At 43.1% G+C, this 144,179-nt stretch overlaps 4 protein-coding genes across 14 annotated transcripts; 2 read left to right on the forward strand and 2 right to left on the reverse strand.

Moving 5' to 3' along the window:
* Nucleotides 1–24,143: 24,143 nt before the first annotated feature.
* LOC125631024 (C-C chemokine receptor type 9-like) lies at nt 24,144–30,032 on the forward strand. 4 transcript variants are annotated; one of them, XM_075125685.1, is made up of 3 exons: nt 24,144–24,498; nt 26,959–27,189; nt 27,909–30,032. In XM_075125685.1, exons 2-3 carry the CDS (start codon nt 27,172–27,174, stop codon nt 29,118–29,120), a joined length of 1,230 nt encoding a protein of 409 aa, XP_074981786.1. In that variant the 5' UTR covers nt 24,144–24,498; nt 26,959–27,171; the 3' UTR covers nt 29,121–30,032. The 4 variants fall into 4 exon arrangements, with proteins under 4 accessions (XP_074981786.1, XP_074981788.1, XP_074981785.1 ...); XM_075125687.1 differs by having other exon boundaries at nt 26,959–27,084; nt 27,243–30,032; XM_075125684.1 differs by having other exon boundaries at nt 27,129–27,189.
* Nucleotides 30,033–34,965: 4,933 nt separating this feature from the next.
* On the reverse strand, nt 34,966–120,736 carry LOC125631720 (FYVE and coiled-coil domain-containing protein 1). 7 transcript variants are annotated; one of them, XM_048838820.2, is made up of 20 exons: nt 120,684–120,728; nt 112,506–112,660; nt 110,625–110,820; nt 107,931–108,035; nt 99,199–99,305; nt 96,207–96,332; nt 92,742–92,848; nt 91,177–91,320; nt 89,830–89,923; nt 85,805–88,435; nt 83,728–83,820; nt 82,818–82,936; nt 80,277–80,444; nt 76,937–77,086; nt 75,370–75,575; nt 74,616–74,760; nt 45,404–45,499; nt 43,246–43,456; nt 40,623–40,732; nt 34,966–39,468 (listed from the first exon to the last, which is right to left on the reverse strand). In XM_048838820.2, the coding sequence occupies exons 4-20, from the start codon at nt 107,986–107,988 to the stop codon at nt 39,393–39,395; spliced, it is 4,641 nt and encodes a 1,546-aa protein (XP_048694777.1). In that variant the 5' UTR covers nt 107,989–108,035; nt 110,625–110,820; nt 112,506–112,660; nt 120,684–120,728; the 3' UTR covers nt 34,966–39,392. The 7 variants fall into 7 exon arrangements, with proteins under 7 accessions (XP_048694777.1, XP_074981784.1, XP_048694774.1 ...); XM_075125683.1 differs by having other exon boundaries at nt 107,931–108,116; XM_048838817.2 differs by lacking the exon at nt 110,625–110,820.
* On the forward strand, nt 59,778–67,283 carry CXCR6 (C-X-C motif chemokine receptor 6). Of its 2 annotated transcripts, none has more exons than XM_048838826.2 (3): nt 59,778–60,738; nt 63,741–63,807; nt 65,769–67,283. In XM_048838826.2, the coding sequence occupies exon 3, from the start codon at nt 65,792–65,794 to the stop codon at nt 66,821–66,823; it is 1,032 nt and encodes a 343-aa protein (XP_048694783.1). In that variant the 5' UTR covers nt 59,778–60,738; nt 63,741–63,807; nt 65,769–65,791; the 3' UTR covers nt 66,824–67,283. The 2 variants fall into 2 exon arrangements, with proteins under 2 accessions (XP_048694783.1, XP_074980893.1); XM_075124792.1 differs by having other exon boundaries at nt 59,778–60,575.
* Nucleotides 120,737–124,305: 3,569 nt separating the features above from the next.
* Nucleotides 124,306–127,654, reverse strand: XCR1 (X-C motif chemokine receptor 1). Its single transcript, XM_075124793.1, has one exon. The coding sequence runs from the start codon at nt 127,437–127,439 to the stop codon at nt 126,396–126,398; it is 1,044 nt and encodes a 347-aa protein (XP_074980894.1). The 5' UTR covers nt 127,440–127,654; the 3' UTR covers nt 124,306–126,395.
* Nucleotides 127,655–144,179: the final 16,525 nt, after the last annotated feature.

Genomic DNA, 144,179 nt, shown 5'->3' on the forward strand with positions numbered 1-144,179 from the left:
CCTCAATCTGAGCGACCTCACCCCGGCCCCGCCTTCTCCTTGCTCCCTTCCCCTAATTGCTGTTTCTGCTCCCGCCTCCGAGGGTTCCCTGGGCTCCTCCATCTGCCCGGCCATGGGTGGCACCCTGCTGTTGGCCGCCGAGCCCACCGAGGCGACCGCTGGTGCAGTGCGGCTGGGACCCGAGCCCCACGGGCTGCCCCTCGAGGGCGTGGAGCGACCGACCTCCTTCCCAGGTGGGGATCCCACTGACAATGCTGTGGCTACTCCGCCGGCCGTGGTGCCGGAGCCCAGCATCACGGAGGGCCCCCTGCCCCGCCCCCAGCTCCCAAGAGCCCAATCGAGAGGGGCCATTTCCCAATGGCTTGGCTCCTGGGGCCCAGGATCCTGCCTTTGCCCTTCTCCCTGGCTCTGCACCCAACCCCTGCCTTGCCCCTACTCTGGATCCCTGCCCTGCCCCTGATGTCAACCCTGCCCCTGTCCCCCCCACCTCCTGTGCTACCATTGCTGCCCCGGGGCCGTTATCTCCTCATTCCTAGAGGATAGCTCCCAGGGAGCAGCTTCTGTATTTCCCAGTCCCCACTCACTAGGGGCTGCTGCCTTCCCTCCGCCACCCCCAATCAAGCCAGAGTTTGAGGGGGGCTGCGTGGCGCCAGCCCATCAGGCTCCACGTCGGGGGTCTGCCCCTTGTCTGCCCATTTCGGCGGGCCATGGGGCTGTGTCAGTGGTCCCTCCGGAGGACAGCCGGGGGCTAGTGACCCCGGCCCCCCATACGCTGTGAGAGGAGCTGCGGGAGTTCCTTGAGGATGTCCGGGGCTCCCATAATAAGGTGCAGCTCACCCTGCAGCGATGGGGGGATTTCCATCTAATCCTCCGGGCCGTGAGGGCCCTCATGGGGGAGGGTAAAAGGACCGGGAAGCAGGCCGCCGCGGCCTACCAGCGGGTCCGCCTCTTCCGTGACTCCCTACTTACCTACGGGGTAGGTCACAGATTGTTGTGCAGCCCGTTGGGAACCGCGAGCGTCCCTGCTGGCGAGGATCCCCCCCCAGCCCTCCTCTCACCATCACCATGTTAAACACCTGGGGCTGTAGGATGGGTCTCCGCAGGTGCCAGATGCTCCCCTTCCTTCGGGAGGGGGGTACGCCGTGGTTTTCCTGCAGGAGACCCATATGGATCCGGCCACCGAAGCTAGCTGGTGGCTGGAATGGGGGGACAGGGTCTACTTTAGCCATCTCACAGTTCGTATGGCTGGAGTGGAGACCCTGTTCTCCCCCGACCTACGGCCCGAGGTACTGGGGGTCACCGAGGCTGTGCCGGGCCGCCTGCTGCTCCTCCGGGTCCGTTTGGAGGGGCTTGTGGTCAATCTTGTCAACATCTATGCCCCGACACCGGGCCCGGAGCGGCTGTGTTTCTTTCAGCAGGCGTCCGCCTTCCTCGGCACTTTGGATCCTCACGAGTGCCTGGTCCTGGGCGGGGACTTTAATACGACCCTCAAGGAGCGGGACTGCTTGGGGACCAAGCAGTGCCCAGCCGCTGCGGACGTCCTCCGGGAGATAGTCGACCATCACTCCCTGGTGGACATCTGGCATGACCACCACCCGGATGACGTCTTGACGTTCACTTTTGTCTGGGTGGAGGCCCATCAGTCGCGCCACTCCCAGTTGGACCGCATCTATTTATCACGTTTCCATCTCTCACAGGCCCACTCCTCCAGCATTCGGCCGGCCCCATTCTCCGATCATCACTTAGCCACCGTGATGGTCTCTCTCTGCACAGAGAGGCTGGGGCCGACCTTTTGGCATTTTAATAACAGCTTGTTGGAGAATGTGGGCTTCGTGGCATCCTTCTGGGAGTTTTGGCTGGCCTGGCGAGGGCAGCGGCGTGCCTTTCCCTTGGCGCGGCGGTGGTGAGACCTGGGGAAGGTGCGCACCCGGCTCTTCTGCCGTGACTACACCCGGGGCGTCAGCCGACGGAGGGATGCAGTGATAGGGCAGTTGGAACGGGAGGTCTTAGAGCTGGAGAGGCGTCTGGCCGCCAGCCCCAGGATCCATCCCTCTGCGGGGCATGCTGGGAGAAGCGGGAGGAGCTCCGGGCCCTCGAGGACCATCGGGCCCAGGGTGCTTTTTTTCGATCCCACATCCGCCTTCTTCGGGAGATGGATTGCGGCTCCCGCTTCTTCTAAACCCTGGAGAAAAAGAGGGGGTCCAAGAAGCACGTCACCTGCCTCCTCGCAGAGGACAGTACCCCCCTCAAGGATCTGGTGGAGATGTGCGGGAGGGCCAGGGCCTTCTATGCAGGCCTTTTCTCCCCGGATCCGACCGATCCTAACGCTTGCAGAGTGCTCTGGGACGAATTCCCGACAGTCAGCACGGGCGACCAAGACCGGCTAGAGCTGCCCCTCACTCTGGCCGAGTTCTCGGAAGCCCTCCGCCGCATGCCCACCAATAAATCTCTGGGCATGGACGGGCTGACCATGCAGTTCTACCGCGTGTTCTGGGACATCCTCGGCCCAGACCTAGTCACTGTCTGGGCCGAGTCTTTGCAGAGCGGGGTCCTCCCTCTTTCATGCAGGCGAGCCATGCTCGCCTTATTGCCGAAGAAGGGGGACCTCCGCAATTTACGAAATTGGCATCCCGTCTCGCTCCTCAGCACAGACTACAAGGTTGTAGCAAAAGCCATCTCGCTGCGGCTAGGGTCCGTGCTGGCGGATGTGATCCACCCAGACCAGACCTACACCGTCCCGGGCCGCACCATCTTCGACAACCTGTATCTGGTCTGGGACCTTTTGGAACTCGGGTGTAGGGACAGTCTGTCGTTCGCCCTCCTGTCCCTGGATCAGGAGAAGGCGTTCGACAGGGTGGATCACGGGTATCTCCTGAGCACTCTGCGAGCATTTGGCTTTGGACCCCAGTTTGTGGGTTTTCTCCAGGTGCTGTACGCCTCCGCAGAGTGTCTGGTCAGGCTCAACTGGACCCTGACTGAACCGGTCAGCTTCGGGCGAGGAGTATGGCAGGGGTGCCCTCTCTCGGGCCAGCTGTACGCTCTGGCGATCGAGCCCTTCCTCTGTCTCCTCCGCAGGAGGTTGACGGGGTTGGCGCTACGGGAGCCGGAGCTGCAGCTGGTCTTGTCGGCATACGCCGACGATGTGCTCCTTGTGGTCCAGGACCCGGGCGACTTGGCGCGCGTGGAGGCTTGCCAGGCCGTCTACTCGGCAGCCTCCTCCACCCGGGTCAACTGGGTCAAGAGCTCTGGCTTGGTGGTAGGGGACTGGTGGCAGGCGAGCTCCCTCCACCCGTGCTTCAAGCCATCCAGTGGAGCGCGGGTCCGCTGCTTTATCTGGGCGTTCACCTTTCTGCCCTGCATCCGTCTCCGCCGGAGAACTGACACAGTTTAGAGGGCAGGGTGGTAGAGCGGCTCCGGAAATGGACAGAACTGCTCCGGTGTCTGTCCCTTTAAGGGTGGGCACTGGTGCTCAATCAACTAGTCCTGTCCATGCTCTGGTACTGGCTCAACACCCTGGTTCCAGCCCCGGATTTCCTGGCCAACCTCCGGAAGTTGATTCTGGAGTTCTTCTGGTCAGGACTGAACTGGGTCTCTGCAGGGGTTCTCCATCTACCCCTGGAGGAGGGAGGCCAGGGCCTGAAGTGTCTCTGCACTCAGGTCCATGTCTTCCGCCTCCAAGCCCTGCAGAGGCTTCTTTATGGTGCAGGTAGTCCGGCGTGGAGCGTATTGGCGCACACCTTCCTGCGCCACTTCCGAGGGCTCTGATATGACCGGCAGCTCCTTTATCTCCATCCGAGAGGTCTTCCGCGAGACCTCTCCGGGCTGCCGGTCTTCTACCAGGACCTCCTCCGGACCTGGAAACTGTTCACAGCGATCAGGTCCGTGGCGGCCTCCGTGGGGGAAGATCTCCTCGCGGAGCCCCAGCTACTCAACCCCCAGCTCTGTGTGCAGGTGGTGGAGTCCCCCTCGGTGCGCCAGAGGTTGGTCCTGGCAGAAGTTACCAGAGTCGGAGACCTCCTGGACTACGACCGGGGAGTCTGGCTGGATCCCCTGACGCTCACTCAGTGCACGGGGCTCTCCAGACCTCGTACTCCCCTGCGCGTACTCCAGGAGGTGAGGGCCGCTTTGCCGCACGCTGCTCGGGTTTACTTCGACCGGGTCCTGCGAGAGGGTGTGCCCTGCCCACCCTCCACCCCAGGCCCTCCAGACCTTTTCATCGGGCTCCTGCCCCGTGGACCCAACCGACCCCCCCCACCCCTTCACCGCGAGCCGGCTACGCGAGCTGCAGCAGGTCCGGTTTGAGACCGCGCCAAAGAAACATCTCTACATGCTCGTGCTCTACACCCTTCACGTCTTCGCCCTCGCGTCCCGCCCTGACACAAAGTGGCGGGACCTCCTGCCACCTCTAGAGGGTGAGGAGCCCCGGTGGGCCAGCCTATATTCCACCTTAGTCCCGAGGCCCGCTGGGGATATCAGTTGGCGGCTCCTTCATGGGGCCATGAGCACGGGCGTGTTCTTGGCGTGGTTCACCCCAATCCTGGACAACTGCCCCTTTTGCGGCGTGAGGGAAACCCTGGCGCACGTCTACCTGGAGTGCGCCAGGCTGCAGCCCCTATTCCGGCTCCTCAAGAATATTTTGTTAAGATTTTGGTTGCACTTTTCCCCTCACCTCCTTATCTATGCACTCCCAGTCCGTGGCCCCACTAAGTCACGGGACCTCCTGGTCAACCTCCTCCTGGCCCTGGCTAAAGTGGCCATCTATAAAAGCAGGGTGAGGAGGTTGGCTGATGGAGTCTCCTGTGACTGTGGGGCCTATTTCCGATCCTCTGTCCGTTCACGCCTCCGGGCAGAGTTCCTCTGGGCGGCGTCCACTGACTCCCTTGACACCTTTGAGGAGCAGTGGGCGCTGTCCGGGGTCCTCTGCTCGGTGTTCCCGTCCGGTTCCCTTCGTTTGACCCTTTGACCGCACTCCTGTCCCTGTTGTTCATTAGTTGTCCCCTGTAATTATTTGGTTTTCCAGGTCCTGTGGAGCCCCCCCTTAGGCTGGGGGGGGGGGGGGATCCTTTAGCAGTGGGCGGGCTTTCGCCCACCCACTTCCTGGATCCCAATAAGGCTACTCTGGTGTACCCAACTGGCCTGGGTCTATCACGTTTCCTTCTTTGTTTTTTAAAAAAAGAGGAAATCTGAATCTAAGGATGTGAGCCTCAACTAAGCATGGGGTCACAAATTCAACTAAATGCACCACAGCATAGATAGAATCATAAAAAGTAATCTACTGAAGGTATTTCAATGCATAGAACTCCAGGGAGCTACATAATTCTGCATGTTGCTCTATATGATTAAAATTACTAAAGCGTATATTTTTCATTACTTTAAATGTTATTTTTTAATCTATTTTTTCACCTGATCTTGTCAAAGCTCATATCTTGTAGTGGTATACATGCAAAGACTCCATTTTGCAAACCTTACTCGGAAGTTACAAATATTCACATAAGTAGCCCCCCGTGAAAACAAAATGTGGCCAGATCAGTTCCAAAGTTAGTACTTTTAGAACAAAATTATTTTGAGTTGCGTGAAAAAAAGTATCCAAATAATGCATGAAAGAAGTGTTGTTGGCTAATGACAAAAAGGCTGAAAGTAGATTTTCTTCAAACCTTCACTTTCGGGCTGAGAGCAAGCATAAAAGATTTTAGACCTAAAGATAATGGTAATGTACATTGTGGTAAACCCAGGACAAACAGCTACAAAAGGGGGGTAGTAATTAGTCCAAGGGGATTAAAAGGCCCCTCCCTATCCCCTGAGGAGAGAGAACCACGGGCAATAAGGTTCAGCTGGAAAGGGGGGTGCTACGGAACCAATTAGGTTCAGCTGACTCCAACTACTTGGGACCTTTTTAAACCCTCCCCTGGGTGGAAGGAGGAGGAGAGTGAGGGAGTGAGAAGAGCAGGGAAGCTGCCAGTAGGCTATTTGCAGCAAGACACCAGACCTTCCCAGTAGGGAGGCTGCATTCACTCCGCAGAAGGGAAGGAAAACAAGCACAAGGGACTGGGAGAGGAGTAGCAGGACCCTGTGCCACCTATAAGGATTCACCTTGCCCCAAACCTGAGTCTCCAAGGCTAAAAAGGACTGAGCCTACTGAGGCGAACAAAGTATTTTGCCACACTATATATATATATATATATATATATATATGTTCGCCTCAACACACACAATAAATATTAATAGCTTAGCTTGTGATAATACTATGGGGGATTGGATGATAGATTACCACCCACGAATAAAAAAATCAGGAGCAATTTTATGAGTCAGCATAGATAACAAACATAGTTGGACAGATCCAGTGAGTGTGTGGTCACCATCTGAGTTGGCTAATAGTATTTAAGGGGAAAACTCTAGGTTTTCGCAGTGTTTGGGATTCACTCATTGACATATAGCTGCACGGGTGCAAACCTCAGCTGTAGACAAGAAAGCCATGATTTGCACAACCTTAGTTTATCCCTGCTTGAATGTAAGATTGTTAATTGGTGCAAATCACAGGTTTCCTTGGGCCCGTTCCTATCCACTCTTGGGTTTTACATGGTTCCTGGCCATCAATGACTAAAATTGAAACTAATCCCAAGTAGAGATCACGGCCTATAGAAAAAGACATTTCCCAGAGGGAACGAAAAAGATTAGATAACTAGTCATTGCAGAAAATGGAGGTGTTTTTTAAACTAGAGGCTGTTAAGGAAGACAGGTGGATTTCCTTGTTAGTTGTGACACATAATTTGAGACAATTGTTTTTCACTCTCAGGAGCTTTTGGAAAGTTATGTTAGATTCATTTAACAGTTTTTAAAGAAAAAAGTGTGAACCCAGGGACTGTACAGCTTCTTAAAAATGAAACAGAAGTAATCCTAGCCATTAAAAATGTTTAACCTGCACAGAGCACTTGAAAAGCTGCAGCCAGTATGCTGTTAAAAGCAAATGTAAATGACGTAGCATATTTAGAGAGGTTTGTTTTTGGAAAACTTGCGTTATGAAAATGAAGCTGCAAATATAACTGAAAACTGCAGGGTCAAATCCTACTCATCTTACTCACCCACCGAGCCCCCTGGATTTCAAAGGGACAACTCATGTGAGGAAGGAGAGTAGGATCTGGCCTGCAGGCTCATACGAGAAGGCTTTCTGTGAATATGCCTCAGTTTTACACTCATCTCAGTCCTGTCTCAAGGTCTGTATTTTACATGTCACTTACCCACCTTATTCCCTCTCAAGTTCATAGTGTTGTTTTCAAGACTGAATAAAGATCTGACTGCAGATGGCATTTACGAGCATGGTGAGTATAAATCTACTACTGCCGAATAATCTCTCTCTCTTCCCCCCTTTCAGTTTGTGACCGAGGCTATACCATCATTCCCTAAGGCACTGCAACACATTCCCCTGAACATATTCTAGAACTGTGTTGTCCTCTCCAAGCTAGCAATAAACATCTGTTCAGTCATGGATGCTCCTGCCATATCAAACAACTCGGCTCACGCAAACTTGTAGTATGGTTTAGCCAAAAGATGCTGGACGTGAATTTGCCTGCTGAGCTGAGAGTATAACTGTACTTTGCTCCCCTGTTGGATCTTCCAGCTGAGGATCTGAAAGCACTTTACCCTGAAACACCTCTGTGAGCTAAGTATTGTTGTCTGTAGTTTATAGCTGGGGAGCCAGATCCTCAGCTGATGTAAATGGGCAGCTATGTTAATTTCCTCCTTCTGTGTGGTTCTCACCTAGGGAATGAGAAGCAGAGAACGGTATTGATTTGCCTAAATTCACACAGGAAGAGCATAGTTTGTACCCATGATTTAACAGCAGGATCATGCCTATGCCCCACAGATGGGGAAGCATCAGAAGATTCAGGTGCTCACTCTGGAAATAACCTGTGCTTGCAAGACTTCTAGATGCCCTGATTAGAAATGTTGCATTAAAAGTGCAACATCATTTATTTTTTTTATATATTTATATGTAAAATCAGATGTATAATTATGTAGATAATATGTAAGAAAGAGATGGCCTGATTCTGATGACACACCCCTTTTACACAGGTCTTACTCCACTGGGCCAGAGTCTGATCTTCGTCACACTGGTGTAAATCTGCAGTAACTCCACTGATGCAACACCAGTCCAAGTCAAGTCAGAAAATGGCTGATTGATTCCAGTGCAGGTATTCTGTATTTACAGAGTTTAAGCAAGAGGAGACAGGCCCAGAGGGTCCTTTTTGGAGTAAAAGTTCTAATACACCAAAAAGGTCACCGGAGTGCCGTGTCTGCCATGAAACTTTAGCCTTGTGCCTGTTTTTCCTAGAATCTGTTGGCTAGGTTCTTTGTTGGTCTCACTTTCCTCTGGGCACAGCAGAGAGAGGGAAGCCACAAGGTTGCCTGTTCTAGGTCCCTGATTATGGGCACAAGGCTAAAATGTCATGGCAGACACATCACTCTTGTGACCTTTTTGCTCTACTTGAACTTTTGTTCCAAAAAGGACACGCTGGGCCTGTCTCCTCTTGCTTAAACTGTGTAAATACAGAATACCTGCACTGGAATCAATCAGCCATTTTCTGACTTGACTTGGACTGGTGTTGCATCAGTGGAGCTACTGCAGATTTACACCAGTGTGACAGAGATCAGACTCTGGCCCAGTGGAGTAAGACCTGTGTAATTACCATATTTGTAATTTTCTGGCAATATGGCATTTGCCTTTTACCCTCTGGTAAAGCTGGATGTAACAAACAAACGGATGCCTGAATGAACCACGGTGAGCATAATAAACTGGTTCAGAAAGTGTATCCAGCCTGAGGCCTGTAAGGCAGAGAGAGGGAAGGAGTGGAACCTAAGGTGCAGGAACAGCTAAGAGAGACTGGAGATGGGCCAGTCTCACACATTATGCAATTATAATGTCCTGCGCATCTATAGCATCTGCTGCTCAGGGGTGTCAAAAGCACCTCGCAGGCGTGAATGAATTTAGCCTCTCAATATTCCAAGTGCACAGGGAGACTGCGGCAGAGTCAGAAACAGAATCCAGCTCAGGGTCTCCTATCTCGCTCTTCTGTGCCATAAACACAAGACCATCCTTCTGACTGACAAGATCTGGGCATACGTGGTGCACAGCTTTGCTGTCTGCTCTCTTCTGCTCCCTAATATGCACTGGACTGTATGTCTCTTGGTGGCCATTTTAGTTTCAGTAAGCACTCATGACCTGGATATATGGCACAGTTATTATACAATGTGCTGGACAGGTTCCAAATGGGGCAGTTTTTCTGAGCCTTTCTGTTCAAATTATGGCAAAGTCCCATACCCTGGAATCTAATTGTTCTATTTCTGTATAACACATTAGACTGTCGTTGCTTCAAAAACCTTCGGATGACAATACAAGAAGATCCAAGAAGTGACTCATAGGCAAAGTAGCATGACCGGGTCGCAACCTTTCTGTATGAGAAAATACAGATTAGGTTTCAGAACACTCAAAAGCTTCATGTGTCAATTAACCCAGGCACATGGTTCACCAAATACCACACAGTAAAGAAGCCATTATTTCTATAAAGGAGACTAGAGACTTCAAAGGGCTGACAAAAAAGTAATACTGAAAGTGACATGCAACCAGGTGGGGGTATTTTGAAGTGCAGTCTTTCACTTTTTCCCCACACTGGGGGATATGTGAAGAACAGTGGTGAAGAACTAATCCGTGCCTCATGGGTAATTATCTACATAGTTTGCTCTGCTGGTGTAGATTTTTCGATTGGCAGATGCTAATGTGGTTTTCTTGCTGTTGGAGAAGCGGGTGCACTGTCTATCATACGTGAAGATTCCACTGCTTTAGCCAAAGCCTGAACTCACTGTGGTTCTCACAGCTGCGCTAAAAAGGCAGGGCAGAATAGGAAAGAGAGAGAATAATTTAAAAAACCTATAGGAAATGAGCTGGTGTTACAGAAAGAAACGTTTCCACTGATGGGCCAAATGCAGCACCATTTACAGGGGGCTCAGTGAGTTGTGTGCACACGAGGGCAGAATTTAGCCAATATCAGGTATACGCTTGGTGGTGTAATTTCAGCTCTCTGCATCATGACTGTTGTTTGCTTCTCCACGGGCTTCACCCTGCAGCCAGGCTACTTCCTGTGTAGTTTTAGCACGTGCTCAATTCATAAGGTCTTACACAGCACAGACAAAAATTGAACAAATACGTGACCTAATTTGGCACAGACTCACCTGTCACAGCCAGGTTTGCTGGCTCACTCACCTGTTACACCAGTCTGACAAGATTCCTTTGAGGAAGTGGGAAAATCTCTGAGGAGAGCCCCAGTTGTGTTTCATCCCATGTATGATTCTTCAGTGATGCATTGCTATCTGTGGTGATGTTGTTCCTTCTCACCCACTTGAACACAGTGCCATGCAAATTGATGTCCCTCCCCCTCCATTATTTCATTGTGGGATAAAGCCAAAATTTTCAAATGTGGGTGCCTAAAGTTAGGTTCCTACTTCCATATATGGGCACCTACACATGTGGCCTGATTTTCAAAAACTTCAGTGGAAGCTTCTGGGCGAAAATCGAGTCACTTAATATCAGTGCTTAAATGTGCATTTCAGGGTACATCTACACAGCCACCAGCAGCGAGCCTCTAAGTCTCAGTTGACAGACCCTACAAGCAAGCCTCAAGATTTTTCTTAATTTTTTTCTTGCTTAAAAGCTGATTGTATAGTATTTCAATTTCTCATCTTCAAGACAAAGCTATATTTGTGAGCTAAAAAAACAAGGAGTCTCACCCTAAATGATATAAAGTTTTATTTATTAAATTCCTGAGTAAAAATAAAAAGCATCAAGAAATATTCCAGTACAAAGCCATCTACATCCCCATAAATTTAGAGACATCAATATTCAAAAAAGTTTTATTCCTCTGTGAAAGTTAAGTTATGACCAAAAGATATTTCTGAAGAAGTTACAGTAAATTTCATTGAGCATTATTAAAACTATAGTGCAAGTTCAATTTTAAAACAAAACCAAGTCAAGTCATGTATTGCAGCTTTACAACTTCATCATTTTATAAAGCTGTAAACTCTTTTTATGCAATACATGTCAGTAAGTTTTCATGAACCAATTTTCAGTAACACTTATAGAAGTGTAAAGGAACACTGTCAAGCAATGAAAAAAACAAAAAGACAAAAAACAATTAAATTCTACCCTACGCAGAGTAAACTCTGATGGCAGAGAATCATTAGCCACATCCTCTGACTCCCAGCAAACATACCTGACTGCACATCACTGTTACCGCTACCTAAATATGTGTAAATCCTTGAGCCCAGTAATGGGCATTGTGTTGTTGGGTAACTGGCTTCTGCTGTGCTATAATGTGTACCCTCTGTGTAACAAAAGTACCACTCACTTTTAATTTAATTTCATTACAGATTAAAATGTGTCTTTTGTCTTATTTCCATTGCTGCTGACAGTCAGTTCTTAAGCTACTCTGGGCCCTACATGAGCGTGTGCTTCACTTTAAGTTCACGAGCCATCCCAATAACTTGAAAGTTAAGCATGTGCATAAGTACTTTGTTGAATTGTGGCTTATGACACTTGAATGATGGCTGTTCTTGTAACATCCTTCTGGACTATTTGTTTGCTGTATTGTCCATTAGGGGCTGCTTTGCCTCCATTTATTACTGTATGAATGGAAAACGAGGTAGGTTAACAGATTGTCACTGTCCTCTTCGCACAGAACCTTGGCCTGATACATAGCTACACTCCAGTCTTTTGGATTGCATGGTTGGAATTCCTGTTCAGTTTAAACAGCACCATAAACATTAATTAAAAATATTTCATCAAACGTTAACAGTATAAATTTCTAAATACATTATCTGTAAAACCCTCGTATTGGCTTGAAAATAGCCTTTTTTAAAATTATGGACTGGAGCCCCCTTTTTTGCCTCCGCAACACCCCAAAGATCAAAGGGGCCTCAAAGCCATCTGCCTGGAGCAGCTGGGGATTGCCCAAGTGTCTGTTGTGGAGCTGCCACCCCCTCTTAGCCACATCTCCATTTGATGTAGGGGGTGTGGCCAGAGCACAGGGCATACTCAGCTGCTCCCCAGTCAGCATAACAGCCCACTACGGTGTGTCAAAAGCCAGGGTAATTTAGATATGCCAGAAATTATTCTAAATTATACTAGGGCCAAACCATCCCCAGTTACCGTAGTGCACAGGTGCAGCTGAAGCTCTGGACATTGGCTTTTTCCAAATGGAATTAAAAAAAAAATACCTGGCATTTCTGACATAGTACAACAACTACATGTCTTACCTGGTCTGTGTCTCAGCTTTACTGATAACATAACTCACAACCGCAGCACAGCTCTGATAATAAACGTGTGCTTTTGATGCTGGATGCTGTTTTTCAGTGTTGTCAACACTTACAGTTTTTAATGTTTTTCACTAAGCCCCAGCTGCTGGAGTCATGGGGTTGCCGGAGCATCTCAGTGTTCCTTTTTCAATAAGTAAGTTTCTATCCCTAATGCTTGCAGAGAAAAGTGTGAAAATGTGATGCAAATACACCCTAAAGACAAAAAAGGTAAATAAAAAGCCCAACATTTATTATTTAAAAAAATCTCACGATCGTCTTATAGATCTCTAGATTTTGGGGTGGCGGGGCAGATTCATGTTTTTGAATATTTGAGGTTGCACTACTGTTTTTTGCAGAAGCAAAGCTACTCTGGGCCCTACATGAACAGCGTATTTTAAAAAAAATCTTAGCAACAGAGTGATAGACTTAAAAAAATGTAAATCCAGAGGCCACCCTTCACCAGATTATTTATAATATATTATAGATCACAGTTTGGCCTAACACTTCACAGTGTCCCTTTAATTTATGTTTGGCATTTTAAGAAAAGTATTTTAGCTAAATTAGTATTCTAGCTAAACAGTAGCAAAATGCTTTTAAAATCACACCTCAAAGTTTAAGGAAAATTGCAGTTAGACTTTAGTTAAACATCCATTATATTGCATAGTGTAGTGTTCCACTTTTAAATATTAAATACATTCTCATTTCCTAAATAAGAATAAAACATAACCTCAGCAATAATAATAATAAAATAATATGCTGGTAAATAATGAAATTGCTACTGCATAATTTGTTTATTGCTTATGTGCTACTCACTTTAATCTCATTTCCATCTTGATTAGAATATTTTAAATTTAATAATATTTTCAACTGTATAGAGCTCAGTTGTGAGGGTCTCTGACCTCTCTGTTCCTAGAAAGAAAAGGACCCTGCATCTTTCTTTGACACATCTTCCCATGGCAATTTACAAGTAGTACTGATATAATAAGAAAGACCAACTGGATTGTCAACGAAATGGCATGTCTGGAGAGGAGTCAGGGTCCTGGCAGGTTAACATAGGGCCCAATCCAAAGCCTGTTGAAATCAATGAGAGGACTTCCATTTATTTCAGTGGGCTTTGGATTGGGGCCATAGTGAGGGTATTTATGAACTAAAAATACCCTGTTCTGACCAATTAAAAAGTGCATCACCCATAAACAACATCCATCCCCTTTCATTGCTATTTACAATAGCAATAATGACCTCAGCAATAGGGATTACCGACCTCAGTGCTTACAATCAGCATGAACAATCCGTGCCATCACAGCAACAGTGCTATCCCAATCAAACAGAATCCATTAGGGCTGGAGAATGGGACCAGAAAAATATACACACCCACGTGAACCTCAATCCTTCTCCCAAACTGAACTGAACCTTTGATAAAGAGCCCTCCCACCCGCATCAAATGCTCTTTTGTACCCAAATTTGTCTCCCCCTTCTCCTCCTTCCAAGTCCTCTACAGTCAACCAGCCAGATCCTTCAGCCTAGACTTGGAAACTCCCACTGTTTTCTGTTCCCACCCCGAGGTTTCTTTTCCCTCCTCTTACTCCTCACAGGGCCCCCTACATCAGCTGCTATTCCCATCAGGGGGCTTCCACCAATTGCTGCATTGAAATCTCTCATGGTCCTAGGCCTCCTTGGGTGAGCAATATTCAGTCCATTCTGAGATGCCTCTGACCCATGAGGAGATCTGATTTGAAAATGTCCATCTTCCCTCAAATTTTTTTTCAACTTTCTTTTGATAAACTGAAAACTTTTCAACTGAAACCCAAAAATCTTTTCAGTTTGTGTAACCCCCCCACAATCCCTACAAAATAATCCTCAGATTTTGTGCTGAAAGCAGATACTTTCTATGGAGAAGATTTTTGTTTGATCAAAAAACCTATTTTGCACCAAAAAAAGGGTTTTGATTTAAAACTTTTAACCAGCCCTGCCCACAAGTGCACGAGATTTTAATACAGAGAAGCCACCCTGGGCCCAGCAGAGACTGCAAAATATTGGTTTGTACTGGGGAAGTAAACACGGAGGGAGAGGAGATGGAGAAAGTGAAGCACGAGGGCTGGGTGGACAATCGAGAATGGTAAAAGGAGTCACCAGATTTCGCCAGGAAATGGGGAGGAAATCATTTGTATCTGGAGGGAAGGAGCAGAGGAGTAGGTAGGCAGAGGTAGAGGAAGCAGGGATAAGGGGAAAGACAAAGGCAATTGGCCTGACTGGGTTGGTACCAGGAGAGAGAAGGATAGGAGGACAGGGGAGAAGGATGGGGACCTCACTAGGTTTGGATATGCATCCAGTTTTGGGTGGACTTATCTAGACTGGATCAAACCTGATGAGGCTCACCAATTGCGACCGTCCACTCAGTCTACAGAAAGAAATCATTCTTGTCATTTGTATCCTTCGAGTTTTTATTTTTGTGTGATCTCTGTGGTTTAAAAGAGCCAAATCAGAAAAAAGGAACATGGCCCTTTCCCTTTCTTTAGTGTCACACAAGAACTGCTGATTTTTTCCGCCAATTATACACCAGATTATGACACGGTAAGTTCCTTTGAGAGAAACCTGACTCTGCAAGAGCTCTCACTGATTTCAGTGGATCTACTTACAGAGTAGACTGATCAAGAGTGGAAGAAACAATTCTTAATTTTACATCTGTAACACCATTTTTTGTAACAGGTATTACAAGTCAGACCATTTTTTAAAACCCATTTAGACATATTAAATCTAAACTGACTATCAAAAAAGCGTATTTGTTGCTTATAAGTCTGAAATAAGATAAGAATGATCCTTTAGTGATACCTATCTGTAATGTCTGAAGAATTGCATAGTTGCATTTTCTTAAAAATTTGAGTTGACCAGAGAATGTGTTTTCCCGCATTGAAAATGTTGAGGGTTTTTTTTTTTTTTTTTTTTCTTTTCATATTTATCAAATATTTTCAGGGGAAAAAATCCAAACTTTTCAACAACAAGAAAATGTTTTTTTAGTTTTCAGCCAATTAAATTTTGTTTTTTTGACAAAAACATCACCATTTTTTGTTGAAAATTTTTTTGATGGAAAGTTTTTGACCGCCTGATAGAACAACCTGGCTTTTGAGCAGTCTCTGCACAGTTTTGAAACATATATGTTCCTGTGAAGGTTTCTTTCATGTGTTTAGAAAGTACTGTACATACTTTGTTTTATAACTATTGCATAGCTTTAACGGGTGTTCAAGCAGTGGTAGTTTCAGTGCTTTCATACACATATGAATAATAGCGTTTCTTAAAAAATATAATTAAAAATACCAGCATATTTTCAGAACTATGGAAAATCACTATGGTCATAGATCACAGGTCGTTCAACGGTCAAGAGATAAAATACTCTTTTTGAGATAAAGCTGTACAAATCAAAACAAAACAAACAAACAAAAAACAACACAAAAACCCCATAACAGCAGATTATGTTAGTTTATCTCAGGTAAAAGTCAGATCATAATAGCTGGTCAAATCCTGAAATCCTTACTTAAGCAAACATCCATTGGACTTCGAGAAGTTTTGCATGAGTTAGGACTGCAGGATTGGATGCAGTAGGGGCATTAACTACAAGAAGACAATCTGGACTCAATTGGCTGAACATAATCATGCAGTAAATTCTGTTGTTTACCATCTCACAGTTTAAGAGGATTGAAGGATGGAACAATGTTACAGAATCATGGGAAACTATCATTAACAAAATCTGAAACTCAGGCCACTGAACCAATTTTTAACTCCTTTTTCTTAATAGCCAGTCTAACAACATCTACAAGCAATAAAACACTCTTTATTTCAATCTCTACACTCAAACTCTACCTAACTAGAGAAGGTGTCAGCAAATATTAGTACATAGATACAACAGTTTCTCACTTTCACCTGCCCTCTGATAGTTTCCTTATGAGAGTTACAGCGGGTCATAGGAGTAAGTATCTGGAATTGAAAAATCAAAACAGAACTTGGTTTCGAAGCTCTACCTCTACTCTAGGTTTGGAAGAGGTATTTAGACATATACCTTCCTGGGAGCAACAAGAGGGCCTGTGTGTGTGTGTGTGTGTACAACAAAATATATATAAAATGGAAGTTATTCCTGAAATACAGCTGGCATTTCTGAGCCTTTTGCTGATGGTTGCCACCCTATTGAAAAGGGAGAACATTTGTACAAGTGTTACAATGGGAAGCCTAATATCTCAAACTAGTTACTGTCGGACTTCTATCAATCATCAGAGAACTTTAACTCTCCACGCAGGAAACTGCTGAGATATTCCATTTATCCCTCTCACCATGTAATAGAAAATGGACTTGTACTTATAAGTGATTTTTAAAAATTCTGGTACTTGGTGTGAGAGCATTTCACATACAAGCAGAATGGATTGTTTCAACATGTAGATTTCTTGCTTCAAAGTTAGTGAGATTAACGTCTGGTAACAAGCTTTATGGCCCAAGACAGCAATGCACTTAAGCACATGTTGAACTGTTGTGACAGTAAGCATGTGCTTCAGTGCTTTGCTGAATGGTGACTACATTCTTTCATTACTGACCCATCCTTATCCCCAGCTGTGTATTAAACAAAAAGAACGACACAAATAAAATGTAAGAAAAGCAAGCTTTACTGGCTGTCCCTCAGATACCACAGAATATGCTCCAAGCAGAAAGTCTGGGATATACACCTTAATACGCCTTCACCAAACATGGCCACTGCACCTGAGAAGCAGATCACATCAGGAAACAGGCCACCCAAATATCCTGAGAGAACCTGCTTCAATACAGATATAAAATCCACTCCAACTGCACACCCCTAGTTGTCACCCACCACCCCATCGTGGAATGCATAGGTGGTATCATCAAACATCTACAATCCAAATTCGATGGGAACTCCATCCTGAAAGAAATCTTTCCTCAATCCCCTCTTCGGGCCTTCAAACAAACCCTTAATCTCTCCAAACTCATCATGCGAAGCAGCTCCCCACAGACCAGGCCATAGCAACTCAAAGTGGCACCAAACCCTGCCAGAACAGCAGGTGCAAAACCTGAAGACATATTCCACTGCTACAATGACCAATACCCCCACAACAACACACCTTTCAGGATCCACGGGTCCTACTCATGCCTATCACAACATGTAGTATCCCTCACTCAGTGCACTAAAATCCCCAACAATAACTATGTGGGTGAAACTAGACAATCACTAAACTCTTTTAGGAACTCAGACAGGAAAATGATAAAAAACAAAAACACCTTTTTCCCAAAATGATTACGCCATTTCTGATCTATCAGTCCTCAAATGACACCTGCACAACACCTTCAAAAGACGAGCTGGGATCTTAAATTCCAAAGACCAGCTTGGATCTTAAATTTGTAACTTTGCCTGACACTGAAAATCATGGTCTTAATAAAGAATCTGAATTTTATGGTTTATTACAACAATTGTAACTCCCTCCCAGAGCCCACATTGTGCTAAACAATCTGTTTGATCTTGTATTTAGCTGTGATACTCTGAGTACCTTTCCCAGACCTGAAGAAGAGCTCTGTGTAGCTTGAAAGCTTGTCTCTCATCAACAGAAGTTGGTCCAGTAAAATATATTACCTCCCCCACCTTAACACTTATGTTACTTAGCATGCTAATATTGTTCATACTGAGAAATGGATTTTTAAGGAAAAAAAGATTTACAGAGCAAGTGAAAATGAGCAGCTAAATGCCACATGATGCTCTCTCCTGGGGATTTTGGGGGTAATTAACCCTAAAGCTCACATTGTCAGTGAACACATACATATGTGCCAGTGTTAGGAACCTACGGCTATATCTACACTACAGACCTTACAGTGGCATAGTTGTACCAGTACAGCTGAGCTGCTGTAAGGTCTCCTGTGTAGCTGGTCTATGCTGGCGGGAGAGAGCTGTCCTAGCGGCATAATTAAACCACCCCCTATGAGTGTTGTTAGCTATGTTGGCTGGAGAACCTCTCTTGCCAACATAGTGCTTGTCCACACCGGCGCTTTTGCCAGTGAAACTTATGTCCGTCAGGGGTGTATTTTTTCACACTTTAACACTTTGTCAGACTGCCTCGCTACAGTGATATATTTCACATCTATATACTTAGCTCCTCAGCTCAGTGTCTTGTACACAGCATCTCCACTGGAGTTGGTCTGATATGTCATTGTTTAGAATCAAGAGAAATCATCTGAGCAAAGAGCTAACTGTGCTCTGTGGTATAATAATACACTGTAATAAATTCATTGTTTGACATCAAAAATCAACATTTGCCAGCAGATATCACACAATTCCCATAGTTATTTCATACTCTAAGTATGGGGATGACTGTGGTATCTCAGAGGTTACTGTTAGGTAACAAATGGCTGAATTTTAATGATTGCTGTTCCCAGGCCAAGGAGAAATGTTTAGCTTTATTCACAACGTTAGTTCTTACCATAGATGAAACAACTACCAAACTCTCCCAGATGACCCTTAATTTTAAGAAGCTGATGACATTTTTTTAACCCCGCCTCCCTCAATCTATTGTTTGCCTGTTTTTCTTTACTGCTGCCTTTGCTTGGGCTCTGAACAAAATCCCAGCACAGACCAAATCACCTTATTATAGTCAAAGTATAAACCTTTCTCACACCTGAGCCAAATTTTCAAAAAGGAGAATCGACGGGTGAGAATAAGAATGATGGGTTTTGTGCTTATCAATTCTATTAGCTGCTGTGCAAGTGACACACTCCACTGCCATTGTGTGTAAATGTTAGCACTCGAGTGGTGTGTGTGCAGGGGGTTGTGGGCACGCAAATGCAGGCTGGGTTGGGGCTCTTTTGAAGATTTACTCCTATTGTGGCATATACATACCCATCTGGACAGAAGCCACAGACAGCAGTAGCTATGCCAGAATCATTTTGGGTAGAGGTAGCTGATGGGAAATAAGCCCATCCCCCAAAGGCTCACCAAACACCGGTGATGAATTGAGCGTTGCCCCCCTGCCTCTAATGCAATATCTTCCTCCAGGTACTGAAGCGCTAAAGGCCTCTCTCCAGAATTTCTGTTCAAAGGGTCTCAGCCTCCCTGCATTGTAGCAATAGTGGGAGGGAAGGTTTCCTGGCCCCAAATGGACAGGCAGCCAGGAGGGCAAGCTAATTCTCTCCTTATCACGGCTTAAATTCTCATAGATTATTTCCTGAGCCCCCCATGGTCTCCCCTCTAACATGCTATAAAAACTCAAGAGTCCATGGGGGGTGGGGTGCCCTCAGGGCTTCAGCCATTGGGCTGGTGGAGGTGGGGAGCTTGGGGCTTCTGCCCTGCGGTTGGTCAGCAGGGCTCCAGGCTTCAGCTGGAGGGAAGGGGATCTCGGGGTTTTAGCCCTGCGGGAGCGGGGGTGCCAGAGCTTGGAGTTTAAGCCTCATGGAGGGGGGAGGGATGCAGGGGCTCAGGGTTTTAGCCCCACGGAGTGGGGGCATGGTGGCTCAGGGTTCCAGCACCACAGGGGGTACCAGGGCTCGGAGCTTCTGTCCTGTGGGGCGTGCCGGGGCTCGTGGCTTCTGCCCCCCGAGAGTAGCTGGGGCTCCCCGCAGGTTTTAAAATATTTCCTGGAGCTCTGCTCTGGACAGCTCTGACTCCTTATCATCTCTTACACCCACCATGTAACCCAGGTATAGTCCCATTATTCTGCCACTGAGGTCAATGAGAGTTGTGCTCACATATCCATGATGCAAATTTGATGTTTATTCTTTAAACCAGGCAGTAATGAAACTATTCTGCTTACATTAGTTCTCCTGACTTCAGCAAACATATCTCAGCATCTTGGGCCACTTGCAATTCTTCTGAGTCATCAAAGGTCAACAGATTACATGTGCTGTTCCTATGGCAAAAGGGAAGAAAACTGTTATTAAATATACTTGGAAACAGCACAACACAGACAAGTAACCACCGCAATACTTTTTGCACACTTGTCTCCCACAGTAGATTCTTTTCTGTTACTGAGGGACAAATCTGATCATCTTTACTCTTTGGAATACAGCACCACCCAGAGGCCCAGACCAAGATTGCAGCACCTGTGTGCAAGTCACTGTACATACATACAGTAAGGGACAGTTCCTACCCCAAAGACCTTGCAGTGCAAATAGAGAAGATAGGCAAAGGTAGGGGAAAGAAATCATTGCTAGCTCTATTTTGACAGATGGGAAACTGAGGCATAGAGCGATTTAACTTGTCAGGAAGTCTGGATAGATCCAGGAATCAAGCTCAAACCTTGTCCCAAATCCAATGCCTTACTTCCAAGACCTGCTTTCCCTGAGTAAGAGTGAGGAAATTCACAGTGAGAGTAGAATAATGAACTGTATTGTACTGGTCAGATTCCTCTCTGAATGATGGTAATGTGAACTAAGAGATGAGTCTATCAAAATCAATCAAGTTACAGTTGGATGACAGGAGAACCAAGACTGAGCACAACAACAAAGCGGACAAGGTCTCCAAGATATTTAGATATTTAGTGGAAGACACGGCATTTGCCAGCAGACAGGTAAATCTATACTGATACCAGCTTCACTTGTCTTGATGTTCCTGCACCACAGCTCTCATCTCCCTACTACGCACATGGTCATGAAAACATTCTAATGTCCAGTTACTTAGCGAATGTTTTTACTGTGCTTTGAAGATGTAGGATAAAAACCTGTGTGAGCAAGAAGTCAGCTTTTCCCCATGACTAAAGACTCTGAGATAGAAAGTCTGCTCTGTGGGGGTGGGGTGGTAGTGGGGGGAGAGAGGGAGATGATTTGGTGACAACAACCTCCCCACTTCAAGAGGCCAGCACAGCCTCAGAAGTGGTTGCCACTGACCAGAGAGTTGGTGAGACCAGGGCAGTTGGGGAATACACAGATTCAGTACATCTCCTCAGCTGCCTTTGTGTGTGGGTTTCCTGTGGAGCTGTGGATAGATTTCAAAGCGGCCCTCCTACCTGATAGAGGGAACTGAAATTGATACTGGATCTGGACTGCAAAGTGTTCTATAAATGTGTCATTATTCTGACAATATCACTCAAAATGCTGGTCCATGACAGAATATTTTTACAAGAAGTATCTTCATGATAAAACAGCAAATCTTCTGCACCTGTTGGAAATAGTGAGTGAACCAGGAACCAGAATGTATTGAACATCAAATTATCATAGACTCAACCCTCCCACGCCCATATGCTTCTCTCCATTACACACTGCTGTGAGTGGAGTGGAAGACCTCAGAGTTTGTGCAAAAAGTGGTGCATATAAGGGAAGTATAGCCTCTGCATCAATCACATATCAGAGTAGCTGTGAAATACCGGGTTGGGGGCTGTAGAGAGGCAGAGGAAAAGGAGTCTGAAAGCAGCCTGTCTGCACCATGTTCCCCACTGAAAGTCATGGAACACACATGGACAGCTCCCATGTAAGTTAATGCTATTCTAAGCTGTATTTACTTTGCCTACATACTCCATTGCCTGCATCAGAGGTGTTACAGGAGCCAACAGTAACGTGCCAACTGAGCCAGTTATGCTGCCATTTGTATGGGAAAGTCCTGTAGATTTTAATATGTAAGAAACAAACAGGGTTCGATAGAAATTCCTGAAAAAACCTAAAAAATGTAATAGAGCATGATCTCTCTTTATGGTTTTCTGAACCATCCTACAGAACTGTACAGCAAGGATTTCATTCTCTAACACATTCCATAGAGCAGTTCCAAACAGCTAGAGAAGAGTTCATTTTCTATGAACTTCTATAGAACTTTACGATAAGGGGGATGATGGGGTTAAGGCTTGCAGCAGTGCAGAGGGAGCAGCTAAGTGCAACAAACCCCACCTCAGGTCATCAGCAGGGATTGAATGTGTCACCTTCACCAATACACAGACATCCACCACTTTAAAGAAGGAACCCCATTAGTGGGAAGCGGTAGTAGGCTTTTATCTTCACTATGGATTAAACATTAGAGGGGCAACATTGTCAGGAACTCAGGTGGCTCCTTGCACGGTCGCCTAGCAACCCAATGAACTTGGCTGGGCCCAATGAACCCTCACTGAGTGACTGTGCTCCCTGATTGGACAGAAGAGCCAACAGATCTCTATTAAAGTCTGATAGCAACAGCAGCACAGTGTCTGCTCAGTGCGTTCCATGCCTGCAGCCGTGTAAGACCTGCTTCCTGTACCAGTGCCGGTCTCTGCTCCTGCCCTAGTCCCTGCCTTCCTCAGAACTCCTGATTCCTGGCTCCAAGCACTGGCTAGTCTCTTGACTATGACATCTGATCTGCCCTTTGGTTCTATTCTGGATCCCGACTCCTGTCTCTGACCATTGGCTTGTCTTTTGACCTCACCGCAGGTTCTGTGCTCTGATTCTGCTCTGACCACTAGGCAAGACTCCTGTTCTGACCACTATCTTGCAATGCCTGCACCTCGGTGTGTAACAGTTTGAGCAGCCCAGCAAAAGGCAGGAGAGGCCGTCGCCCCATAGCATGGAGCTCCCCTACAGAAGGGCAACAGCAGGAGCCCGATCCACCTTTTTGGACATTGCTGGGGAACTGCGGGCTCAGGTCGCAGAATTCAGTGAGCAGAATGCAGCCCTCCAGGCCCAGTACAAGACCAGGCATTGTCTTCTGTCCCTGCAATTCTCACATCCACTTTCTGAATGACTAAGCTGCTTCTACTGGACAAAGTTCAACATCTATTATGCCAAGTTTCATAGGTTCCTTAACCAATGTCATCTCCAGTTCATGTTACAGCCACATTTGTACCCCACGGATCAGTCCTGAGTAGGACTAGTACTAATCTGCTCACCACAGAGGCTCTGATGTGGGCATCCCACTCCTGGAAAGGTCCAGGCCTCACTTTGAACACTTGGACTGCTTTGTACAGGCAATGGCAGGTGTCTTTGATAACCCTAATTGAGAACGTACTGCAGAAGCTGCTCTCCATGCCCTCTGGCAGGAGCCCGGTTCTGTCGCCAAATATGCAGTGGGATGTTGATGTCTGGCTGCAGATCCCCACTGGAATGGGGTTGCCCAGGAACACCACTTCAGGCAGGGCCTCAACAACTCTATCAAAGATGAATTAGCACCGGTGGAACCTCCGCTTAGCTGGGAGCCTTAATTGGTCTCTGTATTAGGATTGATGATTAGCTAACAAAGCGAGGCCAAGAAAAATGACACCCACAGGGAAGAATTGTTCTGTCTCCTGGGGCCCCAGTTGTCCTGCCAGATGCTGAACCAATGCAGTCGACCTGCCTAGCCCCACCTCTCTGCTGATGAGAAGAATCGTGGTTGGGCATTGGGGCTGTGTTGGTACTGGTGGCCCAGGCCCATTGCAGCCAAAGACCAGCCCACCTCCGCGTCAGGAAACGCCTGAGCCGAGCCCCAGTAAGGGGGTGAGGGTTGGGTCTGTGCTCCACTCCTCCCCTCAGCAAATCACACTGCTGCCTATCCACCAGAATTTGGCAACCCCTAGCACACATGTCACGTGGGCTGGAAGAAAGCAGACATTGTAACAGCTTGGACTAGCCTCCCTGCCTGGCCTTTACTCTGTACAGCAGAGCCCCTGTGGAAGGACAAAAAAGGGCCTCCCACAGCAGGTGCAGGATGTGCTCCCATGCACTCCAAGCCAGATGAACTGGCCAGTGTAGAGAGGTCAGGACTATGGCTGCAACTCATTTGTTCTCACCCTTCCCTCAGGCTCTGTTATTCTCACCATTGCCTGTGGAGGGGGCAGCCATGGCACTGGGCGTTTCTGGTTTGCCCTGCATTAGCTGCTGTATGAGCAAACAGATGCTAACAAGCAGAAAAACATTCAGGCATCAGGGATCCAACTACTTACCCCAAAGAGGGGGGAGGGGAAAGACTAAGAACAGCCTTTGTGAAGAAAACATCAGGGAGTGGCTTACTGAAACTCCAGGTGAGGAGAGGGGTTGGTTTGCCTCATTTATGCGGCTGCAACCGACTGAAGCCACAGATAAAAAAAGGCAGCCGCAGATTCACCCAACCCAGAGTCCTGGAGCCATACGCCCTCCTAGACCTGCACTGAATGACAAACACTTTCCAGGAGTTGCTAAAGTCCTAGGAGCACACGGTCACCAGTGCAGTGACTGACAGACTGACTCAATAAGGAGCTACAGCCACTGGTAAGTGCCCAGTTCTCTCCCATCCTCTTCCTGGCATGAGGGTTAAGATTTTTCTGATTATTTTCCACATGCAGCTGCAGTGGAGATGAGTCTCTGTCACATACCACCTCTCTTGGCGAGCAGTACATTCAATTTTTAACTCACCCTTTTGTAACGACTTTTTGCTTGAAAATATTTACTGTTAAAAGCAATTGCTGGGGTGCCCAAGGCTGCTGCAGTCAGGCCAGCCAAGCTACCCCTGTGCATCCCAAAAGGATTTACAGTAACATTTTGGAAATCGATACTAAGAGCCGTCTCAGGGTTTGCTGTAGGAAAATGAGTCAGTATCTTCAACATCTAAAATATCTCTGAACATTTAAAATTAAGCTACGTGAAATAACAATAACTTTCCCCCCACCCCCTTTGAGAGCAACGCTGTGGCTAACATGTTACATACACCAAAGGAAGGATTTTTTTGGCACACCTTTTTTCCTCCTCAGTTACGCCAGCATAAATCCAGATAACTCCATCGGCTCTGGTGGAATTATCTGAATTTACAATTAACTGATGAATCTCAGAACTGTAAAATAGCACCCCATTCACATGTACTATTTTTATATGACACTCTCTGGCGTTAATATTTATGCCTTAGCATTTCAGTCTAGTATGACTAATTTATGATTTCTGTGGAGATGGGGACTTTCAATCTGCCTCCTCTTACTACTGTAAAATTCCCATCTTCATTGTGACATTAATATAGTTTTAGGTATTTAATTTCCTTCTTTGTTTTTTTAAAAAGAGGAAATCTGACTCTACGGATGTGAGCCTCAACTAAGCATGGGGTCACAAATTCAACTAAATGCACCACGGCATAGATAGAATCATAAAAAGTAATCTACTGAAGGTATTTCAATGCATAGAACTCCAGGGAGCTACATAATTCTGCATGCCTCTGTTGCTCTATATGATTAAAATTACTAGAGCATATATTTTCATTACTTTAAATGTTGTTATTTTTTAATCTATTTTTTCACCTAATCTTGTCAAAGCTCATATCCTGTAGTGATATACATGCAAAGACTCCATTTTGCAAACCTTACTTGGAAGTTACAAATATTCACATAAGTAGCCTCCCAGGATGACAAAAGGTGGCCAGATCAGTTCCAAAGTTAGTACTTTTATAACAAAATTATTTTGAGTTGGGTGAAAAAAATTATCCAAATAATGCATGAAAGAAGTGTTGTTTTTTGACCCTTGGCTAATAACAAAAAGGCCTAGAAGATTTTCTTCAAACCTTCACTTTTGGGCTTAGGGCAAGAGTAAAAGATTTTAGACCTAAGGATAACACACACACACTGAATGAGATTGTCATCTCAATAAAAATTAATAGCATAGCTAGTGATAATACAGTGAGGGATTGGATGATAGATTAACACCCACCAGTAATAAGATCAGGAGAGATTTTATGAGTCAGCACAGATGAGAAACAGAGAATTTTTTCTTTAGTTTCATGGGAAACTAGAACTTGAACGTTGGTCACTTCCCCCTGGAAAAAGCACTATTTAATGTAACTTTGTTGTTGTGGTCATCGGTTTTACGAGTTAGTTCCGGCTACACATTGAAACCTGTTTGTAGTGTGACCTATTTTCAAAGATGTGGGAACAAGTGACACTCTGAATGTCCTGAGTGATTTTCACTGAACTCCAGACATTTAGTTGTAGAGATCCAGTGAGTGTATGGTCACTGTATGAGTTGGCTAATAGTATTTAAGGGGAAAACCCTAGGTCTTCTCAGTGTTTGGGATTCACTCATTGACGCATAGCTGCACTGGTGCAATTGTCAACTGTAGACAAGGAAAGCCATGATTTGCACTACCTTAGTTTACCCCTGCTTGAATGTAGGATAGTTAATTGGTGCAAATCACAGGTTTCCTTGAGCCCATTCCTGTCCACCCTTGGATTTTACATGGTTTACATGGTTCCTGGCCATCAATGACTAAAATTGAAACTAATCCCAAGTAGAGATCACGGCCTATAGAAAAAGACATTTCCCAGAGGGAACGAAAAAGATTAGATAACTAGTCATTGCAGAAAATGGAGGTGTTTTTTAAACTAGAGGCTGTTAAGGAAGACAGGTGGATTTCCTTGTTAGTTGTGACACATAGTTTGAGACAATTGTTTTTCACTCCCAGGAGCTTTTGGAAAGTTATGTTAGTTTTATTTAACAGTTTTTAAAGAAAAGTGTGAACCCAGGGACTGTACAGCTTCTTAAAAATGAAACAGAAGTAATCCTAGCCATTAAAAATGTTTAACCTGCACAGAGCACTTGAAAAGCTGCAGCCAGTATGCTGTTAAAAGCAAATGTAAATGACGTAGCATATTTAGAGAGATTTGTTTTTGGAAAACTTGCGTTATGAAAATGAAGCTGCAAATATAACTGAAAACTGCAGGGTCAAATCCTGCTCATCTTACCCACCCACAGAGCCCCCTGGATTTCAAAGGGACAACTCATGTGAGGAAGGAGAGTAGGATCTGGCCTGCAGGCTCATACGAGAAGGCTTTCTGTGAATATGCCTCGGTTTTACACTCATCTCAGTCCTGTCTCAAGGTCTGTATTTTACATGTCACTTACCCACCTTATTCCCTCTCAAGTTCATAGTGTTGTTTTCAAGACTGAATAAAGATCTGACTGCAGATGGCATTTACGAGCATGGTGAGTATAAATCTACTACTGCCGAATAATCTCTCTCTCTTCCCCCCTTTCAGTTTGTGACCGAGGCTATACCATCATTCCCTAAGGCACTGCAACACATTCCCCTGAACATATTCTAGAACTGTGTTGTCCTCTCCAAACTAGCAATAAACATCTGTTCAGTCATGGATGCTCCTGCCATATCAAACAACTCGGCTCACGCAAACTTGTAGTATGGTTTAGCCAAAAGATGCTGGACGTGAATTTGCCTGCTCAGCTGAGGATATAACTGTACTTTGCTCCCCTGTTGGATCTTCCAGCTGAGGATCTTAAAGCACTTTACCCTGAAACACCTTTGCGAGATAAGTATTATTGTCTGTAGTTTATAGCTGAGGAGCTGAGCTGCCCATTTACATCCTCAGCTGATGTAAATGGGCAGCTATGTTAATTTCCTCCCGCTGTGTGGTTCTCGCCTAGGGAATGAAAAGCAGAGAACTTTATTGATTTGCCTAAATTCACACAAGAAGAGCATAGATTGTACCTGTGCATTATCTGCACTCAAATGTATTTGGGTTATTGGGCATTACGCTGATCGACAGTCAACGGAGGGTTTGAAATTTCCAATTTCTGGTGGTGGAAAATTTGCCCAGGTTATTGCAAAAATAATTCAAAATTCCACCTTCATTGTTTCTTATTCAATGATTTTGTCAGCATGTAATTAATCTGATGTTCCCCTGCAGACCACCCAGAACTACTTGGCTAACCTGGATTATTTTACGGGTTCTAGTTCTGTGTTGCCGCAATACAACAACCCATTTAACCACACAGACGTCATTTGTGAAAAAGGTCACGCCTGGCAGTTTGCTCAAACTTTCCTGCCAGCATTTTTCTGGATTGTCTTCTCCATTGGCACCATGGGTAATGCCTTAGTCATCCTCGTCTACTGGAAATACAGACACAGAAAGAGCATCACTGACAGATACCTGCTGCACCTGGCCATTGCTGATCTGCTCCTCCTTCTCACTCTCCCTTTCTGGGCAAAAGCAGCTTCAGATGGCTGGATCTTTAAGAATTTCATGTGTAAAATTGTCAATAGCATGTACAAGATCAACTTCTACAGCTGTATGTTGTTTCTGACATGCATTAGTTTTGACAGGTACATTACAATTGTGCAGGCCATGAAAGCTAAGAACTCTAAGCGAAAAAGGCTTCTGCGCAGTAAACTAGTTTGCTTTGGTGTTTGGCTGACTGCAATAGGCTTATGCATCCCAGAAATAATATACAGTGAATCTAAGCAAGTTAGTGATACAACTACTTGCAAGATGGTATACCCTACCACAGTTACCCGAACCATCAAAGTTACTATCCTAGCTTTGAAAATCACAATAGGATTCCTCCTTCCTCTCTTTGTCATGGTTACTTGTTATGCTTTTATAATTCATACCCTTCTTCAAGCGAAAAGATCCCCAAAGCACAAATCATTAAAGATCATCATCATGATTATCATAGCTTTCCTCCTCTCCCAGTTGCCCTACAACAGCATTTTGCTGGTCAAAACCATTGACACCTACACCATGGTCATATATGACTGCAAAACCTCTGACAACATTGACCTGGGATTCCAGATAACTCAGAGCATCGCCTTCCTTCACAGCTGCCTGAACCCCTTCCTCTATGTGTTTGCTGGGGAGAGATTCCGTAAAGCCCTCTTTAAAATTCTGGAGGATGCAATTCACCGCACTGGTAAGAGCCGAGAACAGAGCTCTTTCATATATGATAGCCAAGAAGGGAGCTCAAAATGGTCTGGATTGCTGGGGCCATCAAAAATCAGGAGCTCTCTCATTTTGAGTATGCACCAATATTCCTCACTCACACCCAACTTTTGCCAAGCTACTTTTGAAGTTAATGGGAGTCTGGCTAGAGGAAGGAGTACTGAATTCAGTGCTCTGTAAGTGATCCTTACCCTGTGAAAGAAAAAGAAAGATCCTGCTCAACAAAGTGAATTAGGATCTTCATCAGGGGCTTGATCCAATGATCCTTCAAAGTATTGAGCAGTCTCAACTTCTGCTGAAGTCAGCAGGAGTTGAGGGTGCTCCGCACCTTCCCCTGGAGTGCTGAACACCTTCAAAGATCGAGCCCTACACTTCTGGCTGAAAGTGAAACCATTAAAAAGAGCCAGAGAAATAGTATAATGCTATCTGGAAGCAGAACTGTCAAAGGATAGGGGATTTTAAAAACAAATCTTGTTACAACTGTAAATATCCAACCCAGCTGTGGCAATGAACAATCTGAAGCAGCAAGGGATTTAAGGGAATGATCACCTGTGGTCATGGAGCTCAGTTACTGTAGCCATGGACATAGCTAAGACTTGGTGGCTGCTTCACACTGCCCCATTCCGATCCATGCCGACTGACTAAAGCCAGGGGAGGAGTCAGGCCAGTACTGTTTTCAATGGGAGTTGCAGGTGCTCAGTACCTGTCAGGATCAGGCCTTAATTGGTTGATGTTTGTATAATGCTTCATAAATGAAAAATGCTACAGATTGTTACGGTCATGTCACTGACAGCTTTTCAAAGTCCCTTTTCTGTAACAGGTGAAAGTAGGGTTGCCAAGTTTCTACTTGCACAAAACCAAACAACCTTGCCCTGCTCCCTGCCCCGCCCACCGCTCACTCCATCCCCATCCCCTTCCCCTCCCTCTGTCGCTTGCTCTCCCCACCCTCACTCACTCATTTTTACCGGGCTGGCTCAGGGGCGGTTGTGAGGGCTCTGTCTGGGAGTACAGACTCTATGGTGGGCTGGGTGGTGAGGAGTTTAGGGTGTAGGATGGGGCTCCGGGCTGTGGCTGAGGGGTTTGGAGGATGGGAGGGGGATCAGGGCTGGGGCATGGTCATGGGAGGGGGGTCAGGAGTGCCGGCACCGGGCGGGGCTTACTTTAGATGATTCCTGGAAGCGGCAGCATATTCCCACTCCGGCTCCTAAATGGAGGCGTGGCCAGGTAGCTCTGCACACAGCCCTATCTTCAGGCGCCACCCCTGCAGCTCCCATTGGCTGCGGTTCCCAGCCAATGGGAGCTGCGGAGCCGGCGCTTGGGACAGGGGCAGTGCGTAGAGCCCCCTGGCTGGCCCTATGCCTAGGTGCTTCATGGGGGACGTGCCGCTGCTTCCAGGTGCTGCAGGGAGCCACAGCAGGCCAGGAACCAGCCTTAGCCCTGCTGCACCACTGACCGGACATATAATGGCCTGATCAGCGGTGCTGACTGGAGCCGCCAGGGCCCCTTTTTGACTGGGTGTTCCGGGCAAAAACTGGACACCTGGCAACCTGAGGTGAAAGCTGTTTTTAGTGAGAGTCGCAACATTTCTCAGGATCAGCCCCAGAATCACCTAGGGTAAATTTCTGCATTCAGTGACATCATTTTAAATTCAGAGCAACTCTGGCTCCTTCACTAGAGTTACTCCAGATTTACACCAGCGTGAATGAGAACTGAATTTGACTCCCCTGATGCTTTTTTATTCAGTTTCTGATTTGTAAGTGTAACCTCAGTGAAGGCAGATTTAATTTTGTTCTGCTTCCAAAGCTGCTACATTGCTAGAATAGTGGACATATGATGGTTTCTTGCTGGTGGAACTGAGTTGATTTAGATTCTTTTTTGGTAGGTCTTTGATTTTAGGGTGAAACTATGTGCACTGTTTGTACCATAATGCTTTGATGTTAGACACTTGCACTATATATACACATAAATAAACATTGTATCGTACAGCACAATTTTTAGAGGGTCATATTTGTAATTTTCTAGCAATATGGGATTTGCCTTTTACCATCTGGTAAAACTGGACGTAACGAACAAACGGATGCCTGAATGAACCACGGTGAGCATAATAAACTGGTTCAGAAAGTGCATCCAGCCTGAGGCCTGTAAGGCAGAGAGAGGGAAGGAGTGGAACCTAAGGTGCGGGAACAGTTTAGAGAGACTGGAGATGGGCCAGTCTCACACATTATGCAATTATAATGTCCTGCGCATCTATAGCATCTGCTGCTCAGGGGTGTCAAAAGCATCTCACAGGCATGAATGAATTTAGCCTCTCAATATTCCAAGTGCACAGGGAGACTGCGGCAGAGTCAGAAACGGAATCCAGCTCAGGGTCTCCTGTCTCGCTTTTCGGTGCCATAAACACAAGACCATCCTTCTGATTGACAAGATCTGCGCATAAGTGGTACACAGCTTTGCTGTCTGCTCTCTTCTGCTCCCTAATATGCACTGGACTGTACGTCTCTTGGTGGCCATTTTCGTTTCGGTAAGCACTCATGGAAGGAGCTCTTTCAGTGTTATCATGGCTCCAGGACGAGTGCAACAGGCACACAGGGCATTGGAATTAAGGATCATATTCCCAGCTAGCCTCCATTCTGAGCACAATTTTCACACTGACCCATCGGCACGTACAAAGCCTAAATCGTTGTGCACAAAGAAGGCAGCTAGACACACAATGACCTGACTGGCACACGTGTGGGCAAACGGACATACACAGGCAGTTTTGAGATTGCAAGTTTCAAGAATGCTGAGGAAAACATGGTACAAAAAAGGAAAGATAACTCTTTAAAGTAAATGGTAAGGAAAAGTCCCAAAGAAAGAGCTAAGATAGGGCTTATGCAAAGAAGACTTTGGTGACAAAGCCCCAAATTGCAAGTAGAAGCAACAAAACTGCTGTTTATTGAAATGATGTAGGATTTATTAACCTATTGAGAGTTTGGCCTTACAAGGCGTGGAGCATTCCTAGGACATTCTGAGTGCCCTCAGCTATCACAGGCTACAGTTGATTGTGCTCAGCACCATGCAGGAGTGCTCAGCGCTTTGCCGGATGGCGCTTCAACACAACGCGAAACAGCATGAAAAGAACATGATAGACTGATTACTTTTAGTACACGAGAGAGCAAAGCATGTTATGGAAAATAAATCCCGAGTTCGTGTCTGTTTGAGAGATGCTCGCTGCACTGGGGCATAGAATAAAACCAATGGACACATTTATGAACCCCACAGCTCTTTGTGAGGCTTTGTATATTAAAGTTGTTCTATACAATAGAATTATCCTGGTAAAAAAACCCCTAGATAATTAGAGTATTTTAAACGCGCACAAACATTTAGAACAGGTGTTACTTAGAGCCCCTTTGGAGCCTCACTTATCTCAAGGCAGGGACGGAAATGAGCCATAAACATAGCATTGTTTTTCTGCTAATTAAATTCTAGTTAAAGTTTTACTTCCCCTGCAAGCTGCCTTCTTAATCCTTAGCCCTGAACAGTAAATGAGCAAACCTTAGGCGCTGACTTGATGTCCAGGACAAATGGCCTTCTCTGACACGAGTTCCAGCTCCAGCCAGCAGCTCCTAGGACTCACCTTGTGAGCACAGTGCTGCTTTCACTGCCTTTTTAGCGCAGCTGTGAGAACCACAGTGAGTTCAGGCTTTGGCTAAAGCAGTGGAATCTTCACGTATGATAGACAGTGCACCGGCTTCCCAAACAGCAAGAAAACCACATTAGCATCTGCCAATCGAAAAATCTACACCAGCAGAGCAAACTATGTAGATAATTACCCATGAGGCACGGATTAGTTCTTCACCACTGTTCTTCACATATCCCCCAGTGTGGGGAAAAAGTGAAAGACTGCACTTCAAAATACCCCCACCTGGTTGCATGTCACTTTCAGTATTACTTTTTTGTCAGCCCTTTGAAGTCTCAAGTCTCCTTTATAGAAATAATGGCTTCTTTTCTGTGTGGTATCTGGTGAACGATGTTCCTGGGTTAATTGACACATGAAGCTTTTGAGTGTTCTGAAACCTAATCTGTATTTTCTCATACAGAAAGGTTGCGACCCGGTCATGCTACTTTGCCTATGAGTCATTTCTTGGATCTCCTTGTATTGTCATCCGAAGGTTTTTAAAGCAACGACAGTCTAATGTGTTATACAGAAATAGAACAATTAGATTGCAGGCTATGGGACCTTGGCATAATTTGGACAGAAAGGCTTAGAAAAACTGCCCCATTTGGAACCTGTCCAGCACATTGTATAATAACTGTGCCGTATCTCCAGGTCTTAGTCAGCCCAAATTCTTAATTGATTTCACTGGGACTTTTGCCTGAATAAAGACTGGTAAGAACTATGAGCTAGTTTTTGCTCTGTTACAGCAAAAGAAAGCTGATGTAACTTTGCTGGATTTGCACTAGTGTAACAGAGCAGGACATAACTCTGAGTAGGCTTTTGTGCACAGAATTTTGAGGAGACAATAGGAAAGAGAGAGAATAATTTAAAAAACCTGTAGGCTCTGAGCTACTTAAAAATTGGTGTTACAGAAAGAAACGTTTCCACTGATGGGCCAAATGCAGCACCATTTACAGGGGGCCCAATGAGTTGAGTGCACACGAGGGCAGAATTTGGCCAATATCGTATACGCTTGGTGGTGTAATTTCAGCTCTCTGCATCATGACTGTTTGCTTCTCCCACGGGCTTCACCCTGCACCCCCATCCTGTGTAGTTTTAGCACGTGCTCAATTCATAAGGTCTTACACAGCACAGACAAAAATTAAACAAATACGTGACCTAATTTGGCACAGACTCACCTGTCACAGCCAGGTTTGCTGGCTCACTCACCTGTTACACCAGTCTGACAAGACTCCTTTGAGGAAGTGGGAAAATCTCTGAGGAGCGCCCCAGTTGTGTTTCATCCCATGTATGATTCTTCAGTGATGCATTGCTATCTGTGGTGATGTTGTTCCTTCTCACGCACTCACCCCCCACCCCCATGTTCCATAGTGATCCCCTCCATTATTTCATTGTAGGATAAAGCCAAAATTTTCAAATGTGGGTGCCTAAAGTTAGGTTCCTACTTCCATATATGGGCACCTACACGTGTGGCCTGATTTTCAAAAGCATCTGTGGAAGCTCCTGGGTGCTCAGCGATTTTGAAAATCAAGTCACTTAATATCAGTGCTTAAACATGCATTTCAGGGTACAGCTACACAGCCACCAGCAGCGAGCCTCTAAGCCTGGGTCGACAGTCTTGGGCTCACCCTACAAATAGCTGTGTAGCAGCACTTTGAAGTTGTGGCCTTCAGAATCGAGCTTCAGACCAAACTGCCATGTTTACATAGCTATTATTAGCAGGGTGGCATAAGCCTTGTAAGCCCAAGTCTGTCAACCCGGGCTCGGAGACTCCTTTCCACAGACTTACCCTAAGAGGCTAACTTTAGGCACCCATGTTTCAAAATCTTGGCCAATATCAATTTTCTCTTACTTCTGACCGCCAAACACAAAAGGTAAATTAAAAAAATTGGGTTAGAATACTTAAATCAATGGAGAAATACCAGAGAGGAACTTGGCCCAATGGGCCAAATTCTGACCTTGATTACACCTATGTGTTTTCCATTGACTCAGTTTGTCCAGGTGTCGATGAATGCTGATTATGGCCCACGGGGCATTAAGTCTTCTCATTGATCTAGCAAAGAACAGACATTCCCCCCTCCTCCTCCCAGTAACAATTTGCTCACTAGAAATTTGACTTCTGGGTCCTTACTGTATATAATCTGAATTCAATGCATCTCATTATGGGTTAAATTCACCTCTGTGCAAAGAACCAGAACAAAGTCTATGCATCATGTAAGCATTTGCAGAGGTGTGAATTTCACCCGATTACTTTATTGGCATGATACAAGGCAAGCCTCAAGATTTTTCTTAATTTTTTTCTTGCTTAAAACCTGATTGTGCAGTATTTCAATTTCTCATTTTCAAGAAAAAACCAAGGATGCTCACTCTAAATGATACAGAATTTTATTTATTGAATTCCTGAGTAAAAATAAAAAGCATCAAGAAATATTCCAGTACAAAGCCGTCTACATCCCCATAAATGTACAGACGTCAATATTCAAAAAAGCTTTATTCCTCTGTGAAAGTTAAGTTGAACTTGGTGCAAATCCATTGTGCAATTCTTTGGCAGTTATGACCAAAAGATATTTCTGAAGAAATTATAGTAAATTTCATTGAGCATTATTAAAACTATAGTGCAAGTTCAATTTTAAAACAAAACCAAGTCAAGTCATGTATTGCAGCTTTACAACTTCATCATTTTACAAAGCTGTAAACTCTTTTTATGCAATACATGTCAGTAAGTTTTCATGAACCAATTTTCAGTAACACTTATAGAAGTGTAAAGGAACACTGTCAAGCAATGAAAAAAACAAAAAGACAAAAAACAATTAAATTCTACCCTACGCAGAGTAAACTCTGATGGGAGAGAATCATTAGCCACATCCTCTGACTCCCAGCAAACACACCTGACTGCACATCACTGTTACCGCTACCTAAATATGTGTAAATCCTTGAGCCCAGTAATGGGCATTGTGTTGTTAGGTAACTGGCTTCTGCTGTGCTATAATGTGTACCCTCTGTGTAACAAAAGTACCACTCACTTTTAATTTAATTTCATTACAGATTAAAATGTATCTTTTGTCTTATTTCCATGGCTGCTGATGGTCAGTTCTTAAAAGACCAATTTCAGCAAAGCACATGAGCGTGTGCTTCACTTTAAGTTGACGAGCCATCCCAATAACTTGAAAGTTAAGCATGTCCGTAAGTTGAATTGCGGCTTATGACACTTGAATGATGGCTGTTCTTATAACATCCTTCTGGACTATTTGTTTGCTGTATTGTCCATTCGGGGCTGCTTTGCCTCCATTTATTAATGTTCAAATGGAAAACCAGGTAGGTTAACAGGTTGTCACACAGCACCTTGGCTTGATATGTAGAAACACTCCAGTCTATTGGATTGCATGGATGGATTCCTGTTCAGTTTAAACCACACCATAATAATTAATTAAGAATATTTCATCCAACGTTAACAGTATAAATCTCCTGTTTCTAAATACATTATTTGTAAATCCCTCGTATTGGCTTAAAAATAGCCTTTTTTTTTGGCCTCTGAAACGCTCCAGAGATCAAAGGGGCTATAAAGCCAGCCAACTGGAGCAGCTGGGGATTGCCCAGGTGGCTGTTGTGGAGCTGCCATCCCCTCTTAGCCACATCTCCCACATCTCATTTGATGTGCGGGGTGTGGCCAGAGCACAGGGCATACTCAGCTGCTCCCCAGTCAGCATAACAGCCCACTAGGGTGAAGTTCTGGGATATTGCCTTTTTTCAATTTTTTCAACTGGAAAACACTTTAAAAAAAAAAAGCAACCCCTCCCCCCCTGCATTTCTGATGTCGCACAACTGCTACATGTCTTACCTCGTTTATGTCTCAGCTTTATTGATAACATAACTCACCAACATCAGCACAGCTCTGATAATAAACGTGTGCTTTTGATGCTGGATGCTGTTTTTCAGTGTTGCCAACACTTACAGTTTTTAGTGTTTTTCACTAAGCCCCAGCTGCTGGAGTCATGGGGTTGCAGGAGAATCTCAGTGTTCTTTTTTCCAATAAGTAACTTTCTACACCCTGATGCTTGCAGAGAAAAGTGTGAAAATGTGATGCAAATGCACCCTAAAGACTCAAAAGCAAAAAAGGTAAAATAAAAAGCCCAACATTTATTATTTAAAAAAATCTCACAATCGGCTTATAAATCTCTAGATTTTGGGGTGGCGCGGCAAATTCATGTTTTTGAATATTTGAGGTTGCACTACTGTTTTTTGCAGAAGCAAAGCTACTCTGGGCCCTACATGAACAGCGTATTTTTTTAAAAAAAAATCTTTGCAACAGAGTGATAGATTTTTAAAAAAGAGACAGAGAAAAAGTAAATCCAGAGGCCACCCTCTCTCAGATTATTCATAACATATTATAAATCACAGTTTGGCCTAACACTTGACAGTGTCCCTTTAACTTATGTTTGGCATTTTAAGAAAAATATCTTAGTGAAATTAGTATTCTAACTAAACAGTAGCAAGATGCTTTTAAAATCACACCTAAAAGTTTAAGGAAAATTGCAGTGGACTTCAGTTAAACATCCATTATATTGCATAGTGTATGGTACATAGTATTCCACTTTTAAACATTAAATAAACTCTCATTGCCTAAATAAGAATAAAACATAACCAAAGCACTAAAATAATATGCTGGTAAATAATGAAATTGCCAGTGCATAATTTGTTTATTGCTTATGTGCTACTCACTTTAATCTCAATTCCATGTTGATTAGAATCTTTTTAATTTAATCGTATTTTCAGCAGTATAGAGCTCAGTTGTGAGGGTCTCTGACCTCTCTGTTTCTAACAAGAAAAGGACCCTGCATCTTCCCACGGCACTTTACAAGTAGTACTAATATAATAAGAAAGACTAACTGGATTGTCAACTAAATGGCATGTCTTGAGAGGAGTCAGGGTCCTGGCAGGTTAACATAGGGCCCAATCCATAGCCTGTTGAAATCAATTAAAATTAAAATTTATTTCAGTGGGCTTTGGATTGGGGCCATAGCGAGGGCATTTATGGTCTAGAAATACCCTGTATAGACCAATTAAAAAGTGCATCACCCGTAAACAACATCCATCCCCTTTCATTGCCGTTTACAATAGCAATAATGACCTCAGCAATAGGGATTGGCGGCCTTCAGCTGTACTTTGGGCCCTGGATTCCCACTGTTTTCTGTTCCCACCCCCAGGTTTCTTTTCTCTCTTTTAACTTCTCACAGGGCCCCCTACATCAGCTGCTATTCCCATCAGGGAGCTGTCAAATTCCTGGCAGGCTCTGCTGGGCTTCCATCAATTGCTGCATTGAAATCTGTCATGGTCTCACACTCCCAGGCTATTTGAGTGAGGGATATCCAGTCCATTCTGAGATTTGTGTCACTCATGAGGAGATCTGGTTGGAAAATGTCCACCCCCACAAATAAATTCAACTTTTTGTTTATAACCTAAGAACTTTTCAATTGACACCCCAAAATCTTTTGTTTTTCCAGTTTTTGTAAAAAAATCAAACAAACTCAAAACCACAAATAACCCCTTAAATTTTAAATCTATGCAGCTTTTTATTTAAAATAAAAAAGCCCAATTTTCCACCAAAACCAATTTTGACTGAAAACTTTTAACCAGCCTGGCCCACAAGTGCATAAGATTTTAATAAAGGAGCCACCTTGGGCCCAGCAGAGAAAGGAAGGGCAAAGGAAAGTGACCTGACTGGGTTGGTACCAGGAGAGAGAAGGATAGGAGCATAGGGGAGAAGGACGAGGACCTCAGTAGGTTTGGATATGCATCCAGTTTTGGGTGGACTTATCCAGACTGGATCAAACCTAATGACGCTCACCAATTGCGACCTTCCACTCAGTCTATAGAAAGGAATCACTCTCGTCATTTGTATCCTTCGAGTTTTTATTTTTGTGTGATCGCTGTGGTTTAAAAGACCCAACTCAGAAAAAAGGAACATGGCCCTTTCCCTTTCTTTAGTGTCACACATTAGAACTTCTGGATTTTTCTGCCAGTTATACACCAGATTGTGACACGGTAAGTTGCTTTGAGAGAAACCTAACTCTGCAAGAGCTCCCATTGTTTTCAGTGGGTCTACTTACAGAGAAGGGCGGTCAAGTGTGGAAGAAATAATCCTTCATTTTACAACTGTTGCAGCTTTTTTTTCTTTTTTTGTAACGGACATTAAATGTCAGAGCGTTTTTTAAAACCCTGTTAGACATTTTAAACCAAAACTGAATATCTAAAAAGTATTATTTGTTGCTTACAAGTCTGAAAAAAGGTAAGAACAATCCTTTAATGATACCTATCTGTAACGTCTAGCGTATTGCATAGTTGCATTTTTTATAGTTTTTTATCATTTTGAGCTGGTCAGAAAATGTTTTTTCCCCAACTGAAAATTTCAATTTTTTATTTTTATTTTTATAAAAAATTTCCAAGAAAAAATATAAGCTTTTCAACAAAATAATATTTTCCAGTTTTCAACCAACTAATTTTTCTTTACAAAAATGTCAAAAACCAAATTTTCGTTGAAAAAAATGTTGAAGAAATTTTTTTTGACCAATTCTACCTAACAACATGGCTTTGAGCAATCTCTACACAGTACTGAACCATTAGTGTTCCTGTGAAGGGTTTCTTTCTTTTGTGTAAACACATTGTAAGTGCTTTGTTTTGTGACTACTGCATAGCTTAAGGAGGTGTAAAAACAATGATATTTTTAGTGCTTACATACATATAAATAATAGTGTTTCTTAAAAATATAATTTAAAAAGGACACCATATATTCAAGGCTATGGAAAATCACTTCCATCGTAGATCACAGGGTGTTCAACAGTGAAGTGATAAAATACTTTTTTTGAGATAAACCTGTACAAAACAAACAGAAGATCATGTTAGTCTAACTCAAGTAAAACTAAGATCATAATAGCTGGTCAAACCCTGCAGTCCCTACTCAGGCAAAACATCTATTGGACTTCAAGAAGTTTTGTGTGAGTTAGGATTGGATGCAGGATTGGATGCAGTAGGAGGATTAACTACAAGAAGACAATCCTGACTCTGAACTGGTTGTAAATAATCATGTAGTAAGTTTCTGTTGTTTACTGTCTCAGAGATCAAGAGCATCAAAGGATGGAAAATTGTTACAGAATCACAGGAAACTATCTTTAATAAAATCTGAAACTCAGGCCACTGAACCAATTTTTGACCTCTTTTTTACTAGCCAGTCTATTAAAGTCTACAAGTAGAGAATAGAATAGAATAGAATATCAGGGTTGGAAGGGACCTCAGGAGGTCATCTAGTCCAACCCCCTGCTCAAAGCAGGACCAATCCCCAACTAAATCATCCCAACCACGGCTTTGTCAAGCCTGACCTTAAAAACCTCAAAGGAAAGAGATTCCACCACCTCCCTAGGTAACCCATACCAGTGCTTCACCACCCTCCCAGTGAAAACGTTTTTCCTAATATTCAACCTAAACCTCCCCCACTGCAACTTGAGACCATTACTCCTTGTTCTGTCATCAGCTACCACTGAGAACAGTCTAGATCCATCGTCTTTGGAACCCCCTTTCAGGTAGTTGAAAGCAGCTATCAAATCCCCCTTATTCTTCTCTTCTGCAGACTAAACAATCCCAGTTCCCTCAGCCTCTCCTCATAAGTCATGTGTTCCAGTCTCCTAATCATTTTTGTTGCCCTTTCCAATTTTTCTACATCCTTCTTGTAGTTTCGGGCCCAAAACTGGACACAGTACTCCAGATGAGGCCTCACCAATGTCGAATAGAGGGGAACGATCACATCCCTCGATCTGCTGGCAATGCCCCTACTCATACAGCCCAAAATGCCGTTAGCCTTCTTGGCAACAAGGGCACACTGTTGACTCATATCCAGCTTCTCATCCACTGTAACCCCTAGATCCTTTTCTGCAGAACTGCTGCCTAGCCATTTGGTCCCTAGTTTGTAGCAGTGCATGGGATTCATGATGAAACACTGCTTATTTCAATCTCTACACTCAGACTCTACCTACCTAGAGAAGGTGTTGTCAAATATCAGTATGTAGATACCACAGTTTCTCGCTTTCACCTGCCCTCTGATAGTTTCCTTATGAGAGTTGCAGCGGGTCATAGGAATAAGTACCTGGAATTGAAAAATCAAAACAGAACTTTGTTTCAAAGCTCTACCTTTACTCTAGGTTTGGAAGAGATATTTAGACTTATACCTTCCTGGGGGCAACAAGAGGGCCTCCTTGTGTGTATGTATTTCTCTTGGTTTGCATTATCTATTCTTGCGAGTGAATGTCAGGTCATATTTAAACTGTCTCCCTGTGACAACCTTCTTCTGACATCTACATGTGGAGTAGATCTACAATGCACACCAGTGATGGTGGTGGTGTGTAAGGAACGTGTAGCTACACACTGTGGTGAAAAGCAGGCTGTGTCCATGCTGAAGTGTACATACAGCCGTGAAAGGATCTGGCAGCTGGGGAGGCAGCGGGACATCTCACTGCTAAAAATAGCCAGGTAGACAGGGGAGTGTAGAGAGCCGGGTAGGGTATACACCCTAACGTTCTGTCATGTCCGTACTCTACTCACCTAAGTAGTTCATCAAAATCTATACTACTATTTATACCTGGGCTAGGGGGCATGCAGTGTATGCTCTCTACACACCGCTGTAAAGAGTGCGCAGTGTAGACATACCCTTGGTTATAAGCTTTCATTGAATATTTAATATGTATAAAAACACTTCAAAGATACATAAGTGCTACTCATTAATATTTCTATAATTAAAGACAAAACTTATAAAAAGAACAGTCAAGCCACATAAAAAGCTGTGGCCTGATTCTTCTCTCCCATACAACAGGTTTACACCAGTATAGTCGCTTGACTTCCACGCTCCCGATCTGCACTGGTCAGAGAGGAGAAACAGGCCCATGACATCTGTGGAAAGGGGTGAGACATTTGTTCCCACGAACCAAGCCACAGCTACGCCTGATCTGACCTGACCTCCCTCTACTCAGTTCAAAGCTGTCATGTGTGGACTTGTGAAACCAACACTGCGGGGGGGGGGGGTACTAAATTAGTTCCAATGGTGTCTAGTTTAATTTGGCCTTTTAAATTACTGCACGTTTAATGCAGCACCAACTGAATGTTTTATTCGTATTTTATCCAAAAAATGCCCATTGTTTTTGCTCAGTGAAACATACTGCATTAAAAAAACAAAGCCACAAATCCCCCATCAAAATATATTTGAAATGGAAGGTTTTCCTAAGAAAAGTTCGCGTTTCTGAGTCTTTTGCTGGTGGTTGCCATGCTATTGAAAAGGGAGAACATTTCTGTAGGTGATACTATGGGAAGCCTAATATCTCAAACTGTACTGTCGTGCTTCAATCAATCATCAGGAGAACTTTAACTTTCCAAGCAGGAAACTGCTGAGATATTCCATTTATCCCTCTCATCGTGTAATGGAAAATGGACTTGTACCGATAACTGATTTGAAAAAATTCTGGTAACTTGGTGAGAGAGCATTTCACGTACAAGCAAAATGGATTGTTTCAACCTGTAGATTTCTTACTTCACAGTTGGTGGGATTAACATCCGGTAACAAGCTTTATGGGCCCATTCAGAAACGCACTTAAGGACACGTTTAACTTCAGTGGACCTTCGATGACATTAAGCATGTGCTTCAGTATTAAGCTGAACGGGGCCTACATTTTTTCCACTGCTGACGTATCCTTATCCCCAGCTATGTATTAAACAAGAAGAATGATCCAAATAAACTTAAGAGAAAAACAAGCTTCACTGGCTGTCTCAGGGAACTGGTAATACACTGCTGCTGCAGTGCTGTACGTAAAGACATGGTCTTAATCAGTGTTAGCTGGTCATGGGAAACCTTAGGTCTCCCCAGTAACAAGGGTTAAAACTACAACTGCTTTGTTTTCACTACAATTTTAACACAGGTTAGTTAACATAAGTTAGCTTAACAAGGGTTAACACAGCCCCTTTTTTCCTATAAAAGACACACGCAGTGTGAATCAGAAATGTAGTGTGGGGCTTCCTGCACTGATCCTGCAAAAGGTTGAGTATTTTGGGTCGTATCCAGCAAAGCACTGAAGCACGCGCTTAATTTTAAATCTGTGAGTAGCCCCATTGACTACTTCATCTTTCAACAGATGGCCTGTGTTTAAGAGCCCTGCCGGATTGAGCCTTATGCTATTTACAAATAATATTTATCTTTTGCATTAGATGTAAGGAAAAAAACTAAACACTACACAGATTTTGCAGGTTGGAGCTGAAGGAGCTGATTGTTTAGCTTAGTGACAGTGATTTAACTTTAAATACAAACACCAGAAGCTAAAGTGCCAGTCAGTGCAATGTCACCCTATTTCCCCAGGCAACGTTAAATAATTAAAGGTGTACTTCTTCCCACCGGAACAGTGCAATGGACTTTGGACAAGGAACATGTCTCCTGACGAGACATTTTGACAGTTTCATATTTGTTACAGCGATGCAACTTCCAGTGACATTTGTTGGGGCCATGGTAAGTAAGCTTGCTGGTTCCTCCAGACAAACTCATTCACCTCATGTGGTGAAATGCAATTCCTGAGGTAGCTCAGTGAGGAAAAAAATCCCATCCTGAAATAACTGCCTTACTTTGCACTGATCCAGTGTTGCTTCTTCTGACTCTTGGTAGACAACGCTGAATGCTATGCTCTTTGGATCTGATGAAAACACCCAGCTGATTGTAAGGCCAGTCTCTGTCACAGTGATAGGGATGGTGCTGTAGGTGCTGGACTTAACGAACAGCTCCCTGTTGTCTTCCCCAAAATTTAAAATCTCTTCAACTGTAAGGGGTAATTTTATCCTGAAAGACAAACATAACCATTGGAGAGGATCAAGTTAGATTGTGAAGACATCTGAACAGTGGACGCAGATATTTTATTTTCCTTTGCCAGACCTACTTCCTGCAGACTCCGCAGTGACTTTGGGGGAATGTCTAGAAGATGCAGCTATGGATGAAAGCAAGGACCAGATTATCACAGTCTAGTGCTTTCTATTGCTGCTGGCATTCAGCGACTTCACTCATTCATTTATTTCAGTGTAGTTAAAAAGAAGTAATATTGAGTGTGATACAGATACTTGACTTCAGTGTCACTTAACACTGTCGTTTCTCTTGATCAGTGAGTATATGACTTCATGTTTGTAATGGAGATGTCATGAAAAAGACTGCTGCCCTCTGCTGTCTCCTTTATATGTAAGCCAACGTCACTTACCATACTAACATCACTCATACTGAGAAATGGATGTTTAGGGAGATTTACAGAGCAAGTGAACATGAGCAGCTGTTCTACTAAATGTCACAGTGTGCTCTGTCCTGGGGCTTTTGGGATAATTAACCCTGACGCTCACATTGTCAGTGGACAAGCAAACTACATGAGTATCAACTTTTGGAACCTAAGATTAAAACTGAATTCTCTTTATGACCTTGGGAAGTTCAGCCCTTTAACATTTTGTCAGACTGCCTCTCTATAGTGATATATTTCACATCTATGTAATTAGATCCTCAGCTCATGGTCTTCAATGAAGCTTCACCAATTAACCGGCTGAGGAGGATCAAGTCCCCAGTATCTCCATTGGAGTTGGTCTGATATATCATTATTTAGAATCAAGAGAAATCATCTAAGCAAAGAACTAACTGTGATCTCTGGTATTATGATACACTGTAATAAATTCATTGTCCGCCATCAAAAATCAGCACTTGCCAGCAGCTATCACACAATTCCCATAGTTATTTCCAACTCTAAGTATGGGGATCACTGTGGTATCTCAACCATCCGTTGGCAAATGCTGAGTTTTAATGATAACTGCTGTTCCTAGGCCAATGAGAAATGTTTAGCTTTATTCATGTTAGTTCTTACCTAAGGTGAAACAACTACAGTACTAAACTCAGACAACCCTCAATTTTAAGTAGCTGGTAACATTTCTTACCCCCACCCCTCAATCTGTTGTTTGGGTGTGTATTTTGTTACAGCTGCTGTTGCTTGGGCTCTCAGAAAGACCACAACAAAATCCCAGCACAGACCAAATCACCTTATTGTAGTCAAAGTACAAACCTTTCTCACAGCTGAGCCAAATTTTCAAAAAGGGGCATCTACGGGTGGGGATAAGAACGATGGGTTTTGTGCATATCAATTTTATTAGCTGCTGTGCAAGTGACACACTCTATCGCCCCTGCATGTAAATGTTAGCACTCGAGTCGTGTGTGTGCAGGGGGTTGTGGGCACACAAGTGCTGGCTGGGTTGGGGCTTTTTTGAAGATTTACTCCTATTGTGGCATATACATACCCACCAGGACAGAAGCCACAGACAGCAGTAGCTATGCCAGAATCATTTTGGGTAGAGGTAGCTGATGGGAAATAAGCTCCTCCCGCAAAGGCCCACCAAACACGGACGATTAATTGAGCATTGAGCAATATCTTCCTCCAGGTATTGAAGTGCTAAAAGCCTCTCTCCAATTTCTGTTTACAGGGTCTCAGTCCCCCCTGAACTCTAGCAATAGTGGGAGGGAAGATTTTTCTGGCCCAATCGGATGGGCAGGCAGGAGGGCAAGCTGATTCTTTCCTTATCACCCTCATACCCACTATTTAACCAAGGTATATCCCCATGATGCTGTTTTTAGGGCCAAGTCCTGCCCTCACATGCATACGGTCTGCTCCCACTGAGGTCAGTGAGAGTCGACCAAGATGATATCCAAGATGCCGATTTGGCAGTTTTTCTTTAAACCGGGCGGTAATGAAGCTGTTCTGCTTACATCAGTTCTCCTGACTTCAGCAAACATATCTCAGAGTCTTGGGCCACTTGCAATTCTTCTGAGTCATCCAAGGTCGAAGAATTATACGTGCTGTTTCTGTGGCAAGACGGAAAAAACCTGTTATTAAAATATTCTCTGAAACAGCACAACACGGAGACAAGTAATTACCGTAGTACTCCTTCCACCCTTGCCTCCTGCAGTAGGTGCTTTTCATTTACTGTGGGCCAAAATTGATTATCTTTACTACTTTAACACAGCACCATCTAGAGGCCTTGATCAAGACTGCAGCCCCAGTGTACATACATCAGTAAGGGATAGTTCCTGCCCCAAAGACTAAATAGAGAAGATAGCAATGATTTCTTTCTCCTACCCTTTGCCTAGCTCCATTTTTAAGGATGGGAAACAGAGGCACTGACAGATTGAAGTGACTTGCCAGGAAGTCTGGACAGGCCAGGAATCAAGCTCAAACCTTGTCCCAAAACTATCCCTTACTTCCAAGTCCTGCTTCCCCACAGTAAGAGTGAGAAAATCCACAGTGAGGGGTAAAGTGATGAACTATATTGAATAGGCAAGATTCTTCTCTCACTTATGGTAATATGAACCAAGATATGATCTTACTGAAATCAATCAAGTTACAGTTGGGTGACAGTAGAATCCAGTCCATTGTCTGCATACCCCTAAACAAAACTGAGCACAACAACAAAGCGGACAAGGTCTCCAAGATACTTAGATATTTAGTGGAAGACACAGCATTTATCAGTACAGACATTAGGGTGACCAGGTGTCCAGTTTTTGCCCAGAACACCTGGTTGAAAAGGACCCTGCTGGCTCCGGTCAGCACTGCTAACCTGGCTGTTAAAAGTTCAGTCGGCGGTGCTGCGGGTCTCAGGCAGGCTAGTCCCTACCTGTCCTGGCACTGCGTTGTGCCCCAGAAGCGGACAGCAGGTCCGGCGGCAGGGGGATGTGGGGCTCCGTGAGCTGCTCCTGCCCCAAGCACCAGCTCCACACTCCCATTGGCTGGTTCCTGGCCAATGGGAGCTGGGGGGGCGGTGCCTGTGGGAGAGAGCACTGTGCAGAGCCTACTGTCCCCGCCCCCCCCCCAGCCTAGAACGTGGACCGAGGCTTGGATTCTACTGTCACCCAACTGCAAGGGCTGGTACAAGAAGCAGGTCTTACACAGCTGCAGGCATGGAATGCACTGAGCAAACACTGTACTGCTGTTGCTACCAGGCTTAAATAGGGATCTGGTGGCTCTTCTGTCCAATCAGGGAGCACAGTCACTCACTGAGAGTTCATTGGGCCCAGCCAAGCTCATTGGGTTGCTAGGTGACCATGCAAGGAGCCATCTGAGTTCCTGACAGTGTTGCCCCTCTACGGCACCGCCCCCAGGACCTGGACCCCTTGCTCTAACCAGTGCCTGTCCCTGCTCCTGCCCTAGTCCCTGCCTTCCTCAGAACTCCTGATTCCTGGATCTGATCACTGCCTTGTCCCCTGTCCACACCTCTGGTTCTGCTTTCTGATTCTGCTCCAATAACTAGGCCAGACTCCTGTTCCGACCACTAGGTCATACCATCTGCACCCCAGTGTGTTACAAACAACATGAATTATACAAGCAAGTTACATAAACTCAAAATGTCTTGTCAGGTGTAGAATTATGATTCATGTTTTCCTGTAGTTCTTTGGCCTACTGCTGCCCCCTCCAAAGCTGTGCCTAAGTAAATTAGAGAAGGAAAAGATCTATTAGGTTGGATAGTCCAGCTCTCAGCCAATGTAACACTTCTCCCTCCAGTATATTCTATAGTACTTTGCCCAGTCAAGTTTTAATGAGATCAAGGAATGCGGCTTCCACCACCTCCTTGTGGGCTATTTTCCATTATACTCAGCCTAGAGTTTTCCTTTGCTCAGTCTCCTCCCGTGACTTCTAGTTTTGCAGCATAGACATCCTTAAACAATTTGCCACAGCAAAAATCATTCTTCTGTCTTTGCTATAAGTGGCTAAGACTCTGCTGTCAGCATTTGTGCCATGATATTTAAGTTCCCTAATTAATCCATTAATCCCACACTCTTTACTGGCTCCTTGGTCTATACATTAAACGACGGGGGCAACATGTGAAGGCATGTTCCATCCCCTGACCAAACACACACTTTTTACTATTCCGTTGAGGTCCTTGCTATTTGTGGCTACTGGCCTTGTACATTGTCTCACTTGGCCCTCTCCTCAACTTGCTTTGCAATTTAACTGGTAAGTGCAACTAATTCTGCCCACCCATTGAGCATCAATTAAGTGCCAGGTACACTATGCCATGTTTACTCATTTTCTGACAGCTTACACCTGACTTGACGCCTTTCCCACTATATTTGTCACAGCACAAGTTGACTCATTGGCCATCTTCTCACCTCAGTTACGTGATGCTACTCCTTGCTTATAGACAGCCCCCCAACCTGAAGCAAATACTCACCAGCAACCACACACCACACAACAAAAACACTAACCCAGGAACCTATCCTTGCAAGAAAGCCTGTTGCCAATTCTGTCCACATATCTATTCAAGGGACACCATTGGACCTAATTACATCAGCCACACCATCAGAGGCTCATTCACCTGCACATCTACCAATGTGATATATGCCATCATGTGCCAGCAGTGCCCCTCTGCCATGTACATTGGCCAAACCGGACAGTCTCTATGCAAAAGAATAAATGGACACAAATCAGACATCAAGAATTATAACATTCAAAAAAAGTCGGAGAACACTTCAACCTCCCTGGTCATTCAATTACAGACCTAAAAGTCACGATTCTTCAACAAAAAAACCTTCAAAAACAGACTCCAACAAGAAACTGCAGAACTGGAATTAATTTGCAAACTGGACACCATTAAATTAGGCTTGGATAAAGACTGGGAGTGGATGGGTCATTACACAAAGTAAAAACTATTTCCCCATGCTAATTTTTCCCCTACTGTTACTTATACCTTCTTGTCAACTGTTTGAAATGAGACATCCTGATTATCACTACAAATGTTTTTTTTTCCTCCTGCTGATAATAGCCCACCTTAATTGATTAGTTTCGTTGATATGGCAACACCCATTTTTTCATGTTCTCTATATGTATGTGTGTATATCTATCTATCTTCCTACTGTATTTTGCATCTGATGAAGTGGGCTTTAGCCCACGAAAACTTATGCCCAAATACATTTGCTAGTCTCTAAGGTGCCACAAGTATTCCTCGTTCTTTTTACTCCACTGAAGTCAATGGTCCAAATTCATCCCTGGTATCACTCAATTGAGAACACCAGAGTTACACCAGTGAAGACTGTGGCCTATAGAGGTCAGTGGTGTTCCATTAATTTACAGAATATAATTCTGTATATTTATCTAGCCTCACTAGGTGGCAGTCCATCACTCATTGAGCAAGGTTGTTCCTACGGTTTGCATCATGTACATAACTCTTTCTCGGCCATATAAGAGTGTTCAGATTGTTTTGCTTTTCTTTCTTTTAAAAGTAGAATGGATCAAATGGCATGACTGAATAAAGAATAAAGAACTAAAGAATGGAAAATATTTTTCACAACCCCCCCCCCCCAAAAAAAAATTAAACTAGAAATATTATGATAGCATTTTGAGTGAGGATTAGTGCCCCAGTTGAACAAAATAGGAAACAACTGAGCTTTTGCTAATTTCAGAAGCCAAACTTGAATAAAACTTGCTTGTTTAACTTTCCCACCATCATTTTCCATTTTCACAAGCTTCTGAGCTTCCATCTGGAAGAAGAAATTATGAAATACTGCCAGTCGAACTCCTCACAGAATTTCTTGTTTAATTTCTTGTCCAAAGAGAATTTACCTTACATGATTATTATTAGTTAGACCCTACTTGAATTGTGGTATGATCTTCAAATAATTGTGGCTGAGTTGTGAACAAGACATGGAAAATCACGGAAAAGTAATAATGCACCTTTATTCATAGTGGTAATTTGGAAAAGCCAGAGTAGACCTATTTGTTTAAGAAAAATTTGCTGGCAAGGGCGGCAGAGCCATCCCAAAAGTGGGGAGGGGCAGGGCCCCCTGCCCCTTCCGTGGCCCCTCCCTTGCCTCTTCTCTTCCCCTTGAGGTCCCACCCCCGGCCAAGCCAGAAGCCGGAGCCAGGCCGGGAAGCCACAGACCCTCCACCTGCCTGGGGAGTGGCAGGGCCATGCCTCCTCCCCACCCCATTCTGGTATCCCTGGCTGGAATGATATAAACACTCAAGTATTACGTAAATTTTTTTTTGATAACCAGACATTTTGCTGCAACTATATTACATTCATTAAAAAAAAAAAACCTGACTGGTACAATATCAAATTCAGAAGACGAAAAGTCTTAACACAACTGCTGTAGAAATCGAGTCCAGTCACTTTAGCTTTTTACATTTTATACGTTTTGATTGTTAGTGCAGTACTAATTGCATACTCAAAATATATACAAAATTGTGGACTGTGCAAAGTAAGCTAATTAAAATTAAAATTTCAGTGGAAGCCTAATATTGCGGGAGCCACAATTTCTGCAATATCACAAATGAAGTAGGGCCTCAATTATTAGTTATTATTTATATGCGGCAGTGCCTAGGAGCTCAAGACTTGGACCAGGACACCATTGTGCTAGGTGCTGTACAGACACAGAACAAAAAAATGGTTCCTTCCCCAAAGAGTTTACAATCAAAGTATAAGACAAGAGACAACAACTGGATACAGACAAATGGGGAAGCACAAAGAAACAAAGATACAATACTAGTCAGAATGATCTGCAGTAGTGTCAGCATATAATCTGCGTAAACATTGCCAAGTTTTTTGTACCTTGCACCATGGCAAAGGAAAGTTTTAAGGAGGGATTTGAAGGCGGAACAAAGCCTGTTCAAGCTCTGTTTCCAGCCAAATACTGTGTACTGGAGGTTCAGCAGAGAAGAGTTTCAAATAAGCAAATTTTGAGTTCTAGTCTGAACTCAGACTCTGAACCATGATTTGACGGTGCAGGGTTAAATCCTGCCTAGGCCAGAAGTCAGTTTGTTCCCATGAATAAAGCCGCTGAGACAGAACGTCTGCTGTGGGAGGGCAGATTGTGATGATGATAAACTTCCCACTTCAGGGGGACAGCACAGCCTAAAAAGCATTTGTCACTGGCCAGAGAATGTTTGAGGCCAGGACAGTTGGGGAATACACAGGTACAGTACATCTCCTCAACAGCTGTTGTGCGTGGGTTTCCTGTGGAGATGCTGGCAGATTTCAAAGCTGTCCTCTAACCCTGAACCCTTGATAGAGGGCAGAGAGTAGCAACATGGTCTGAAGTCCGTTCCAGCACATGGGGCTAGCCTGGCACAGGGAGGTGAAACTTATACTGGATCTGGCCCATGAAGTGTTCTACAAATGCAAAGCATGTTTCATTATTCTGATGATGGGCTGCAATGGAAAGTGAATTTTGTGGGGTAAAAGACAGTGGTACAAAATGTAGGCTCCTAAGACAAGTGGCCTTGATGATGGTTCAGGACATTTGTTTATTACAATCGTTGTCTATGCAGTGAGCAATGAGGACAACGAGGACCCTTGTGGTTGATTGGGTCCATTAGAGAATGATTAGAGCTGTCAGCTTCTAGCAGCATTAAAACTTTCACCCAGAGGTCATGAATCATTGCAGAGTCAAGAACTTGCAGGAGGGAGCAGCTGCCAGTGCACAACTGTCGCTCAACACTGCCGACGAGGACAGTGGCTTAAAGCCACAATTCTTCATTAAGCTGTTAGTTCATTCATTGAACAAAGAGTACAATTCCTAACGTGAAGCTATTAATGACTGCAAGACTAAACACCCTTTGAATTGATCAATGCTATTGTAACAATTCATTTAATATTAATTTTTTTCTTACTGGGACAGCTTCATGGACACATATCTTATTTTCAGTGGAGATCCTGAAGTTCAGCAGCCATTCAGTCACACTTCAGTACCATACAGACAAACCGTACAGAGGGCCGTTAATATAACATAGCAGGTAACATCGAGCAGTCAGCAATTCCCAAGCTTTTTATGCTGAGATGCTGCTTAGAGTAGAAGATCAAAGGTGATTTATGGAAATGTGGTTCATGAGTCAAAGGAGGAAACAGATTAGAATCATGATTTAGATAGAGAGTTACTGAAACTATGCAGAGTGGTGAATTTCCCTTTGTTCTTGATAGAACAGTAGATGTTCTGATATTGTTAACAGTGTGTTTTCCACTTGTCAAAGGATTTATCACAAGTCACACAGGAATGGGCTCCCTGAGGAATCCCAGAGGCATGGTGCCCACACATGAAATAGGGCCAATAGCAGTATGGGGAAATATTTCCTCCAAGGGGAAGGACACCCCCACACACGTGATCTGAGGGAGAGTTAGATAGCAAGCAGGTTTCAGACATGGTTTGAATTGGGTTAATTGGCCTATTCATGTAGCTAAATTGATAAATTAGCTTGAACGATCTTTCCGCGGATGTCCCATTAAGCAGTTATTGTTTAAAAATGTTTGTTTTCTGCTTTGTTTGCTGTACCTTCAAATATATACACCATTTGTTTTATCTAATCCTAACTAGATCTGACTGTTACACTTGGTATTAATGAAAAGAGTATTTGAGCTTCAAAATGCAACTATTTGTACCAGAAATCTAACTCCAAGATTTATGTGTATTCATCAATCTATTGTTGCCTCTTTTTGTCTGAGTGTTAGTCAATATTTGGGGCCTTGTTTCCATTAGGAGGAGAAATCGATGAAACAACTTGTGAAGAAGGTGAGAGACACTTGTATTTTTTAAAGAATATTATGTGACTCTGTTTGATGGTTAGGGTGTTGCTTGCCAAAGGTTAATGAGGGGTTCAAACAGTCTTAAGTGGTTTTTCCCTATTTGCAGAATCAAAGTCAAGTGGCCATTAGATAGCCTGATCACTGGTACTCAACTGACAGTACAGCGGTCAAAGCCTTTGAAGTCTGGTCTCTAGAAGAACATAGCAATCTCTCAGTTTGGAAGAGGGGAAGAAAATCTTAAAGAACTTGAGAACTGTTAAAAGAGCATCCCCAGAAGCAGAGAAAGAGGGGCAGGGTCTGCACATAAGCAGATGGAAACCTGAAGCAAGAGGGGTATGTGGGATAAGTGGGAGCTACCTACCTCGAGGGAAATGCTAAGCTTTGGGGAAGAAGAAGTTACTCACCTAGTGCAGTAATGATGGTTCTTTCAGATATCTGTCCCGACGGGTGCTCCACTGTAAGTATCCTTATACGTGCTCCACTGTAGATGTGTGTGCGCCTCCGTGCTGTCACTCAGAGAATTTCAATAGTAGTCTGTCCCACCTACACATGCACGGCTCCCCTCCAGCCACTAGCCCAGCCGCTGTGCGCAGGCATTCCCTCCTCGGTTCCTTCTCTACAGCAGAGTCAGTAGGGAAACTCTGAAACAGAGGGCAGGTGGGTGGGTCGTGGAGCATCCATAGGGACACACATCTTGAAGGACCATCATTACTGCACAGGGTGAGTAACTTCTTCTTCGAGTAGTGTCCCTGTGAGTGCTTCACTGCAGGTGACTCCCGAGCAGCACCCACTGCTGGAGGCTGGGACTTCAGAGTCGAGTCTGATATAGATGACAGTACTGAGGTCGTGAATTGGGCGTCCAAAGCCGAATCCCCCAGTATGGCATAGTGATCTGCAAAGTCATGTGCAGATGCCCACATAGCTTAAAAGAGGCAATTGACGAGGAAACTGACCTTGTGGAGTGCATGTGTCTTGAGGATGGGGTGTTACCCCCCCAATTACTAGCAGAGTTTAATACAGCCAGAGGCCCACTGGGAGAGTCACTGAGCTGATCGCTGCACCCTTCCATCTATCCACAATGGAGAGGAAGAGTCTTGGAGATTTTCTAAAGAACTCTGTCCTGTCCAAATAAAAGGCTCTTCTCACATCTAGCGTACGGAGGATGACCTCTCAATTATTCTTATGAGGTTTTGGATAAAATGTTGGGAACTGAATAAGTTGATTCATGTGAAATGTAGAAGTCACTTTTGGAATGAACTTTGGATGTGGTCTGAGTGTGACCTTGCCAGGGAAGAACACAGTAAACATGGGATGCGCCATCAAGGCCACCATATCCCCTATCCTTCTTGCAGAGGTAATGGCAATGAGGAATGCCATCTTCATGGAAAAGTGAATTATCGAACAAGTGGCCATGGGTTCAAATAGCAGTCTGGTTAGGCCCTTTAACACTAGGTTGTGGTCCCATTGCGTAGTGGTTGTGGGAAGAGGTTTCCTTTAAGGAGCCTCTTCATAGTTGGGTGGGAGAAGATTGAATAGCCTTCCACCTGCTGGTGCAAGGTTGTGACTGACGCCAAGTAAACCTTCAGTAAGTTAATAGAGATACCAGACTTCTTTAAGGATAACAGGTAGCCAAGGACGACCAATAGGTTGGCGGAATCAGGGGTGACACACATGGGCTGGCACCATATCTGGAATCTATTCCATTTCGGTAGTTATGTGCGACTAGTAGCATCCTTTCTACTACGCAATAGTACTTCTTTACCTCCTCAGAACAAGATGCTGCTATGTGCTGGAACCCACGAAGGAGCCAGGCTTTGAGATGCAGAACCTAGAGACTCGGGTGGAGGCGTGACCCTCATTCTGTTACAAGAGGTATGACATGATTGGCAGGGTCATCAGTGGCCATAAAGCCATCTGTGACTGGGTACAACGTCTGTCTGGGCCAGGTGGGGGCAATCAGAATGGTGCTTGCTTTTTCTCTTCAGCAGGACCTTTAGAGGGAACAGGGAATGGAGTAAAGAAAGCCCCTGTCCCAAGGAAGGAGGAGAATGTCTCACTTGGAATGACATATGATCCTTGCTCTGGAGCAGCACTGCAGATGTTTCTTTTTCTGGTAAGAAGCAAATAAGTCTATTACCAGCGTCCTCCATTGCCGGAATATGCCATGTAGAGTCGTTGGCTCTATTTCCCATTCGTGGTCGAATGGGAACTTGTGGCTAAGACTGTCGGCCATGGTGTTGTGTACTCCTGGTAAGTAGGCCGCTGATATTAGGATGTTGTGGGAGATGCACCAGTTCCATAATTTCCTTGCTTCTGTGCACAGGGAATGAGACCTAGCGCCTCCCTGCCAGTTTATATAGTACATGCAGGCCATGTTGTCCATCATGACCTTCCTATGTGTGTCCTTGATCAGCAGGAGGAAGTGAGCGCACGCATTTCATACAGCTCTGCACTCAAGCAGGTTGATGTGCAGGCACGTCTCTGATTGGGACCATTTTTCCCTGCACTGTGCGACCATTGAGATGAGCTCCCCACCCATGAGGGATGCATCGGTGGTCAGGAGAAGGGATGGGGAAGACTAAGCAAATGGGATCCCTGTGCAAACATTCACTGGGCCTTCCACCAGTCTAAGGATTGTTTGACTCTAGAGGGCACTGATAGGAGCTTCCTTATATTATCTGTTTGGTCTGTACACTGAACCAAACCATGCTTGGAGGCATCTCATGCATAACCTTCCATAAGCAATGACCGAAGTGCTCATGGCCATGTGCCCCAGAAGTTGAAGGCAATGACTGGCCAAGATCTGAGGGCTGCATTGTACGGTCTCTATCAACAATTAGAGACTGAGAAATCTGTAATGTGGCAGGAGTGCCCTCGCCTGAAATGAACTCTAGCCTTTGAACCGGTGTTGAGGTTGACTTTTGTTCACTAACCTGTAGGTTCAGACTCAAAAACAGGTGATGTGTGGCTTGAGTGTCTGTTGGGTCTCCATGAAGGATCATGCCCTGAGAAGGCAATCATCCAGGTAAGGAAAAATCATGATATCTTGAGAGTGTAAGTGGGCCGCCACTACCAAAAGGACTTTAGAGAATACCCTGGTGGCCAATGAGACACCAAAAGGGAGTATTCTTTACTGGTAGTGGTCCTGGCCCAATGTGAATCTGAGGTAACACCTGTGCCTCGGGATAATGGAGATGTGAAAGCATCTTGCAGGTCGAGGGCCGAGAATCAACCTTCTTTTTCTAAAGTCGGGATGATGGTTGATAGGGTGACCAACCTTAATTTCTGTGTTTTCACATATCTGTTGAGCTTTCTGAGGTCCAGTATGGGTCTCCAGCCTCCTTTTTCTTTGGTATCAGGAAGTAACAAGAGTAAAAGCCTTTGCCCCTGAAATGTATGGGCACAGACTCTGTAGCTCTTAAGAGGTGAACCATCTCCTCAGTGTAACGTAGTAGACTTTCGTGAGAAGGGTTCCTGAAGAGGGATGGGGAAGGGTGTTTGGGAGGTGGAAGGGAGGAGAAGTGGATGGCATATCAACTCCGGATGATTTCCAGCACCCACTTGTTGGAGGTTATCTGTTTCCAGGTACTGCGGAATGGAGTAAGGAAGTCTCCGAAAGGAGGAGTGGGCTTTTCCAGAATATGCTGACGAGAAGAGTGTTCTACCGGTGCCTCAACCAACCCATTAAAACTATCGCTTCAAAGTTGAGAGTTGAGACGAAGACTGTTGTGGCTCCGATTGTTTATGCTTAGAGAATTTATATTTCTCTACGTCTCGTACGATCTCTGCAATGGGTACTGAGATGTGTACTGTGATGACCGGGGCTTGAACTGTGGCTGAGGGCTATATTTCCTCTTGTAGGCTGGTGTGTATATCCCCAGGGACCGAAGAGTCACCCAAGAATCGTTTAATGTGTGAAGAGGCGCGTCTGGCTTCTTGGTGAACAACTTCATTCCCTCAAAAGGAGAGGTCCTCTACTATAGTTTGGACCTCCTTAGGGAAGCTGGACAAATGGAGCCAAGAGGCCCTCCTATAACCACAGCCATGGAAACTGGGTGTGCTGCCATATCCAGTGTGCATCGGAGAGATTTTTTTGCCACCAGCCGGCCTGCATTAATAATGGCCATGAACTGGTCCTTGTAAGCATCTGGGAGTTGGTCAATAAAGGAATTAACTTTGCATAGTTCTGATAGTCACACTTGGCCAACAAGGCCTGGTAATTTGCTACCTGAAACTGAAGGGTGGCTGAAGAATAGGATTTCCTGCCAAACAGGTCCAAGCACTTCCCATTGCGGTCATAGGGCATGGATTTAAGTTGGTACTGGCAACCCCTAGAATTAACCGAATCCATGAAGATGGAATTTGGAGACAGTGGGAAAACAAAAATTCTGTGCCCTTTACTGGCACACAGTTCACCCGTTTGCATGTTGGTGGGATGGACGCAGGGGTCTGCCATATGACCCTAGCAGGGTCTAGAAGCACCTTGTTAACTGGGAGAGCCAATTTGGTAGAGGTGAAAAAGTGGAGAATACCCACCAGTTTACAATGGGGTTCAGTTACTTCATGTAGCTGCACTTTCTGGGCTTCAGCCACTCTTTGGGCTAGGTCCTGGAATGATTTAAAGTCATCCACCAAGGATGGCGGGGGTGGGGGGCAATCACCGCCTCGACAGGTGATGAGCATCTCCCTTTTCTGCTTCTGTTTCTGTTCCTTCCTCCAATAGCTCAGGAGGGTCCGACACCTTTGAAGGTGCTAGTGAAGGAGGGTGCCTCCTTGCCTGCCAATATACCTCGCTAGGGCTGTAAGGCTTGTTGCCTCTGGGTTTTCCAGGGGTCCCAGTATGGCCACTGTGGGTAGGGTGCTGGTAGCTGGAACTATGGCTGCCCAAACCATAGAGGTTGAAGGCTGGGCTGGTACGCTTGGTGCCCATGGTGAGATTGTGACCTGTACGGTGGGTGGAACGAGCAGTGAGAACCCAAGTCCTCTCGCTTACTGAGTCTGAAGAGGAGAGAGGCGGTGCATGGCATGGGGATGCCATTGTGTCCACTATTCCCGGTGAGCTTGGTACTGGAGCCCCAGTAATGAGAAGGGGCAAGTCCGATGCATCACAGACCGAGAGGTCTGATGTGCACCTCTAGTCTGTCGGTGCAGGTGGTACCAGCACCGGTGCCAATGGCTGTCAGTGCTGAGAGGTCCATTGGTGCCAGGTGCACTGAGGTCAGTGCTGGTGCCAACGACCTAGTCAATGTAGCCTTCCCTAGGGTGGAACATCTATGTCTCACGCCCCCAGTGTACCAGAACTCCTTGCCTGTGAGCATCGGGTCTTTGGGCAGTTGACTGGCTTTGTCGCCTTGATAGCATGCGTGCACTGGGTACTGACTCTAGGCAGCTTTGGCACCATCAGTACCAAAGATACTGGAGAGCCAGAGATTGTGTCCAGCTCAATCTGGGCTCACTAGAGGGACTCACAGACTTTTCTTAGAGGTCTTTAGTGAGTGGCTCATCTCTTTGGGATCACCTGCTTTCAACTTGGAAGGTTGCAGTGATAATTCTCACTGGGACTCCAGGGGTTGCAGGGCTGACTCCATGAGCAGGAGTTTTAGCCTTAACTCTCTGTCCTTCTTGGACTTTGGTATTAGCTGCTGGCATCAATCACACTTTTGTGGATTGTGCTTCTCCCTGAGGCAGCGAATACTGTGAATGTCCATCTCTTACTGGGATGGAATCTTTGCAGCTAAGACAGTTTTTGAAGCCTGGGGAGCCAGGCATACCCTTGTCTAGGTGGGGTCCCCCCACCAGGTTTGCAGGAAGCAAACCTTTTCTAATTTTTTCTTTTTCTCCTTCCTTTTTTTTCGGGGGGGGGGGGGGGCCTCGGCCAGCTTAAAACAAATAAGTAATAAAAGAAAAGAGGTTTCAAGAGAAGCAAAAATCGACAAAACTAAAGGAGTTAATGATCTGTGATTGGCCAGCTCTTAGCTCCATCTCTAGCCTAGGGTGGTTGACAAGGAACTAAGGGGGGAATGCCCACATGCACTGGCTGGTCTCATGGCTGGAGAGGAGCCATGCAGGTGCAGGCGGGATGGATTGAAATTCTCTGGCTGACAGTGTGGGGACACACACACCCTTACAGCACCCGTAACAATGCTTACAGTGAAGCACCTATAGGGACACTGTGACGAAGTGGGAATGTTCTTAATGTTTTCTCTGAATACTGTGTGGGTGCCTCAGTTTTCCCCGATGCCCTTCTTAAGTATCTAGGTGGTGGGATAAGGGTGTGTGATTGTTGCAGAGCCCTAGAGGGCCAGTGTGATGGTGTCTTCACAGAGAATGGCCGACACCCTGTCTTCTGGCAACTGATGGCCTGGGCCCCTTCTCTGCAAAGGTGCGAAGAGAACAAAGAGATCAGGTGACCTCCTGGCTCAGGAAAGAGACAAAGGCCAGAGGAGGGGCTGGAGAGTTTCAGTTCGGAGCTGGCTGGGGAAAGAGAGGGAGGCCCAGACCAGGGGTCTGGCCTCCCTGGCCCCAAGATGGACCTGACTTAGGGGTCCCGTTTCGGTACCTACAAGCTCTGTTTTAGACTGTGTTCCTGTTGTCTAATAAACCTTCTGTTTTACTGGCTGGCTGAGAGTCACATCTGACTGCGGAATTGGGGTGCAGGGCCCACCGGCTTCCCCAGGAACCCCGCCTGTGCGGCCTCGCTGTGAGAAGCGCACGGTGTGAGAAGGGGATGCCGAATGCTCCAAGGTCGGACCCAGGAAGGTCAAAGCTGTGTAAGCTTCTTGCCCTGGAGACAGTCTGCTCACAGAGAGGAGGCTCCCCCAGAGTCCTGACTGGCTTCGTGTGGAGTAGTTCCAGAGCATCGCCTGGTGACTCCGTGACCGACACTACTCAAAGAAGAAGACAATACGCATGTAGGCTTTTGCTGTTTTAACCCCTTTTCTCTGGTTGCTATGTTCCTATGGATAAATAAATAACACTTTGTTTTGAGGAAACTGCTCTGAGTCACACTATATTTTCATACTGATCTCATCTCCTGAAGGGAGGTCTCAAACAGGTACCAAACCCAGCTAATCCTGCTAAGGAAACATAACAGGCCAACGAGGCTGCTGAAAGTGGGTTGAATCATGGGATTCCACCCTGAAAGAAGTGCAGTTGCTGGGACTATCACTTGAAATTGCACCCAGGGGTGGAGGGGGAGGTCAAAGGTATGGCTCACACTGAACTGTGAGGCAAGTCAGGTAGACTCGTGGTGTAACCTTTTGTTTATTTATTAAAAATGTACACGAAGTCCTGAACACAGCAGAAACAAACAGCAGCAGGCAGTTTTCTTGCTCAAAAATCCCTGGTGTGCTACTCCAGTGAGCAATGTGCCCCAAGAGGCTCCATTGATCTGCTTCCTCTCAGAGTCCTTCTCCTACCTGCTTCTCTCAGCCTTCTCAAAGGAAGACTGCAAACTCAAACTTCTAGTTCCTGTCTTTACAATTAGGGAAACTCCTTAGCCCACATGGCTTATTGCTGTCCTGCTGTGTGCCTTGGGCAGCTCTTCCATTGTTTTCAGCTGTCTTTATTACATAAAGGAGGCTTAACGGGTTCCTTCCAGTGGCCCTGAAAGAGGGCTTGGCGTACCCATTGACTAACAAGGTCTGTGACTGTTTCAGGATCAAAGACTCACTTGCTGTCATTAGCAACTTCCTGCATAACACTACTGTAGCCTTATCTATAGTGCCCATTAGAAATGGTCAAAACATGGGATGAAATTATCACCTTCCCCAGCTGAATTTTGATGAAAAATAGGAACACATTTTTTAAACTAGTTGTAGCGTACATCAACATGGTATCTCAATGTTCCAACTAAAGAACAAGAACACTCCCATGCGATCTGCATGTCCAATCAAAACTAACCAACACACATGAAATTTGGCATATTGCGTACTCATGATTAACTGCCATGAACTATGTACAGATGGTGGAAACTGGTAACTGGTAGAAATGGGAGAAACTGTCCTGCAAATGATTTAAAAAAAAAAATTCAATATGTAAGAATCCCTGATCTTTAGTGGAACTTGCATTTGTGGTCTGGAGGTCAGATATTTTCAGCAAGTCTTTTTAGATGTACTGAATAGTCTCCTTTAGGCCGTATCATGTACCTTAGAAAGATAGACTTAGAGACAAAGATGTAATTTCAACAAGAGTATCATAAACTACTATTTTTGGTGTAAAAAAAAACAACCAAAACACAAAAACCCCCAGAACATCAACAGGAAACATCATAGGCGGATAAAACGATAAATATATAGAGTCACTGCCGTCTTCAGACTTCCTTTGAAACGTAAGCATCAACACTCTCCACCACCATACACCGTCTTCCAGTAAGTGACTATTTTCTCTTACTTCAGATTGGAAGAGGAACATATATGGAGGGTAGAACAAAATATAGACCATCTTACATCTCTTAAAAATCCACTGGTCTGAAAGATTCTATTACTTCTGGAGGCATCCCCTATCTCTAAAATGGGAATTCTATCAGAACAGGTAGGTTCTTTCAAACCTGTGTAAAATATTTCAACTTTGTTATCCCTTTTAAATATATTCTAATGTTGTTTTTTTAAACAACACTTTGAATTAAACAAATATTTTGGATACAGATGTTTGATGGAGGAGTTTTTAGTAACATCTTTCTAAACAATCTATCTTTTTCAGCTAGGGCTTGCTTAGAAACAAAAGAAGGATGTAAAATAATTTCACCTTCATCTGATCATAATGACCAGACTAATAGCTCAGATCTCAAAAGCCCCTGGTAGTAAAGACTATGCTCGAGACACAGATTTTAAAGCCACAGAAATCACAGGGTACTAGAAAAAGCACTGTTGAGTCATTTTGGTCTTTATAATGGGGGCAAATAATCATGTTTACTAGAAATATGTATTTAAATCTATCACATAACAGGTGGTGGGGTTTTTTGTTTTTGTTTTGTTGGGGTTTTTTTCATGCTGAATGATGCACAATTTAGTCTCACTCTGCTGGGAAACCTGTAGTGATCAGCACATCCCAGGAAGTGGATGAGAATGACCAACCAGACTGTGTGGCCAAGGCACCCAGAAAATATGCTGATTCAGTGATTCACCCCTCAGTTTAAAGCTGCCCTGCCCTGGAATCACAGGAATGGGGTCAGACGACAGGGGGTATATACTTTAAGGATACAGCTAATCCATCACTGGTATCAGTGGATGAAAATTACACCCCTATATGCCAAAGGGTCAACTGAGTGCAGAGTATTCCTGACCAGAAAATCATTGAGCATTTTCTGTTTCAGGGTAAGAACTATTTAAATAGCTGGATGGTGTTATTGTTCCCAGATCCCTGTTAGGGAGGAACTGAGCAACTGGCCAGGTGTATTATTTGTTCCCTTCACCCCACTTCTTTTGCTGAGGCAGGATAGCGGACTAGAAAAATAGAAGTTAGAGATCAAAAAGACCTATCAGACTTCCTCATTCATGGATCTTCACGGGGTCCCAGATGGTGGTGAGAAGTGGAGGTAATGGAGATGACTTACCCTGTTTTCTTGATAGGAGAGGTGAGATCCATGCACAGAAGGTCTATTCAATGCACAGAAGAGAGTGAGGTGATCTGGCCCTGCATTTTTTTCTCCCTTTTCCAGTTCATTAATATGCACCAGATACCTCCATTGCTCCTTGAGGACTACATGACCATTCATCACTACTTAAAGTTTACAGTATTTCAATCATTTTCAATCCATATCGTTTGTTTTTATCCAAGCCAATTTGAATTCAAGTTTTAAGTAAGTTTCTAGTCTTTTAAAATCCAAATATATCACATCTGCTTCATGCAGTACTTTTGTAAATCTGTCCCAAAAAACAATCACATTCTTTTATAAACCTACAGTGCTCCTGGACAGTTCCATTTTCCTCAAGATGTTCAATAACTCCCCACTGCCCCCTTAATATTTCTTTCATTATCTCACCAAGAACAGATGTTACACTTGCCAGGATGGTTACTGCCAGGATCACAATTCTTTCTTTTTTTTGGAAAATTGGTACAGGTGGATCAATGGTCTGATCAGAGGTAGCAATTCCAATGTTTGAGACTATGTGCATTGTGGATAACAGCTTACTTGAGTAAAAAGTACTATTTCAAAAAATATGCAACATAAGACCTATTGATTAAAATATCAAATATATTAGTGAAAATGTATCAAGAATAAATCATAACTTTCTTTTCAATAATTAAGTAACTTATCCTTTTTCCTTTTACAAGTTGCCACCACATGGGAAAAGAAAGAACTACTGACTTGCCTGAATTTTAGTTGGTTGAATGGGCCAGATCCTCAGTTGGTATTAAACATGATAGCTTGGCTGACTTCAGAGGAGCTACGCCACTTTATACCAGTTGAGGATCTGGCCCAGTATTTTTCGTTTCAATAACAGCTAGTCTTCATGGTTTATATATATTTCCATCACTTTTTCAATAGCATAGGTTGGAAATATTTTGAAATATTTCAGGAATTGTTCCTTTCTGTAGTGATGATGAAGTATTAACTTTTAAAACACCCACCTTTAATAATTTCATATTACATCACCAGCAGGTGGGAAAAACATTAGTTAAGATTAAGAAGTGCGTTTCTTTTTTTCACCTCCCTTTTTCAGTAGCTCATAAGTTCCTCGCAAAAAGTGATTTGGGCCTGAAATTTTCCATGCTTGATCTCAGCTCTAAGGTGAATGTTTGGTTTTGTCAGATCAGCATATTCTCATGCATGTGGCTCTTTTTTGTGGTTGCCTTAAGTGGGGGTTCTCTCTGGGTAAAAACAAGCAGAAAGAAAAGAGTCTTTTTTTTAAAAAAAGAGAACAAGAACCAGAAGGGTGAAAAAAAACAAAACCCAACTTTTGGGTCTTCTTTCGACATTACAAAAGTCAAAATCACCAAATTTTAAAAAAATTATTTAAAGGTCATCGTTGATGACCTCAGTTAATCCTTTCTTATCTGATTGATGATGCAAGAATAATTTGAGCCAAGTTCTGCCAAGTGTATATGAGAAATTATGCCCTAATTCATATTTTTATTACATTATTAAAACCAGATTTTGAAACACACACTCATATATGTGTGTGTGTTTCAAAATTTGGTGTAACTCTTCTTCCTCTGAAATCACTAGTAAAACTCCCACTGACTTAGAGGGTAGCACGACTGGGCCAGTGCTGAGCCCTTTGAACTATCCTATCCAAAAAACACAAAGTCATCAGAAATTTAAAAAGTACAGCTTAGTTGCAGAAAAGAGGTTTTAGACATTAAATATTTGTGGGCTATAAAGAGGATCAACGTACTATCTTATGGCACATATAGGAAGATATTATTTAACTTAAAAATAATGCTTCTGAGCCTTCAAAAGCAGAGACAGTTCAGTTGAAAAATACCTTTCAAATGAGACACTTTCCTTAGCTACATTAGGGCACTGTAATATTGTTATGTTGTCACATTATACACTGAATATGTATAAATTATTTTGCTTCAACTCACAGGAAAAAAAACTCTCTTCCCTGAGAGGGTATTGAAACATCAACTGGAACATCAGCTGTGCCTGGAACAGTATGTAAAATAAAGCTTATCAGTTTGTTTCAATATATGTTGCCATGGTTTTGTTGGCCATGATTTTATTTTGCTGATTATCGTCCCCCTCCCCCTATCCCAGTATATCTGGATATGTAACAACTCTTTTATGAGGGGGATTATTATTAAGTTTAAAAAAAATATAATTTGAAAGGATAACAGAAACCATTGTATAAAAAGCCAATAACTCTTCAAGAAGTCACACAAGGATTCCCCACACTTCTCTGATGGCTGAAGGCCTTTATGACTTTGCTTTCTAGTCCTCAACACACAGCCAAGGCTTATGAGTAGCACCAGTTAACCATATTCTTTGTATGTTATTATTTAAATAATAGATGCCTTTGAACCAATCCAGGAGATCAAATCATTCAGGGTTGAATTCTGCTAATCTTATGTTAACTTATATTTAGAAATATTTTGCTGCATGAGTATTCTCATTGAAATCTGCCATTTCAGTTTCAAGAGGGACATCTGACAATAGCTTTACAATTGACTTGAAAAAGTTTTAGTCATCCACTCAGGAAGAAGAAACAATGTCAAGTGACCAATCGCATGGCAGGAATAATTGACCTGAACGGTTTACAAACACCATAGGCTGCAAATTGTTTGGTCAAAACTTTCTAGGTGCACTGGTGAATAATGAATACATTTGCAGAAAATCAATCACAAATGTTTCATGAACAGAGAAGAAAGCTAAATTCACACTGAATATTACTCTCAGTGAGGGCCAGATTCTTCTATTCTTAATCATGTAGAGTAGGATCTCACTTCGTAAATAGTTCTACTGTTCGTGGTGTGTGATGGGTCACCAAAACTAGATGTTATTGTTTCTGCTTTCTAAATGGACGCCTAAAACTTTTCAGCAGGGAAAAAACAAATGGCGAATAACGCATTTCTGGGGTGAAAAAATATTCATGTTAAAACCTCTTAAGCTGTCAGAATTTGCACACATCTGAATATTCACAAATTAATAATATGATCCCATGAAAAATAGCAGCAGAGTTTATTTGGGAATCTGTTGGGGTTTATTTGTTATTATTATTTGTGTCTTGGTTGTGGCCACAGCATGCCATGTCCACACACATAGCAAGACAGGCCGCCTGCCTTGTAGAGCTCACAATCTAACCAGCTCTGGAAGAAATGATAACTAGAGCCCTGTGCAGATACAATAGTGTATCCACATCTGACCCACCATCCGCAAAAATCATCTGCGGATATCGGCATCTGCGGATAGAGATACTCGCGGATATAAAGCAAATATCCATGGATTTGCAGGTCTCTAGTGATACCTATAGCATGGACTAAGTGTGACTGGGATTTGATGGACAAGTGGCCATTTATGTGAAAACAGTGGATATGGTTGAAAACTTTACATTAAAATCAGGATAAGGAAGAGATGTCCCGCATCAAAGCTCAAATGGTAGATGAGAGGGGTTTTCTTTTCCTGAATTCAAGAAGGTACAGTCCATTGTCACAATCAGTGTTGGAGAGGAAGGGGGATCTGAGTGACGCTTTCTGACAGGGGTTGACATTCTTGTGCTGAGGTATGTCATCATCAAACTCATTAGGACTCAAACCCTAATTTTAGAGAAGGGCCTACACCAAAGGCCTGATCCAAACGACTATGAAATTTGAGGCATTTGAAATATTAAACCTCTCAGTCCCAGTCAGTGTAAATCTGTGCTAAAAATGCTGTATCTGCTTTCAGGACGTACAGGTTCAATAGCTGCTCTGTCTGGAGCAAACAGTGTTCAGATTACACCATACCACAAAGATAATGTGGTTTCTATCAGACAAATAAATATATGTTTATTTTCACCACATCAGTGACCTCTTTGCTTTTAGATAACAGCTTAGTAACATTTGTGCTTGTCCGCTGGATATGTTATAATAATTGTTTTACTTGTTGAGAAAATAATTTCAGATGTGTGTGATTACAGGTAGCCTTTAAAAAGAAGACTACATGGAGCTTCCAGATTGTTATTACCCAGACCTTAACCTTACGTGCAACGATTACAATGAGAATGAACATTTTCTCAGGGCCAGCAAAATCTTTCTGCCCTGTATGTATGCATTTGCTTTTGCCTTCGGGCTGATAGGAAATTTTTTAGTCCTTATCATATACATTTTCTGTGAGAAACTGAAGACGTTGACAGATGTATTTTTAGTGAGCTTGGCTACAGCAGACTTGCTTTTCCTTTCCACCTTGCCATTCTGGGCATATTCTGCTGCTCGCGAGTGGATTTTTGGCTCCTTGATGTGTAAAATTATACGGGGCCTGTACACTTTGAATCTGTACACTTCAATGTTAACGCTCACTTGTATAACTATTGACAGATTTATTGCTATTGCCCAAGCCACAAAAGCCCGCGTGTGTCAAGCCAAAAGAATGGTTTGGGGGAAAGTGATCTGCATTTTAGTTTGGGTGATTTCACTAGCATTTGCAACGCCACAATTTAAATACAGTACACAATCAAACTATGATAAGTCAGTCTGTCATGCAGTGTATCCTTCAGATCTCACAGAATTGGTTTTTAAAGTACTCCAAATGACCCTTGGATTCTTTATCCCCATGCTAACCATGATTATCTGCTACTCAATAATTATCAAAACTTTACTTCATGCCAGGAGTTTCCAAAAACACAAATCCTTAAAAATAATATTTTCTATAGTAGTGATGTTCATTCTTACTCAGTTACCCTACAATTTGTTGATACTCATACGCAATATACATGTGGAATTCAACCTGGACTACAATTTCGACTCTGCAGTGGTTATAACAGAAGCAATTGCTTATCTCCATGGCTGTCTCAACCCTGTTCTATATTTCTTTATTGGGGTGAAGTTCAGGAAGAACTTCCAGAAAATCATCAAGAACATCAGATGTGTTAAGCGCCAAGGTATCGTGAAGCAATGGCAAACCACTGAAGATGAGGGCTCAAAAACTTGTACTGCCTCACCCAATGTAGAAGCAACAAGCATGTATCCATTATAAAAAACTGCATAGAGGGTCTCAGCTTTGTTAATTTTTTAAAAATGTACTCACATTATGACAGGGCTTATGTAACAGCCACATGAGACTGATATAGTAGAAGCAGGCTCCATGTAAGCTTCTCAACACATCCAATGCATCTCAGTCCTGACATTGTAGCACTCCTGTTATTCCTGAGCAAAGACTGGTAACTGGGTGAAACTCTGCACTAGTTTTATGATAGGTATACATAAAGGTTTGAGGATGAGATCATCCAACTCTTTCATGTGTGATCTAAGGCTGGGTTTGAACTTAGGGTTGCAGCGATAGAAAGCTAGTGTATCAGCCCTCTGGGCAAGTTAACCTCCCAGGAGGGATGTTTGTAAGCAGAAAAGACATTTAAGAGCTTTGTTTTAAAGATGCTAAGTGAATAGTTGTAGTTTGTTGTGACTTTTAGCCTGACTTTTTATATTAAAATTTAATTTGTTTAAATGCTCAATCTTCCCATTGTGGTTTCCTGTGATTCTTTTTTTGTTTTTGTCTGTTTTCCCTTTCCTTGCTCCCTCTGAGTCCCTGTTTGCCTTCAAAAGCAGAGTGAGATTTCTGTGATCACCGCAGAATATTAATCTGTCTTCAAACAAATATCAAGTCTCTCTAACAAAAAAACCCAAAGCATAAAACACCTGATTCTGTCACACACAACAGTACATATCATGCCATAACAGTGCCGGTGTAGCCAGTTTGGCTGGTCCCACTTCCTACATAGAAATATTGGACTCCACAGACTGGATCAGACCCCTCAGCAACAGGGTTCCAGAGGACAGCCCAATAAACCCTATAGTAGGCAGATGTGGGATAATCTGTCCCCACGAAGGTCTCCTAATATACACCCTGAAACATGAGTCCTTCCAGTACTCTTTTAGCATTAACTGTTGTAACTCTAGACAGTCTCGCGATTCATATAAACATCCGGTCCTTCCTCCTAACTGTCTGTGCATCCCAGAATGCACTTCCCTACTATGCTACTGATGCCCACCTTTGTGCATGTACCTAAGGTGCTCTGTTCCCTGTGAGACAGCTGCTCAGATTTTCCCAGAATGCAGTGAGAAAACAGTGATACAAACTAAGCTAGGGAGCGTGGTGGGTGCAGATATATAGTTGTGTTTTGAATAAAGCAGCTGTGTGGGCACAAGTCAGTTATGGCTGTTGTAATCAGGTGAGGAAAAATTGTCATGAATTCGTTAAAAAGAAGTTATAATGGTAGGGTAGACATGGCCTTCCAATGATCTCTGTCTTAACCACAAATGCCAGTGTCAAGAAGGTGTCAACAAACAAATAGGTTTCTATGTTTCATAGTCTGTTTCTCAGCTGCTTTTACAGGATGTTTGTTATTTACTTCTTCAGCCCTACCAACAACTTTTCTATAAAGAAAAGAAAATGTTTAAAGTAGAAAAATAAAACCATGAATAAAGATGCACAACAAATTGTTAAATTATAACATATGCCTGGAGTGCTTAAAAAATATAATCCCTGACTAACTTTTACTTGGCTACACACTCCCTAAACAGAACAACCAACAGCTTATCTTATTATTAACAGCTTATAATGTTTTCTGAGACAAAACAATATCTAAAGATACAGGGCCTTACTCTGTTTCCACTTATCCCAGCTTTACATTGATTTAATTCCTGATTCACACTAAGAACAAAATCAGGCCTTTCAAAAGCATGACTACAGTTCTGTCAGCAATGAAGTCTGCCGTCCTTTCAAATTGAATTACAAACAGACATTTGCTGAAGGTAATATTGGTGGGGAAAAAACAAAAATGCCTACATGGCTTTGATTACACTATGAAAATTCATAAGCAATTTTTTGCAGTGGTGTAGTTTCCCAGATGCTACCAATGACATGAGATGATGACAAAACGTTTTTAACCACTACATCACCTAACCCTACCTGATCCTATCACTGCAGTACTCTACCTATCCCATATACATGATACCTACCATATACTAAAGGGTTAATCAAAATTAACACAAGATGTGTACCCAGTTGACTCAGATATACTGCTGAACTCCAGCCCAGCCTTCACTGTAGACACACTCTACAAATTGCCACATATCAAAAATTTAAAAAGTTAGAAAAGAAAACAAAGAAAAACAAATAAATGAAAAGAAAACACAAATGAACAAAACCTCAGCTGGCTAGGTGCAGACAGAATATTAAACTTATGATGATTTCTCACTTAAGATTTCAATGGAGTTACTACTCCAGATTCACAATGAGAGCAGAATGAGACACCAAGAGAGTGGTCCTCATTCCTAATTACAACTAAGAGTTGAATCCTGTTTGCATCAGGTTGTGATGGCACAACAGGTGGTTTATCCTTTGAAAAAGTTCTGGAAATCATTACCAAGCACCATTCGTATTAGGTGCTGAACGTGACCAGAATCAACAGGCACAGTGAGAAAGGAGGACTCTCAGTATTATGAAATGACACTGACAATCATTTTAAGGAGAGAGCTGCAGAGGCAGGATCAATGTGACTATGAGGGAGAGTGGAAAACAAATAGATAGAAGGCAGACAGGCAGAGAAAATAAAGAGGGGCAGACGAAAACAAGTCAGCCACATTTCTTGCTCTATACTGCTGCAAGAGGCAACAGGTTAGATTCGCCTCTCTGGGCACAGCTTGCATGTCCAGCACCGAGCAGGACAGTTACACCGGGGTGGGGGAGGTAGGAGGGGAAAGATTCACACCTAGAGTAAGGCTGTGGCAGTATCACCACCTCCCCCCTCCCTAGGGTGCTCTGCTGGAGTAAGGCAGCTTTAAAATCTAGCCTGATTTGTACACAGTGTTGTTGGCAGAGGCTGCCTATGAAAAATGCTGAATCAGCATCTCTCACAGCCAGCCTGGTTCAGCCTTTGGCTGGGTCAGCTCCCCCTCCCCCCGCCTTCTGCACTGGCTAGTTCCAGGTCACTGGCAGAGCAGAGGTGGCGGATGGTGTGGATTGTTTCCAGCAGAAACCAAGGGCATGATTCTGGCCCAATATCGTATGTATTTGGATGTGACTATTGGACCAAAAACCCAAACATAAAGACAAATAAAAACACAGTCCTGGAGCCTTAACATTCTGCCTGTCCTTGTGGGGATTTCCTTTGCTGCAGGATGAATTCTAGTGATACTTACCACGTAATTCATCATCATCATCATGATAATAACGTATTTGTTTTGCAGTGGCACCTAAAGACCCCATTCAGAGATCAAGGCCCACTGCTCTAGGCACTATGCATACAGATCATTAAAAGACAGGCCCTGCCCAAGAATGATTACAATCTAAGGGCCTGATCCTGCAACTAGATGCATGTGAGTGGACCCCTGCCCTCTGCAGAACTCCCCTGACTTTGCAAGGGTCTGTCTGCAGTTAGGATTGAGACCTGAATAGCTATCTTTCACATGACAAGGCAGATTTTCAGTTATCCATTCATTGTACAGGAGAAAGCTGTCACTCAAGTACAGACATCTTGCATAATAGCAAAGGAAATACATAAAGTTACCGGTTGAGCAAATTATTTCTCATCTATATGCTTTGGTATTTCCAGTGTGAAAATTCATTTCTAAAGCTACTTGCAACGCTGCCCAACTCCATTAGGTCCCACACAGCACTACAGAAGAGGCATATAACCCATCAGGCCAGTAAAATATTGAGGATCTGATTTTCCACTGTTACACTGGTTTTATATCACTATGATTCCCCAGAGGAAAGTGAAGTTACACCGGTGTAACACTGTGTAATGAAATGGAGAATCAGGCTTATTTGTCTTTCTATTTTAAACTAAATACCTTAGAAGTGAATCCAGCCCTGAGATGGATTGGTGCTAACTCCATTGATTTCAATGGAGTTTCACTAGGGATGAATTTGGCCTTTGTTTTCTGTGGGTCAAATAGTGTGTTCATCTTTTAGGACCCTGCAAACACTTAGGGTTTGCCTGCACTAGGGTTTTTAACCTCAAGATAATTGATTGCCAATAAAGTCTAGGGAGCTAACACATTGGTAAAGGCCAGTGAGGACCATCCACAAAGAAATGCTTGTACCAGGACATAAGATTTTGTGGTCCACTTTAGGCTGAGCTCAGTTCTGGATCAAATATTTGAGGAGTATCCACACCTGCTTTTAGAAGCTACCTTCGTTAACTGGCAATTAACTCAAGCTAAAATATTCTAGCGCAGACACACCCCTACATGAATACTTAACTTTATACATGTGAGTAGTCCCCCTGAATGCAGTTGGGGCAGGGCCTAAGATTATAAACTGTGCTGAGCAAGAACTGTCTTTATTCTTTGTACTGTACAACACAGTGTGAAACAAATAACAAATGTTGCTGTTAAACAAATAATAAATAAAAAATAATGGGGATTGTTCACCTTTATGCATTTGAGGAATAGAGTTTTTAAATAATGATAAAATAATATATAGATGATATCAGAACTAATTATTTTAGGGGATTGCAACAGAATCTCAGCATAATGAGACAGTGTTTGAAATATATGTACCTTTCCAAGACACTGTATGGGACAGTATTTCACTACCTACAGTTTCAATCCATTTTGAAATGTCACTAATGTTTGACCTTCTTGTCACTGTTCTTTTTTATGGTTACCCCAGTGATATAAAATTTGTTCGTGGTTAAAAATGAAAATCTTTGGTATATTATTTCTGCTCTTTCCTATCTGATAGTCTGCTGATAAACAGCTTGGGCCAGATTCCCAGCTGGTATAAATCAACACAGCTCTACTAAAGTCAATGAAGTGGTACAGATTTACACCAGCTAAAGATTTGGCCTCTCCTGCCTCAAAAACCCCGTATTTATTTGCTCTGTGGGTTTATGTTTGCTGAGCTGTGCTGCAAAAGCCTGACTGTGACACCTACATTTCTGCACGCATCTCACTCACCACAGAGGTAGCTCTGAAATCTCTAGGGCTGTAAAAGGCAGTGCTGCCTGTTCATGGTCTAATATTTTTTCCCGAGCATAAAACCACAGAATAATTAAAAAATTCACATATGACCCACAGGTGGCAAAATGCATTATGTCTGACTAACATTGAGTACCCGTCACTGCAGGCAATACATAGGTAGGGCTGATCAGCAGATCTTATATATATAATTAGAGCTAGTCCTGGGTACCTACAGAACCCACAGCCAAGAAGGACCTCCAGTTTGTAGGAGAACCTCAAATTTCGCATGGGACCATGTGGCCTATAAATACCTCAGTGTGCTGATCTGTGCTAAAAGCAGGTTGAAGTTCCGCATGTTTTCTGCTGGTTTACACCGGAAGAAGGCCCATCAGCCAGGCTCTCTCTCAATATCCACATGAAGAAAGGGGACAAAGGGGAGATCTCTGTCTCCCTCTCTATCCCAGTTATACGTAGGAGGTGAGATCTACCATCCTTGTCTGTTGACCTCATAAGGGGTGACTAAGCAGAGGGAAGGGGCTAGAGTAAACAGAGAGAGGAGAGACTGAAATAGTCCTGAGCCCAAAGGCCCTTTAAGATCATGATACTAAAGAATCAAGGGCAATGCATATGAAATGGTTCTGACTAGCCCATGGAAAGCGATAAAGTAGAAGACTATTTTTCAGTTTTCTTCTCTATAGACTGTGAACAATGGGGATAGAACAACAACACTGCTATAGGGTAATGCAGAATTCTAATGATACATCCAGATGCCTTCAATAATGGTCTTACAGTTTTGGTGGCTTCCTCAGCAAGAGACTGACAGCAAGATGACCAGAGAGCCCTGTCCTAACCTCACAGCTCACATGCTCTCTCTCAATGTTGTGTTCCCAAGGGCTCACATTTTGCATCGTTCACCTCCCTTGGCCAACAGGAGTGACAGCTCCTGGGTTCCTAATTCAAGATGCCTTACAATCCCATTTTGCTGAATCATGATGAAGGTCATCATATGACTTTGGGAAAACTTGCATCACCTCACTTTTCCCATCTGTAAAATGATGACAATGCCAATGCACAGGTGAGTTGCAAGGCTTAATTCATGCATATCTGTAAATGCTTCAGGGTCCTTTGAGACATTGCAGGCACATAGATGCTATGATGGTAGGTAATTAAATAGCATAGTATATTAGCAAAATAACATAGTATATTAGCTGAGAAGCAAAAGCCAGAATTGAAACATATTTTGTTCCAGATAAGTAAGCATCTATAGTCTACCTTAGACACAAGTAGCAAGGAAGTGTGGTTTATACAGGAACTAGTCACACAATGGGGGGCAAAACAATCTAGCTCTGTTTTTTGAACCACAGACTTGTTACTTTGGGGCTGCTTTTAACCTGGCATTGAGAACATTTGTCACTACAATTTTTCTTCCTTGGTACTAAGGAACAACATGTGGGTAAAGGGTTACAGTAACTTACTTTTGTTTTTCTTTTGAAAGATATAAAAATAAAAATTAGACTTCAAAATTTTGTCAGGAAGAAATATTAGTGAACAGACAGCCTGTATCATTGTATACATTTATTTTGGGGGTAAAATATATTTTACTTTGGATATTGTTCTTAATATTCAAATGATTGAAACACAATGCAAAATGAAACTTTTAATTAATACAGAAATAGGCATAAAATATATTAATGCAACATTAAGTTTGCAAATTAAAACAGAGAATCTATCAATTCCTCCCTACTGCTGATTTATGCGGGAGTAGATGGAACAAGTGACTGAAATCTATACTATGAAAAAAGGTGTGGTGGATTTAGCTATATAACTGTTGTTCCTTTGTTTTCTGGGTATTGAATCTTTATAATTCTACAGACTCTGCTGTCTGCAGAGACAGGCAGCCACTTTATGTTCAGTTCAATAAAGCTTGTCATAAGAGAAACACTGGACTTTGCTTTGGGTTTTCCCCTGTATTGTTTTCTTAATCTAAAATGAAGTTCAATATGACTGGGGGCTTGTCTACACTACCAAGTTTTGTTGAGAAAACGGATGTTGACACCCAAAAGTCGGCAAAACAAAAATCACCAAAGCGTGTTCACACTTGCTCCCTCTGTTGACAAATCACGTCCACATTGGGGACACCATCATTGACAGGGTGAGCAATGCACCGTGGGTATGTATCCCATAGTGCAGTGTTGTGAGAAGGAAGAGCTGATCGCTGAGCATCTTGCGATTCTCTCCAAGTTCTCCCACAGCCCCCTCAGCTGCCGAGAGCAGCATCATGAGTAGCCCTGTGAGCTCTCCATGTTGAGGAATGGCAAGGCAGCACAGCAGTCTGTTCCCCTCCCGCTGCAGTAGCAGTCTGCCTGCTGCTGTGTTCCTAGTGCAGGGCAGAACAGGAGCATGCCAATGATTTGCTCTTGGTTTGTTTGTTCCCCAAACGGAGCAGCACACAGATACTTCCCGGAGCTTTGAAAGGGGAGGGGCGCATGCCTGCAGGGCAGCAGAGATCACAACACTGAGCAGAGCAATCAGGGCAGGCATTGTGGGATACTGGCAGAAGCCAGTTATGTCTACAAAACAATCAGCGGTGTCTACACTGGCTCTTTGTCGACAATAGAAGTGGGGGAAAAGACAAAAGTCTCTAACGGGGTGGAAGTTTTCTGTCGCCAAAACTGGGCGTTTTTTGTGACAAAGTCCCATTGTAGTAGCGTGTATGCTCTTGCTGTTTTGTCGCCAAAAGGCAGTTTTTGGCGACAAAACTTGCCAGTGTAGACAAGCCCTGACAGTGTCTGTTTTCTCTTTATGGAGAGGAAAAATGTAACACGGAGCTCCAGTTTTAAATTAAACAGTGTTTTACTCACAGATCTGTGTCACTCTGGTCCAGAGACTCTACTTCAGCTTGACTTTCATTATGGATAGAATCAGATTCCTGCACTTGGCACAGTTCCTCATCTGTGATTATATCAAACACTACATCATCTGGTGGTTTGGAGGTTTCATTCGTAACTGTGCCATAAAAGTACATCAAAAGAAACGCAGTCATAACATAACAGGCAGCAACAGTGGTTTTGTTTTTTAAACAGAGCTTATGTACGTAGGCCATTATTCTGCCTACACAGTAGTTTTCGCATACAGCAAGTGCTAGAGCAGGGGTTCTCAAACTGGGGGTCGGGACCCCCCAGGGGGTTGTGAGGTTATTACATGGGGGGTTGCGAGCAGTCAGCCTCCACCCCAAACCCCGCTTTGTCTCCAGCATTTATAATGGGGTTAAATATATTAAAAAGTGTTTTTAATTTATTAGGGGGGTCGCACTCAGAGGCTTGCTATGTGAAAGGGGTCACCAGCACAAAAGTTTGAGAACCACTGTGCTAGAGGGACTCTCCAGGGTGACTCACTTGCATTAAAATATAAATGGGTATTTGTATCAACCTATCAATATTAACATATACTAACAAGCTCCACAATTACTCTGGGACAAGTTCCGCCTTGACTTACACCCCATTAACATCACTGGGGTTGCATAGAGTGTAAATCGAGCAGGATTTAACCACATGAACCCTGGCAAGAAGCCCAATAATCTCATTTATCTCACATTTGCACATGAAAAGGACTAACCTGTAACTTCCAGGGTCGGAGACACTGGTGAATTTAGCAGAGCTGCTGGTTCTTCTTGGCTGGCACGGGATCCAGAGTCATCCGTATAATCCACAGTCACCCTAGGTTTATTGAAGCAAGCTCTACAGCACCGCTCCTTCTTGCCACTGTGTTTGGTCATCAAGTAGTTGTTACAGCAGTAATAGCAGAAAATTCGACCACACAGTCTAGAAATTAAAAAGAACAAATGCAAAGGTATGAGAATGTTACACCGATGGCTTAAAAATAGAATTAGGTAAGGTGTGCATTGATGGTGCTTGGGGTTCTGGTCATAAAGGTCATGTCCCCTGGGAAAGCATGAATTTTTTTGTTGGTTACAAGGCAAAAATCACAATGCAGACAATTCTGCCTTTTAAGGTTCAGAAAGACTTATTGGATCGTGAATGTTCAGAGAGGCACATTTTTCTTTTACAGTTTCAATAAAAATAAATTACACAGAAACAGAAGTTTCCAGATGGTAAAAACAATTAAAAATACAATTTACAAACATGACAACAAGAAGTACAGAACACATATTTAGTGATTTTCGATGGGCCTGATCTTGTTCCATTAAAATCAATGGGTGTTTTGCCATTGACTTCAGTAGGGAGTAAAAACAGGCCACGTATTGATATTCACTCAAACCATCCCTAACCTAAATCCTTCCCCACATAAGCTGCACAGCCTCCAGAAAAGGGAAGCAGTAGCAATATAAAATATTGGCTTCTGTGCAGTCAGAAAGAGAGCTACACAAGGATATTTGGTCATTATTGGAATCAGTCAAATAGTCTTTTAATTGATTTGTTAACAGTTTGTTGATGAAAAAGACCCCAGTTCAGTTTGCTGCCATTCATTGGGTTTTAATACTTGCTGCTTTTCATAAGTATTCAGACAACCACAGGGTATTGGTGAAAATGTTTGCAAGTTTCACAAATATTAGTTGAAATCATTCTTCATCTGAAAAATCATACTGGAAGTGAGTTATTAGCTATTAACTAATCACCACCCGGTATTCCCTACTTTAAAATTTCATTGATTATATGACTAATTGCACATCATGAATAAAGCATGAACAGTCACACGCCACCCTACTGCCTGAAATTTGTTCATCCAAACTTTGTGAATATATCTGGAGAAATCACGAACATGTAACTATTAATTCATGAACAGAAAAGGGTCAAAATTAGAAGCAAATAATTCAATCAACTGTCAGATGTTTTTGAACAGGCCATATCAAAATCAAATCTTGCTATTCAGAATAATTGTTTCTCAACATATCTTTTAGTAGTAAATGTTATGTGTGTACAGAACCTAATTCAATGGGGCATCAACCCTGATTGCGTCAGTACTGTAATAAAATAATAATAGTATCATCGTACTGGACAATTTTTAAAGCATGTATACCAAGTGCAGACAGCGTATAATATACATATTATAACAACGAATGCCTGGGAACAGTGTAAAATGTTAAAACACTGGATATTTTCCATGGTACCTATGATATTTATTTCCATGTTTTTAATAACGTGTCAGAGGTCAAGAAACTGACCTGCAGTGGTGTCGGCGCATCATCCAAGTAAACTCTCGCTGACAGCCCAGGCAATGATTTACTTCTGTGTCACCGAGCCATCTTTGCTCCTCACAGAGCTTCTGCTGAAATTCCAGAGCATCTGATTTCTGCCAGAGGGCATCCTTATCCCTATGGAGACATGTGTAAAGAAGAGCAATCCATTTTAGAAACATCACTGTTTGTTTTTAACTCATCTCAACTCTGCCCCCGGAAGAAAACTCTCTAACGTAAAGTGCTGTTATTTAACTCTGAAGTACACAAATCTGAAATAGCCCACTCCCTGCACTTTTAACTCAGTTACACCGGGATTGACAAATGTATATACACCACCATCAGGTGTGATTGGCCTTTGTAGATAGTACCTCAGAATCAAAGAATTGCCATACTGGATCAGTACTATGGCCCCAGTTCAGGAAAGCATCCCTAGTTAGGAAAGCACTTAAGTGTGCACTTAATTTGAAGTTGGAACCAATGAGCAATGCCTAAAAGGATTCAGTTGAAGGCACAATATTCTTCTTACTGCAGCGAGTTCTATCAAAGACATCCCAGGAGCACATTTGGATCAGATTGTAGCTGTAAGTCATGGTTTGCTCTGCAGGAGAGTGAGGAGAGCTGCATTACAGCTGACCCACCCAGAATTCCACCTGGGGATCAGGTTGCGGGGGGTGGGGTGGGGTGCATGTTACTGAAAGTGTTCTGTCATCCTTTGAAAGGATGTGGTGGAGACTCCCTCTTGCACTAGTACACCTTCAAAGGTCAGGGTACAAGAGGGTGGAATTTAGGCTTTCTGAAGTGGAAGTGCATCAACAGCAAAAACAGGTTTGCAGCACTTGAGGTAAACTGTCAAGTGAGACCTTAAACCACAAAGGCTAACAACACAGAGCTAACCATCTCACGACACCATCACTACCTGACATTGTAGCTCAACTTTTTGCAGCTAGGCATAGGAGCAGAATCTTACACCCGAGTTACAAGAGAGGTTGCACTGTATATTTGACAAAGGGAAGGACTAGGAGTTAGAAGTTATAGTCTCAGCTCTGGCACTAACTTGCTCTGAGGTCTTGGTCATGTGATTTAATCTCTGTTTCTCAGTTTACCAATCTGTAAAATAAATATGGCAATATTTAAGTACCTCACAGGATGTATGAGGATTGATTAGTTAATGGTTAGACACTCTTTGAAAATGTTAAGTGATATCAAGGGCTAAGTATGTGAGCCAAACTTTGCTCTCGATTACATCTTCTTCCGGCTCCTCAGCATATAAGTTACACCAAGTTAAACTCTCTTACACACCTGTAAATAACTGTAACAAGATCGAAGGGATTCTAAATTAGCATAAGGGAGTCTTCATTTATGCATCACTTGTGAATCTGACCTCTGGAAAGAATCAAGAAGTCAGAAAGGAATGCTACCTATCTTGACCCTACTGTATTGTTAGTCACCAACACCATGAGATGTAGGAAAGGTAATAAAGAAAGGACTTCATTTTTTTCAGTGACTTCACAGGTTTGTCTTCTTGCACTTTAAAAATAGATGTCTACTGAGATCATAACTCCTTGGAAAGGCCAAGAAAACAGACATTAATAAGAAAACCCACATTCTCTTGTCTGACTGAACAATACCAAAAGCTTCTATGCATACTGATCAGAAGAATGTGCTCATGCCCTGGCTGTGTACTATGAGCTGATCAACTTTTGAAAGTTTTGACAATATTTTGAAGAGAAATATCTGTTATAGGTTTCTCTGATTAAAAGGAGGCAAGAACTCCAGTATTAGCTCCTACTCCTTAACCAGATTCAGATAGATAGAGTGGCTCAGGAAAGGAATGACACAGTTAAAGGAACTTCTTTGTAGAAGGATCATCTGATGAACAGTTAATGTCTAAAGCTGCACTGGGTTTTCACTCTTCACCTAGTAAAGATGGAGAGGTTTCTGCAGCACGCACAAGCTTTTGCGTGAAGACAAGAATACACAGACCAGAAGTGAGAAACCACAATTGGTTGCTATTTATCAAATTGTTTGTGTTTTGTAATGGCAACATAATTCAACACCATTAACCGAACTGCACGTCTGCAAGTTATGTCTGCAACACTCGGCTTGCTGAAAGACAAAACCCTTCATTTTTTTAACATAAGTCACAGTCTGTGTTGGTCTTGTTCACTCCAGAATAGTTATGATAGACATTGACAGCCTACAGGAGTCTTCCTTCAAGAGGAAGGACGTCCCGTTGTCAGGGCCAGCTCCAGGCACCAGCTTTCCAAACAGGTGCTTGGGGCGGCATTCCGAATGGGGCGGCAGTCCGTGTCCAGTGGTGGCAATGCAGCGGCAGCTCAGCCGCTCTTCCGGGTGCGGCGGCAAATTTGGCGGCAACTGCTTAGGGCGGCAAAATTGGTAGAGCCGCCCCTGTCCGTAGTTAAGACACAGGACTGGGACTCAGGAGAGTTGGGTTCAGTTTACAGCTCTGCACCAGACCACATGTGTGACCTTGGGCAAATCACTTGGGGCCAGATTTTCAAAGCTGCTAAGCTTTCCTTTAGTAGTTAAATAAGGGCTAGATTTCCAAAAGGGATGCATCCAGCAGCTCCCATTGTGACACCTGTCAGCACTCATTAACTGCAATGAATCTGCACCAATTTAAACCAGCTGAGCGTTTGCCTGTTGAGTTTGCTATTCAGAGGCTGATCACACTGGGCTCAATCGTGGGCCAGACTATGGGCCAGGACAGGAAATTAAGGGGTGGGGGGAGATGACTCCTTGCTTCCCTGCGTGGGACACCCACATTATGGATGAGAATGTAGGTGGGACAGCAGTTGCTGCTGAGACATTACTCCAGCAGCCATGAGAGTGAATGGGGCATGGGTGAGCAATGGGTGGAGCCTTACACATATTTTTCACCCTCCATTTCCCCACAATGCACCGGTCAGCATCGTTCTCTGAATAACACTTTGGTCCCAGCCCAGCCCCTTATCCAGGGCAGCCTTCAAGGTGCTCTCTATAAGTGATGGATACTGGAGATAAATATTTGCTAGGAAAAAATATTGAAACATTTTTGGCAGGGGAGGGGGAAGAACATATGCCATATATAGAATGACATGCACTTTGCAAAGCAGATACAAGCGGAGAAAGAGCTAGATCACATTTTGTCTATTTTACTTTTCATAATGTGCCCTAACCACTGAACCTCACTGCCAATGTTGTCTCACAGAATTTGGCCATTACATTTATTTTCTGTTCAGGAATAAAAAATTAATCCCTCCACACAGCACCATTTAAAATCCTCTATAATAGAACCTACACATTAGTTTTTTTTAATACCAACCTGAGAAGTTCTATCAAACGTTCTTCAAGGAATTGCTTTGTTCTAGTTAGATCGTCTAGCTCGGCCAACAACTTCTGATCATTGCTGTCTCTGTCTGCTGTCGCCTTTTTGAGTTTGTCACCATACTCTTTGACTTGCTCATTCGCTTTGTCAACTTCCTTTTGGGTCCTGTTTAAATGCAAATTAATTGTTCTTAAAGAAGTCCCTTCTGCCATTTATCTTGATGAAATCTGTAGTTTTAGTGAAGTCTCTCTCAGTGTGAACATAATATTGTATATAACAACGTGCTTTAGTCTTTTGACACTTTTGAAGCTGTGCATAGATACATTACCTGTGGGCACCTTTGGCAATCAGTAACTTCTGGGGATAAGGGTCCTATTTCCTGCTCCCTTTTCATAGTTGTGTTTGTGATGGCTGCCCTCTTGGCTGCACACCAGGGATTGAACCAGGTAGCATGAACGCTACAGCTTAAGCCAAGACTCTCTGGGTAGGTCTGTAAAGGCCCATATCCCCTGCAGACTGGCCACAGAGGACAATCCACAGCACAAACATATCAGTGGTTTACATGTTCACAAAAGGTCTACAAAGTATTATATTAATTTGCAGTACCACAAAACAAAAAACATTTACAAAGGAGCTAAAAACCCTTTTACCACTGAGTACAAGAAATATTGACAAGCTCTGCTAATATGACTTCACCTTAGTCTCATCCAGACAAATTTCCCTCAGATTTCAAATGGACAGAGTGAAAGACTTAGAGGTTTGATCTGATTTCTGGTGTATTAATTTCAGTTAATAGAGCAACTTAAAACTAGAGAATTACTCAGAGTCTCAATGGTAAACTTCACAGTCTACAGTCTACTTAACTTAATCAATAGATTTCCAGTTGGCACAAAGGATGAACTCACCGGATCAGACACAGTTTTGAAATCAGTGGACACTGATTTACACATGGAGCTACTTCAGTTGACACCAGATGAGCACCTGGCCTGCAGTGTTGACAAAGTGGATCACCAAGGACATCCCCCCCCGCTAAAAGGGCATAGTCTTTGGGCTAAAGCTAAACACAAAAAATAAACTGGTGCACACTTAGTTGTAAGAAACTAGAGGGGATACAAACAGAAATCTGAAAAAGGAATTAAGGGCCCTGATTCTGAAGTCCTCATTCAGGCCCATATCCCAACTCTCTTTTACATGGGAGCAAAATAAGCATTAGCTCCTTACTTCCAGGTAACACTTCTGTGCAAGGTCAGGCCCAGTCAGATCTGCTCCATGACCAGAGCTCATAAAGTTGCTGAGGGGCAGATTCTCCATGTAAATGAGGTCTCTGAGGGCACATCTACAGAGCAAGCAGAAACCCACGGCAGCATGTCTCAGAGCTCAGGTCTACAGACTCTGGCTTGTGGGGCTCATACTACAGCGCTCAAAATAGCCATGTAGACATTTTGGCTTGGGCTGGAGCTTGGGCTCTGAAACCCACCCTGCTCCCCAGGCTTCAGAGCTCAAGCTCCAATCCAACCCCAAACATCTACATGGCTATTTCTAGTGCCGTAAAGCGAGGCCCAAGTCTGCAGATCCCGGCTCTGAGACTTGCTGTTTCTATTGCAACACTGATTGATACCAGCTGAGCATATGGCCCAATATCTGTACTTTTGTTGGGGTGTGAAGCATCCTGGGCAGTTCAGTAGTTTCCTACCTGTAGTTTCCATGGAGAGACCTGCCCTGATGGACACTGCGCTCTCTCCAGCTGACAGTTCCATTGCGTAACTGACTATCCTCTGGACTCATTTAGCTGATTGATAACCAGGGGGACCTGCCCTCCCAGAGCTGCAGTCACAGAACCCAATGAGACAGAGTCACAGACTCCTGCCTCAAGGCACGGGGCAGAGTTTGGTGGCCATGTAGTTGTTATGCAGCCATCCCTGAAAGGATTCCCCTCATTCTTGATCCAAGCAGAGATCCGCAGCCCTGGAGTCAGGCCAGGCTAGCTTGGTCCTGCCAGCTCTGTGCTGCAAAATCATTTAGTGCTAGTATTTGTCACCAAGTCCTTACTCAGGCAAAATGCCCACTGAGCTCCATAGGAGACCTGCCTGAGCAAGAGCTGCCGAGTGTGTTCCCTTCAACAGCAATTCTTACTTTACTCTTGAGACACCACAGAGGGGCAAAAATAAAACACACTCTCCATGTAAAATGCAGTGCAAATGTTCCAGTCCTCTTTTAAACAGCAGTCAACATTTCTGTGCTTTGAATGCTGCATCTAACCCATGATACAAAGCCTAGCGCCACGTAGACTAGTTTCACAAAGGAAACAAGAAATGTGATGACTATAGAACATCAGCTACGTGAACAAAGGGAAGCTGTATTCTGTGTAACGTCCACATTTTTCATCTGAAAGGCCAGTCAAAGCTTCCTACTCAGTATGTATGTATTCTCTCCTCTGCCTCAGATAATGTACACAATAATAAGGTGTACACACTATGGTGACTTATCTTCTGCTTGGCTTCTTACAAACAGTACAAGTGAAATACCCAAAGTGCTAACCTCTCCAAGTGTTTTTTCAGCGACATCACCTCCTCCTCCTTTTTTAACCTGGTGGATTCATATTCAGTCAATTGCTCTGTTGCACGCTCCAGTTTGTTAGACAGATCCGTGTTTACAGCCTAGACAATAATAAAATATTTCTATTTAACATACAAAACCATCACTGTATCAACTGTAACTTAGTTACTATGTCACCCAAACAATGCTTTGATAGGGGAGTTTAAGAAGTCCAACCATTAATTAAAACATTATTATTGAATAATCAGACACTAATTAGTTATGTACTGGGGATTGATTACTTATGTCACATTGAATAAGGGATCAATTGTAAAGTAAGACAGCATTAAACCATGCCAGTAATTCTTATTAGCCACAGCAGAAGAGCTTTAAATGGCTTTCGTCTCATTATCAAAGAATAAAGTTCCAAACACAATGATGAAAGAATAAACCACATCAGTATTTAAAACTATTTCAGTCTGAAATAAGTGCTTCAATAGGCAAACAAAAAGTTTAAAAGAAACTAACTTATCATGAGGGGGAAAATGTCAAGTTTATGGCTTCATTAAAACAAAGTTAAATATGAAAGGAAGTGAAAAAGCACCCTTTAAATGTAAACTTTAGAGGTACCATTTTCAGACTTGGGTACACCTCTATATCTGTATTTAGGCACCTAAGTAAAAGTCGGCTGGTTCAGGGGGTAAGAACCTTGGTGTTTAACTGCTATTTGTGCCTTGAAAATCTCCTCCTAGTTTGAGAATTTTGGCCTGCATGTCTATTATTTGTTCAAGTGCATTCTCAGGCTCCCAGACAGCTGCCAGACAAGTCCCCTGCCTTGTAAATTCTAACACAAGTGACTATTGGTGCAAATACTTTAGCACATTTCCTTATTGTAATCAGATGAAGCACCTACGTGAAGCTCTGCAATCTCTTCCTCTGCAGCACACAGTTGTCGTTTCTGTTCCTCAAGCTTCTTTTTTACTTTCTCGCATTCTTCACTGACAGCCTAGTGGAGTCAATAAAGCCCTTGTTAGTGTTCACATAAAAGTCATCACCCAGTTTTAAAAAGTTTCCTGCTGATGCAGCATGGACAATGAAAATGTACTGGGCCAAATTAATCCATTAATTATAATGGAGTTACAACAGGGATAAATTTGGCCTTCAGTGTGGCTGATGGCAGACCAATTCAAATGGGTATCCCAGGAAACTGGGGCCTAATTCATGGGAAAAGTCCCCCACTGTGGTAGTCAGATGATGTTTTTCTGGCAATTATTATGTGCCATAACAAAAATGGCCCAACTTGCTAAACATGTAAATGTTGTGGTGAAAGTACAAAGGGAGCACAAGTCATGCTGGGAATTAGTGCCTGACACTACTTTAAAACTCATTGACTAGATGCTCTGCGGGCAAAGAAAGTAGAAAGTAAGGGCACACAACTTTTCGACGTTAGAAGAATCTCAGCATATACGGAAGTGTGTACGTCTGATCAACTGGTAGCCTTTGCCTCACAGCTGCAGTAACAGACACACAGTTCATAGATTCATAGACACTAAGGTCAGAAGGGACCATTATGATAATCTAGTCTGACCTCCTGCACAATGCAGGCCACAGAATCTCACCCACCCACTCCTGCAAAAATACTCTCACCTATGTCTGAGCTATTGAAGTCCTCAAATCGTGGTTTAAAGACTTCAAGGAGCAGAGAATCCTCCAGCAAGTGACCCGTGCCCCACGCTACAGAGGAAGGTGAAAAATCCCCAGGGCCTCTTCTAATCTGCCCGGGAGGAAAATTCCTTCCCGACCCCAAATATGGTGATCAGCTGAACCCTGAGCATATGGGCAAGAGTCAGCAGCCAGATACCCAGGAAAGAATTTTCTGTAGTAACTCAGATCTTTATCAGTTCTTTATCCTTCAGAAATTTCTCTCCACATGATCCACAGTTGAATCGGGGTGGCTCGTGACTGCTTCTTGAAACTAGATATTTATCTCGGTGGCTGTATCTTGAACAGTAAAAATACCACTCAGGCTGGGATTTCTAACTTTGCTCTCACTGAAATCAACATTGATTGCAAAAGGAGCGGAGCCAGACCCACACTCAGACTTCTGAGCATCCCACCATCGGCCTCTAGCCCGTATGTTCAAACAGATAAACTTCCAGGTGTGAACTCAGTGTAACCTGTGCTGCGCTATATGTCAGAGTCTGCAGACTGCCTGAAACAGTGCCTCTAACAGAGGGGTGAGTTGCCCTTATTCATATCAACAGAAGTTGACACTAAAGCCTAATGACAATGTAAATGTTACAAATATTAACTATTTCACTGCTGATCATTCATACAAGGATAGAGAAGGAAGGGTTCATGTGATCAGAGCTGCACAATCTACTGTGAGCATCTTATTTAGGTTCCACGAGTGGGCGGATGTTGGGTTGTAACTGGATTTTAGGAGAGCACCAGTACGGGTGTTACTGTTATCAGGGAATCGATGGGAACTGAGGGCACTCAGCCGTATGCAGGAGGTATGCAGCACCTTAAAGTATTGGGCCCATTGTATTACAGGTACTTTTAAATAATGGCAAATCATAAGCTGAAATATTCATATTTATTTGATGAATAATATTCATGAAAGTCGAGCAGCCATTGGGTCTGAAAACCCACCATTCTGCGGAGAAAAGAAGTTCACACATCCATAGCCTTGTTCTGCTGACCCAGTGTAAAGAGGATATAACTGGTTCATTGTTAGACATCAAGGGGAGTCAAGATTGCTTAGCACATTTCAGAGCAAGGCTCAGTGGGTGTTGGGGACTAAGCCCCCCTAAATTCATAGGTGCATAGATTAAAGCCAGAAAGTAGTGTTGCGATTATCCGACCTGCATAACACAGGCCATTTCACCCCGCTATTCCTGCAGAGGAGGGAATGATTCCTCCTTACCATGTCAGTGAACACTGTGAAGCATGTAGAATAGAAAGTAGAATATATTATATTAATTTACCTTGAATTTTGTCTGATAATTTATAATCTCTGTGCTCATTTGAAATTTTATTGCAGACAGCTCTTCTTTGCTGGTCTCTTGGAAGCTTTGGGCCTGTTTCTCTGCCACCTCCAGCTGCGTTTGCAGGCTGGGAACAGCTGCAGCACATACTTGAGACTCCTTTAGTTTCTCTGTCAGGCCTTGGTTCTCCTGCCTGAGCATGGAGATGTCAAGTTGCAGCCCCTCCTGCTCCTTTGCTGCTTGCTCACCCAATTCCCTCAGCTTCTCAGTGACCTGCGCCAGCTTCTCTTCTGCATCCCCCTTCTCAGACGTCAAGGTACAAATCTGAATACCAAGTTCAGCCATATCAGTGTTGGTTCTGTGGAGCAGGTCATTGGTTTCTACATTTTCCATTTTAACAGTCTCCAAATACTGCTTAACCTTGGACAGCTCTTCCCTGAGACTCAGCACGTTTTTCTCCAGCTCGGCCTTTCGATGGGCTTCCCTTTCCCGCTCTTTTTTCAGCGTTTCCTCTCTTTCTTTACACTGTACCAGCTCTTGCACATGGTTTCTGTTGAGTGACTCACTCTGCTCTTTCAGCTGCTGGACCAGTGTCTTTTGTTCCCCCAGAACCGCCTCTGTTGCATCCAGCTTGCCTTGCATCCTCTCTCTCTCATCAGCTGTCTGCTGAAGCTTGGCTCGAAGGTCAATCACTTCTGCCTGCAACCTGGACACTTCACTCTGGTTGATGTGCAGCTGCTTTTCAGACACGGCTAGCCTGGAAGCCAACTCTTGTGACTCTTTCTCCTGACATGCTGCCTGCTCCAGCTGGGCCTTCTCCACTGAATCCTTCTCTCCAGTAAGGGATTCAATCAATTTTATTTGATGAAGGCATGTTTTTTCCATACTTAGCTTTTCCACCTCAAGAGACTCCGCTTTTTTTCGGTACATCTCAATCTCTGCCTGTAGCTGCTTGCATTGGCTCTCTATGCCTTGCAGTGTCACATCTTTCTCTGTAACCTGTGACCTAAGAGACTCTTCACACTCCTTCAAGGAAAACAGAATCTTTTCCATCTGTAAACCATGCTGTTTGGCACTCTTGTGCTCTGTTTGTAATACAGCTAAAGACTCCTTGATGGCATCTTCTCTTTGCCTCAGTTCCTGGTATTCAGAATACAGAGACTGTAGTCTCTCTTCCAGGATTTGATTTTCCCTTGTGACATTCTGCAAGTCTTCGTGCAACTGTTTGTTCTGCTCCCGGAGCTTTTTCTCTTTTTCATCCACCGACACCATGGCATCGTCAATCTGACTCTGGAGCTGTTTCTCCGATGCCCTCAGCCTGGCCATCTCAGCTTCCAAAGAGGCTTTAGATACCTCCAAGTTTTTCTGCTTCTCTTTCATCTTCTCCTTGGTTTGGTGCAGATTTGCATTCTCGGATTTCAGTTTCTTGCTTTCTTCACCAATTTCGTTCAGTGCCACGCTTTGCTGTCCTGCGAGCTCCTCCATGTCCTTTACCTTCTGGAGGAGATGACCATTGCTTGAGAGGAGCTTTTGGTTTTGCTCCTCTAGGCTGTGCACATTCTGACTCAGCTTTGATAAATGATCCTTCAGCAGCTCAAGTTGCTCTGCCAAGGTTCTGGCTTCCTGCTTCAGCACACCTTCCCTGCAGCTGCTCTCTTCCTGAAGGTTCTCTTTTGCTCTTCTGGTCTCTTCAAGATTTTTTTCTAGTGATCCCACATGAGCCAGTGAGCCCTTCAGCTGGATCTGGAGTTCAGCCACCTCCTTTCCTTTCACAGTCAGTGCATCCTGAACTGTATCCATTTCTTTTGCCATCATTTCCAGGCTCATGAGCAGTTTTTCATTCTCTTTTTTGGAGTCCGTGGTGAGGCAACTAAATTTGGATTCCAGTTCTTTCTGTGCACTCTCTTTCAGCTGCAGTTCCTCTCTCGCTGTCTTTACCTGAGACAGAAGTTCGTTATTTAGTTTCTGGATGTCAGCCTTTTCCTTTTCTGCCTGGTGAAGTTTCTCCAGCAATTCTTGGATCTTTAGGGTAGACTCATACTGGGTGGAGGTTTGTTGTCCTTTTTCATCCAAGATGGCATCGACTTTTGCAATGAGCTCTAGATTCTTCTGCTCTGTTGAATTTATCTTGGTCTGGAGCTCACTGATGCAGAGATCCTTCATGCTGACCGAAGCCCTGGTGGTTTCCAGCTCCTGATTCAAGAGCTGCAGTTCTGAGGCATAGTCCTTCTTACTTGACTCCATTTGCTCAAGCCTTGTGTGGTATTCCTTTTGCTGCTCGGCTGCATTCACTTCTAATGCCTGCACGCATTTTTGTAGGTCATGAACAGTGCTCTGAGTGGAGTGGGAAACCTCACACTGTTTCTGTAACTCCGCTATCATCTTTGTCAGTCTGGAGTTCTCCTCGCTGAAGTTGCTGCTCTTTTCCTTTTCCACTTGCACTTGTTCTTTCTGAAGGCTGACGGCTCCCTGCAGCTCCTGGTTTTCCTTCTCTAGCTGATTAATCCGGTCCTGCAGCACCCTCTGTCTCAGCTCTCCCTGGTCAAGTTCCACACGCATCTCTTCAAAGCCCTCCAGGTGTTCAGCATTTAGTGAGTTATTTGCATCAGGGCTACCTGGAAACTCTTGTGTCTAAGAGGGCAGGAAGGGAAGAATAGAAAAGTTAAATTGGAAACAGTGTATTTTTATACATGAAAGATTATGAATGTTCCAGGACTCAGTGATAGCTTAACTGTTTTTTTTTATTAATACCTGGTGGTGGTGGTGGTGGTGGTGGTAACAATAAAATGAATATTTAAGGGATGCTGTCAAATAAAAATCATTATTAAAAAAATCCTAATCCATGCTACTCTTAGTCCCCTTGATTATTAATTACTTTTATTAATTTATAAGCATTTCTATAGGACTCAACACTCCAGCATCTGAAGTCTTAGAACAAAAATAAAGTTCTATTAATTATTTATTTACTCTTTGTATGTTATGCACCTTAACCAGTGATGTTACACCAGTTTGTATTGTGGTGTTCTCAGCAATGCATTTAAGCACATGCTTACATCCCATTGACTTTAATATATAGTTAAAGTGCTTTGCTGTGTTGGGGGTCTTGGATAATTTCACTTTCTGGTTCCCAGATGCTAGCACAGTGCTGTTGTGGTTGGAAGCACAAAACTGTGAAGGGAAACTTAAAAGAAAGAAGGCTATTTTCATTGATAATAATGAAAACCTTTCTATTCATGAGATTTTGTAAGCTTTGGTGTTTTTTTTTTGTTGGTTTGTTTTTTAAAAGAAGACTTAAACATTAGGTTTAATCAAATTGTAAAAAGAGTCCTCTTAGGTTTTTCTCCCAGATGATGGGAGACCCTGGGCACACTCAGTGGCTTAAACACAGGCCCCAGTTTCCTAGTCCTTGCAAAGAGGGGACCCCACCCTTTGCAGGCCTTTTTAAATCTCTTCTGATGGAGGACATAAAAGGAAAATTAAATGTATCAGCACCCCAAGAATAACTTCTTCCTTGATCCAACTGAAAGGGAAAAAGGCAAACTTGCTTCAGTGCTGTCTGTGTAGCAGTTTTCGTGGAGACCCGCTGCCTGGCCTATTGAATCAGGCTCACTCTGTCAGGCCTATACTGGAAGTTCAGTGCACTCCCCACAGGGTCGTGGGTGGAGATCTCCTGGATAGAAGCTCCCCTTGTGGTGTCAGGAGTCGCTCCAGCAATTTCCTGCTCAGAGGGATCTCTCCTGCCAGCGGCCTGCAGTTTCCTCCTTTCTAAAGGCTTCCTTCCTACCACCCTTGACTGACAGGAACAGAGGGGTGGGTACACAGGGCCTCTCTGGCACCTTCCTCATCAGTGTGTGGTCTGTCCATCCCATCACACAGCTATGGGACAATTCTCCTTTATATTTATTGTTGGTTTTTTGTAGTTTCCCACTAAAGTCACAAGATGTTATACAGCTCCCAGGCCTAAAGATCTTTGGTGTTAAGGAAATGTGGCCTACATTGCATGCACTTCTTTGTCATTCAATTACCTGCAAATAGTTGCTCACTAAACTACTTATGCTTGAACTGCGACTTGGAGGTTTCCACAAATATGCTGAAGAGCCATGTGAGGACAATGTCCTCCTGTAGACCGCAAGAAAAAACAAAAAAGAAATCTTTTAATAATGGCTAAGCGTGCGCACACACATAATTGTCTGCTCTGACTTTATGGATTCTTTTAGTTATAATCACTGGATATGGCAATGTACTACTGGCTAGCATGCATGGGGCCTGATCCAACATTCATTGAAATCAATGGGAAGACTCCTACAGACCTCAGTGGAACTGGATCAACCCCTACATGCAGGATTACCCTCTTTCAAGCAGAAGCAGGCCTGCTGAAACAGGTATGCGTCATGAGTTCTCTTACTGCTCAAATGAAAGAGATTCATGCTTAGTTCAGCGGGTATGACACAGCTTTTGGAGAAGAGGGACCCAAGTTAACTTCTCATCGTCACTGTGAAGATGTGAGCAGACCCTGGGGGGTCTGAGCTGATGCCCACTGAAGTCAGTGGAAGGACTCTCAGACTTGAATGAGCATCAGATTGGCCCCTGGAGTTCAGCCTAGTAATGACCATGAAGTCCAGGTTGGCTGCAGAGATGTTACAAGGTGAAGGCTTATGCCTTCTTTTTACGCTTAAATAGAAAAGTTGCAAAAGTTTTTGCAAGTCACCAGAGGTGAAAGTAAGCTGGTATGCCCCGGTATGGTGTACCAGCAAGAGCCGATGCGCCGTACCGGGACCGGCTTTCCCAGATGGCAATTTAAAGCCCTGGGGTAGCGATGGCGGGGCTCCGGAGGGGATTTAAAGGGGGCTGGGGCGGTAGCAGCGGCTGGAGCCCTGGGGCCCTTTAAATCCCCGACAGAGCCTGGCCGCTGCTACCCCAGGGCTCGGGCAGCAGGGCTCAGGCAGCAGGGCTCAGGCGGGGATTTAAAGGGCTTGGGGCTCCAGCAGCCGCTACCACAGCGGAGCTCCAGGCCCTTTAAAGCTCTGCCAGAGCCCAGAGCCTCGGGGTAGCGGTGGCAGCCGGGAGCCCCCAGGGCTTCTCAGTGATTTAAAGGGCCCTGGGTTCCTCTGCGGTAGCGGCAGCTAGAGCCCTGGGCCCTTTAAATTGCCCCCCGAGCCCTGGGGCTCCCAGCCGCCTCTGCAGCTGGTAGTTAGGGGGTGATTTAAAGGGCCCAGGGATTTAAGGCCCTGCCTCTTCTGGTTGAGGCCACGCCCCCTGCTCAGGACTCCGGCGTACCGGTAAGTCCTTTAACTTACTTTCACCCCTGCAAGTCACAGAATGTGTGTTATGGCTCTAACTGTATCGAAAACAGTAAAGTTTTACTACATTACCTGGCAAATGTTGGCCAAGCAGCATCTAAGTCATGCCCTCTTGATGCCAAGTCAAACTGAACCTCAGTTAACTCATAGAGTTGACCCACAATGTCAGAACTCATTTTAGACTTCAGAAATGGACTTCTTGCATAGTACCAGTCACTAAAAGAAGAACCAAATGGCACGGAGTAATAAATAAAAGGGGAGCGCCTGCAACATTCTCAAGAAAATGAAACATTATTTGTTACTTCCCAGAAAAGTTACCAAGATCCACTGCAAATGCAATCGACATCAATCAGATTCCCTGCCCCCCACACAACCTCTTTGTTGGGAGTGAGGGCAGCTCCTGGTGGCAGTAGGAGCTAATGAAGCTTATGGATTCCTCCTATGGAGAAACCCTGCATAAAACATTTTTACTCTGGGCTTTGGCAGGCAACTGGAGAGGGTGATGGATTTGCCATATAATGGATAATCACATGGTACTCTGCAAACTGACATTTGTGTTTTGAATGTGAGTAAATTGAATGTTCATGACAACAAGTGATTGGTAGCAGCAATCAGAATTAGATACATTGAAAAGGAAGATAAAAACTGAAAGCTTGTCCGTGAAAGCTCTACGAATATCCATCCTGACTTGCTAAACTCTTGCTATTCCAGTCTTTGGTTTTTCTTGACCAGAAAGACTACAACATGTTACATTGTACCTCACTGTGTGATACTTAGTGATGTACAGAATTATCATTTGGGGCTCTGTCCACTACCTCCAAATTCATTTCCACATATGATTTTAGCTACATCTGAACCCAGATGTCCAGCACTTGTAAAGATTAAAAAAATGTAAGGTGTGTAAGTACCATGCACAAAACACCATATAGTTTTTAAATGTTCCAGGCACAAAGCACTCTGCTTTATAATGAACTAGAGGTTCAAAAATGCCTTTGTAGGGTCCCCCAATTATAGATGCTAAACTCTAATGTTTATCATTACTTTGCTCTGGCCAACAAGTATGGAAAAGCAGAAAACTTGGACAGAAAAACAAATCCTAGTACAGGTGGTTGTGTTTTAAATTTCAATGACTTTCTGCCTTTTATAAAGGTGCCATATTTACAGCCCTGAAGGCTACAATACTCTACCTTCTGAAATTATAAGAAGGGACAGCAACAAAGCAAGCTTCCCCACACTACCCTGCTATTTTGCCTTGCTCTTATAAAAGATGAAAGGATAGTTTAGTTTCAATGCCCATTTGCTCCTTGACCCTTCTACTGAGAGTACTAACAAAGGTGCAGACTAGGACCAGTTGTAATGGCAGTTTGCAATATTGACTCTGGTCTAGGAGGAACTGGTCTTGGACCAGTAACACATTTCATATAGGCCACTGAACAAATGTCAATATTTACTGACCTAAGATGGGTGTGAAACAGTGACCTAGATTACACTGGCTTTATACCCTATTATCAGTCCTCTGAGCCAACCACATGGAAGGTTTTCCATTTATTTCATGCGGCGCTGAATCAGTCCCATGTTTCACTGATTGTTCGTCTCCAGATATCTCTCATGCATCACTACAGTACCTTTGCATTTACCTTGTTACTTTGGTATGCATAAAACATTGTTGCAAGGTGTCTGCCAGCCTTTGGTGTACTAAGGAGTAACGTATAAATGCTCTTCCTTTACCAAGAGATGTTCTTAGCTGGGAAAAACAAGCCACAGGAAGATAACTTTAAGCACCAATTATAAACATCTATAAATGGCACACTGACAAGCAAGCTATTAAGGTTTCTATGAACATATGCCGAAAACATGTATAGCAATTGGGCTCCAGGAAACAATATTAGCGGTGACCCTGAGAGACACCCTCCCTAAATATCTTAATAGCAGAGTTCGCTCCTCTGACTTCTGCAGTTTCATTTCAAGAACACAATCTGACAAACGTATTACCTGAAATAGCTGACTGGGTTTTTTTTAAATCATAAACCGCAAATAAACAAAATTATTTTAAACAATCATTCCACCTACAAATTTCTGTGGCTCCATAGAAAGTGAAACAGGAAATTTCTGTCACAGTCAAACCATAACAACTACATGAAGCTGTGTTTATTATGAAATTAAAGAACATAAAACATATTTTTGAAAGCTGAAACTTAAGGACGTCTGTAATGCTCTGTATCTCGTGGGAACACCATACACACTCATGTTCATCTTTATAAAATGATTGTGTGGCATCCAATGCGAAGTTTATCATGTTGGGTGTCTTCGGAAGGCTCAAGATGCACTGAGCATCATTGTTATAGTGATGTTATAGTAATTGTTACAGTAATGTTATAGTAAGGTTATAGGTTATAATTTCATGTATATAGTTATGAGGCTGAAAATGTATCCTCATGGTTTAAAATAAGTCCAGGCAAAAACTCTCCAAGAGCAGAGAGGCAGTTCACACCTCATCAGGGCAGGTATGGGACAAACCCAGCCCAGCCTCACAGGAACAAAGGACTTTGGCCTAGGCAGCAACAAAAGAATCTGTTGGACTCTTGAGGGAGTCACCCCACTTCCTTTGGTCAGTTTGAAATTGCGATAAGGTAATGCTCATCTGACTCTGAAGGGGAGGGAGGGGGGCAAAGCCAAGAGGGTAGAAAGGACATGATAAAAGGGAGAGACATTAGCCATGCTCTCTCTCTTCCACCTACATCTACAGACACCACCACCAAGTGACTGAAGCGCTGATCAAAGGGGAGAGCCTGGCTGAAGAGCAATCAACCAGCCTGCGGTGAGAAGCATCTAAGTTTGTAAGGACACTGAAAGTGTTAAGATCAGCTTAGAATGCATTTTGCTTTTATTTCATTTGACCAAATTTGACTTGTTATGCTTTGACTTATAATCACTTAAAATCTACCTTTATAGTTAATAAATCTGTTTGTTTATTCTACCTGAAGAAGTGCATTTGGTTTGCAGTGTGTCAGAGACTCCTCTTGGGATAACAAGCCTGGCACATATAAATTTCTTTGTTAAACTGACGAACTCATATAAGCTTGCAGTGTCCAGCGGGCATAACTGGACACAGCAAGACAGAGGTTCCTAGGGTTTTGTCTGGGACTGGAGATATTAGCTAGTGCCATTCGGTTGCAAGTAGCTGGGAGCACCTTATATGCCAGAGGCTGTGCGTGAACAGCCCAGGAGTGGGGGTTCTCACAGCAGAGCAGGGTAAGGCTGGCTCCCAGAGTCAAGGATTGGAGTGACCTAGCAGATCACTGGTCCAGATAACACCAGAGGAGATCATCACAACCTCTTACATAGTTTTTAAAAAAAGACAGAAATCTTAAGGCAGACAAGGAAGATTTTGGTATCTGGTGGATAGAGAGGAGACAGAATTTATAACTAGTTATGTTTCTGCTGTCAAACCAAAATTCAAGTACAAGTACCATAGGAATGGAAAAAGTAATACATCAGATGAGCTCATTGGGGGAAGCTCTTGCCTGGCTGTACAAATGGAGGTGGAAGGTTTCTGGTGTCTCTGCCCCTCCAACCATGTACAGCCAAACAAGATGCAGCGGATCTGGCGTTTATCTAGCTGTACAATATAAATGCACTGGAATTTTCATTGAAAGAACCAACGGGAAGAAGATGGATTTGGAGCTGAAAGAGGGGTTGGGGAAATGTTTCATACCCCAAAGCTATGAGAGAAAGCTGGATAGGGAGAGGGGGTTCCCCTGAAACCAAACGGAAGCCTGAAGGAAGGGTATGAGGAGAAAGAAGTGGGATGGGGAACATAGGGGCTAGCTACGCTAGGGGCAGCCATGCTAGCCTCATGGCTGGCTCTCTGATCATGCAGAGAAGTTGCATGATGACAGCAGTCAAGGCTGCTGTTAGGAAGTTCTGACAGAATAGATGAAAACTTCTTTATCAACAAGTGCAGCCTGGGAATAAAATACCCTAGGAGTCATCAAAACCAGGTATCAGGACAACAGTCAGCATAACCAACAACAGCGCTCCACTTACCCACGGGGAAAGTCCTTATGCAAGTGATTTAAATTTACTCTAATGACTCAAAGGATCAATATTAAAAACTTCTTGCAGTGCTTACCTCATTGACTAATAGATTTAGAGATAAAGGTTTGCTACTCTGTTGATATTGGATTTAGGTTTTATTACTGTGTTACTTACTAACATGTACTTTGCTTAGCCCAATACAAACCATTTCTCTTTGAGTCCTTTCATGTCAACTCACCTCAAGCGATAACAATAATCTTAATCCTCAACAGTCACATGGTATTTTATATCTCCAATGCACCGTGCAAGAATTAAGTGAGTAGAGACATAAGACCAAATTCTCTAATCAGTGACTCCCATTCAACCCTATTGATCTACAGGAAGGTGACAAGAATGGTAAAACTTTACTACTTTTTCCTCTTGCATTCGATCAAATCCTTCCCTCAGGGAACCTGTGCACATGAGGGCAGGAACTGCCCCCTTGATTTCATTTCTGCTGTATCCCCATTGTTAAATCGTAGGCATTAACCCTAAACAAAGATCTTGCCCACCATTCATCAAATGTTTTCTTTTTTCTTTTTTTTAGTGTAACTGAAAACACATAGGAACATAAGAATGGCCCTACTGGGTCAAATCAAAGGTCCATCTAGCCCAGTATCCTGTCTTCCAACAGTGGCCAGTGCCAGGTGCCCCAGAGGGAATGAACAGAACAGGTAATCATCACATGATCCATCCCCTGTTGCTCATTCCCAGCTTCTGGCAAACAAAGGCTAGGGTCACCATTCCTGCTCAATGTAATTTAAAATAATTCAGGACTCAACTGAGGTCAATGGGACTACACCTGCAAGGAAGAGTACACCAGCATGCATAAGGATTGTGCAATCTAGCCCTAAGAAATGTGATGAACAATAGGCGTCACTTATCTTTTGGTTTTACATTCTGCAAAGACAGAAAAAAAGTCCCATTCCTTCTCCTACTTTTCTTTTGAGTTCTGTAGCTCTCCCAGTAGACATGCAGAAACATGAACTGCCTATTGTGATGATTAATCAGTCTGCTTTACTTACCTCTGAAATAGACTTAACAAAGCGGATCCCATCATTAGCTCCTTTGACTTTAGCCAGACAGTCGCAGAAGTAATCCCAGTAGTCTTTTCTGTTCCCCAGCAGTGTGGTCTTTTCTCTCTGGTCAAACTTCAAAAGGAAGAAACACTTAGAAAAATTTAAGACACTGAAACACAGAGTTATTCTATGTTTCTCTCCCACTGATATTCACATTCACAGCTATTAATTTTAATTAACAGGAGATGTGTGTGCACATCAAAAAAAGGGAATAGACATCATTCTAGATCAATACAATTTGATGAATTTAAATGCTGCTCTACAGTCCAAAAGACAAATTCAAATTAGGGCTGTCAAACCACTAAAAAATTAATCACGAGATACAAAAATAACTGATTAATTGCAGTTATAATCCCACTGTTAAACAATAATAGAATACCATTTATTTAAATATTTTTGGATATTCTCTACATTTTCAAATATACTGATTTAAATTACAACACAGAATACAAAGTGTACCGTTCTCTAGAACAGTGCTCAAAGCATGGAGGGGCAAATGAATGTTTAGCATATCTGGCACATAAATACCTTGCAATGCTGGCTATAAAAATGCCATGTGAATGCCTGTTCTCACTTTCAGGTGAGATTGTAAATAAGAAGCAGGCAGCAGTACCTCCTGTAAATGTCTACAAACTTTTTTGTCTTAGCAATTGGCTGAAGAAGAAGTAGGACTGAGTGGACTTGTAGGCTCTAAAGGTTTTCATTGTTTTGTTTTTGAGTGCAGTTATGTAACAAAAAAAAATCTACATTTGTAAGTCGCACTTTCATGATAAGGAGATTGCATACAGTACTTGTATGAAGTGAATTGAAAAATACTATTTCTTTTGTTTCTTTTTTACAGTGCAAATATTTGCAATAAAAATAATAATATAAAGTTAGCACTATACACTTTGTATTCTGTGCCATAATTGAAATCAATATATTTGAAAATGTAGAAAAACATCAAAAAATAAGTATAATAAATTTCTATTGGTATTCTTTGGACTAGATGACCTCCTGAGGTCCCTTCCAACCCTGATATTCTATGATTCTATTATTGTTGAACAGTGCGATTAAAACTGCAATTAATCGCAATTAATTTTTTTAATCGAGTTAATTTGTTTTGAGTTAATCGCTTGAGTTAACTGCAATTGACAGCCCTAATTTAAATAATCAGCTAAATTAAAGAATAGCCATTCAAATCTATTCAGAACTCATAAACTGATCACTGGGATTTACAGCATTTCCAATATTAATACAGTGCACAAATGTAGGTCAATACATTGAAGATAAGGTACTGAAAAATAGGTACATAAATCCATACAGCTTACAATGAACTCAACATAGATCACAAAATGCTTAACAAAAAGTGGATACGCAGTATTATCCCCATTTTACAGGCCAATTGAGGAACAGACTGGTTCAGTGACTTTTCCGAAGACAGAGTGAGCCATTTACAGAATCATGAAATGAATCCAGATCTCATGGAGTGGAGAACTGTGAGCCAATGACTCATAAAATGACTAAGCAGACTGGAGTATAGTGGTAGCTGTGTCGAGCCCAGGATATTAGAGAGACAAGGTGGGTGAGGTAATCTCTTTTATTGGACCAACTTCTGTTGGTGAGAGAGACAAGCTTTCAAGCCACACAGAGCTCTTCAGCATGTCCCTCTCTCCAACAGAAATTGGTCCAATAAGGAATATTACCTCACCCACCTTGTCTCTCTAACCAGACTGAAGATATTCACAGCAAAGTAACTTTTCCTTTTTACTTGGTTTTTGATCAAGGATTAAAAAAACAGACATTTCAACTGAAAAAACCCTACTCTTTGTATTATATTTTCGATGTTATAAAACTATTTTTCATAGCAAAGTTATGTTTTTGCTTGCAAAAACCTATATATTATACAGGTAATTATATTTATGAAATAATTATTTTTTCCCTTAAAATATGTCATTTTTCTTATTACCAAAGAGCTTCTGTGATAATGTAAAATGGCATGTTTCAAAGTCAAGTTATAAAAGCTCCCCATACAATGCAAAATTCCTTGTGTTCTCAAAAGCAACCTACTAGTTATGATACATTGCTTTTGCACATAAGCATATTTACTTTCTATTGTAATAGGTGCAATAAGTATTGATGCACGGGAACCCAACAACTAAAAGGAAAGAGGTCTGTACTGTACTTAGTTAGAATACATTCTGATTTTTTAATTAATAACTAGATTCATTACTGAACCTTAAAGGTAAGAGAACAATACAGATGAAGGAAAGTCCAGTTCTCCCATATTATTAGGGCTCTATTAAATTTGTGGCCATGAAAAACACGTCACAGACCGGAAAATCTGGTCTTTTGTGTACTTTTTACCCTGTACTATACAGATTTCACAGGGGAGACCAGCATTTCTCAAACTGGAGGTCCCGACCCAAAAGGGGACCACGGGGTAGGGGGTGACGGGGGTGCAAGGTTATTATAGGGAGGTTGCAGTATTGACACCATTACTTCTGCGCTGCCTTTAGAGCTGGGTGGCCAGAGAGCGGTGGCTGTTAGCCGGGCACCTGGCTCTGAAGGCAGCACCTCGCCCGCAGCAGCGCAGAAGTAAGGGTGGCAATACCATCCCATGCCATCCTTACTTCTGTGCTACTGTTGACGGTGGCTCTGCCTTCAGAGCTGGGCTCCCGGACAGCAGCTGATGCTCTCCAGCCAGCCAGCTCTGAAGGCAGCGCCACCACCAGCAGTAGTGGAGAAGTAAGGGTGGCAACACCACAACCCCCTACAATAATCTAATGACCCCCACAACCCCTTTTGGGTCAGGACCCCTACAGTTACCACACCAGGAAATTTTAGATTTAAATATCTGAAATAATGAAATTTATGATTTTTTAAATCCTATGACCATGACTTTAACCAAAATGGATGGTGAATTTGGTGAGGCCCAACATATGATTGTGTCACTTACCTGTAAAAGGTACTCAAGCTTGTAGGAAAACTTTTGCAAGTTGATGCTGTCATCGGTGATTGGTTCCCCTCCTTCTCTAAATTCTTTGCTTAACTCTGTCACAGCATCTTTAAAACAAGACACCAGAATAGGTGACTAAAGATAAATGATGTTTGGGGTTGAATACGCAAACATTTTGAAATAAATAAATGGGGTGTCTCTCTTTACATTGTGTGTATGTATTCACTTTTTCAGTCAGAGTGTTTTAGGGGATGTCTAAACTGAAGTCGACCTATGTTAGGTCAATTTACAACGTGCGATGGCTGATGTCCACACTACCCACCTTCGATCGGGGATGTGTGTCCTCACCGACTGAAGAGGGGCAGCATGGGGGGCTGAGAGCCAGAGCTCTCAGCTCTGCACAGTTCCCCGCTAGGAGCCCACCTGCTCCCCTGGGCTTCACGCCTCCCCGCCAGGAACAAGAGGTAGCCACCCGGGCTTCTCACCTCCCTGCTCTCCACCAGGAGCAAGGGGCTGCTTCTCAGCTCCCTGAGCAGGGATCTGGGACGGGGGGCAGCCAGGCTCTAGCTGGAGCCCACTGCCGCCCCAGGCTTTCTTGTCAATTTGGAGCCAACAGCTGATGTAAGTAACACAGTGTCTACAGAGACATTGCGTAGCCATAACTATACTAACACAAGCCCTATGCCTCTCATGGAGGTAGAGATATTATGTCGGTGTAGTAGGGCACTAAGGCTATGTCTACACTACTGCAGTAAGTCAACCTACTCTACACAATTCCCACTGCGTGAATAACCTTAGGTCGAGTTACCGCGGGGTCTACACTGTGGGGGGTAGACGGCAGAAACTCTCCCGTCGACTTACCTTACTCTTCTCATCAGAGGTAGAGTACAGGGGTCGACTGGACAGCGATCACCTGTCGATTTGGCAGATCTTCACTAGACCTGCTAAATCGACTGCTGGTGGATCGATCTCAGAACGTCAATCCTGGCTGTAGCGTAGATGTAGCCTTACATCGGCGGGAGCAAGGCTGTTGTGTGTACACTGACATAATTAGGTCGAGGTAAGCTGCCTTATGTCAACCTAACTCTGTTAAGTAGACCAAGCCTTAATGACAGTACAGGATCTTGCTGATAGACTCATAGTCCCAGGGTGTGCAAAACAAAAATCTACAGTTTACGTTGTGTCCATTTGTTATATTGTTTTATTTGTTTCTACCCTGCTGGAAATAACTAGACTGTAAACCCTTCTCCCTAGAAACTCATAGCACTGGAGCAAACCAACTGTGAAATCTTGAAGAGCCCCACCAGTATTTCTCCCCTGTTGCTTTTATTAGAGAAAAGAGAAAAAATATTGTTTCAGTTTGTATATACATCTCCCTGCACGGGGGCAATGGGAATTCTGATTCAACAGGATGGAGAGTGTAAGCTGCTGAAGAGGATCAGCAGATTCACTGACATAAGAACTGTCCTTCACTCAGGATATTTACCTCCTCAACGTTTTATTCTGGAAGTTTCAGAGTGTGCTGGCTACAATACACAAATGAAAATAAATAGGCTAATCCTGTAATAATTAGGCATGGAATTCTGCTGTCTCCAAGTGGACTCTGCCATCGCAAAGGGCTATCCTTCTGAGTAGCACCATAAATTGCTGATTTTACAGGTTTCTGTAAAATTCCTTCTCAGTGCCTAATTGGGCTTTAGGTCTCAAGCTCTAGTAATGAAGGAGAGCTAAACAAATACTTAATTTGTCGGTGTGGGGGCCAAACCAAATGAATAATAAAAAAATTCAGTTTGTTTTGAACCAAAACCGATATTTTTGAGATTTTCTTCACCAAAAGTAAAATGAAGGGAAAAAAAGTTTTAGATAACAATTCCCTGAAATGAAAAATTAGAATGAAACAAAGTTTTTTTGTTTGGTTTCATTTCATTTTTGGGGTGTTTTTGGATCCAAAATTAAATTTATTCCATTTTTTGTTTTGGGCAGTTTTTATCCTTTTTTATTGTTTTTTAGATTTTTTTAAAAAATAAAGATAGCTAAATATCAAAACGTAATGTTTCAAAATGAAAAGTTAAAATGTTTCTTTTCAAAATGGATTTTCTTTTGGGGAAAAAAATATTCCATTTTTTTCTGCTGAAACTATTTGCCAAATTCATAGTTTGTGAATAGTTTCAGTGCCTGGGAAAAAAAATAATTTTTTGGTAAATTTGCTATTCGCTGAATTTTGTTTTTGCCCAGCTTTATTTATTACTGCATGAAATCTACAGAGGGAACAAAATCCCTTCTTATTGGAACTCAAGTGGGGTCTCTATACTGTGTCAGAGAGAGTCAGAGTCCCAGCTCATGGCTTTGCCTTGTCTTTCATATGAGGCATGAACCCAAAGCCTTGACCATTTGTGGTCATTAAGGATCCCTCACACTTTTCTCAAGTGGAAAAGTCTTAATCATAGAAATGTAGGGCTGGAAGGGACCCCGAGAAGTCAACAAGTCCAACCCTCTGCACTGAGACAGGACCATGTAAATCTAGACTATCCCCGACAGGTGTTTGTCCAACCTCTTCTTAAAAACCTCCAGTGAAGGGGATTGCACGACCTCCCTTGGAAGCCTGTTCCAGAGCTTAACTCCCTTTATAGTTAGAAAGATTTTCCTAATATCTAATGTAAATCTCCCTTGCTGCAGATTAAGCCCATGGCTTCTTGTCCTACCTTCAGTGGACATAGAGAACAATTAATTGATCACCATCCTTATTATAACAGCCTTTAACGTATTTGAAGACTGGTATTACGCCCCCCTCAAGCTTCTTTTCTCAAGACTAAACATGCCCAGTTTTTTAATCTTTCCTCATGTGGCAGGTTTTCTAAACCTTTTATCATTTTTTGTTGCTCTCCTCTGGACTCTCTCCAATTTGTCCACCTCTTTTCTAAAGTGTGGCACCCAGAGTTGGACACTCCAGTACTCCAGCTGAGCTCTCATTAGTGCCAAGTAGAACAGGACAATTATTTCCTGTATCTTACATATAACATGCCTGTTAATACACCCCAGAATGATATTAGTCATTTTTGCAGCTGCATCACATTGTCATCTCTTATTCAATTTGTGATCCCCTATAACCTCCAGATCCCTTTCAGCAGAACTACCATTGAACGAGTTATTCCTCATTTTGTAGTTGTGTATTTGATTTTTCCTTCTTAAGTGAAGTACTTTGTACTTATCTTCATTGAATTTCATCATGTTGAATTCAGAACTTCAAAATTTGTCAAGGTCGTTTTGAATACTAACCATGTCCTCCAAAGTGCTTGCAATCCCTCCAGATTTGGTGCTCATCTGCAGATTATATAAGCATATCCTCCACTCCATTAACCAAGTCATTAATGAAAATATTAATTACTACTGGACCCAGGACTGACTCCTACAGGACGCCACGAGATACGTCCTCCCAGTTTGACAGTGAGCCATAGATAACTACTCTTTGAGTATGGTCTTTCAATCAGTTGTGTACCCACCATATAGTAATTTCCTCTAGACCACATTTCCCTAGTTTGTTTATGAGAATGACATGTGGGACTGTGTCAAAAGCCTTACTAAAATCAAGATATATGACATTTACTGCTTCCTCCCTGTCCACTAAGCCAGTAACCCTGGCAAAGAAGGAAATTAGGTTGATTTGGAATGCTGGCTATTCCTTATAACCCTATTATCATCCAAGTGCTTACAAATTGATTGTTTAACAATTTGTTCCAGTATTTTTCCGGGTATTGAAGTTAGACTGACTGATCTATAATTCCCCGGGTCCTCTTTGTTAATGATAGATACTATGGTTGCCATTTTCCAGTCTTCTAGGAACTTACCAGTCCTCCAGGATTTCTTGAAGATAATGGTTAACAGTTCCAACATTGCTTCAGCAAGTTCCTTAAGTACCCTAGGATGAATGTCATCAGGCCCTGCCAACTTGAATACATTTAACCTATTTAAATATTCTTTAACCTGTTGTCATAAATATAAAGGGAAGTATAAACACCTTTAAAATCCCTCCTGGCCAGAGGAAAAACCCTTTCATCTGTAAAGGGTTAAGAAGCTAGGATAACCTCGCTGGCACCTGACCAAAATGACCAATGAGGAGACAAGATACTTTCAAAAGCTGGGGGGAGGGAGAAACAAAGCCTCTCTCTCTCTCTCTCTCTGTCTGTGTGATGCTTTTGCCGGGGACAGAACAGGAATGGAGTCTTAGAACTTAGTAAGTAATCTAGCTAGATATGCGTTAGATTCTGATTTCTTTAAATGGCTGAGAAAATAAGCTGTGCTGAATGGAATGGATATTCCTGTTTTTGTGTCTTTTTGTAACTTAAGGTTTTGCCTAGAGGGATTCTCTATGTTTTAAATCTAATTACCCTGTAAGGTATTTACCATCCTGATTTTACAGAGGTGATTCTTTTACTTTTTCTTCTATTAAAATTCTTCTTTTAAGAAACTGAATGCTTTTTCATTGTTCTTAAGATCCAAGGGTTTGGGTCTGTGTTCACCTATGCAAATTGGTGAGGATTTTTATCAAACCTTGCCCAGGAAAGGGGGTGTAAGATTTGGGAGAATTTTTTGGGGGGAAAGACATTTCCAAATGGACTCGTTCCCAGTAACAGGTGTTAGACGTTTGGTAGTGGCAGCGAAAGTCCAAGGGCAAAAGGTAAAATAATTTGTACCTTGGGGAAGGTTTAACCTAAGCTGGTAAAAATAAGCATAGGGGGGTTTTCATGCAGGTCCCCACATCTGTACCCTAGAGTTCAGAGTGGGGAAGGAACCTTGATACCTGTTCTTCCCCTATTTTGGCTTGCGTTCCTTATCCCTTGTTAGTATTAATTGTATGTAGTATCTGGTCACCATTAACCTTTCTACTGGAGTCTGAAGGAAAATTAAGGCCTTAAACATTTCAGCTTTCTTGATGTCATCAGTTAGTGGCTCTCCTTCCACACTAAGTGGAGGATCTACACTTGCTTTTGTCTTTCTCTTGCTCCCAATGTATTTATAGAATCTTATTGCCTTTTCTGTCCCTTGCTAGGTGTAAATCATTTTGCGCCTTAGTCTTTCTGATTTTGTTGCTACACATGAGTGCTATTCTTTTGTACTCCTCCTTAGCAATTGGTTCATGTTTCCACTTTTTGTAGGATTCCGTTTTGATTTTCAGGTCATTAAAGAGCTCCTGGTGGAGCCATATTGGCCTCTTACCATTCTTCCTATCTTTCCTTCTGTCATAAATATAAAGGGAAAAATAACCACCTTTCTGTATACAGTGCTATAAAATCCCTCCTGGCCAGAGGCAACATCCTGTTACCTGTAAAGGGTTAAGAAGCTCAGCTAACCTGGCTGGCACCTGACCCAAAGGACCAATAAGGGAACAAGATACTTTCAAATCTTGGGGAGGGGGAGGGGGAAGGCTTTTGTTTACGTGTTTGTTCTCTCTTGGGACTGAGAGAGGCCAGACAGAAATCCATCTTCTCCAACCCCTCCTAATCCAAGTCTCCAATATTGCAACCAATATACGTAAATCAGGCAAGGTGGATTAGTTTATCTTTTGTTTTATGTGAATTTTCCCTGTGTTAAGAGGGAGGTTTATTCACGTTTTCCGTAACTTTAAGGTTTTGCCCAGAGGGGGATCCTCTGTGTTTTGAATCTGAATACCCTGTGAAGTATTTTCCATCCTGATTTTACAGAGGTGATTCTTTTATCTTTTCTTTCATTAAAATTCTTCTTTTAAGAACCTGATTGATTTTTCCATTGTTCTTAAGATCCAAGGGTTTGGGTCTGTGTTCACCTGTACAAATTGGTGAGGATTCTTATCAAGCCTTCCCCAGGAAAGGGGGTGTAGGACTTGGGCGGATATTTTGGGGAAAGACGTCTCCAAGTGGTCTCTTTCCCTGTTCTTTGTTTAAAACGCTTGGTGGTGGCAGCATACTGTTCAAGGACAAGGCAAAGTTTGTACCTTGGGGAAGTTTTTAACCTAAGCTGGTAAGAATAAGCTTAGGGGGTCTTACATGCGAGTCCCCACATCTGTACCCTAGAGTTCAGAGTGGGGAAGGAACCCTGACAGCTTCGCATCAGGATAGTTTTCAGTTGTCCCTTGAATATTGTCTCTCTGAGAAATTACAAGGTCATTTGAACTTCTTTTTCCCTTAGTTTTCTTCCCATAGGACCTCACCTATCAGTTCTCGCAGTTTGTTAAAATCTGCTTTTTTGAACTCCATTGTCTTTATTCTGCTGCTCTCATGCCTTCTTTTCCTAAGAATCATGAAATCTATCATTTCATGATCACTTTCACCCAAATTGCCTTCCACCTTCAGATTCGCTACCAATTCCTCCCAGTAGGTCAGAATCAATTTAAAATGGCTGTTCCCCGGGTTACTTCCTCCACTTTCTGGAACAAAAAAGTTGTCTCCAATACATTTCAAGAACTCTATCGTCCAGACTGCATAATGCCGTCTTCCCTACCTAAATCGCCTCCTGTAATTTATTAAATCTGTTAAAAGACTTTGCCTTTCCCCGCTCACCAATTTATATTTTTAATCTGAAAAATAAAGGGGGAGGGGAAAAGGATTATTTGGAGAAGGAAGCAATGACAGGTGTAAGGAATGGCTCTAATATATCATGTCCTATTCCCCTTGAGTTGTCAAAAACAACAGTGGTTGAAGATGCTCATTTTAATGATATAAATAAATAAAACAAAGATTAAATTTCTCCTCCATTGCAGCTGTTGCCCATTTGAACAGTCACACACAGACAAAAAGAAATACAGTTCTTTGCCCTTATATCGCACTTTCTGTTTTAGGAGCCAATCTGCTAGATCAGGGGTTCTCAAACTGTGGGTCAGGACCCCAAAGTGGATAGCAACCCCATTTTAATGGAGTCGCCAAGGCAGGTATTAGACTTGCTGGGGCCTGGGGCCAAAGCTGTGCCCGCCCCCATCCAGGGCGATGGAGCTCTGGCTTCGGCTTTGGCCTTCCCTGCCAGGGCAGCAGGGCTCGGATTTTGGCCTCCCCGGCACAGGGCAGTGGGGCTCAGGTGGGCTCTGGTCCCCTCTTCTGGGGTCACGTAGTAATTTCTGTTGTCAAAAGGGGTCGCGGTGCAATGAAGTTTGAGAACCCCTGTGTTAGATGAACATTAGGACGGAAGAACCCAATGCACAGCTACAGACTAGGGACCGAATGGCTAGGCAGCAGTTCTGCGGAAAAGGACCTAGGGGTGACAGTGGACGAGAAGCTGGATATGAGTCAGCAGTGTGCCCTTGTTGCCAAGAAGGCCAATGGCATTTTGGGATGTATAAGTAGGGGCATAGCGAGCAGATCGAGGGACGTGATCGTTCCCCTCTATTCGACATTAGTGAGGCCTCATCTGGAGTACTGTGTCCAGTTTTGGGCCCCACACTTCAAGAAGGATGTGGATAAATTGGAGAGAGTCCAGCGAAGGGCAACAAAAATGATTAGGGGTCTGGAACACATGAGTTATGAGGAGAGGCTGAGGGAGCTGGGATTGTTTAGCCTGCAGAAGAGAAGAATGAGGGGGGATTTGATAGCTGCTTTCAACTACCTGAAAGGGGGTTCCAAAGAGGATGGCTCTAGACTGTTCTCAATGGTATCAGATGACAGAACGAGGAGTAATGGTCTCAAGCTGCAGTGGGGGAGGTTTAGATTGGATATTAGGAAAAACTTTTTCACTAAGAGGGTGGTGAAACACTGGAATGCGTTACCTAGGGAGGTGGTAGAATCTCCTTCCTTAGAGGTTTTTAAGGTCAGGCTTGACAAAGCCCTGGCTGGGATGATTTAACTGGGAATTGGTCCTGCTTCGAGCAGGGGGTTGGACTAGATGACCTTCTGGGGTCCCTTCCAACCCTTATATTCTATGATTCTATGATTAACAAATTAAGGCTTGACAACATCTGCGAGGTACACAAATGTCCTCATTTTTTCAGATGAGGAAACCGAGGTGCAGGAATACTGACCACTGATTTAAGGTGCTTCAGTTTTTGAAAGCCAAACTTTGGCTTGTTGTGGGTCCTTGGTACTTATGAAAAATAGGCCTAGAGGTGGGCATCCAAAACCACTGATGAGTTTTGAACATTTTGGCCTATGTGCCTTCCTCAAGGCTATACAGGAAATCTGTGGCAAAACTAGAAAAAGAACAATAGTCTCCTAACTAATCTGTGCCTTAACCGTAAGACCATCCTTCCTGGATCTTCTTCCTCATGCCCTATTTGATTACCAAGGATAAATCCTCACTCATCCTCCTTCCTGTTCTTCCCCTCCCATGGAGGCCTCTCATCACTGTTTGAAGCACAGTACTGTGAACTGGGTATTTGTCTTAGTGAACAATGAATGACCCATCGTGTGCATTAAAAAAAAACAACAGTAAAAAGAAATTAGAGCTGATCGTCCTCACTTTGACACTGCACTTATTTACAGCCGTTTGGCTCTGTTGACTTCAGTGGTGTTACTCCTGACTTGTGAGTGAGAGAAGATCCTAACCAGAGAGAATTTTTTCTTCTTTGTAAAACAGACATAATTTAAGATCCTACCAAAAAAGGCTTAGTAAACTTTACGTAACATTTGAAACCAGAGTCACATCTATACAGAACAGTCCAATTTCCTGTTACAATGCCATACACAGATATCAGACAAACACTTCCCCTGTTCAATTAAAACATGAGGAATGCAGGCCAGCCTACAGATTTAATCTGCCAACAGGCACCATACCTTGCAAATCTCTGATAATCCTCTGTAGCTGGCTTTCTCCACTAGTTGCTGCCATCATGAAAACCAAAGGAGGTGCAAGCCCACGCTGTTAAACTCTTCACCCAGCTAGACAAAAAAAAGCACAGTTCACATCCTTGATGACCATTCAGTTGGAGGAGATTAGTTTCCTTTGTGGCATCTGCAATTCTAAAGAAGAAAATCTATTTATATATAATCTGGTACAAACAGCACATGTGCACACGCATACACACACACACACACACACACTAACACATACACTGACTTAACTATGGTGCTTTGGATTTTTAAATCACATTTAATAATGTTTCCATAGTGAGGTTTTTTCCTAATAACCCCGTTGTACTATTTTCTTTTTAATTTAACCTTCCCTGTCTCCCCTTTTCAAATTTAGCAAAATCAATTTTGACAAATTTTCATTCCCCCATTGGAGCTATGACACAAGCTAGTTTCACTGTCTAGTCCAAGCTAGGATTCTATATAGTTAATCCTTTGATCCTGAGTGAAGTTCTGATAACGCGAGAGCGTCCCAACAGGAGCTCTACGCAGTACCTTTTCTATATGGAACACAGAACAGTGTTACAAGCACATTTCCTTCACTCCAGAAAGCAGCAACCTTACTAGCCAGAGTACCAAGAACGAACCTTAGCGTCCTAGAATGAGTATGGTCTAATTGTCTCCTCTGGGATCGGCGGATATTCCCATTCTGATTTGGTCAATTCACTGTTTTACTTGAGTCATAAACCTCCAGATTATTTTCAAAACAGCCTGGTCTCCTCTCTCTTCTTAATACTCACAGTTTCCAGTACCACATTATTTTAAGGTATGTTACAGCATCCCTGGCTAGTACACTACTATAGTTAGGGCCTATGGGGGGTTCCTATTCAGTTTTCAGCTCCAGTCACAACGGCAAGTTAATTCATAATAAATAATAATAATAGACAACCTTTGAGTAGCACTTCTCATTCACAGATTTCAAAATATTTTATAAAGATGGATAAACATTCAGAGCCAAATTTTCAAGTGCTCGATGCTCAGAATTGGGGGCAAATTTTCAAAAGAGCTCATCTCCCACTGAGGCACCTAATAAGGGGCAGATTTTCAAAAGCTCTGGGCACCCAGCAGCTCCTGTTGTGACACTTCTGGCCAGATTTTGAAAAGAGCTCAACACTCAAAATGCTGAGTCTGTTGAAAATCTGGCCCCACTTGTATATGTTTTAATACAAATATAACTGTTGGGTTATTTTATGTAACTGCGATGATCACAGTCTTTTCAAGCACTGGTGTGAGAAGATTAAATAGCTGCACACATCTCTTCCATTCTTTATATAACTATACAGACATACTCCAGTGGGTTTTGGGGAGAGACCAGATGAGTCATAGAGGTGACACTTTAAAACTTATGTGCCCACGTGCTGCTTTGCTGTGTACCTGTCACAACCAATCCTTGGCCTTTTTGACACAAAGTAAAGGTAATTAAAATAAACCTTAGCAAAGAGAGTGACAGACAAATAAATAAAAGGCTAAAATTGTTCTCTCAAGTGCACGACTCTTAATACCCAAATTTAGTCAATGTGCTGTTTTCCACTGCCATGCTTTGATGTCTATTGGTCGTGTTATTAGGCTGGGCTAGATCTCCCTGTCCTACGGAGCACACTTGTTTCTCTGAAGTCCCCAGCATGCACTTGCTGCTATATAAAAATTCAATAATAATAAATAATAATAATAATAATAATATTCAGAATACACATATACCTTTGCTATTTAAAAGCAGCCCTTGTTCTGAAGGCAACACACTGGATACAATGCCAACAATCAAAAAACAGAGTGAGCTCTTCAGCGTGTGTGAATTGGAACAGTTGCACTGATGGAGCTATACCAATTGACACCTGTTGAGATTCTGGAACACCAGGTCTAATTCTGATGTCACACTGGTCATAAGCAGGAGTATCTCCATTGAATTCACTGGAGTAACACCAGCAAAAATCAATGCAAGATCGACCAGAACCAACTCCCCTGCTTTCTTTTGATACTGTATCTTTAGCTTCATGGTGTAATGATTCCTACCTTAATTCTGCTTAGGGGTTGCATACAATAACATCTCCATGTTTCTTGGTCACTGGTTGAGTTTGGTTATGGTCAACAACATGATAAAGCATCCTGCATTAGAGAAGTTATCCCATATAATATAACAAACACAGCACCCTCCCCACTTCACCAGGCCACTTTACAGCTTTGGTGCTGGGGCAGAAGGTGCTGCTGTGGGTGGTAAGTGCCCCCCTGGCAGGTTAGTATAGGGCACCCATTGAATTGGGAGGCTACATCCAGCCTTGGCACTGAGCACCCTTCTCGATTTCCCAGAGCAGCCACTGAATAAAAAGGGATGATCCTGGGAAAACCTGGACAGGTGGCGACCCTAGTCCCCACTCCTGCTGCTATGCAGGGACGAGGCAAAATCACAATCTCTGAGCTCGGGAAGCACAAAGGCCACGAGACCATCATCTATAGCAGCACAAACCTCTGCAAAAAAGGTGCAGAGTGGAGGGTTTACATTATGACCGAGCACCCTCTACTGTGCAACAGCCCGGCAGGGGACAGCATACACTGAAATCTGTAATAGCGTAGCACCGTGGTGGCACTCAGTTGCGTTGAGTGGAGCTCCGGGAGGCATTGTACCTGTCATACTCCTGGCTCACCACCTCTCAGAGTCTGATCTGCACAGAGAGGCCTCTGCAGGATTGGAGGAAGATGTTGTGGAGATATGTCTGGGTTCTGGGTCTCTGCTGCTCACAGACGCAGGGGGGATGATTCAACCCTGGCAGCTTTTGCAAGGAAAGACTGTACTTAAATTGCTTCTGCCTCGTTCCGCAATCTGTAACATGGGGATAAATAGCACTTCTCTACCACAATGGGATGTTCTGAGAATATATACACTAAAGACTGTGAAGCACCCAGTGGGCCATCAAAGCATCTATGAGAGATTTAAAGGTCAGAAGGACCTTTATGATCGTCTAGACTGGTCTTCTGCATTACACAGGCTATAGTATTTCATCCAGAGTCTCACATCCTATTGTTTAGGATACAACCCACCCCACCTCTGTCTTTCTGCAAAAGTGTAAAATTATATGAAATGGGATCGGTGAAATATTAATAGATCATAACTTAATTATACAGCACACCCACACAACCTGCTTTGGTCACTTCAGCATTTATGCAAAACTCTGAGCTAGCTCCTCTCTAATGACACTGACGTTAATAGAAATCAATGGAACGACACCCATTTATACCAGCTGAAAAACTGGCACGTGATTTTCAAAGAGGGAGGTAAAGAAACTCATTGCTCTCTCCATACACTCACGTGGCAGTGTCCAATGAGTCTGGGAGGAGGCCACATTTCTTGTCATCCCTTTTGAAATACAAGTGTGTGGGTGATTAAATCTGCTTTGTAGAGGAGAAGAGCTGTGAGATTAAATGGGGAAACAGATGGGCATCAGCCCAGACTCATCCACTGGAGAGAAGAAAGATTTACCCAAAGGAGAATTAAACAAAATAACAAAGAAAAGCAATGATTATAGGTCACTTAGAGTTTAACTGCACAGTAGCTATGGAAATTCACAGTATATTTTTTATGGGAAAACCACGCTCTGAAGACAGCTCCTTTATTCTCCTTCTCCCCAAATACCTCCCGCAAAAGATCAATGACATGATAGATAGTTAGCTACATAAATCATACAGGAGGGAGCGCTTTCATTACATAATACTGTTAAACCCCTTGGACAAAATTCATTGCTCGGGTATCCACTGAGGTGTCTTAGGCTAACGTTATTACATAGTCTATGCCTTGGCCATAGAGCAGCACAGGCGCCGGGGTACCTCGCCACACATTCCTTGCCAATAGAATATGACCTTTAAGTATTCAACACCTGGTTACGATAGCACCCTGTATGGAAACCATGGGTAAGTGAAGATGCGCTAGGGCCCAATCCTACAACCCTTACTGCTGTAGTCCCATTGATTTTAAAGGTCCTGCCCCCTTGAAGAAAGTGAGCAAGGTTTGTCCCATAATAGAAGACAGGGACCGCTAACTGCAAAGCGCACTTTTGGAGGGTGACACAAGAAATCTAGCGACTGTTTCATAAATACACTAACAGCAGGCATGCATGAGTGAGCTACTAGAAATGCAGAAGAGTCACTGACCAGAAACCTCACTGCAATACTAAAGAATTAAAAAACTTTTGACATTCTATAACCTTCAGAAAGACTTTAACTTTTAAAAAAAGTATTAAATATTTACACTGACACTACAAGAAGCATACAGTTCCAATGTATATTTCTGATATCCTGCCTCAGTTTGTATAGTATCATGAATGGTACGTTACTGGCTCATTTAGCTGCTATACTCACAAAAACTAATGACTGCTGTTTGCTGTGATTAAGAATTTGAGTAATATATAGAGAGTAACATGACCCCTTTCACAGAAACATTTAAAAGGTCATTGTGCTTTATCATCACATCTTCTTGAACAAAGTTATAAACCTATGTGAGAAAATACCTACCCTCAATAGGACACATTCCGAATGAGAGGCAGCTTTAAGTCTGAATGTCAATGAAGAATTCCCAGAGCCTTAAAGTGTGGTTCCACTCTGAGAAGTGAAATCTACCTTCTTACTGAACAAATCTTCTCCCGCTGTATTTCAGTCACTTGTATCTGCTAATCACAGTTATAAAAATAAGTTTTCAGTACTTTTCATGCTGGTTTAATATTTCATAGGCAAACCTGTTATGAGAGGGTGAGCTGAAGACCATTCTGGATTTTGCATACATCCTCCCCCTCCTGCCCTCTTATTCTAGGGCTCAGGTAGTATCACTGTCATAAATATAAAGGGAAGGGAAACCACCTTTCTGTATACAGCGCTATAAAATCCGTTGGCCAGAGGCAAAATCCTTTCACCTGTAAAGGGTTAAGAAGCTAAGGTAACCTCCTGGCACCTGACCCAAAATGGCCAATGAGGGGACAAGATTCTTTCAAATCAGGAGGGGGGGGGGGAACAAAGGGTTTGGGCTGTCTGTGCGATGCTTTTGCCGGGAACAGATCAGGAATGCAAACCTTACAACTCCTGTAAAGTTAGTAAGTAATCTAGCTAGAAAATGCGTTAGATTTTCTTTTGTTTAATGGTCTGTAAAATAAGCTGCTCTGGAGGGAATGTATATTACTATTTTTGTGTCTTTTTGCAATTTAAGGTTTTGCCTAGAGGGATTCTCTATGTTTTGAATCTGATTACCCTGTAAGGTATTTACCATCCTGATTTTACAGAGGTTATTCTTTTACCTTTTCTTTAATTAAAATTCTTCTTTTAAGAACCTGATTGATTTTTCCATTGTTTTTAAGATCCAAGGGTTTGGGTCTGCTTTCACCTGTACCAATTGGTGAGGATATTATTATCAAGCCTTCCTCAGGAAAGAGGGTGTAGGGCTTGGGGGGATATTTTGGGGAAAGAGTCTCCAAGTGGTCTCTTTCCCTGTTCCTTGTTTAGAACGCTTGGTGGTGTTCAAGGACAAGGCAAAGTTTGTACCTTGGGGAAGTTTTAACCTAAGCTGGTAAGAATACGCTTAGGGGGTCTTTCATGCTGGTCCCCACATCTGTACCCTAGAGTTCGGAGTGGGGAGGGAAACTGGGCAATCACTTATTTTATTTAAAAAGAAAAAAAAAGATTTTGTAGAAAAATTGAACACATAAAAATCATGGCAAGCGAAATACCATAGCACAGGGGTGGCCAATCTGTGACCCTGGAGCCACTCACGGCTCTTCAGAACTTAATATGCAGCTCCTTGTATAGGCACTGACTCCGGGGCTGGAGCTACAGGCGCCAACTTTCCAGTGTGCTTGGGGGTGCTCACTGCTCAACCCCCTGCTCTGCCCCAGGCCCCGCCCCCACTTCACCCCTTCCCGCCCCATCCCCTGAGCCTGCTATGCCCTCGCTCCTCCCCCTCCAAGCCTCCTGCACGCCACGAAACAGCTGATTGGGAGGGAGCGGGAGGCACTGATCGGCGGGGCTGCCGGTGGGCAAGAGGCGCTGGGAATAGGGGTGGGGGAGCTGCTGACATATTACTGTGGCTCTTCGGCAATGTACATTGGTAAATTCTGGCTCCTTCTCAGGCTCAGGTTGCCCACCCCTGCCAAAGGATATCAACACATGGTAACCAGATGAAGTATGCAAAAGTATAATTGTTATATAAAATCTTGGTAGAAGAATAGTAAGGTAATACCTTAGAACACTTTACATCTATTCTATTGGCCAGGATCTTGCATTCTAGGGAGAGCAGACACTTTGCAGAATAAGAAAACCACACAATTACATGATATAGTATAAACAATGAGGAGTCCTTGTGGCACCTTAGAGACTAACACATGTATTTGGGCATAAGCTTTCGTGGGTTAAAACCCACTTCATCAGATGCTTGGAGTGGAAAACACAGTAGAAGGCATATATACAGAGTACATGAAAAGATGGGAGTTGCCAGACCATGGGGGAGGGGGAGGGTCAGTGCTAATGAGACAATTAACAGTAGAATACCAAGGGAGGAAAAATTACTTTTGTAGGGGTAATGAGGACGGCCCATTTTAAACAGTTGACAAGAAGGTGTGAGTAACAGTAGGAGGAAATTAGTTTTTGTAATGTCCCATCCACTCCCAGTCTTTATTCAGGCCTAATTTGATGGTGTCCAGTTCGCAAATTAATTCTGCAGTTTCTCGTTGGAGTCTGTTTGTGAATTTTTGCTGTTGAAGAATTGCCACTTTTAAGTCTGTTATTGAGTGACCAGAGAGATTGGCCAAACCGGACAGTCTCTACACAAAAGAATAAATGGACATAAACCTGACATCAGGAATTATAACTAATTAAAAAACCAGTAGGAGAACACTTCAGTCTCCCTGATACCACACGAATGGATCTACTCCAGCATGAGTGCTGTGTCTCAGCAAGATCAATGAGATTTTGCATAATATCTAACCATGCATCCATCCACAGTATACATTTTTCCATTTTAAATGCTCCAATATAAAAATTTATGTAAACTAGCTAACGTGCCTGCACAGAAGACTGGGGGTTTTTTCCCACGTAAGTTGAGGATTTTTTGTTTTTAAACAAAAGGTAAAGTACAACTGATTCAATAAGAATTAGGTGGGATGTAGTCTGTTATAAGACAATTTTTTAACACTCAGTGGGGGAGTGAAGTGGCAGGAAGGGCATGTGAAGCATAGAAAAAAAAATGAACCCATTTTTACTCAGCAACACTGGAACAAACAGGCCGGACACTCAAATTAAGATGCAGGTTAAAAGCTCTCCCATCAAAAAACAAACAGAACAGAGTTGATGCACTATAAGGATGCTGCCATGATTTGGGGGTGCAGTGTTTTACCCGTAATGCTCTTCGCACCAACAATGCTGAGGTGTAATGACCATTTCACGCTAACGGGGAGGCAAAGATGGACATGTGCTTATCTCACAAGGAGAGCACTGTTTCATAGGAGATATCACTATGAGAGAGATTGCACACTTGAGGAAGTAGTCAGTTAAAAGAGAAGAGGGCTCTTTTGCTGAAAGAAAATACAGTGATATCACTCTTAGCATACTTATCTGACCTTGTCTCTTCTGAGATGCCACCCCTGTTACTCTCCCAATGGATGTAACCTCAACACCTTATTCATCCACTTCTCTAACCACCGTCTCTACACCTTTTTCTGCACCACCCCCTTTGCATGGAAGCCTTCCAGAGCTGCTGCTGCGCAAGGCCCTTTCCTTCTCCTCATCCCTCCTTCAGACCCACCTCTACCTGCATGTCAAGTCAAAGACATTTACCTACAAAAAATTGAACGATTTTCTCTTTATACTTCCATGTGCGCAAACCTTTGCTGAGTAACTATGTAATCTCATTGCTGGAAAACCTGCTCTTCCTCCCTTTTCTTCCGGCACGTGTTCTGATACCTCCTTCATCGAGTCACGTCTGAAATCAGCTTGCAAGCTCCCAAAGGAGGTGCGATTCCCTGCACAAGTGGATGTGCACATGCTAGCTCTGATCGAGCTAGCACCGAAAAATAGCAGTGTAGCCACAGCAACACAGACGGAGGCTCAGGCTAGTCACCTGAGTATACATCCAGAGGGTCAAGCACGCAGCCAGAGCCACTGCCCATACCACTGCAGCCACATAGCTATTTTTAGCACACTAGCTTGAGCAGAGCTAGCATGTGTCTATCTACCCGTGCTGGGAATCACACATCCCAGCTGCTGTGTAGATATACCCCAATGCAGGAACCACGTCCCTGGAGCTATTCTAGTGATGGAGGCAATAAAGATACCTAACTAGAAAGATAAAGTATACAGCCTACATTTTTAAAGTGCCTAGTGATTTGGGGTGCCCAACCTGAAACAACCTGGGGGAGGGATAGCTCAGCGGTTTGAGCATTGGCCTGCTAAACCCAGGTTTGTGAGTTCAATCCTTGAAGGGGCCATTTAGGGATCTGGGGCAAAAATTGGGGATTGGTCCTTCTTTGAGCAGGGGGTTGGACTAGATGACCTCCTGAGGTCCCTTCCAACCCTGGTATTCTATGATTAAAGGGGACTGATTTCTAGAGGGCGGGTCCTCATCACCTACTGAAAAATCAGGCCCCTTTTAAGTGTGTAAAGTAGGGCTTCAAAAAAATGGAGACACCCAAAATCATTAGTCACTTTTGAGATTTTGGGCCTATTCTCTTGTGTGAGGAACCTCACGTACTTTTGGATATTTTAATACAACATAAGTGCTAATAAATATTAATAACCATTGCCTCTATTTAGGAGAGCTGTCCTTATTATGTTTTTTACCCAAATATAACCTCTGTCCACATGCTGTCCACCGAAAATCTCTTGTGATCCAGTGAATTTCAGTGGTACTAAAAGGGGGTGGGCGTATCCCTATTTACAGTTTTCAAATATTGGCAGATGGGTTCTTAGAAATGTCAGCATGCAGCTTTATATCACCTATACCACCAGGATTATGGCAGCGGGCAGGACATTATGGGCCCTCGCCTTTACTCTATACAAAACTCCCAATGGAATCAGTACCAAACGATAGTGAAAATATTACAGATTTGGACCCTGCATGTGGAAACCACTGCAGAGTATGAGTGGGGCAGGTAGAAGGCAGTTGAATTAAATCAAGAACGGACAGATATGCAGAGAAAACCAGAACTGTTCCCACTGAGTGAATCATGCCATCGCAAGAGCTAGGGGATGAGCACCCCTCATGTTCTTCTTTCACCTCTCCACAGCTCCATCGGTTTGCGGTGATGCCCCAGGAAGTACTGACTGAGTTCTACCACAGTACCCTGTTTTACTGTAGCGGGCCTGTTTTGGCCCTCCATTTTGTTTGTTTGGGTTGCAAAATGAAGAACTTTAAAAAGCAATTTGGCTATGGGATCTCTACAAGCACGATCCTTTTTGAACAGACAGACACATACATAATAGAAGCCTGTATTAAGCCAGCCTGATCCTGTTGTTCAATGTGATACTGATCCAGTTTGTCAGCTGTCAAAAGGGAAGTTGCTTTTGGTAAACTAAGCAGGCTCGGTTGCTGCCGCTGCAGCATGGCATTGCATATCCCTTGCACTTTGCAGCAATAAGTGACGTTACCGTGGTGCTTATACACTGCAGTGACTGGCATTCTATAAGTACCTTAGATTAGACAGATGGCAACCACAGCATATAGCAATGGCTGAAAAGATTAAATCAAAGACTATAAGACGCAAGATAAGATTGTGGGTGCAGCAAAAGCTTGCAAACACTGTTCCAGCTGAACAAATCATATTAGAGACCCTCATTTAGCAACCAAATTTTAGATTTCAGAGTAGCAGCCGTGTTAGTCTGTATCCACAAAAAGAATAGGAGTACTTGTGGCACCTTAGAGATTAACAAATTTATTAGAGTATAAGCTTTTGTGGGCTACATCCCACTTCAAACACCCCCTCCGCCCTGTCCTGAGTTTTGCTATTCCTTTTTTTGTTATATTTTGAAAAAAATGTTGTGATTTAAATTATTCATCTGCAGGTTTTGCAGCCTAAAAACAGCTGAGTTAGTGCACGAGACCCTAAAAATAAAAATTGACTACTAACAAAAGTGGAACTGCAAGAACTAGTCTATTTTCATTGTCCAAGAAAGGAGAAATGTAAAAAGTAAATAATAGTGAAAATTACACTGGATTTGAAAAATTCTCTCCATTTTAATCAACTAAGGAGTATTAGTTGATAAAGGCTAGGAAGGTCATAAAATTTTACCCAACAATGTCCCCTTAAAAAGATACTGTCAGCTTAAAAAAATCTAATAAAAAAAATTACTCAAGTTACAAGTAGTTTTAGGTACTACCTTGCCCTGGAGTTTTACCATCACATTTGCTTGCATTTTTAATAGACTCCTCTCCTGAGTTTCTGTGGTAGGCCCTGATCCTGAATATACTTCTGTATGCAAGTAAGACTTTACACTATGGGCCAGATTCCCATTTACATTAAGGCCTCTTTATACACCTCTCAGGCAATGTAGATGTATTACACCCACTTTAAGGCCACTTTACACTGTCAGAATGGTTTATAAAGGGGCTTCTGTATAAATAAGATTCAGGTTTCATGGCTAACTGACTGGAGGAAAATATGCATTTGACAGCACTGAGTCTATGGTTGATTTCACAAAGTAAACCAACTGAAACATTTGAAATATATTTTTTCTCTAATCTTTTTTCAGTCATAGGAATCTTATTTAACAACAGTAAATAATTTTTTTTCATAACAGAACTATGATTTTTTTTAAGTGAAGGTGCCCCTTTAAGGATCTCTGGAAAACTGCAAGAAGGACATCTGGTACACAGTAATACATTTGTGTAATTAAACATTGTTCTTAAATCTGTTAAACTATAAATGCCCCCTTCAAGAGAGTTTATCTTCTCTGCTGCATATTCCATTTATGTACATGCAGAACTAAAAAACACGCCTACAGTACAATTCACCAGGACCTGTGATGTTATATGGACAACATAAATTCAATTTTTGTGCACTGAAAGTTAATCACAATCTGTGGTGGTGAACTGACGGGTGGGATCAGAGTTGAAGAACTCAAGTATCCACTCTTTGTGCTCCTGAATAAGAAACATAGGGCCTGATATTCCAGATTTATACCAGTTTGAAAGGAGTAACTCGAAGACAGTCAATGGAGTTACAAGCCTGTTAAAACAGTGTGAGAGGAGAAAAGTGCAATGAATTCACCAGCCCTTTCTCCTTTTCTTATATGCAGCATTACTCCACCACATGCCGGCTGGCCAGAACAGGGTCTCTCTAGTCAAGAAGAATGCAAAGTGCATGCCAATAAAAACAGATCATAATTTCATAAACAAAAGTGATAGCTTTATACCTGTCTAACAGGTATGTGCAACAGGGTAAACAATAGTGGGAGTGCTGCACCTAAATCCTCAGACATTCTGGAGCGAGACCAGGCTGGCTTTGTGCAGACAAAATCCTCACCGTCAGCAGCAGATTTGCCTACACAAGGACTTCTGTGAATATTTAGGTCAGCATTTCATAAGTCGGGGGGGGGGGGGGGGGGGAGGATTCGTGTGCGCATTTTCTACAAAATGTCCAAACAACATTGCTCCTCCAGAAAATTTGCAGAACTCTCCTCTAATGAGAAGATTATGAACAATCAAAGACAAGTTTACACTTTGGAGAAACACAGAACTTTTTCACAATTCTATTCGGGAGAAAGAGAGACATTGTTGTTATTTCTGATGTCTATAGCATTTCACAGGCATGTAAAAACACTTCCCTGCCGTAAAGATCTTCCAATCCAAATATCGGTTACAATACTGGACTACTACAGAGAACGCCTCACACCGGGACGGAAAGAGAGCAAGACACCTCCGTGTGAACAAGGGGACCGAGAGGGAGGCAGAAGCGGCAGCAAAGGAGAGTTGGTAGGGACAGAAGAATGATGACGGGAGGAAGGCAGGGGAAAGAAAGCTTGAGAGCTTTGACGTAGCATCCCGCATATTGCATGCTAATGGCCTGGGTGGCGTTTATTCTGCTTCCTGAAAAGGTTTAAACCAGGCATGAAAAACGACTGTCAGCTGCTCCCCCAGCTGTTTGTTGTTGGCTGGCTACGGGGGGAGGAATCTACCTGTTACACCACACGCTGGAAACTTGCTGGGAAACAGTCTCACACCCTTGCCAACTTGTGAGAGTCACAAGTGGGGAGGAGCGGGGAGGGAGAAGGGAGAGAGAGCAGGGCGCTGCTGGGAGCACTGAAACCGACAGGGCCGGGAGAGAGTGTTTGGGAAGTTGCAGAGCGGGCGGCAGAGGGGCAAAGTTTTGCGGAATTGAAGGCATGCCCCTCACACACAGGGGCTCCGGCATGTGCACTCCAGGGGGTGGGGAGGGGTGTCTGCCTACAAAAGGCAACACACACACACACAGCACGTCGGAAAGAACCCCCCAGCAGCCAAGTGACAAAGTCAAAACAGAATGCAGTGACTTCTCCTGTCCCACAGAACGTAACCTGCAGAACTGAGCCTGCCTGGCCCTGCCAGCCCCTCTCCTGCCAGGCCCTGCCTCGCGCCCCCCAGCCAGGCCACTACCCGCGTGCGGGGGGGGGGGGGGGGGCACTCTGTTCACACAGGGGAAAATACGTATAGTCCACAGAGGGGAGAAAGTACATTACCTCCGCCTGGGCAGCCATTACATTGGAATACACTGAGGAGGTTTCACTACAACTCCCATGATTCCTCTGGCCTACATCTCCCATGAGTCCCTTGTCCCTCTTTAACCCTTTAATTGTACGGAGTAACAACAATGGTAATTTTCACTCCATGCATCTGAAGCAGGGTTTTTTTTTTACCCACACACGCTTATGCCCAAATACATCTGTTGGTCTTTAAGGTGCCACCGGACTCCTTGTTTTGTTTTGTTTTGTTTTTTAACAATAGTGATAATCCCTACCTCTTATCTGATACAGTACTTTTTATCTGCAGCTCTGGAAGCACTTTGTAAATGGGGTGAACACCATTCCTTCCCCCCCCCCCCCATTTTACAGATGTGGAATCTCAGGCACAAAGAGGTGAAGTGACTTCTCACACAGCAGGTCTGTGGCAAAGTTGGGATTAGCTCCAAGGACTCCCAACACCACAATCTGTGCTCTGTTGGCCGGATCACAGGGCCTCTGAGAGTCAAGAATTGTCTTCTTTCCAGCCAGCTGTTATGGGCTCCATGTCTCTGTCCCTTCTCATTCCTGTTAAATGTCATATCATTATTAATTATTATCAGTAGTATTACCATGGTGCCTAGAAACCGTGGTCATGGACCAGGGCCCCTTTATGTTTAGCATGGTACAAACACAACAAGAAGATGGTCTCTGCCACAAAGTTCATAGCTGCAGTGCCTGCAGAGAGAGAATGAGAAAATGCTACTGATGTAATATATAAAACAAGGTGAGCAAAGATGACAGTCATGATAGACATGATCGAATAGTCCCTTCTGGCCTTAAAAAAAAAAAAAATCTATCAAGGGACACTCTATTAAAGTCAAAATCAAAAAGTGAAATGAACTAGTTTGACATTTCTTATGCGTTAATAGTTTAATAAGTCTTGAGTATTAGACTTCTTCCCCATGCTGGATTGAAGATTATTTTTATCCCAAGAAAATGGTATTGAGTAAATGCATACCTTTTTTTTCCCATTCCAGAGGACAGAACAGACTCTGAAAGGCCTTTAACTTGCCTTGTTGCTTAATGGAGGCAGCTGAGTTCGCTTACCACAGAGAAGTAAAAGGTATTTTTGTAATACAGGCTTTTTACACAGTGGCATACATCACTGAATGTTAAGTGAAATGCGTTGAAGTAAATTGCCTCACACATTAAGAAAGTGCATATATTTGCTTAGAAAAATAAGATTTTTGATTATGGTTTCCTCACCAAATGACTCATGTGTGACCGAAATATCTGATTGAATTGATATTCAATCAGATATGTAAAGAAGCAGCAGCTTTATACTGAAACTTACACTTAGCAAGTGCCTGGAAAGGTTGAAAGGGGGCTTTCAAATAGCAATTATTAGTTTTTCTTTGTATCACTGGAGCTCATGGAGATCCCAGCTGAGATCATTGCCCCATTGTGCTTTGAACTGTAGGTAGAAATTTAAAAATCCACTTTTTAATGGGTTTTTCATAATTTCTCTTACAGTATCAATAACCAAAAATGTCACTTCCTAAATCAGGTGCCACTCCCATTGAAGTTAAAGGAAGTTTGGTCAGAGTAGGACTGAAAAGTTTTGGCCTTGACTTTGCTAATTACCAAAGTTATTTGCATTTGTTCTGTATCAATGACATTCAGCTCTGTGTAGAGGGGTAGCACAAGTTCTATATATTACTTAAGTCCCACGTAAGCCCTATTTTGAAGGTTTAAGGGGAAGGAAGTGATGCATAGGTCTTGTGCTGCACAGGAGTGAATTTCATCCTCTGAACTCAACAACTCCTCTAATTTGGTCTGACAACAAAGGCAATACTGATGCTGAATTTGTTACTTCAGAATCATTGTCAGAATAGAGGGTGAATAGAGCTGGTCGAAAAATTACTGTTGAAACTTTTTTGGTGGAAAATGGCACTTGGACGACGTAGACATTTCTGCAGAAAAATATATCAACCCTCTGGTTTTAAAACAGAAAATTTTTAAATTAAAAAAAAATTTTATGAAAACACCTAGCTAGCAAAGGCATAAGGAAAGTTTCCAATGGCCCCAGCATGGGAGTGAGAGCAGTTTCAAAGGGGCATTTTTCCTCTGTAGATTTATATGGCATTTGCCTTAAGAACTGCTTTCTCCTATTTTCACAAAGAACCAATGAAGATCCTTTTTACCCTTATGCTACTCTCCAGATTACTTGAGTATCAGTGGCAGAACTCTCAGGTATCACTACATCCATGTTCCTCCTATTTTCATATGTAGCTATTCTTTATATGTAATACAAAATCCCCTCTAGTACTTCATATGGGCTGTTCTCACTTTAACGGAGAGCTAATCTATATTAGAGATACAAGGAGTGTGAGGTAATTAAATCTTTTATTGGACCAACTTGTGCTGCTGAGAGACAAGCTTTTGAACTTATACAAAGCTCTTCCCCTTATCTATATAGTATTCTAGGGTCTGTTTCTCATGGGAAATTAGTCAACACCAACCTTTCCTTTCCCACAGATGATTTTGGTTTTAACAAACCAATATTTTCTGGCAAAGCTTCATTGAAAAATTCCTGATCAGTTCTACTTATAATGTTACTTTTCAGGCAAAGATACCGTGCCAGATACAGAACAAGGCCTCCAACTGTGGAACCCTGCTGCAGACAAAGTTCTACACATGAAGCAACTTCTGGATCATGTCCCTGTAAGGTAACTCAACAGCATACTAGACATCATCACAAAAGACAGATATATAAAAACACAGGATATGAAAATCTAAGGTTTCTTGCACAGCATCCACATTCATCATCCCTAAATGCTTCTGTTTTATTTGGTGCCTGGATTGTCCACGTTTCAAGTTTGAAAACTGACCCCTGAATATATACAATGGGCCTAATCTTGCTCCCACTGAAGTCAGTAGCAACACTGCTACTGACGGCAAATAAAGAATGAGCGGGCCTCAAACCTCAGCACTGTACTATATTTTGTAAAATGAAGATTAAGAGCATTAGGAAGCTACACTATGTACAGTGGTTTATAGTCCACATTCTTGTTTTGGATAAAATAAAATAAATAAAATAAATGTATGTATAGAAAGACAGTGTAGCCAAGTAGATGAAATACTGGACTGGGACTCAGGAGAGCTGGGTTCTAATCCTGGGTCTGTCATTAATCCATGGGTGACCTTGGGCAAATCACTACTCCTCGCCGTACCTTGATCCCCCCCCCCGCATCTGTAAAATGGGGGTAATGATATTAACCTCCCCGTAAAGCACTTTGAGATCTGTGGGTGTAAACACTATTATATAAAAGAGCTAGATATTTTATATTATAGTAGTGCTTAAGAACCCCAGTTACAGATCAGGGCCCCAGTGCGGTAGGCACTGTACAGACAAGTAAAGAAGACAGTTCCTTCCCAAGAGAGCTCACAATCACATGCAAACTGCAAATACTTCAGGTACAGTTTTAATAGGAATTAATCGAAAACAGAAAATACCAAATGTTACATGTTATTCTGCATTAGTAAAATTCAATTTTCTTTACATACTCCATTTTCAGAAATACAGATATCCTAACCAAAACACAAAGTTAAAAATCAAACTAATTTAACTAAACTGTTTAAAGTTAAAAACCAAAAACAAAAAAACAAACCAAAAAACAATTCACATGGTTAATCTTATCCCTTTATTATATTGCCGGGCCTCATACAGAATATGAAATAAAACCAAAACAAGAATTATAGAGGGTGCCTCATAGCACCTGTCATAGTTAAGTTTTCAGCATCCTTTGAATGATGCAGACAAGGGCCTTAATTTTCTCTTTACTCAGTTTACTCAGGTATAGCTTTGTTGAAGTCAATGGAATTATTCCTGAATCAGATCCATTTTCCTTTGTGTGGTCTTCATCTGCATAGCTGAAGGCATTTTTGCCCTGATTTTAAGTCTATTGAAGTCAGTGGAAAGAATCTTCTTAATTTCAGTGGTCTTTTGAGGAGTCTCTTTGGCTGGAATCCTTCACCCCAAGCCAAGATACCTCAGCTAAAGACAATGAAAAGGCTTATCCCAAAAGTGTTAGCTGTACTGAAAGGGTAAACTCACTCATGTTTAATGGGATGGATGGATTTCCCCAGAGTAACCCGATTGAGAATTTAGTTCTGGTAGCTGAATTCAGGCTCAGACTAAAAAGGTACAGTGAAACTTCTCTTAAAACCACCCCAAAAACACCACTTGCGCCTGCTAAAGGTCAACTTTAACTACAGATCAGACTAAATTGTAGTGAGGACCACATAGGAATGCTGTAAAGTGGTTGCTTAGGAAAGGGGGTTACCAAATGGAATCAAGAACTAATTCAGGGTCCATTGCAAAGAGCTACATAAATGCAATGTTATGTTTGAGATTCTACACCAAGGTTAAGAAATTGCAAGCACTGGTTTCCAGAGCATCTGTAATGCAGTTATGTTACAAGTAGGCAACAGAATTAACACACATGGCTTGGAGGAAAAATACAGGTTGAAAATGTGGCAGAGTGTCAGTTCTCATGAAAATCTTTAGTTAATACTTCTTGACTTATGTGTTCAACATCTCAATAAATCCCATTGCAATAATATATAGTTTTGTATTGAAAATACATAATAGAAATAAGCCAATGGAACTAACAACAATTTTAAAATATATTGCATTTAAAATGGATTGTTGCAGGAAGTCAGACTAGACGATCATGATGGTGCCTCCTGGCCTTAAAGTCGAGGAGTCTCACACCTTAAGAGCTAGATTGTCAAAGCTGTGTGCATGCAAGGGTTTGCACATGCCTAAATGCTGCATGTAAATACCAAAAAGCTCACACACCAATCAGCTATTTGCACAAATGGGTAATTGCATCTTCGTCTAGCCGAGCTAGGCATCTACCTGAGTTGCACAGGCACATCTCATATTTGTATGCATAAGCTGGTATACTCAAAGATATGTGCATGCCTAACTTTGACTGGGCCTGCTTTTCAGAGATTCAAACACTTCTGTACATAGATGAAGTATTTTAAATACCAGCTGGAACTGCAAAACAAGCATTTACATTAAGACCTACTGTTCTAGCTTTCTAAAGAAAAAACATTTGTTTTACAAATAAAGGAAACAATATCTATTGAGATATCACTATCAAAACAAGAAATGAAGCAGGCTCATTCTTCACTCTGTGCTGTGACTTTACAAGAATTAAGAAAGTATTAACACACTCATTAACTTAATTCCTTCTACCACGCATCAACCACCAAAACTTCCTACTGAGGATCAGAAAATGGGTTTGTGTTAATCTTATAATATTAATAGCTTTGTACACAGCAGCAGTGAAAAGTTTACCTTGAAAACATCAGGTATTCTGAGTTATGTAGCTACTGTCAAACTAATAAGACCTGGCTTAATCCCAGATAGAGACATTGGGTGAGTTCTGCTCTCATTTACTCTGCTTCAAATGCTACTGGATATGATGGAATTGCAGGAATGTAAGTGAGAGCAGAATTTGGCCCCTTATCTAGAAAAGCCTAGAGGTGATGTTACCCCCTCCCCATGGAAATACATTTTCTATTAGTTTTCCACATCTCAAATATTCCAAAGAATAAATATGTGAGTTTTTCAAATGAATGCCTCTAAAAATCAACTATTGTTAATGGCTTTAAAATCTGAATATTTCACTCATGCTTAGCACTGCAGAGCAGCCTTCAGTAAATGGAATTATCTTCATAGTGGAATTTGCCATGAGAATAAATCCTGGGGCTGGAGATTTTCCCATTGTTGCATGGGCAGAGGTAATTGCACAGGTGCATCAAATGTCTTCTGAATTTGACCCCAACAAATACATAGAGCACAGGGTTAAGGCAGCAGTGGGAAAAGGCAATTTTGCGGCTGATGTAGAAGGCATACGCAATGTTCTTTTGGATCTCACAGTTCAGAAAGATGTAATGAGCTGGCAAAGTTTGCAGGAAACAGAGTATATTATAAGGTGCCCAACTCAGGAAAAAAGCTGCCACAATGGTAAAGATGAGTCTCACAGTTCTGTGCTTCCTGTGAGATCTTGTTCTGAGCAGAATTTGTAGTATCTTGACGTAACAAAATACAATAACAACAAAGGAAAAGAGAAAGAAGACATTTCGCTGATAAATGTCTACCCTTTTCCAATGTAAGTCAGTGTAATCACAGGTCCTGAAATCATCCAGATCAATTTGCACTTGGGTGAAAATCATCTCAGGAACCACAACTAACAAGCTAGCACCCCAGATGGCCAAGCTCACCTGAATGCCACACTGGCGTGTCTGAGTACTCAAGGCTGACAAGGGGTTCACCACTGCCAAGTACCGGAGAATAGTCATTATGGTCAAAAAAATAATACCACTGTAGTAGCTGATGGAGAAAACAGTATTCACAGCCTTGCAGAGGAAATCACCAAAAATCCATCCATGCAAATGATACACGATCCAGAAGGGCAGCACGCAAGAGAAGACCAGGTCAGAGATGCAAAGGTTCATGATGAAGATGTTTGTTAAAGACGCAAGGTTTTCATACTTCATTAGGATCCATAACACCAAACTATTTCCTAGCAGGCTAAGAACAAAAGCCAGCGAGTACAGAATGGTGGTGAGATGGGCACCAAATGTGTGGAGGTCATCCATTTCACACACATTACTAGAGTTGTTAAAATAACTGAAGTTCCCATACTCTTCATAGTCGTCTGAAGACGAGTTTAAGTAATAGTCGGATTCACCCATTTGGATGTGTAAACCCAAATGGCACTGTCACAGCAACTGGTAGAAACCCCCACAAAGAACCAGACTTTTTATGATATATTTTCTGTGACCAGTAGGGTCTTCTCTTATCTAAGCCTTTAAGTTTCTGTGCATGCCACAAATGGAGTAGTGAAATTTCTTCCGTTTTACTGTGGGGGCGTGATTTAAATTTTACATCTTTACCCTGAGGAGCTGGAATATGGTCACAAATGGAATTTTGCATTAATAGAACATTAGGCACAGACTTCAATTTTTGCATTTCTTAATTAGTTTAAATTCAAAAAGTCTCAAAAGCAAGTTAATCAGTTTGCACATTATAGCTGCCAACAACTGAATATTTTACCTGGGATAATTCCAGCTAGAGTTGTGTGCACACTGATGTATCTATATTTAAGGACAGTTATCAAGACTTCAGAACCCATCCAGTTTTTACACTGTTCTGAAAAGATATTTACCCAACACGTGATCCTGTTTCACGATTCAATTCTGCAGAAAACTTATAAAACCAGGCAAACTTCCAATGCCAGTATAGAAATAGATAAAAAATACAAATAGATTAACATTAGTAATGAGAGGATTTTTCAAATTAGTATTCTAAAAGAGAACAAACTGTAGCAACTGCAAACACTTTCGCATGATATTGGGTTGGAAGTGAACACGTCGAAGACAAAGTGGATGCAGAATGAGCATTGTGCAGAAGGAATCATCACTGTAAACGGGAAAGAAGTCGAGGAGGTTGAAAAATATATTTACCTGGGTCAGCAGCTGAGCAGAGACAACTCATTCGAAGGGGAATGCTGTAGGAGGCGAAAGGCAGGGTGGGCAAGTTTCAACAAAATAAAGACGTCTCTAACGGATGATGAACTGCCCATGAAGAAAAGGAAAGCACTGTTTAACTCCACTGTTCTGCCAGAATGATATACAGAGCAGAAAGCTGGTCAACAACGAAAGCAGAGGAAGAAAAATTTGCTGTCACCCAGAGAGCAATGGAAAGGTGTAAGATATCGCTCTGTGATCACATACCGAATGAGGAGATCAGAAGGCGTACATAGGTGAATGATGTAGTGCAGGTGATGTACGACGCAAAGTGGAGCTGGGCGGGTCATGTAGTCTGCAGGCAAGACAATAGGTGGACAACCTGCATCAGTGACTGGATCCCCAGAGACCACAAGCGACCACGGGGCAGACCGAAAACGCGCCTGGCCGATCCCATGACAAAACTCTTTGGCTAGAAATGGAAAGAACGTGCTCACAACAAAACAGAATGGTGTAGCGTCAACTTGTGTTTGTGGAGGGACAGACGAGGACGAGCCAGACAAAGGTGATTCTAAAATATATAAAGGTGTTGATCCAGCTCCCAATGAAGTTAACAGAAATTTGGTCACTGATTTCAATAGGAGCAGAAGCAGACTCATGATGTTTCTTTATTTCCCTCTTCTCTACCTTCCTTTCCTGAACTTTTCATAGAATATCAGGATTGGAAGGGACCTCAGGAGGTCATCTAGTCCAACCCCCTGCTCAAAGCAGGACCGATCCCCAACTAAATCATCCCAGCCAGGGCTTTGTCAAGCCTGACCTTAAAAACTTCTAAGGAAGGAGAGTCCACCACCTCCCTAGGTAACGCATTCCAGTGTTTCACCAACCTCCTAGTGAAAACGTTTTTCCTAATATCCAATCTAAACCTCCCCCACTGCAACTTGAGACCATTACTCCTTGTTCTGTCATCTGCTACCACTGAGAACCATCTTTTCCCCATTGAGTCCTTCCTTGTGTTGTTCCCTTTGACTCACCATCTGCCACTTTTACAATAATGCAAATCTGAAGGAAAAAATCTCCTGGATCATTTATGGGCTTTTCTTATTTACACAAGTAGTTCTATTTGTTGCAGGAGTGCTCTATGGCTGTGTATATGTAAATAGTTACAAGACAAAGTGCTAGTGGACGGTGCTCAAGAACATGGAGCATAGTTCCTAAGTTATGTACAACCAGTAAAACTTGTGTACTGCCAATGACTTCCTCTGTGCTGATGTTTAAAAGAAGCTCTTATGACCATTGACTTCAGAAGGCAACCTGTAGGAATTGGCCCAGAGTTTATTGCTTTAAGACCAACTTCTCAAAAGTGGCCTCTGATTTTGTATGCTTCAGTTCTGGTGAACCCAACTTAGGATACCTACGGCCTGATTCTTCCAGAAGTGTTAAATACCCAGAGCTTTAGTTGAGTCAACGGGAACAGCAGGTGATTGGCATTTCTGAATATCAAGTCTATGACTTTTCAAGTGGGGCATCCAAAAATTGAGACATCTGTTATAAATGACCACTTTTATTCCTGCTTGCCTCTGTGAGTGATGCCACCATTCGTTTTTCTGCTACACTGATTTATAGGAAGGGCAAGGTGATTTTTCTTTTTAAATGGTTATGAAACTGGGATCTTTTACTGGTATCATTCAAATGAAATGGAAGTCAATAAATACATGAAAGATGAATGTTTGAAACTTACAACTCCTGATTTTGATTAAGACCTAAAATTAAAGGGCAAAATTCTGCCCCGATGCACACCTCAGACACTGACCTATTTGCTGGTGTTGGGAGGTCACAGTTCTGAGAGGAATTTGTACCAGTAACTCTCAGGGTATGCCCTAAACAATAATACCAGCAGTCATTGGCATATTCCCTGTTGGCAGCATTGGTCTCACCACTCAGGGGGCCCATGGCTCAGTGACCCCCTGTAAGAACCTGCAGGACTAGAAGTGGGAATCCTAAGGGGTGTTAGACCACTGACCCCTCCACATCACCCCAGGAAGGTTATGCTAGAATCCTGCCAGAGGACCTTGTGAAGCTGGGACCAGCAGGAAGTACCACGCAGCAGGACTTGAGTGGCAGCTCCTCGCAGCCCACTGATTGGCTGGCACTAGTACTTAGTTGTATGAGCAACAATTCAGTCTGCTTTGCTTCAGACCCTGAGCATGAGAGATCCCAGACTCCAACTTCTGACCCTGCAGCCCTGCCCAAACTTGACTCTTGATTTACCCTCTGGCCTGTCTGAGGCTCGGACTTCCCACTACCTGGCCCTGCCTGCCTGCTGATGCCTGACTCCTGGTTTGCCCTCTGGCCTGTCTCAGACTCTGATCTTCTGGTACCCGAATTGGCCCGACTCCCACTCAGACCACTAGGTCTGATTGACCACCCAAGACCTGGTTGTGACACCCACTGGGCTATGGTAGCCACTCACTCAAACTTGATGAGATGGGCCTCTGGACCTAGACAGGGTGGAGCTGGAACTGTTGCTTGAAGTAGCCACCTAGTCCATGGTGATGTGCCCCTGAAATAATAGCTTCTGGAACTGCTCTTGCGCTGTTATCTGGGCCTGTTGAAACTGCTGTTGGCCTGCTTTCTGGGCATGCTGCTGACATACTAGCCATTTCAGGAGGGCCTGAAACCCAAATTGACCCAAGGTTGGCAATAGCCTCTAGCCGTTCTCCTGCTATGCTGTTTTACAAGCAATAAACTAAAATATACAAACCCAAAAAGTATCAGCACTCCAGAGTAGCTCCTAAGCTTCCTCAGAACTCCCTACCTTGGATTCTGGTTAGCAGTTCTGGAGGAGCAAACTACTTCACCCTCATTAGGATATCAACAAGGCTTCTCGGCTCCCTCTAAGAGACACCCAAAAACTTGTGCACCCCGGCATACACAGAAATAGGAATTGGAAAATAAACTAGGTGATGACTGGGATGGGCCTGGGGACTTCAGAGAGAAGACAGACACAATATCATTGTAAAAACATTTAAATAAAGCCTTACAGCAGATCATAGAATCATAGAATATCAGGGTTGGAAGGGACCCCTGAAGGTCATCTAGTCCAACCCCCTGCTTGAAGCAGGACCAATTCCCAGTTAAATCATCCCAGCCAGGGCTTTGTCAAGCCTGACCTTAAAAACCTCTAAGGAAGGAGATTCTACCACCTCCCTAGGTAACGCATTCCAGTGTTTCACCACCCTCTTAGTGAAAAAGTTTTTCCTAATATCCAATCTAAACCTCCCCCACTGCAACTTGAGACCATTACTCCTCGTTCTGTCATCTGCTACCATTGAGAACAGTCTAGAGCCATCCTCTTTGGAACCCCCTTTCAGGTAGTTGAAAGCAGCTATCAAATCCCCCCAATCATAAACCTGTGACCAAATAATTCACAAGAAATAGTGCTTGATGAAAACTAACTTGTTTCCTGCTCTATCCTCACAAACATCAAGCAAGCAGCACTGAAAACCCAAGACATCACAAACCAGCTTCTCACTTTCCTTCTGAAAGGCAATCTTTGGTTAGAGGCACAGGTACTTGCTACTTAATAAAATGGTAGTTAGGCACCTAGGCACTTCTGAATATCCCACAAGGTGCCTATTGCATCCTTAGGTACCTAAATACCTTCAAGGGTCAGATTTTCAGTCCTCCTTGCTTTACATTCAATGAGAGACTCCCAGGATCAAACCCCAAGTCTTCCTTCACTTTGCTCTTTCTTCGTAAGAACACACTACTGTGCCTGGGGTATCAATTAAAATGCATATGGGGCAGGCAAACGCTGGGGGTGATTAACATGCATTTGGCCCTGATGTTTCAGTCACCAGATAAATGCAGCTAACACCACTATTAGCAGTGAAATTACTCAGGATTTTACTTACCCATATAACCAAACCGAATTTGGCTCCAAAGGTAGAAATTTCCCTAATTTTTGCCATTAGGTCACATATGAAGAGAACAAAATACATTGTTCTAGTTAGAATAATTCCTACCATGGTTGCACATTTAGGAATATTGTTTTAATTGTACACAGGTGGTAACATTAGCTTCAGCTGTTAATTAAAAAAAAACTTCTGCTTTTTCCTATATTTGCTGTTCTCAGTGGTTATATTGTTACGCTCTGAACTTCTTTTTTTCCTTCAAGATACCTTCTGGTTATGTCACAAATGAGGAAATAGGACTTTCACTAATATATGAAGATGTTTTAAAATAAACCCTGCATTTTCTTCTAGCGGTTTCATTCATAATGTCAAAACTACACGAACTATGTGTTAAAGATGTTGATTAATTTACATGTAAAGATTTGCAGTACAATGCACAATGATATGTAATAATAATGTGGTTGTATAAAAGGCACCATCCACTTACAAGACACAATTATAGGCATTTTTAAACTTTAAACAGCCTTTAGACTGCCTGCTGTGTGGGTTTTTTGTTTGTTTGTTTTAAAGCCTTCAGGAGCAAATGAGCAGCTGCTGTAAACTCATTTAAGCCAGTGGAGTTACAAGTATATGCAGGGACACGTATTAGTTTGACAACTCAAGCCTAAATAATGATTGTGAAAGTGAACACTTATGTGAGGATACTTGTACTCAGTAGGGCTGGCTGAAATGTTTCTGTCAAAACCCAAACTTTGTTTTTGATTACATTAAAGTTTTCACAGAAAGCATCTGCTTTCCTTTTAAACTTTTCATTTAGGGAGTCAGAGGGAGGAGACAGGACTTTTCAGTTTTTTTGACCAAAAACCAGAAAGGAGTTTTGGTCAAAAAGTCAAAATTTTCAGCAAAGAACCCACTTTCCACCCATATCTAGTGCTCAGAAAAGAGGCTCAAAATCCCACCCAGTCTAATAGTATTATACATAGGAGAGGCAGTCTACTATTTAAGGCAGAGGGATTAGCATCAGGACTCCTGGGTTCTTTTCTCATCTCTACCAGTGACAGCATGTATGAAACAACTTGTGTGTAAATCACTCTTCTGTGCCTCATGTTCGCCATCTGTAATACCTCAGAGATTCTGGGAGGCTTAGTCTACAATAGCACTTATGTTGGCAAAATTTGTGTCACTCAGAGGCGTGAAAAAACCCACCCCTGAGCGACATAAGTTTTGCCAGCATAAGTGCTTGTGTGCATGGTGCTATGTTCGTGGGAGATGCTTTCTTGCCAACATAGCTACCACCGCTTGTTGGGCTGGTTTTATTATGGCGATGGGAGAGCTCTCTCCCATTGGCATAACGTGGCTACATGAGCCATTGTACAGCTTTGCTGCTGTAAGTTTGAAAGTGTAGACATTCATTTGTAAAGCATTTTTGAGATCCCCTGACATAAAGGTGTTAAGTGCTTTTGTTTTGTGGCTTGTCCTCCTTTCCCCATTCTCTACTTGGCCCCCTCTCTTGCCTGCAGACATATATGCGCTGCTTTATGTTGGAGTTTTGTTTTGTAGTAAAAATAAGTGACCAAATAAGTTATTAGTAATGAAAGGAAAAGTTGCTTGGATGTACACATGAAATAACACAATAGACTTTTTCTTTATCTAGTACAAGAGATGCATACAATGTACAGTCTAGTGGTAGCTGTTTCATACCTTTCATTTGATTGTTTATCTTCATCACCCTGTAACTGCTCTTGCAGTTTGATAAATGTTTTAATCTCTTCTCATCCATGTCACCTGACCATAGACAGATGGTCTAGACTGGAGGCAATATGCCCTGTAAATAATCTACACATAAAACTACACTCATTTAAAAGTGGGTTTTTGGTTTTTTTTTTCAATTATTTGGTTACACCAGTGCAAGTTCCGATGTAGACAAGGCCTAAGAAAATTCATATTCAGATCTCCATGACTTAGGCCAAGTCTGCACACAGATTTTGTGCCAGTACCGCTATATTGGGTAGGGTGTTATTTTTTTTTTAAACCCGAAAGAATTATACCAGTACAACCCACTGGTGTGAACACAGTTATATTGGTATAAAGATTCCTTACAGATGTATAGCTGCTTATACATCAAGGGGGCGGTGCTTCTTTCACTATACAGGAATAGCTAAAATGGTACAGCTTTTTTCTTCAGACAAGCCCTTAGCATCAGCCACTTATTCAGCGGAGAGGGCTGTGCATAGGGGGGACTTCAAATGCAATGCTTAGAATTATTTTCATGAGAGTAATTTTACCTAGCTAAAAGAACTAAGAATAATTCTAATTGTGCACATGCAGTTTTGCATGCCTTAGCCTTCAGGTGCATGCTTAACTAACATCTTCTGGAAAAAAGACAAAAAAACAAAACTCCTCCAGAAATAAAGTTGTGACCTAATTCTCTTCTTAACTACACTACTGTAAATCAGGAGTCACAACCTTGAGGTCAGTGGAGTTATTTGGGTGGTAAAGCTCCCAGAACCATCCACATTACAAACAGCTCTATGTCATACTGAGACAGGACCCATAACTTCCTGCCAAGAACAATGGGCACTCCCGCTTGAAATGGCAACTGAGGAGGAGATGACTGATAGCAGGGACATGGACTCTGCCAGACTGACTAACAGACCCACAGCCTCTGCCAGACAGATCTACAGACCCTGCCAGACAGACCGAGCTGGACCCACAAAGCCAATTCATCACTAAGGAAGGGGACTCAGATAGGTGTCACTTAGTAGGACTGGCACATTAATGCAGGTTATTTTGTTTGTTTACCCTACGGCCCCAGAAACATCACCCACTTCTCAAAATGGCAGTCGACTGCTTCCAGGGACTAGCCCCTTTATTTTAAAAAGCATCAAGCGGCAGTACCCCAAAAAGCCGGAAACCAGCTAAGAAGCATTCCTAAATACATAGTTCTGCAAAACAGAAGCTAAGCACTTGCACGGATTCCAGCCCACATTCCCAATACGTTCTTCTACAGCACTTGTGTTGTGAATGATTTCATGCAGCTTTCTGAGACCCAAAAAGCAAGAATGCATTACTTGCAAACTGGGGTTAGAGTCAGGAAAGAAGCAGCCGTATGTGGTAAACTCATGACTCGGCTCGCATCCCTAATGGTCAGATGCAGGAACCCTTGGCTGCTCGTGGAGAAGGCATTAGCACGCACAGCTCTGCACTCTTGTGGTACTGTTTCACAGGCCTTTTCCAGCAAATAGCATTTAATCTTTGCCCAAACGTTTCTAGGCAGAGCTGCCTTGTTTTTCCCACCACAGTAGGGCACCTTCCCATGCCACTTTGTACGAACTGATTGGTGGATCATACCTGTGAAGCATCTGGTAGTGTAGGGCTCTGGTTGACCACCCACCCTCTCCAGCAGCACCCTGCTGTGGCCCTTGAGACGCTCATAAAGGGATATATCTGATCATGGATCATGGCTGCCTAGAATTTAGCAATCTCTACTATACCACCCTGAAAGTTACCCCCGCCCTCCACTCCCAACCCCCACCCTTATGGCTAAAGGGGTTAAGCATACAGCATGGTGAATATATGGTGTACCAGGAAACAATGGTCACTGTAAGCCTTTAAAACAAAGAAAGGACCAAGATGGGAAAACAGAATTATAGCAGTTATTCCCTACACAAACACCTAACAATGACTCAGTCTATCCTTGACCTTGGTTGGGGTATCCTGGAGGCACATCCCTTCTACACAGGCTGACTAACTCAGCATGATAAGGAGGAAACTGGCAAGGGAAGACGTGTTTTCTAAACTGGTCCAGACCATTCAGCCCAGAGCCCACAAGACTCAGGAATGGCAGGAATCAGGGCCATCCCTAACAGGGTGCAGGGCCTTGGACAAATCAGCCTGTAAGGGGCCCCTGGGGCAGAAGGGCAATGGATGAGGTCAGCCTGGCACTGGCGTGTTCCAGCGGCGCTAGGATGCTGGCAGCTGGTGCAGTGGCAGGCGAGCAAGGAAAAGAAACAACACGCACTTCCTGCCAGTGAGTGCAGAACTGATCCCCACTGCTGGGGTCAGCCCCTCCTCCCCCGCGCCGGCCTGGCCCCTCAAACCCCTAACCCCATCCCCTGGGCTGGCCTAGCCCCCCAGGCCACCCTACCCTCACCGTCCTGGGCCAGCCTAGTGCCCCCTGCACAACACACGTGCACCGAAGCTCGGGCCCCCCCAAAGCATGGGGCCCAGAGCAGTCACCCCAATTAGCCAGACCAAAGGGACAGCTCTGGCAGGGGTGTATGCACGGAGGAGAGAAAGAGTAGAAAATTAGGTTGACTTAACTGTTTCAGACAGAGGTGTGAAAATTCCAACCCTCCCCACCCCCGAGCAGCATACTTAAGCCAACTTAAGTCCCTGTGTAGACAGCTCTAAGTTGACTGAAGAATTCTTCAATCGATCCAGCCTCTCAGGGAGGTGGATTACCTATGCTGATAGGAGAATCCCTCCTGTTGGCAGAGATAGTGTCTACACTGAAGCACTACAGTGCCTGCCTAACTTCGTCCTGCTACCCAGCCAGTAGCATTTCCCCTTGGCCTGTCAGATGATATACAATACATAGCATGCAACCATGGAATATCTCCATCACTGAGATCGAGCTTGTCATCAGAAATCTCCACCCACCCTTCAGTCTTCCAAATGCACACTCCACAACCATCCTGCATCTGCTCAGGCAATAGTTAAATCTTTCCTCACTTCTGTCCAGGTGCCAGGAATGTGGCTTCATTAGCAGAGAAAGCAAAGGGCAGACTGGGTCCCTGGGGAAGGGGATCACAACCGGCATTGCAACCCTATTTGCAACCCCATTAATGTCAATAGGGCACCTCAGGAAAATGTCCTTACTTTCAACTTACCAAAAAGTCCTGTATTCCTACAGATACAAGCATCATGGAATTTCCCCGGCTGGCCAACAATAGTGTCAGTAAGTTATCCACTGAATACATGCATGGAGAACCAAGGAGAAGTACCCCTTTCTTTTTACATATTCAGAAACAAGGCAGGAGGAATGAACAGCCAGAATCAAGATGTGTCCCCCATTTATCACCCCATCACAATTAGGAGCCCTTGTCACCAAATCCATCTGTTATTTCCTGGACGTTGCCCAGCATGACAAGCCTGTGCAGGAGAATATGCTTATTTGTCTTGCACACCTGCGTGATGACCACCGCCCACGTAGATTTTCCAACCCCAAATTGTTTGACGTAAATGGGAGTTAGGCACCTAGTGGATTTTTTTTTTTTTTTTTAAAAAGGGCCTAGGTCCTTATCTGCATCTTCAGGTGTCTAAATACCTTTGGAAGTGTAACAACTTCTCTATGCCTCAATCCCTGCCCCGCTCCCACCCCCCATGTGTAAAATAAGGTTAACACTTACCTACTTCAGAGACATACCCGCAGACTTTAATATCTGTCAAGTGTTTTGCTTTTGTTGTTGTTGTTGGATGGTTATTGAAGTGAAAAACTCAAAGTTTAGAGGCAAACAAAGGTTTAGTCTCCGCTCAGAAGAGCATCTGAAAAGCACATCAATTTAATAAAAACATCATGATTAAAAAAAAAAAAAGCTATAACTAGTCTGAAGTTCAGTCAGTACCAAGAGACTGAGGTAATATGTTTTATTGGACCAACTTCCGTCATGAGAGAGACAAGCTTTCAAGCTACACAGAGCTCTTCTTGAGATCTAGGAAACATACTCAGAGTTGTCACAGCTAAATACAAGGTGGTGCTGATTGTTTAGCATAAGATGTTAAGACTAAATAGTTGCACCATATGCCTCAATGTGGGTGAAATGAAACAATCATTGCACTCTCAAATGAACTTACATAGAAAAATTATAAGAAACACACCATATGCCTCATGGGTGAGCACTTTTCAAAAAAAAATGATCACTCTGTATCTGACTTCTCAGTCCTCGTCCTCAAAGGAAATTTGCACATCATCTTCAAGAGATGAGCCTGGGAAGCTTAAATCCATAACTTTGCTAGACGCTAAAGGTCATGGCCTGAATAAAGATACTGGATTTATGGCGCATTACAACGATCTATCACCCACTAACCCTCCTTTGTCCTATGACTACAGAGTTGTTAACTGCCCACTTAACCTTGAATGGTCTCTTGCAACATGTTAATTCCTTAGACTAAACAATCTGTTCCACCTTGTGTTTAGCTGTGACCCTCTAAGAACCTTTCGCAGACCCAAAGAAGAGCTCTGTATAAGTTAGAAAGCTTGTCTCTCTCACCAACAGAAGTTGGTCCAATTAAAGACATTACCTCACCCTCCTTGTCTGTCTGGGACCAACATATAAATACAATAGAATAATATTCTGGGACCAACATAGCTACAACACTGCAAGTAGTCAGTACAAAGCCTCTTAAAGGAATTGGGTAAAGATAAAAACCACTAGTGAAGATGTGAAAGCATACAGAGGACAATACAGTTTCAAATCTGCAAGCTGTCATCTGCATTGCTGATCTGAAACAGCTCTTTATATGAAAAAGATTTTGTACATAATAGCAGAATCTGAGTGTAGGTAACATTTTCAGAAAAGGCCATCATTCAAGAGCCAGAGTCACACAGGAAGTTAGTTGGACTTCAGCTCCCTCTAATCAACATTTCACAGGTTTAAGAACCTCAGGTGCTCTTGAATCTTACCCTGCCTCTTAAAGCAAAATCTGCTGTTGAATGGGGTTCATTTGTGAACACATCACCCATAGGTCACCAGTTTAATGTAGGAGCTTAGTTGTGTTCCGTTGCTTTGCCAACACTATGGCTTTTTACCCACTTGTGTTGGGCAAGTAACTGATTTTTCAGATCACTGGCAGTGCCAAAAAAAAAAACAAACAAACAAACGTTGTTTCATGTCACCAACATTTTTCAAAATTTCTGGTAAATGATAAAAAATTAAATGTAGGGCATGTCTACAAGGAGACGAACTGCGTGGCAAGCCAGGGTGTGAATGGACAGCACATTTGCCTGTTGCGCAGCAGCTGGCCACGTGGCTAGGCTAGTGGGCTGTTCGTTCACAACCTGGCTTGCCATGCGCTAAGTGTCCAAGTAGACCAGCCCTTCGAATCAAATGAAACATTTGGGGAAAAAGAGCTAGAGTCACAAGGCGCCATCGGTGTCATTCCCAAAACAAAGCAAAACAGCTTCTACAGGAGAGATTCACAGACACCCCCCAATCAGAATAGCCAATAACCTGGTGGTGAGAGCACTCACCAGGGATGTGGGTGACCTTGGCTCAAGTCCCTGCTCCTAGGTCTCCCATATGCCAGGTGAGTACTGTAACCATTGGGCTGTAGGCCATAAGGGGGCATCCCCATCACCTCTTGTGAATGGCTATAGGCACCTAAGTTGCTTTGTGAATGTAGACTGAAGAATTCAAATGTTTTGTTTCAAAGATGTCAAAGTGAACCATTTTGACATCTCCAACCTTTCTCTCCCCACCAAAACAGTTTGCTGAAATCATCACAAAATGTTTTGCTTGGCCTAAAAATGCAAGTTCAGGTAAACAAAATTTTGGCTGAAAAATTTTGCCCAGCTCTACCATTAGCCCTGTAGCAATTCAGCTGCAGGGAGGTAGAAGTGGAAATGGTGGCCTAGATCCTGCTTCTGCAGCATACATGTGTGCTTAACCAGGCACTGTGAGTAGTCCCATGAAAATCAAAGAGGAGAGGGTCACACACTTCCAGTGTGTAGAGTTAATCACATTGTCATAGGTCACCCCCAACTGGAGTGGCTCTGCCAGCAGGTTGCAGCAAGACTGGTGTGCCTGCCTTGATTTCCCCTTCACCAGAGTCCCCAGTAAAAGTCCAAACAGTCTCTGAATATAAATATAGCCCTCACAGAGATAATGTATTACAATAAGTCCCACGCAACCAACTCCCACAAGCATAGTCCCAGCAGTACATCACCATAGTCCAGCTCTCCAAGGCCACCCCAGTGACCCTCACCGCATCTTTCTCCAAGCCTTCAGCCCTTTCTGGCCCCCCAGCTTCAGCTCTCTGAGAGCAAGCAGGCGTCTCCCTCTACTTCATTCAGCCTTCAGCCCTCTCTTGCCATAGCTTGCTGGCTCAGGAAGGTCAGCAGACCAGCCCCTCCACTGCCTTCCTGGTAATTCCTCCTCTCTATGCTCCTTACAGCCTTCATTAGATACCTCCAGAGAAGAGACAGCTGGAGGAGGTATGTCTACACTGCAGTTAAACACCCACATCTGGCTCATGACAGCTGACTCAGACTTCCAGGGCTCAGGCACAAGGGCTGTTTAATTTTGGTGTAGATATTCTGGCTCAGGCTGGAGCCAGAGTTCAGGGACCCTCCCACATTGCTGGAGTCCAGACTCCAGCCCAAGCCTGGGCATCTACACCACAATTAAATGCCCTTTAGCCCAAGCTCTGTAAGCCCAAGGGTTTTTAATTGCAATCTAGACACACCCTGGGAGCTCTGACTCAAGAAGTCCCTCTGTCACCAGACAAGCAGAGAAAGCCCCTTGTCTAAATCACCCAAGCTCCCTCTCATCAGGTCTCTCTCACCTCTAGGCACAGGTGCCCTTCTTTAAAGCAATTTGGAGACCGCTAACGAAGCACAGGTGCACTAGCCCTACTTCCTCTTAAAAGGCCAGTATCACCCTATGACACATTCTTAGGTCTTTGGAGGGTAAGGATCTTAGAATGAATGTAACTTTGCAGTCCTAGCTATTGTCTTGTCAGCACAGTGTTACTATAGCAACCATTCAGTAAGACAGGTTTGTTAGCAAAGATATTGAAAGGGCAAAATTGGGGATAAGATGACATTTGTTGTAATGAGGAAGAAGATTTGGTATGGTGTTTTTTTCCAACCCCTGGCTTCTCTTTTCTGAAGGTGAAAAACACTTCAGGGTGTTTTGGTCCTGTTTCATAACAGCTTCCCCTTTCTGGACTTAAAAAATGAATCCAGAATTTAGAGTTTTGTTTTTCTGTGAGTATATTATTTATTGTTCTCCTCCACACACCTTTACTTCAGGGTACAAAAAGCAGCATGGAACTAGTGACATCTGTAAAGCATTCCCATGTCACACTTGATCTGCCATCACACAGCTCATCTTGCCTAGGCTCCTTCTCTGGAATCAACAGAATGAGCCTGCATTCTACAAACCTATCCTGAAGAGTGGTGAAGGACCTTCCCGCACCGAAGAAGCCATTTGGGGCACAGCCATTGTTGCATTTTGCTTCTAAATTGCAGTGTCATCATGGATCCATTGATAGATCATGTTGTGTTGGGCAGTAAACTGCATATGGTAATGTACCTGTTTACCTGATGCTGACTAATGCTGTAGCCAGCTTTTAAGGCTGGTAGAGGATACTGCACATTTTGATGAGATCATGATAGGTGGTACTGTTCCATTTTTAAGGTGTTGATGGCTATCCTCAGATGAGTCTTTGCGCCAAAGACAATCATGGACCTCATTAAAGTCAAGGAGTGTGGCAAGCACTCTTTCAGACTCCATGGAAGGAGCAATTGAGACTCTTTTTGTAACTGACTATGTCTACACTGCAGCTGGAAGCAAGACTCCCAGCCTGGAGGAGAGATTTGTGTTAGCAGGGCTTTGAATCATAGGGACTGCAAGGGTCATGTAGTCTAACCTCTGAAACTATATTTTCATTAATACAGCTCCAAAGGGAGTACCTGGATTTGAACCAGGGACCACTTGAACTGTAGTCAAATGTGCTACCACTGAGCTATGCTCCATGCACCTGCTAGCCCCTGGGTGTGAGCTCAGGTGGCTAACCCGAGCTGCTGCCAGTGCTGCAATGTCCACACAGTTATTTTTAGAATGCTAGCATAAGTCTGTGTAACCCAGGCTGGGAGGCTTGTTCCCAGCTGCAGTGTTAACATTCCCCCAGAAGGCTATAAGGCACGTGGCAGCTCAGAGCTAAGCTGTGTGGGCTGAGGGTAAAGGCAGGTGCTAGGGTAGTAGCTGTGCAGCACACCTGCATTAGTGGCAAAAAGTTGCAAGGAGAGGTTGTGAGTGTGACCCTGAGAAGAAGCAAAAGGACAGAGTTTCTTGAGCGCATATCCCCACGTCTGCGTCACCAGTGAGCTTTCTGAGCAAGGAAACTGCCTGTTTGTTTCTACTGGGTTCAGGGAAACAGGACTAGGTACATTCTTATAAATAAACAAGAATGTGACTCATTGATTTTTCATAATGGAAAAAACCCTGCAAGGCCCTGAGTGGTAGCTGATTGATTAGGCCAAAGGGGCCGCAGTAATATGTCTCCTTAATTGCCCATCGTTTTCAAAGATGCTGTGCTATTAAACCATAAAAGAAACAATTTTAGTTATCGACTTATTTTTTTGGCAACGTGAACTGAACAAATCAACTTCTGCAGGTTTTCTGTGCTTTAAAAGTAACACAAAGGCCTATAAACTATTGTGCCAATGTAATTTCAGAAGAAATGAAATATAGGTACCTTGCAAAATATTTATTTAATACCTTACAAAATATTGCAAGGTAGGACTCTTTCTCAGAGGGCTCACCAAATACTTTACACATTCAAAAAAATCACTACCTCTAGAAGTTATACAAACCTTCCATTAAATAAGTCAATTTGTAAGGTAAACTCATTCTTGTGTTCTTTCACACATTCTTAAAGCCATTAAATAAGAATGTTCCAGACACAATTTTTTTTTACCTTTAGAGAAAGGTAATTCAGAACTCTCCCCCATTTTAAGTTTAATGAAATTCAGGCTTATCAGTAAAGCTTATTATACAACCACAAGATACCTGTTAAGCATCAGAAGTTTTTGGTCTTGAGAAGATCATCAAGAAGAAGATGCTGTTGGTAGTGCATTTCAACAGAACTCCATGAACACCCATGGATTTAAGCAATGAGAAACCATGTGATGGTTCCTCTAGAGGAACCAAGGAGACAATATGGCAAAAGTGCTAGCGTGAACCAGCTGCCAGGGTTTTTACCACAGCGTCCCATAGACTTTCTCTGAGCTGGTTTAGATGATATGGTGGTAGAGACACCTGAGCCCTGGCTACACTAGGATTGCCACAGTTGCTACTTCATGTGTTATTTTGCAAGAGGGGTAGACTACTTGAAAATTATGAGCTGATGCAGCCAGTGAGTCAAGGGCAACAAAACCCAGTAGCATGTCGGAAGTTACACATTGGAGTAGTGTCTCCAGATTACTGCCCAGGTGGTGGTCTTTGGGGAGGAAGGGGAGGCAGTGGCAGGAAAAAATCAGAAATAAAGCTCTTCCTGAAGACAGAGAACAAATGCTGCAAGGGGCAGTTATGAACTGCATCACTGAAAATAGCATATTTTGATCATTTACGTTTTCCCAACCAATAACAGTGCGGCTCCTACATAGCCATCTGTGTGGGTTTATATCAGTTTCTCTCCTCTTTTTTCAAATAAGTGGCACTCAGTGTAATTATGCCTAATTAGAATTTGGCCCTCTCCCCTTATTAACAAGTGCTGATGCTCTGTCCTAGGAAACTAGGAAGGCTGTAACCTCAAAATGGAGGAAGCACAAAGAGGTGAAATCCACCAGCTTAGCTGTGCCATGTCTTCAAAAAATAAAAGGCTGAACGTAGAGCTAGTGGAAGGAAGGAAAAGATGTAGGAAAATAGTAAAAATGTATTTAAAATGTTTCTTTCTAATCCCTGTGTCATTTTAGTTTCCCTTTGCATTTTCTCTGTTTACAGTATCTCAAAAGAGTGAGAGCCAGGACTGTGCACTTTCCTTACATTGTAGCTACTTAACATTGTATTCTGTAATACTTTATGGACAGTAGCTTCAGTTATTCTCACACCTATTCGATAGCACTGCAACTCCATTGGCTTCCCTGGAGTTATTCCTGATTTACATTATTTGTACTATACTAATGCCTAAGGCCCCTACCAAGATCAGAGAGCCATTGCACTGAGTGCCATACAAATACTTAAACGAAGGCCACTGCCCTGAAGAGCTTGCAATCAAAGTAGACAAGGCAAAGGAAACATTATCCCCATTTTACAGACGGGGA

The sequence above is a fragment of the Caretta caretta genome, chromosome 2 (genome assembly GCF_965140235.1).
Source record: "Caretta caretta isolate rCarCar2 chromosome 2, rCarCar1.hap1, whole genome shotgun sequence".
In the NCBI taxonomy this organism is placed as follows: Eukaryota; Metazoa; Chordata; order Testudines; family Cheloniidae; genus Caretta; species Caretta caretta.

Excerpts from the sequence above, each read along its gene's own strand:
- CXCR6 (XM_048838826.2), top strand. The coding sequence starts at position 65,792 with ATGGAGCTTCCAGATTGTTATTACCCAGACCTTAACCTTACGTGCAAC.
- LOC125631720 (XM_048838819.2), bottom strand. The coding sequence starts at position 107,988 with ATGATGGCAGCAACTAGTGGAGAAAGCCAGCTACAGAGGATTATCAGA. Across the intron at positions 99,306-107,930 it reads GATTATCAGAGATTTGCAAG|ATGCTGTGACAGAGTTAAGC; the intron begins GTATGGTGCCTG and ends CTTGTTTTAAAG. Across the intron at positions 45,500-74,615 it reads GACCAGAGTGACACAGATCT|AAACAGCACGTATAATTCTT; the intron begins GTGAGTAAAACA and ends GTCTTGCCACAG.
- XCR1 (XM_075124793.1), bottom strand. The coding sequence starts at position 127,439 with ATGGGTGAATCCGACTATTACTTAAACTCGTCTTCAGACGACTATGAA.